Source organism: Physella acuta, unplaced genomic scaffold (assembly GCF_028476545.2).
Source record: "Physella acuta isolate Inbredline_101_S28 unplaced genomic scaffold, ASM2847654v3 ptg000765l, whole genome shotgun sequence".
NCBI lineage: Eukaryota > Metazoa > Mollusca > Gastropoda > Physidae > Physella > Physella acuta.
In genome coordinates this window covers 1-117,837 of record NW_026732283.1, presented here as the reverse complement: position 1 = coordinate 117,837, position 117,837 = coordinate 1, and the positions used below count along the sequence as shown (strand labels likewise).

The window sequence follows — 117,837 nt, the reverse complement described above, 5'->3', positions numbered from 1 at the left end:
ATGGATTGGCCACACACTCAGAAAGCCTGTATCCAGCATAACAAGACAGGCCCTCACCTGGAATCCACAGGTCAGGAGGAGAAGAGGCGGACCAAGAAAGACCTGGAGACGTGACCTGGAAGAAGACACCAAGAAGATTGGAAACACTATTTAGAGATTCTCTTTCGTTGGCACGCGACTTCCCCTTGCACCCAGTTTATAGCTGTTACTTACTCCAACTAAACATTGTACACAGGTCCGTGAACTCTCATATGATTTGTCCAGCAATCTTGTTACCATCTATTGACCATTTTGTCCTGTATGACACTTTATCGTCCGTGTGTCTCTATAGTGCAAAAAAATTATCCGAGGATGCATCTTCTATCAAAAATCTTTTACCTGTCACTGTTGTACTTATAACTGTAGTACCTATAACTGTTGTACCTATAACAGTTGTACTCATCACTGTTGTACCTATGACTGTTGCACCTAAGACTGTTGTATCTATCACTGTTGTACCTATCACAGTTGTACCTATGGCAGTTGTACATATGACAGTATCTATCGAATATATACCTGCTTCGTGTGTGATAAGTATGGATGTAACACATTTTACAACGATGATTCATTATTTTAAACAGATAATTATATTATAACAAAATTGTAAGTTTATACATTGCAAACGATTACAATACTTCCTCTTTACTCCGTAAAAGAGAGAGTGAAACGAACCCTTTCTACTTTCTCGTATATACAAAATATAGAGAAAGTCTTGTAATCTTGCAAAAAAATATAATAAACCGGGAGTGATCTCCTCTAAACTTTCTCGGATATTCTTGTATAACACTACGGGGGATGGCAACTCAGGACATAGACAATATTTTTAATCCATTTTTTAATTACTTAAACTTTTTAAAATAGAATAGAATCTCGTAGAAAAAAAAGAATTGCACACCAATTCAAAAGCTGATACGGATCTACGATTTTGATATACTTATATATAAAATTTCATCAACTTAGCTTTAACGGTACTCAAGTTATCGTGTTTACAGACACACAGAAACACATACACAGAAATCCGTACAAGATTGCAAAACTATGTTTTTCCTACCCAGTGAGTGAAAAACTTCGAGATTTGAAAAAAATATCTATTTCTGTTTTGCACGATTAAAAGACTTTTTCTATACTTCGTATATACGAGAAAGTAAAAACAACTCACAACAACCGAATTCTGAAAAACAAAAACGAAAGCAAGTACAAGTTTTAGGCCTATTCATTTTAAGGACAAACAGCAACATGGGCCAACTCTATCAATCATTGAAAAAAAGTAGGCCCTTATGTTATTAAAAACAATAAAGCCAACTGCATGAAAAATGTAAAAACACATACATCTACGGCCGTTCTCTCGTACTTAACCCCATTCAAAGGGTAATTATGTTACAGCACCTCTATTTTAATATGCAGTACAGAGTTACATGCACATTTTACTAGGCGTTCACTTATTTAAAATTATAGTGAACAGTGAAATACATGTCCTAAATACCATGCGCTATGGATGTGACATGTGACTTCATGACATGCTACACTATATGAGGTCAAATATAGTGACTTGACTGTAAAGAGCAGACACCAAGGGCCAGTTTGTACAACTTGTTGACTTAGAATGTAAAAATGACACATTTATCTGGATAACAAAACCAACTCTTCTAACAAGAAAAAACTGTTTTACGCACCAAAGTTTCGCGTCTATTGTAATCGGATATTCACGTAATGTGTCATTCAATTCGTGAAGGGCCTGATATTTCGAAAGTGTTAGATACGTTGAAAGAAAATAAACAAGTTGTCTTTAAAAAGCTGTGTGATAGATTTCATTTACAGACATGATGGCTGATGGTTGGAAAAATCTACCACATCATATTTTGTTGCAAATATTTCAACAATCTTCTATCGACACTATTGGTACCTCAGCTCAGGTAATGTTAGTTATACACAGTAAATTATTATATTTTGTTATTATTAGGCTTGTGGTGTAAAGTAGTAGCATAACATAACACTTTACCTTTGATTTGTTTTCGTTGTTATTGTCGACAAGATTTGGGCTGTTTACAATGATTGCATTAACCCATATTATCCCAGAGTCTCAAATTTTTATAATTTTTTATATGGTTTAGCATTTGGGCACTGAATGAAGGTAAGGCTATAGATTTTTTTTTAAATCAATACTTTTTGAAATTTCGATATTTTAAAAAACGTCACATAAATGGGACGCTAGCAACGAACGGTCCCATGTAAATATATTGCCAAAAAAATTAAAAATCACGAAATATGGTTAATCACGCGAAAGTTAAGCGGTATGCTGAGTTTGTATTGTTAGACCAATGATTACATTGTTTAGGACAGCTAAAAATACAAAAACTATTCAATTGGGTTAGCCATACCATGGTCTAGAATGCAGAAATTATGTTAAAATGTCTAGTTTTTTTATTTAATCTTGTATCCATCAAAGTGAATAACACTTAGAAATAAGTAAAGCTGTGATTAGTACATCTAATTATGCACACGAGATCACAAATAGTGTTATTATTTAACAAAAATGTAATATAACTAAATATAAATAATTGATTTTTTGGCCTAAGTGTGTTTACTAAGTCATGATATATATATATATATATATATATATATATATATATATATATATATATATATATATATATATATATAATGTTGCTAAACCTTTTGTAATGAGGATCATTACAATAGAAACATTTTTTTTACACATCGGCAGCCCCTTCTTTTGAGAAAAGAAGTGAGGAGTTGACAATTGTCCACAAAGTGTGTCTACTGAATGTAATCTGTCATTTTTAATTTCATGTCTGATGGTATATGGCTTTGCAAAACACCAGACCTAAGTTGTAATTCTTGTATATACATCTACAATCAGGCAATTGAAACCTATTATATCAAATGTTTTTAGACTTTTAGATAATTACATTGTGTAGAGCAGCTATCCTATCCTCCTCTACACCTATCGGGTGGTCGTTAAATTACCATGGTTGCCTCTTCCCCAACGCCTTGCCATCCGCCTAGTCCGCTGATGCGGGGGTGGGGGGGGGGTGAGGAGCATGGAAGAAACTGTGCCCACAGTGAATTTGCAAAAGACGGTCCAGTCGCAGATGTCATCCAGCCATATTCTCTTTTGTTACCCTCTCGATCTCCCCCCCCCCCTCACCAACAGGCATACATCTCTAGCGGCATTTATTGAGTGTTCATGGCTTTCATCCGTGTATGCACTTCACTATTCGAACAGTTCCCAATCTAGCACCACAATCCCCTTACAAAGCCTTGTAAAAGTTAACAACGTAAGACTGGTATGGGGAACCTTGGAGGGGAACATTATTGGGGCATGACAACAGTACACAGCTAATTCACATTTTTGCTATATGTAACTTGAGCTCCCTTATATGAAGAGAGTTGATGAGTAATACCATATGTTCTGTTGTTAACCAACCCCCATGACTAAATCTTTTCACCTAAATCGTGACCATTGTTATTATTCTGGTTTGCTATAATTTTTATATCACGTGATGGTAAATTGACAGCAATACTAAATTAGTTTGTGTTCAATGGTATTACATTCTCAAGTTAGATTAATTCTGAAAACTTAAAAATAAAATGTAAGTTTTTCCAAAATAATTTTTAAAAAATTTTTATACAATAATATATAAGTAAATATAGGTCAAGGTCATAACTAAATATCTATAAACACTATTTAACACTCCAAAGTCAATAGTTAACAAAGTCAACCATTATTTCACCATAAATAACCATAACAAACATTTGCTTCTATGTTTCTCGCTAGAGTCCAATAAATGTGACGTTTGTGTAACAATCTACATGGGGCCATTCGTTGCTAGCGTCCCACTTGTTGTACCCTTGATATAACAAAGTAGTTCAAAAAATGTGTTACTCTTACATTTTTATAAGATAGAAATATGGTACTGCTACAAGTTTCAAATTTATTTTGCACTTAAAATGATACTATTTTAGAAGATATGCATATTCCTGTGCGCATGTTTTCTGTTTTCCGCCATTTTGACAAGTCTTGCAAACCCGGTGCTATAACATCTTTCTAATTTAACTTTTTTCACTAAACACATACAAATTCAATAGTCTAACCATTTTCAAACACAATGAAACATAATTTGTGTTTTACCTAGTTTTTAACAAATTTTAGCAATTTTTTTTACAAGCGTCCCATCAGTGGGACACTAGGTTAATCAATGGACACTGAGTTGACGCAAAGTCTTCCATTGTTGACGTGAAAAAAAAATCTTTTGTTAATGTTGTTCATAACGAATGGTTGTAAAATAATTATAAGCTGAAGCACAAAAAATGTAATATTTTAAGGGTATTATCCGGTATATCGTTGGAGATTATCTGGTTATGTTTGTTAAACGTCGTAAACATTAGTTACTGTAAAGCAGGGTTTATTTGAATGGTGTAATATAAATACATTCGATTGTACTAAAGTAATGTTTTTACTTAATTTTAAGTTTAATCGACATAAGTAAAAAGAAGTAGATTTAAATTAGTAGATCTAAATTTAAATAATAAAGTCAAGTGTAATAATTAGTTTACTGTTATTTTTTCGTATATGAAGTATAGAGGAAGTATTGTAATCGTGCAAAAAATTAAATCTCGACGTTTTACATGTCCTGAGTCGGAAAAACATAGTTTTGCAATTTTGACCGTATGTCTCTGTGTGTAGGAATGTGTGAAATTCTGTATCTATTTTTCCGATAACCGGACTTTTTGTTTTTCAGAAGCATATAACTTGAGTACTGTTTCAAATAGATAAAAAACCTAAACATAATTTACATACAAAAATAAGTAAAATAGTATTTAACAAGAAAAAAACCGTATGTACTTAAAAAAGGATGGTTTACAAAACTTCTTTTGGCGCATACTAAATTTTTAGGCCAATTATTACCAATTTAACCTATATCCTTGCAAAAAAAAATTAAGAACCAAACTGATAGAGGGCATGAATGAATTGCTTCAGAACGTAAACTTTGTAGTTGGTGTCTACCTCTCCGCATAGGTGATAGTTTTAATCTGTGCACATTTAATAGTAACAATTTTTATTTATAGTCGGTTACTAAAACAATTGTCTCCGAAGAAGTTTACGTTAAGATGTCACCTCCAACCCCCCCCCCCCCCCCCACTCACACACCCTACACACCCTTGTCGATATTGTCAATTTGTACTTAATATTATGCTAATTAGATTTAGTTAATCGTATATTTAACTGGTTAAAAGCATTAATCTTTTTGATTTTTGCACTTTTTTCCTTGGTGTCACCCGGTGCAGTGTGTTGCTACATGAGTGGGTTGGTTGGTTGCTACAAGTGTGGGTTAGGTTGGTTGCTACATGTGTGGGTTAGGTTGGTTGCTACATGTGTGGGGTAGGCTGGTTGCTACATGTGTGGGTTAGGCTGGTTGCTACATGTGTGGGTTAGGCTGGTTGCTACATGTGTGGGTTAGGCTGGTTGCTACATGTGTGGGTTAGGCTGGTTGCTACATGTGTGAGTTAGGCTGGTTGCTACATGTGTGGGTTAGGCTGGTTGCTACATGTGTGGGTTAGAGTGGTTGCTACATGTGTGGGTTAGGCTGGTTGCTACATGTGTGGGTTAGGCTGGTTGCTACATGTGTGGGTTAGAGTGGTTGCTACATGTGTGGGTTAGGCTGGTTGCTACATGTGTGGGTTAGGCTGGTTGCTACATGTGTGGGTTAGGCTGGTTGCTACATGTGTGAGTTAGGCTGGTTGCTACATGTGTGAGTTAGGCTGGTTGCTACATGTGTGGGTTAGGCTGGTTGCTACATGTGTGGGTTAGGCTGGTTGCTACATGTGTGGGTTAGAGTGGTTGCTACATGTGTGGGTTAGGCTGGTTGCTACATGTGTGGGTTAGGCTGGTTGCTACATGTGTGGGTTAGGCTGGTTGCTACATGTGTGAGTTAGGCTGGTTGCTACATGTGTGGGTTAGGCTGGTTGCTACATGTGTGGGTTAGGCTGGTTGCTACATGTGTGGGTTAGAGTGGTTGCTACATGTGTGGGTTAGGCTGGTTGCTACATGTGTGGGTTAGGCTGGTTGCTACATGTGTGGGTTAGGCTGGTTGCTACATGTGTGGGTTAGGCTGGTTGCTACATGTGTGGGTTAGAGTGGTTGCTACATGTGTGGGTTAGGCTGGTTGCTACATGTGTGGGTTAGGCTGGTTGCTACATGTCACATGTGTGGGGTAGGCTGGTTGCTACATGTGTGGGTTAGGCTGGTTGCTACATGTGTGGGTTAGAGTGGTTGCTACATGTGTGGGTTAGGCTGGTTGCTACATGTGTTGGTTGGCCTGGTTGCTACATGTAAGGTTGGCCTGGTTGCTGCATGTGTGGGTTGGCCTGGTTGCTGCATGTGTGGGTTGGCCTGGTTGCTGCGTGTGTGGGTTGGCCTGGTTGCTACATGTGTGGGTTAGGCTGGTTGCTACATGTGTGAGTTAGACTGGTTGCTACATGTGTGAGTTAGGCTGGTTGCTACATGTGTGGGTTAGGCTGGTTGCTACATGTGTGGGTTAGGCTGGTTGCTACATGTCGCTTGTGTGGGTTAGGCTGGTTGCTACATGTGTGGGTTAGGCTGGTTGCTACATGTGTGGGTTAGGCTGGTTGCTACATGTGTGGGTTAGAGTGGTTGCTACATGTGTGGGTTAGGCTGGTTGCTACATGTGTGGGTTAGAGTGGTTGCTACATGTGTGGGTTAGGCTGGTTGCTACATGTGTGGGTTAGGCTGGTTGCTACATGTCACATGTGTGGGGTAGGCTGGTTGCTACATGTGTGGGTTAGGCTGGTTGCTACATGTGTGGGTTAGAGTGGTTGCTACATGTGTGGGTTAGGCTGGTTGCTACATGTGTGGGTTAGGCTGGTTGCTACATGTCGCTTGTGTGGGTTAGGCTGGTTGCTACATGTGTGGGTTAGGCTGGTTGCTACATGTGTGGGTTAGGCTGGTTGCTACATGTGTGGGTTAGGCTGGTTGCTACATGTGTGAGTTAGGCTGGTTGCTACATGTGTGGGTAATGCAGGTCGCTAAATGCCTTTATTATCTTTAAGGTGTGCCATTCTTGGAACTCAGCAACTCAAGACCCATTACTGTGGCGGTCCATGAAACTATTCCTGGACGACAGAAAACTAGAAGAATCAGGTTAGAAATCTAAATAGATTTTTTTTAAAATATAGATTTTGAATTTTTTTTTTACAAATCAACATTCGAGTCATAATGAAATATCTCATTTATGTAAATGATGTGTATTTGTACGTGTACTTGTACTAGTATTATATGTATATATATATATATATATATATATATATATATATATATTCTTAACCTACTGATATAGCTCGGAGATGTAAAGGATTAGCAACAAAATGCAGAGATGATGTGACGGAACTCAGAGTTGAGTGCTTTGTTAGTGGCGAGGAGATGAACGACTATCTGAAGACACTGGAGGACATCTTGAAGATTTTATGGAGATCCAAACTCCGAGTGTTGGAGCTGCAGGGGCTTTACCCGGACAGCCCGACTAGCACAGCAATGAGGAGGTTTGCTTCTTTTATGAACAAATTTCTCAAGGAGCAGAAAAATCTGGAGGCAAGTGTTGAATCATTGTCGTATCTCCTTTTTATCATCTCGATAGGCGCATTACATTTTCTCAACCGTAAAAAAAGACGAAGAAGAAGAAAATATCAGTATATATATATATATATATATATATATATATATATATATATATATATATATATATATATATATATATATATATATATATATATATATATATATAAATCTAGATATAGATACACGAACAGACACCGATACGGACACATGTGTAGCTGTAGATGTAGATGTAGTCGTAGAGATGTAGACGGAATTATATTTATATATATATATATATATATATATATATATATATATATATATATATATATATATATATCATATATATATATATATATGTATTGTAGTGAGAGGATATATATATATATATATATATATATATATATATATATATATATATATATATATATATATATATATATTTAAAGGGGAATCGTTTGAGATTTCATTAAAAGCCTGATGCTTTCTTCAATATATACACACATGCCGTATTATAACATTGATATTTTATGTATTATATAGACTTATACTAAAGCCTCAACCTACACCTTAATTTTATTTTCTCCTATGACTTGCTGTATCTGTATAAGTTATTTGGCTTTTCTTTTACAAATCAACGCAACTATCTCTATCACGAATATATTCCGACACGACTTAACTAAAATTTATTCAACTTTAACATCGATCCTAGACATCAAACTTTAACTCTTTGACTATTACCTCAGTTATCCGACTGCCGCTATCTACTGCTTAAGCGTCATCTCGCTTCTTGATGGTCTTTTGATTCATTCTTATCTACTGACCTTTGACAAATCTACCCTAAATTCTTCCCTTAATCTATTTATAATTGTTTCCTAAAGTGACGTCATCACAAGTACCCAAAACATTTTGGGGAGTTTATTTTTAAAATTTATCTACTTTATGATCAATCACATTAGACATAACAGGTGTTCGTGTTTCTACCTATACAAAACTTCATCGTTGTTTTGTTTCAATTTCTGTCTCGCATTGCTTCTATTATACAAAATGGAGAGTTTGTTTTTAAATCGTCCAACAGAATTTTTCACTGAAAGATACAAACTTTGAAGACAAGTTCGTAACCAAATTCTTGGAAATTCTAGGCAAATCTTCAGGGGAGAAAATCAAAGTAATTTGTTTGATTAATTCCTATAACAACTACGACTACGACGACTTACCTTATGGACCGATTCATGCATTCGATACCGTCTTAACAGTGAGTCATTTCATTTTTTTATGTCCATATAGGGATTTTACGTTTTTATAATACATCAATATGTTTTCTTCTTGGCTGAAGGGGGTAGGCTCCGGTACAAAAAAACTTCTTTAATACTAGAGAGCAAACAATGTTTTCTCTACAGCTTTTCAAAGGTACATCCGAATATGCATTTTGACTTTAAAAAAAGGTAAATTTTTTGGGTAACTATGAAACGGCGGCGATCTTGAAAATTAACCTCTTTGTAGGCTTTCCACCATTCATAAAATATTACATTTTAAGTCCAATAATCAATGAATTCATAATTTTCTACTATATTTTGTGGTACTCAGCTAAACATTTTAAGTGCATATCTTCAAACTTATTTCTTATGAATTTTAAAATTTAGGAACCGGTAAAACACTAAATTTTAAGGAATTTTGGGGAATTTTGGGGCATTAAATCTAGTTTATTTTAAAGACTTAAAGCAGCTGTTGTTGATTTAACTATGGAATCAGCTAAACACTAGTCTGCAGCTTTTCAACCCGTAAAGAGGAAATTAACTTCAAACTTATCAAAGGTCGGATTAGTATATTAGTATATTAGTATGTTGCCGTAATCGTCAGAAATAATGTCGAATTTGTTTTCATTTTATGATTTTAAATATTAGACACACGAATCTCCCCTCTCTAGTGCATAAAGCAAGGCTAATGATTTCAAGCGTAGATATTGACATTGTCACATTGTGACCATCTAGATTGACCGTTAAAATCAAATCTTCTCGGCTAATGAGTTTTTGCTAGCTAGTTCCCTGATCTATCTGTAACTATGGTCGTACGATTAAAATGTCATTTCTAAATTTATAAACTTTTTATGTGTTTTGTATCCAGAAGTTTACAAACCTTCAATCACTAACAATTGAGTATCTCAGCGAAGAATTACTACAAAACCTATCAAAGAGTCTGGGGACAAACTTCAAATATTTTTTTATAACTGTCAGTTACTTAGAAGGTAAGGAACTATGAATAAGGCCTAACATTATTACTAATATCGTAACCTATTTTTTAAAAAGATCATGCAAACAGGTTCGGTCCTGATGTCATCGGATTGGCCCAAATTGGCATTGATGCCAACAGTGTGGCCAAACTTGGCATTGATGCCAACAGTGTGGCCAAACTTGGCATTGATGCCAACATGTTGGCCCAACTCGGCCCTGTTGCCAACATGTTGGCCCAAATCGGCATTGATGCCAACATGTTGGCCCAACTTGGCATTGATGCCAACAGAATGGCCCAACTCGGCCTATATATAAAATTTTTAATAAAGCACAGATATGTTCTATAAATAACTCATCCAACAAACACTGTGTTGCACGTGACATAGATAGCAGTATAGCTTTGGACTATAGTCTGTGCTGTAAATAGCATTCTAATAGGGATACGTAGACAGACAGACGTCTTAATAAAGCTGACTAAAATTATCACGTGCAAGGTAAAGTGTGTAAAAACTGAAAGCTAAAACAAAAAGAATCGAACCATCACATCAAGACAGAACGTATATGTATACATGTACGTAAATGTATTCATTATATATATATATATATATATATATATATATATATATATATATATATATATATATAGCCCTATATATATATAGCCCTATATATATATAGCCCTATATATATATGTATATATATATATATATATATATATATATATATATATATATATATATATATATATATATATATATATATATATATATATCTTTTTATGAAATTAGAATCCATAAGCGGAATGGCATGGAGGGCTCTTAAAGAATCATGTCCTGATCTGATGGTGTCTCTAAATGTGTCAAACCGCATAGATTGTGTCCTTTTGTCCCCACACATACCTTTAATCAGCATTACAGTAGGGATCAACGTCCAGTATGGGCCCGGGGGTCAGGTAAGTGTTGTTACACACTGAGCAGAGATTAACAGCTGGAGGATTTTTTTCTCCCTCTCTCTCTCTCCCTCTCTCTCTCTCTCTCTCTCTCTCTCTCTCTCTGTATATATATATATATATATATATATATATATATATATATATATATATATATATATATATATATATATATATATATATATATGTAGGGGTGGTCCCCTTAGGCAAAAATTCCAGGGGGTCACGTAGGTCTTTCTGTGCGTTCGCCAACTGGTAGACTAATCTCTAGAAAAGAAATTAAAAACTAATATTTATAAGAATATCTGAAATTTGGCTTTACTAACATCACAGCCATGAGTGTATGAAACCTTCAAAACAAAACATCAGTTTGAGAAGAGTCATTCGGAACACACCAAAAAAGATATGTAGTTCTTTCGTCGGCATGAAGCTAGTTGCAAACGTCAGAGACTTGGTCGAACAGAACGTTTTCACAAGAAAACACAGCATTAAATGCAAGCATCATATGGAGCCGCATTAGAAATTGCCAAGCAAAAAAAAAAAAAATACAATAGGAAAAAGTTTCCTCAAACCCTGCATGTTGAATATGATGAAAATAATTCTTGGAGATTCCAGTGCAGTAAAGATGCAACAAATATCTTTGTCTAATAATATCCCCGTAGATGTTAGAGAACAAATTTTGAATAAAACCAAGCTTTCACTATTGTTCGTTTTCAAGTTGATGAACCATCAAACATTAGTTATTGTTCGCAGTTGCTTGTCTTTGTGAAACATATTCCTTCAGATAATAGTAAGGAAGTGTTGGTATTTTGTGAAGATATCATGGAGAAAATAAATACGTTTTTGAAAATGGATTATTAAAATGGGAAAACGGCTTTAGGGTTTGTATGGGTCATGTGCCATCTATGTTTGTGTCAAAGAGGCTCTTTCAGAAAACGGTAAAAGATTTAGCTCCCTAACAAAGTGGGTTCCACTGCATGATTCACAGGTATGCCCTCGCCAGCAAGACTTCCGACTCCATTGCTAATAAAAGTCGTAAATTATATTAAATCTGGAGCCCTCAACACCCGTCTGTTTAAAGAACTGTGCAAAGACATGAATGAAGACCACGCGGTTCTGGTTTGTTTTCTACATTGACGCTAGCTGTCAAAAGGAAAGTGAATCGTGTTTTAAATTGAAAGATGAAATCGAGTTGTTCTTGGAAGTGCAAGGGAAACAAGACTTTTTGAGATACTTTAACGACACAGAGTGGTTCGAGAGAGTGTCATACCTAGCAGATATTTTCGAACATCGACATAAGCTTAACCTGAAGCTTCATGGAAAATGAACGAACATTATCTCTTTTCGTGATAATCTCGGGGCATTTTTATCTTAAATCTTGGAAATAGTGCCGTTTTTAGCAGCTCTGCAGTGTGGTAGATGAATCTGATTGTGAGATCAATAAAAATTTGAAAGAGGATTCTGGTCATCATGAATCTCTTGAAAACGAACTGCGGTTTTTTTTCCCTGAGCTGAAAGAAGAAGAATATGCATTGACGCGTTACCCATTCTCTGCTTCCCTAGATGTTACCAACATTCCATATGAATTACAAGACGAATTCTTAAATTCGCCGAATGATTTCGCGTCAGGTGAAAAACTGTTCACACAATTTTGAAGTAGTATGCACCATTCATACCCAAACTTGAAATTGATTGCCTTTCAAGTTTTAGTTTCTTTTATGTCTACATATCTATGAGAGAATAGATTTTCAACACTTCTCCAATTAAAAACAAAACAAAGAAATACATTAAATGTTGAGTATGACATGAGGTTGGCGTTAACAAAAGCTCAACCGCGACTGTGGAGGCTAGTTAATAACATTGTTTTGGTATTTCTCCATTTTACAACTTCCATTACTTCAAAACAAGGCGTAAAATTCAGTCTTTCAGTCAGAAAAAAACGCTCAATTAAAATTTCAATCTTGGGGCAGTGACTCAGCAACCAAGTAACCCGATCAATCCCGCTTTATTTTTTTTCTTTAATTAATTAATTAATTAATTAGTAAGTTAACTTATTTATTTATTTATTCGTTTGTTCATCTCTTTGTTAGTTCGTTCGTTGTTTTTTTTTTCGTTTCGTTTCGTTCGTTCGTTCGTTCGTTTGCTTATTTATTTATTTATTGTTTATTTATTTAATCATTTATTTAATTTTATTTGTTTAGTTACAGAGAGAGAAAAAGATGTATACATATTTAAATTAATGTCTCTCTATAGTTTTCCCTTGACAACATCGCCACCCTGTACCACCACACACTGGAAGAGCTCCACATTGGACATCATTTAGAGCGGGATTTAACTGAGGAATTTCTGGCACCGCTGGAAACTTTTCAAAAATTACGGACGTTTTCGATGTCCATGACCATAAGAACAGAAAAAAATGTAACTATCAAAATACTAGTCTAATTTATAGAAATGCTTTAGCAAAATGTAATTGTGAAAATACTTGTCTGATTCATAGAATCGTTTTTACCAATTGTAATTATCTAAATACTAGTCTAATTTATAGAAATGCTTTAGCAAAATGTAACTGTGAAAATACTTGTCTGATTCATATAATCGCTTTTCAATAAACTTAGAAAACTTAGTTCACAACGTCCGTTTTTTTGGTAAATATTGTCGCTCAGTTTTGAACTTCTAACTAAGGCAGCCATTTCGTTCCAATTTTCTATTTACCTTCATCTTTGATGGCAATGCATGAAAATCTATTTGTTAACAAACAAACAGATGTTGCGAACTTTTAAAAAAAAGCTTATTAAAAAAGTCGAAAATAAAACAAATATAAAAAAACCCTTATATCAACAATCTTTTAAATGCACTGAAAATAAGAAAATAAAACTAATTTGCTTTCTTTAATACAATCTTTGGTCGCTCGTGAGATCTTTTACATATTTTAGCAACAAAAGCTTCTTTATTAAAGAAAGTAAATCAGGCTTGATGCATTAAAGTTTTTTTTAATATTTGTTTTATTGATACTTCTGGCCATTCAATTACCGATTGCAGTTGTTTCATGCGATATCGCCCTATCACTTTAAAATTTAGATATGGCTTCAATGCCACAGTAAAATGATTAAAATTCTATATACGTGCCTAGTATAAGCAGTTTCTTTTAGGAATCTCTTCGAGGGATAGAAAATCTACCCCCCCCCCCCGTAAGAAATTGAATTATATAGAAAACAATAACATTTACCAGTGTCCCCCCCCCTCCCCCGGAGAAAAAAGTCTGGAAGAAACACTGAGTATAAATAAGCGTATCCTTATTATTTCATCAATGTATAATCTTTGATTACAATTTTTTTTGTCGTGTTTGTTTTCACAGATTACGTTTTTATTTTTATCATTTTTGTTTTCACATATAACAGTTTTTATCGTTAATGTCGTGTTTTTTTTCACAGATTCAGTTTTTAAGGGCTTTTAAGGAAATAGTCAAAAGACAAAACACTTTAAGGGATGTAAGGTTTATGTTTCGTCACCGGCGAACGATCAGTGCTCGACTGCTCCAAGAAATAGACAGTGTTAAGGAGGACTTGAAAGAATTTGTGGATCGTGGCTTGGTGCTAAAGCTCATCCTTGCAACGAAACACGAAGAGATGGGTCAGTTTTTCGATGTTGATACAAATACAATCTCACATGGATGAATTCGCCAGTTTGAATATTTCTGATGTATGATCTAACTGTGCAAATAGTGTTTCACTCCTAAGTTCTTGAGGAGCTATGTAATTATGGTAATATTGTTTAACATTTTTCGCAAACAATTTTTTTCAACTGTTTTTTTTTAACTGCTGAAAAATAGAGAATGTTTTCAACTTGTCTTTACAGTTCTTAAACAAATGTAAAAACAGACTTAGCTCTTAGCTATCAGTTTTAAATTATCTGTATTTTAAATTGAAGCAGTTGAAAAATAAATGTTCACAAATAATGTTAACGAATGTCCATTAAAAACGAATAGAGAAAAACTATTGCATGCAATGACCAGGCTATATAACATATATTGCTTGTATATTATGTAAATATTTTGGGGTTACACGTTCTTATTAAAGATTATTAAACAGTTTAATTTTTTTAACTTATGTATGAACATTTGTATAATGTATGAGTTGTTTAACTGGCTTGAAAACCCTTTTTTATTTGTATTAAATATTAAGTAGGCCTAATTAAAAAGAAAAATTATCCTTTTTAAATAACAATAGAAATATGTTACACGTTCTGTTTTAACTACTTTTTTCATTAATTCAATGTTCTTAGCTATATTACTCACATTAAAATTGTTATACATGTGAACTTACAGTATTGTTAGTATTATTTACGATGTCGTTCAATATGTAACATTTATGATATTCATAACGTTGCTATTCCACTGTTATTTAACTAGCTCTCAAAAATGCTTTTTATTTATGTGAATAATTGAAACCATCAAACTTAGAAACTAATCGATACAGTGGGAAATGCCAAACTAAATTAAACAGTGGGAAATGTCAAACTAATCGATACAGTGGGAAATGCCAAACTAAATGAAACAGTGGGAAATGTCAAACTAATCGATACAGTGGGGAATGCCAAACTAATCGATACAGTGGGAAATGCTAAACTAAATTAAACAGTGGGAAATGTCAAACTAATCGATACAGTGGGAAATGCCAAACTAAATGAAACAGTGGGAAATGTCAAACTAATCGATACAGTGGGAAATGCCAAACTAATCGATACAGTGGGAAATGCTAAACTAAATTAAACAGTGGGAAATGTCAAACTAATCGATACAGTGGGAAATGCTAAACTAATCGATTCAGTGGGAAATGCCAAACTAATCGATACAGTGGGAAATGCTAAACTAATCGATTCAGTGGGAAATGCCAAACTAAATTAAACAGTGGGAAATGTCAAACTAATCGATACAGTGGGAAATGCCAAACTGATTGATTCATTGGGAAATGCCAAACTATATTAAACAGTGGGAAATGCCAAACTAATCGATTCAGTGGGAAATGCCAAACTAAATTAAACAGTGGGAAATGTCAAACTAATCGATACAGTGGGAAATGCTAAACTAAATGAAACAGTGGGAAATGTCAAACTAATCGATACAGTGGGAAATGCTAAACTAATCGATTCAGTGGGAAATGCCAAACTAAATTAAACAGTGGGAAATGTCAAACTAATCGATACAGTGGGAAATGCCAAACTGATTGATTCATTGGGAAATGCCAAACTATATTAAACAGTGGGAAATGCCAAACTAATCGATTCAGTGGGAAATGCCAAACTAAATTAAACAGTGGGAAATGTCAAACTAATCGATACAGTGGGAAATGCCAAACTAAATGAAACAGTGGGAAATGTCAAACTAATCGATACAGTGGGAAATGCCAAACTAAATTAAACAGTGGGAAATGTCAAACTAATCGATACAGTGGGAAATGTCAAACTAATCGATACAGTGGGAAATGCCAAACTAAATTAAACAGTGGGAAATGTCAAACTAATCGATACAGTGGGAAATGCTAAACTAAATGAAACAGTGGGAAATGTCAAACTAATCGATACAGTGGGAAATGCTAAACTAATCGATTCAGTGGGAAATGCCAAACTAAATTAAACAGTGGGAAATGTCAAACTAATCGATACAGTGGGAAATGCCAAACTGATTGATTCATTGGGAAATGCCAAACTAATCGATACAGTGGGAAATGCTAAACTAATCGATACAGTGGGAAATGCCAAACTAAATTAAACAGTAGACAATTGTAAAATAATCGATACAGTTGGAAATATCAAACTAGTCTAAACAGTGGAAATGTCAAAAAATCGAAACAGTGGCGAAATGTCAACTAATTTTATCCGCAGGAATTGTCACACAGAGGGAAAGATGTCATCCTTACACACGGGAGCAAATGTCATACTCCGTCTACATGGTCAATTGTCCCTAAGGAACACAAGTAGCTGTAAACTAGGTAGTATTCAAGTTCCTACAAAAGTGCTGCATCTGGACAGAGATACTCTAAACAACATGATGTATATGCGTATTATTGGACATGGATAAAGATGCCTTAAAGACATACAAATAGTCATAAGAACGTAGTAAAATATTAACGTAGATTTTTATTTTACATCGGAAATGTCTGACGTATTAGCCTGGCATTTTTACAGCTTTTATTTAGCTTGCTATCTCTGTCTGTCGTCATTCTGTCTATCTGTCGTCATAGATCAAAACGCCCGAGCGAAATTTATGGCACTTTTAAACTGACAGATTCGTTTCAAAGTTGGCACGTGGGTCAATACTTGGAGAAAATGCAATATGACATTAAATTTTTCTTAAATTAGTAGGTAGAGTTATCCAATTATTACGCAATAGTATACGCGCGTTATCATGTTCATTTGGTGCGCAATAGTTTTTAGTCATGCAACTCAATTGTTTTAGAAAATTTAAAGTACTTAAAAAATGCATAAAAATGTTTTAATAACAAGCTTTTATGTAATGCACTAAAAAGGACAAAATAAATGATTTTCCTTAAATGTATTATAATACTCTACTATTTAAATAACGATAAATACTAAATATTAGTAAAAGTATTTAGTATCTAATACATATTATAGCGAACCAAGCTTTCCTTCATAGTTATTTAAATAGTAGAGTATTATAAAATATATGTACGGCAGTTCGTCGTTTAGTGGAAAACCTATGGTCTCGAGTCCGGGCTTTCAACTCGAGATATTTCAGTTATCAATCGCGCGGCATACCGCTTGACCACGTCCATCCGCTAGCTTTGCAAATGCTCTCATCTAACGGAACAGATAAACTAAAACATAAATAAATATACAAACGTGTAAACAAACTCGAGTTTTAGAAAATACAGCCCAAGTTTTTGTAGAATATAGATAGTTTTTAGCAGAACATATTGTTCTATCTTTTTTTGCAAGTACCAGTAGTTTCACATATATTTTTTCCACGGGTTCCCGCAACCAGTGGGGAGAAGGACAAGCCTGGTGAGAAACGACGGTCGATAGTGGACGACATGCAATGATCAAACCGTTTCTTCGGAAACTTTTTCTTCCGTTTCCTATGGCCAGTTAGCCGGAGTTTGTTGCGTCGGGGCCTGCCCAACGGGTAGAAGAATCCTCCTGAGCCGGTAATGTCCGTCTCACGAGAGTTAACATGGACTATCACCCACCCCACCCCAGGGTAGCGAATATGGACTATCACCCACCTCACCCCAGGGTAGCGAATATGGACTATCACTCGCCCCAGTGTAGCGAATATGGACTATCACCCACCTCACCCCAGGGTAGCGAATATGGACTATCACCCACCTCACCCCAGGGTAGCGAATATGGACTATCACCCACCTCACCCCAGGGTAGCGAATATGGACTATCACCCACCTCACCCCAGGGTAGCGAATATGGAATATCACCCCCCCACCTCACCCCAGGGTAGCGAATATGGACTATCACCCACCTCACCCCAGGGTAGCGAATATGGACTATCACTCGCCCCAGTGTAGCGAATATGGACTATCACCCACCTCACCCCAGGGTAGCGAATATGGACTATCACCTCACCCCAGGATAGCGAATATGGACTATCACCCACCTCACCCCAGGATAGCGAATATGGACTATCACTCACCCCACCCCAGGGTAGCGAATATGGAATATCACCACCCCCCTCACCCCAGGGTAGCGGATATGAACTATCACCCACCCCAGGGTAGCGAATATGGACTATCACCCACCTCACCCCAGTGTAGCGAATATGGACTATCACTCACCCCATCCCAGGGTAGCGAATATGGACTATCACCCACCTCACCCCAGGGTAGCGAATATGAACTATCACCCACCTCACCCCAGGGTAGCGAATATGAACTATCACCCACCCTCGGGTAGCGAATATGGAATATCACCCCCCCCCCCTCACCTCAGGGTAGCGAATATGGACTATCACCACCTCACCCTAGGGTAGCGAATATGAACTATCACCCACCCTCGGGTAGCGAATATGGACTATCACCCACCTCACCCCAGGGTAGCGAATATGGACTATCACCACCTCACCCTAGGGTAGCGAATATGAACTATCACCCACCCTCGGGTAGCGAATATGGAATATCACCCACCTCACCCCAGGGTAGCGAATATGGAATATCACCCCCCCCTCACCTCAGGGTAGCGAATATGGACTATCACCCACCCCAGGGTAGCGAATATGGACTATCACACACCTCACCCCAGGATAGCGAATATGGACTATCACCCACCTCACCCCAGGGTAGCGAATATGGACTATCACCCCCACCCACCCCAGGGTAGCGAATATGGACTATCACCCACCCCAGGGTAGCGAATATGGACTATCATTCACCCCAGGGTAGCGAATATGGACTATCATTCACCCCAGGGTAGCGAATATGGACTATCACTCACCTCACCCCAGGATAGCGAATATGGAATATCACACACCTCACCCCAGGGTAGCGAATATGGACTATCACCCACCCCACCCCAGGGTAGCGAATATGGACTATCACCCACCTCACCCCAGGGTAGCGAATATGGACTATCACTCGCCCCAGTGTAGCGAATATGGACTATCACCCACCTCACCCCAGGGTAGCGAATATGGACTATCACCCACCTCACCCCAGGGTAGCGAATATGGACTATCACCCACCTCACCCCAGGGTAGCGAATATGGACTATCACCCACCCCACCCCAGGGTAGCGAATATGGACTATCACCCACCTCACCCCAGGGTAGCGAATATGGACTATCACTCGCCCCAGTGTAGCGAATATGGACTATCACCCACCTCACCCCAGGGTAGCGAATATGGACTATCACCCACCTCACCCCAGGGTAGCGAATATGGACTATCACCCACCTCACCCCAGGGTAGCGAATATGGACTATCACCCACCTCACCCCAGGGTAGCGAATATGGAATATCACCCCCCCACCTCACCCCAGGGTAGCGAATATGGACTATCACCCACCTCACCCCAGGGTAGCGAATATGGACTATCACTCGCCCCAGTGTAGCGAATATGGACTATCACCCACCTCACCCCAGGGTAGCGAATATGGACTATCACCTCACCCCAGGATAGCGAATATGGACTATCACCCACCTCACCCCAGGATAGCGAATATGGACTATCACTCACCCCACCCCAGGGTAGCGAATATGGAATATCACCACCCCCCTCACCCCAGGGTAGCGGATATGAACTATCACCCACCCCAGGGTAGCGAATATGGACTATCACCCACCTCACCCCAGTGTAGCGAATATGGACTATCACTCACCCCATCCCAGGGTAGCGAATATGGACTATCACCCACCTCACCCCAGGGTAGCGAATATGAACTATCACCCACCTCACCCCAGGGTAGCGAATATGAACTATCACCCACCCTCGGGTAGCGAATATGGAATATCACCCCCCCCCCCTCACCTCAGGGTAGCGAATATGGACTATCACCACCTCACCCTAGGGTAGCGAATATGAACTATCACCCACCCTCGGGTAGCGAATATGGACTATCACCCACCTCACCCCAGGGTAGCGAATATGGACTATCACCACCTCACCCTAGGGTAGCGAATATGAACTATCACCCACCCTCGGGTAGCGAATATGGAATATCACCCACCTCACCCCAGGGTAGCGAATATGGAATATCACCCCCCCCTCACCTCAGGGTAGCGAATATGGACTATCACCCACCCCAGGGTAGCGAATATGGACTATCACACACCTCACCCCAGGATAGCGAATATGGACTATCACCCACCTCACCCCAGGGTAGCGAATATGGACTATCACCCCCACCCACCCCAGGGTAGCGAATATGGACTATCACCCACCCCAGGGTAGCGAATATGGACTATCATTCACCCCAGGGTAGCGAATATGGACTATCATTCACCCCAGGGTAGCGAATATGGACTATCACTCACCTCACCCCAGGATAGCGAATATGGAATATCACACACCTCACCCCAGGGTAGCGAATATGGAATATCACCACCCCCCCTCACCCCAGGGTAGCGGATATGGACTATCAGCCCCACCCACCCCAGGGTAGCGAATATGGACTATCACACACCTCACCCCAGGGTAGCGAATATGGAATATCACCCCCCCCCCCCCTCACCCCAGGGTAGCGGATATGGACTATCAGCCCCACCCACCCCAGGGTAGCGAATATGGACTATCACCCACCTCACCCCAGGGTAGCGAATATGGACTATCACCCACCTCTCCCCGGGGTAGCGAATATGGACTATCACCCACCTCACCCCGGGGTAGCGAATATGGACTATCACCCACCTCACCCCAGGGTAGCGAATATGGACTATCACCCACCTCACCCCAGGGTAGCGAATATGGACTATCACCCACCTCACCCCAGGGTAGCGAATATGGACTATCACCCACCTCTCCCCGGGGTAGCGAATATGGACTATCACCCACCTCTCCCCGGGGTTGCGAATATGGACAATCAGCCCCACCCACCCCAGGGTATCGAATATGGACTATCACCCACCTCATCCCAGGGTAGCGAATATGGACTATCAGCCCCACCCACCCCAGGGTAGCGAATATGGACTATCACCCACCTCATCCCAGGGTAGCGAATATGGACTATCACCCACCTCATCCCAGGGTAGCGAATATGGACTATCACCCACCTCATCCCAGGGTAGCGAATATGGACTATCACCCACCTCACCCTAGGGTAGCGACTATGGACTATCACCCACCCTAGGGTAGCGAATATGGACTATCACCCCCCTCACACCAGGGTAGCACACATGGATGTGGACACAGAACTAGAACAATAGGCGACGTCTGAACAAACCGTTGGCTAATATGACATCCTTGTGTCGAACCCAACCTCATATATTTATTTCAATGACTGTAATTTCATTTAAACGAATGTGTAACAAAACAGAATTCTAATAAACCGGGAGTGATCTCCCCTAAACTTTCTCGAATATTCTTATATAAAATAACAGGGGATGGGAACTCGGGCTATAGACATGATTTTTAATCCATTTTAAATACTTAAAGTTTTAAAAATAGAATAAAATCTCGTAGACAAATTAATTGCACACCAAGTGAACGCCAAATAAAAAAGCGCATAATGGTGCGCAATATTATTACTTTTAAAATTTACATTAGTTTTTTGAGAAATCGGAAGTAGCGTAAAGTACTACTTCCAGTCAACGGAAATGACTCAAAATTTGATAGAAGGTAGAGAATTAGATCTTTTACTTACATATGAAATTTCATTTATCTATCTGAAATAGTACTCAAGTTATAGGCTTTTGAAAAATTCAAAGTAGGAAAAGTACCACTTCCGGTTATCGGAAATCGCTCAAAAGTTGATACGGATCTACGATTTTGATAAAATACTTATATATGAAATTTCATCAACCTAGCTGTAACGGTTCTCAAGTTATCGTGTTTACACACGGACAGACAGACACACAGACACACAGACACACAGACAGACACACAGACATACGGACAAGATTGCAAAATTATGTTTTTCCGTATCAGTGAGGTGTGAAACGTCGAGATTTGTAAAAATCTCGATTTTTTTTTTTTGCACGATTACAAGACTTTCTCTATACTTCGTATATACGAGAAAGTAAAAAGGGCTGAACATGTCCTATTGTTGTTTTTTAATAAGAATTTTTTTACAACTTACTATAGAATCTGTTACATAAATATTGTTAACGTATAATATCCGTACACGAATAAATTAATATATACCTTTCCACCTGCGTGGTTTTCTTCAGGCGATGACCACACAATTTCTAACATAATGTGTAAATGATTCATTTCAATCATCATTCTTAGGCTGTCTTTGACCATTCATCAGAATGTAAACAAAGCAAAAAACACATGGCGATACTAACACTACTAATTCTAGATCTTGATCTAGCGCTAACGACATAGTTAAAGGTTCATATTCTGTCACAACAATGAGACAATTTAAAAGATACCACAATATTATGGTACAACAGAGTCGTTCGTAAATTAACGTATTCTTTGTGCTCATTTCTGTTTTAATCAATATCGCGTGGTTTCCTCTATAACAAAAAATATATTCAGTACAGCTCTTTTATAATAAAATATTCAGTCGGCCCAACTAGAACAAAATTATATATTCAGTGCGGCTCCTGTATAAGAAAATATATTTTTAGTTTGGCTCCTCTCTTTAAAATTCAAATCCTTTGTGCACCAACAGTCAGTTTCCAGTAAAGTTTTATGTTTAACATGTTGATCTAGAATTTATAATTCCCCCCCCCCTCCTCCACCACCCTTTACAATGATGGGTCTTTTTAACAGCTGTATTCGATTGAACCAATTAGCAGTCAACAAATCAATCTGAAAATTAATATGATTTTTTAAAAAGTCACAAGGTCGTTATGTACCCCACTCGGCAACCAGTCAGACAAACGCAAACTACGACATGAGACAAGATAAACGGTGATAATTTACCCGTGGAAAAAAATATAACAACCGAAGATCGACGTTCGAATCTAGTAAAGTTAATTAAGCACATTACTTGGGTACAGTGAATTTGTTGATCGTTAAAGTGATTGAAAAAAAAGTGGGGCGTAGCGGTAAATGATACGCTTATTTGCGTGGCAATTTTAGTTGTTTTTTTTTAATTTGATAATTATTTTTTTCAATAATTTTAGTCACATCCTGATGTCTTGAATCCGTATAACTAGTGCGACTGGGTACACTAGGCACGTGACTTCCCTGTGGCCAATCATAAGCCATTTAGTTTTCTTCACGTCATAACGCACACATCAGAGTTAGGTACGCTAGTGTCACTGTTTATATAGTATGACATACATCATTGTATATTTGTGTCATAAATGTCTGCTGTGAGATATGTCATTTTATGCCGTGTCATTAATGTATCATAAATGCCAATGTTACAAATAGTGAACAGCTATAAAATACTTTAAACACTATCCAAAAAAAAAGTCAAACGCCAAAGTTCAGACTTATTTACAAAGGATGCCAAGATGGACGAAAGCAGCACCAATGTTGCTGTTTCACCTGAAGACAACATCATCATATCTGACCAGCTGATGCAACAGTTGGACGTCTTCCTCAACTGTTTTCTCATCCACCTCCTCAGTTTTCTGGGGATCGTCGGCAACGCCCTCAACATTCTGGTACTGACCAGCCGCGGCTTCAAGGAAACCAGCGATATTTTCTTGGTCAGTCTGTCGGTCAGCGACCTCATGTTCTCCATCATCCAGCCGATTCACGGCCTCAAGTGTATCGTGTCAAAGTTCGACGTGTCACTCTCCAACACCGTGGACACATTCGTGACAGTCTACATACCCAGCACCGACATCTGGGTCGCGCTAAGCATCAGCATCAATACCGCCATCGCAGTGGAGCGGTTTTTCGCGGTTTTATTCCCGTTTCACGTGTCTCGAATGTTCACGCCTTTCCGTGTGAAATGCGTCGTCGTGTTCGTGTACGTTTACACGCTCGGGATGACGTCACCTATGTCGTTCCGGTTCGAGTATGAATGGGTATTCGACCCTTTTCAAAATCGGACCACCGCTGCGCTTATCAACAGCAATTTTTACAATGATAATTATAATGTCGTTAACATATACGGAGGTTTTGTTCTGAACATTTCTTTCACCATGGTAACATTGTTTACAATACTTATCTGCTCCGTTGTCATAACCATCAAACTGACCGTTGGTCATTCCAAGCAGCTGACCCTCTCGTCGTCAGGTCAAGGAAGAAAGAAGGTGAAGGACAGGAGAGCGGGTAAAATGCTACTCACCGTGTGTTTGGTGGCGCTGATCGTGTTCCTGCCTACGGCCATCGTCGACATGTACAAGGCATACGCTGATATCAACCTGTTCTCACAAGACAACCTGATCTACCTCCTTCAGAGCATCAACCACATCATGTACCAGTTCAGCGCCTCCATCAACATCGTCATCTACGTCACCATGAGCAGGAAATTCGCCGCGGCGTACCTGAACTTCTGCTGTCCAAAGAAAAACTAGGACAGGGGGGGGGGGGGGGGAATCTTTGGTCGCTCATGCGATCTACATTTTTTAGCAACCAAAGCTTTTATGGAAGAAAGCAAATTTTTTTTTATGTTCGTATTGTCAGTGCATTTAAAAGCTTGTTGCTGTATTTTTTAAAATATTTGTTTTATTTTCTACGTTTTAGTGATTCCCAATTTATGAAGTCCACACGACTAAAAGAATTTGCTTTAAAACACCATCAGTAGCTCGCGATATCTAAAAGACGATTATCTGCCCCGTGAATGCAGCAGTCCATGATCACAATTTACAGACAACAGCCAGCTGATCAAGCGAATGATAGATCAAAATATTAATACATTCCCTTACTTTCAGATAGTTTAAAAACTTTATTATCTGTCCCTAATAGCTTTCACCAGATCGAATGGCTTTACGATTGTAAACATTTTCATAAACAACAAGCTCACCAGACTGTTAGGGTGATTGCGTCTATATAGATATCTCCCCTTCTGATATGAATAGAGTAATCGACGATGTGATTTAATTTGTTATCTCCTCTTAGATTCGAATCCGTTTAATTTTTAATGACTAGTTAAACAGTACGCAAAGACCAAATTCATTACATTAACAAATGTTTATTTTCATGAAATTTTTGTCATGTTAAATGGTACATTTATTATCATAAATACTTCTCATTTTGGCTGTGTAGTGTGTATAATCAAATGAAATCACTGGTGAAGCTGTTGTTCACATATTAAACATTTATAAAAGTGTAGGTTTTTTTTCCCTTTCATTGATGCATGTGGTTCAGCAAATATGTAGACCTAATGTAACAATTTAACCATTTAGTTGTGTCAAAAGTGCTAAATCACTTAATAAATGAAAATATACATATAATAAAAGTGAAGTATGTTTGTACTTTCATAATGTACTGTGCTAAAAGGGAGGTCCCTGTCTCATAACATGCTTGAAAACATCTAAAATAACACACATTTTTTTTAAACTATGATACACAAGACTCGCCAATCTGGATAGGCCATAGATCTATTTCAACTGCAGGAAAGTCTATGTAAAAATAATGTAGACATGAGCTTGACTAAAATACTTCCATCATATGTAAAAACATAAACAAAAAAAAATTAAATAAATTAGAAATAAAAGTAAACAATAGTAAAGTATGGCTTAATTATTGCACATTGACAAAACAAAAGTAGAAAATATTTAATACATAATTTTAAAAAAGCTACTTTCAAATACCAGAATGGAAGCTGAAGAGATTAAACTTTTTATTTTATTTACAAAATTGTATTTTTTCTTTAAAGAAAATATGTACAAACTTGAAAAGTTTGGGAAACTATGTGCTATAAAAAGTGTTAAAAAAGTTTATGAGTCGGTGATGTTGTAGCTAATTCTGCTCCACTGAGAGTAATTGCTTAGCTAAGTTCTAGCTCCAGCTAAGGTTTGTGTTACACAGTGGTAAAATAAAATGGCAATATGATAATACATAACATATTTAACAGATCTTATTTTTTAAATTTTAGAATAGAAGAAAAATTTTCAATAAAAGTTAAGCAAAAACTGCAGATAGCCATGTGTAACAACTCAGTCAATTGTTTTGTAACATTAAATTAAAATGGTACACAACATGGCTATAAATTACATGGAAAAATTATATTTCAAATTACCGGTACATACAAAAAAATAAAAGAACAATATGTTCTGCAAAATAAACATTCAAATGAAAACAAATATATGCTTGTTTTAAATGTAAATGCTGAGCATTGTTTTAACAACAAAAACTACTGTTGTACACAATAAAAAAGTTTATTTAATTGGTTGTTAAACAAGCACAAATTTATTTTGTGTATCAACGATATAATTTTTTTTACTGTTACATTTTACTAAACTAAATATTTCATTTGATAAATCGTTTCACTAGATTTTAGGTGCTGCATCAGTTGGTTGCTAAAGATGACACCTGCTAAAGTTCAGATTGATAATGTTAAAATTTTTTTTAGTTTTAATCCACCTGGCTACCACTCAGAGGTTTTAGATATCTGTCCATGATGTGTCCATAGAGTAGATATCCTTCCAAAGGTTGAAGGTCAATGGATCAGCTGGGTTGACAGCAGCTGAGGTGTTGTCACGCTTGAGGTAATCAATGAGGAACTCTGTTTTCACAATGATTGATGTTTTTGGTTCCCTGTCCAGGGAGACAACCTGAGTAAAAAAAAATTATTAAACTATTGTTGGGATACAAGCAAAAATTGATGAAAATATAATTTTCCAACTTATATCTTGTTTTTTTTTTTTAAATTAATGTTTGTTTATGTATGTTTAAAGTAACTGTTAATCAGAAGTTTAAACAAAAAATTTTTCCATTATCATAAAACAAATTTTTTTCAATACCTTGGATTTGTTAGTTGTGTGATATTTAGTTTGTGTTTTAAATTTTTTAAATGAATATGGTGTAACTTAATAAATTAAAATAATAACGTAATTTTTACTTTTCAGCAGAAACAATATAAACTAAATAACTTTTAATATGAACAGAAACAATGCTTTCATTCAACTATAAATATTTACCTTAACTGCTGATGGGTTCGCTTTTAGAAGATAAACAATGTAAGAAATTCCTTTAAACTGGCTGGTATAAATTAGCTCTAAGTTATTCTGAAACGTAAAAAAAAAAATTTCTAATTTGTATTAAAATTAATTACAGATTCGGATTGGTTTACAAGAAATATAAAAAAAAATTTGGTAATAAAGAATTTTTCAATATATATATATGTTCATGCACATCTATATATATAAAGCAAAGTGGTCAAGTGCCCGATAGGGCACTTCCCGGCGCCGCAGGCGCGTCAAATTTGGCACGATGGTGCCTTCGGGCAATAGAACACGAAGGCCGGTGACGGTTGGCCGAAAAGTCTACGGAGAAGGGGTCAAAACTGACCTCGACTGACCGGCGCCTTATATGGGCTATATTACGAAAAAAAATTTCCTCCGACGACCCCCCTTGAAATTTTGTGAGGTGGTAGGAGAACACCTTGGGGTGTCACAAAAAACTCGCCATGTCCGGGAAAAATCGGGAAATGGGTCAAAACTGACCAGTCGTATTTCCCTATATAATCTTTGTATTTTATGGGAAAAACAGAGGGTCATTTCAAAACGGATTTTAGGGCACTTACCCTGTTTACATCTGGCTAATTTTTGGCATGTTTATAGGTAAATGGCTTGACCGTAGGGCAGACCTGTCGGTCTTACTCAAAGCCCTCGACGAGGGCTAAAAAGTGACCGCGAGTGAAATTCTCTTTATATGAGCTCTATTACGAAAAAAAATTTCCTCCGACGACCCCCCTTGATATTTTGTGAGGTGGTAGGAGAACGCCTTGGGGTGTCACAAAAAACTCGCCATGTCCGGGAAAAATCGGGAAATGGGTCAAAACTGACCAGTCGTATTTCCCTATATAATCTTTGTATTTTATGGGAAAAACGGAGGGTCATTTCAAAACGGATTTTAGGGCACTTACCCTCTTTACATCTGGCTAATTTTTGGCATGTTTATAGGAAAATGGCCTGACCGTAGGGCAGACCTGTCGGTCTTACTCAAAACCCTCGACGAGGGCTAAAAAGTGACCGCGAGTGAAATTCTCTTTATATGAGCTCTATTACGAAAAAAAATTTCCTCCGACGACCCCCCTTGATATTTTGTGAGGTGGTAGAAGAACACCTAGGGGTGTCACAAAAAACTCGGCATATCTGGGAAAACTTCGTAAAGCGGTCAAAACTGACCAGTTGTATTTCCCTATATAATCTTTGTATTTTATGGGAAAAACAGAGGGTCATTTCAACGCAGACTTTAGGGTACTTAAGCTCAGTATATCTGGCTAATTTTTTGCATGTTCCTAGGACAATGGCTTGACCTTTAGGGAAAACTGTCGGTTACACTCAAAGCCCTCGACGAGGGCTAAAAAGTGACCGCGAGTGAAATTCTCTTTATATGAGCTCTATTACGAAAAAAAATTTCCTCCGACGACCCCCCTTGATATTTTGTGAGGTGGTAGAAGAACACCTAGGGGTGTCACAAAAAACTCGGCATATCTGGGAAAACTTCGTAAAGCGGTCAAAACTGACCAGTTGTATTTCCCTATATAATCTTTGTATTTTATGGGAAAAACAGAGGGTCATTTCAACGCAGACTTTAGGGTACTTAAGCTCAGTATATCTGGCTAATTTTTTGCATGTTCCTAGGACAATGGCTTGACCTTTAGGGAAAACTGTCGGTTACACTCAAAGCCCTCGACGAGGGCTAAAAAGTGACCGCGAGTGAAATTCTCTTTATATGAGCTCTATTACGAAAAAAAATTTCCTCCGACGACCCCCCTTGATATTTTGTGAGGTGGTAGAAGAACACCTAGGGGTTTCATAAAAAACTCGGCAATTCTGGGAAAACTTCGTAAAGCGGTCAAAACTGACCAGTTGTATTTCCCTATATAATCTTTGTATTTTATGGGAAAAACAGAGGGTCATTTCAACGCAGGCTTTAGGGTACTTAAACTCAGAATATCTGGCTAAATTTTTGCATACTCTTAGGTCAATGGCTTGACCTTTAGGGAAAACTGTCGGTTTCACTCAAAGCCCTCGACGAGGGCTAAAAAGTGACCGCGAGTGAAATTCTCTTTATATGAGCTCTATTACGAAAAAAAATTTCCTCCGACGACCCCCCTTGAAATTTTGTGAGGTGGTAGGAGAACGCCTTGGGGTGTCACAAAAAACTCGGCATATCTGGGAAAACTTCGTAAAGCGGTCAAAACTGACCAGTTGTATTTCCCTATATAATCTTTGTATTTTATTGGAAAAACAGAGGGTCATTTCAACGCAGGCTTTAGGGTACTTAAACTCAGTATATCTGGCTAAATTTTTGCATACTCTTAGGTCAATGGCTTGACCTTTAGGGAAAATTGTCGGTTTCACTCAAAGCCCTCGACGAGGGCTAAAAAGTGACCGCGAGTGAAATTCTCTTTATATGAGCTCTATTACGAAAAAAAATTTCCTCCGACGACCCCCCTTGAAATTTTGTGAGGTGGTAGGAGAACGCCTTGGGGTGTCACAAAAAACTCGGCATATCTGGGAAAACTTCGTAAAGCGGTCAAAACTGACCAGTTGTATTTCCCTATATAATCTTTGTATTTTATTGGAAAAACAGAGGGTCATTTCAACGCAGGCTTTAGGGTACTTAAACTCAGAATATCTGGCTAAATTTTTGCATACTCTTAGGTCAATGGCTTGACCTTTAGGGAAAACTGTCGGTTTCACTCAAAGCCCTCGACGAGGGCTAAAAAGTGACCGCGAGTGAAATTCTCTTTATATGAGCTCTATTACGAAAAAAAATTTCCTCCGACGACCCCCCTTGAAATTTTGTGAGGTGGTAGGAGAACGCCTTGGGGTGTCACAAAAAACTCGGCATATCTGGGAAAACTTCGTAAAGCGGTCAAAACTGACCAGTTGTATTTCCCTATATAATCTTTGTATTTTATTGGAAAAACAGAGGGTCATTTCAACGCAGGCTTTAGGGTACTTAAACTCAGAATATCTGGCTAAATTTTTGCATACTCTTAGGTCAATGGCTTGACCTTTAGGGAAAACTGTCGGTTTCACTCAAAGCCCTCGACGAGGGCTAAAAAGTGACCGCGAGTGAAATTCTCTTTATATGAGCTCTATTACGAAAAAAAATTTCCTCCGACGACCCCCCTTGAAATTTTGTGAGGTGGTAGGAGAACGCCTTGGGGTGTCACAAAAAACTCGGCATATCTGGGAAAACTTCGTAAAGCGGTCAAAACTGACCAGTTGTATTTCCCTATATAATCTTTGTATTTTATTGGAAAAACAGAGGGTCATTTCAACGCAGGCTTTAGGGTACTTAAACTCAGTATATCTGGCTAAATTTTTGCATACTCTTAGGTCAATGGCTTGACCTTTAGGGAAAACTGTCGGTTTCACTCAAAGCCCTCGACGAGGGCTAAAAAGTGACCGCGAGTGAAATTCTCTTTATATGAGCTCTATTACGAAAAAAAATTTCCTCCGACGACCCCCCTTGAAATTTTGTGAGGTGGTAGGAGAACGCCTTGGGGTGTCACAAAAAACTCGGCATATCTGGGAAAACTTCGTAAAGCGGTCAAAACTGACCAGTTGTATTTCCCTATATAATCTTTGTATTTTATTGGAAAAACAGAGGGTCATTTCAACGCAGGCTTTAGGGTACTTAAACTCAGAATATCTGGCTAAATTTTTGCATACTCTTAGGTCAATGGCTTGACCTTTAGGGAAAACTGTCGGTTTCACTCAAAGCCCTCGACGAGGGCTAAAAAGTGACCGCGAGTGAAATTCTCTTTATATGAGCTCTATTACGAAAAAAAATTTCCTCCGACGACCCCCCTTGAAATTTTGTGAGGTGGTAGGAGAACGCCTTGGGGTGTCACAAAAAACTCGGCATATCTGGGAAAACTTCGTAAAGCGGTCAAAACTGACCAGTTGTATTTCCCTATATAATCTTTGTATTTTATTGGAAAAACAGAGGGTCATTTCAACGCAGGCTTTAGGGTACTTAAACTCAGAATATCTGGCTAAATTTTTGCATACTCTTAGGTCAATGGCTTGACCTTTAGGGAAAACTGTCGGTTTCACTCAAAGCCCTCGACGAGGGCTAAAAAGTGACCGCGAGTGAAATTCTCTTTATATGAGCTCTATTACGAAAAAAAATTTCCTCCGACGACCCCCCTTGAAATTTTGTGAGGTGGTAGGAGAACGCCTTGGGGTGTCACAAAAAACTCGGCATATCTGGGAAAACTTCGTAAAGCGGTCAAAACTGACCAGTTGTATTTCCCTATATAATCTTTGTATTTTATTGGAAAAACAGAGGGTCATTTCAACGCAGGCTTTAGGGTACTTAAACTCAGTATATCTGGCTAAATTTTTGCATGCTCCTAGGTCAATGGCTTGACCTTTAGGGAAAACTGTCGGTTTCACTCAAAGCCCTCGACGAGGGCTAAAAAGTGACCGCGAGTGAAATTCTCTTTATATGAGCTCTATTACGAAAAAAAATTTCCTCCGACGACCCCCCTTGAAATTTTGTGAGGTGGTAGGAGAACGCCTTGGGGTGTCACAAAAAACTCGGCATATCTGGGAAAACTTCGTAAAGCGGTCAAAACTGACCAGTTGTATTTCCCTATATAATCTTTGTATTTTATTGGAAAAACAGAGGGTCATTTCAACGCAGGCTTTAGGGTACTTAAACTCAGTATATCTGGCTAAATTTTTGCATACTCTTAGGTCAATGGCTTGACCTTTAGGGAAAACTGTCGGTTTCACTCAAAGCCCTCGACGAGGGCTAAAATGTGACCGCGAGTGAAATTCTCTTTATATGAGCTCTATTACGAAAAAAAATTTCCTCCGACGACCCCCCTTGATATTTTGTGAGGTGGTAGGAGAACGCCTTGGGGTGTCACAAAAAACTCGGCATATCTGGGAAAACTTCGTAAAGGGGTCAAAACTGACCAGTCGTATTTCCCTATATAATCTTTGTATTTTATGGAAAAAAACAGGGTAATTTCAACACAATTTTTACGTTACTTAACCTCTGTACATCATGCTAATGTTTTGCATACACTTCTATAGATGACTAGGCCGTATGGAAAAACTGTTGGTCAGACTCAAAGCCCTCGACCAGTGCTAAAAGATGACCGCGAGTGAAATTCTCCTTATATGAGATATATATAAATAATTTGACGATCGATCCCGTTAATATTATTTGAGGTCGTAGACCGACCCTGGAGGGTAACAAAAAAACTTTAATCCCGTCGGAAAAAGCTATTGTAGTCGTTAAATATGTTTATATATCGTATTTTCTTATATAAGCATAGTAACTGTTTGTTTAAAAAAAAAGTAAACACAGAGATGCGTCATTCGGTTAACTTCCAAGGGAGGTAACCTTTTTAAATAATTATTTTTCAAATAATTGTATACTATTTTAAACAGAAACAGAAAACGACAAAGTATGGCATTTGTTGTAGATAAAAATAAGTTATTAATTAAGCTACGTATCATAATTAAATAAAAAATTAATTTTAAAAGTCAATGTAATATATATTATGAGATATACTGTTCATGGAACCTCTGTAGTTCTATTTCCATCTTAGTTATAAATTGCGTACTTTCAAACACTTTCTCTGAAAGCTGATGTTAAAGAGCATAGGCCTACAACAGCTTCTCTAAAATTAGCATTACTGTTTACATTTAAGCACTCCACGCCTCATCCATCACCTAATAATTATTATTCAAATTATCAAATGTTTTTGAAAACCTAAGCGAAGCTAGGCAGTATGCCTAGTGTTACATAAATAAAACACTGAAATTTTAAACCCACTCACATACACATGCAAAATATTACACAATACGGTACCCAAAAAAGGTGGCTTTTTTAATAATTATCAAATAATGGTAATCACTTCATTCTAGCAAACATCACTTTTTTCAAAACTAAATGGAATTTAGTACTTTGTGTTTAAAAGAAAATTATTTTTAATCCAGCCTATCTAACAGAACTTGTAAAAATAAGCATAAAGTAAATGAAAGGCCATGTGACATAACATTGTTCTATACCACCACTCTACCCCATTGAACACAATATAACAAAATTATAAACCACCCCACTAACCCCAAATTATTCAATATATGCATGATCCCTCATTAAATATGCAGTAAAAAGTTAATAAGCCCCAAACAAAACATAATTATTATTTTTTTTAAATGTATTGTTCCTTTATGATAAAATTATGGTGCAAATAAATACATATGTGCATTATATTTAATGATTACACCATACAATGAGATAGGATTAAATGTTTTGGTAAGCAAATTTTAAATGTAGCATAAGGGGAGGATGGATTTTCGGAATAAATGACTTATTATGTGAAAAAATATATGAGTTCAGACAGTAAACATTAGCTTTCATTTTAAGTTTCAGGCCTGTCTTCGGTTAGTTACTTAAAATATGCATTATAAGATAGGTAAAATAAAAACAATACATTATCAGAGTAAGAAACAATCTTAAGTGTAAACATGTTAGACCTGTTTACCTCAGTGATGTCATAGTGAATATCTGTCCTAAACCCTGCATCCAGAAGACTTTTAGCCACTGTCAGAGTGCCAGGAACCAACGGCTTATGGGTGGCCAGCACAATCACATCACAAGGTGAAAACTTTTGAATCTGATACATTTAAAAAATGCATAAGCTTTCAGCTTAAAAATCATGAGCTAAGCGTTTAGGGATCGTCACAACAAAAATAATAAGGGTGTTTCATACATTTATGATAATGTTACTACATTGGGGTGAGTGTTATATTAACAAGTGTAACAGCACTTTTTTTATTTAAAAAAAATTAAGTAAATGTGGTGTGGGGGGGGGGGAGGTGCATGGAATCTTGACATCCTATGTGATGATGGGTTGTGAAAATAGTGTGGTTGGGAGATAACAAGGCAAAGATGTCATATATGGACTAATCTTACCAAGAAAAGAAAAAAATTAATCAAGTGTAAATAATATTTATAATTTTCTTTCTTAATTTAGCCTTAAAAAAATATTATTACCTTTTCATCATCAGCAACCAAAAACGCTAATCTTTCTAATAATATTGTAATACCGACACCAGAAGGATGGGTTTGTACTTCCTGGTAAACAAAGCTGCTGATCTAAAAAGATATAGACCTAAATATTAATAAATAATATATAAATAGTTTAAGTAGAAACTGCTAAATTAATCTGTAAATAAAAAGAGATTTTTTAACTTTAAATTTAAGAAGAATTTTATTTCATGTTTTTCATCATTATTCCTTTTGGTTACTTGAGGAACATAGGATATCCACCCAAACTCTCTACATTGTCCTACCACTTTTTGCAGTTTTTGAAACTATTTCATGCAACACTTGTCTTATGAAGCGGTAATGCCTTACGGTAAAATACTAGACTGATAAGCCAAAAGTCTAAAGTTCAAACCCGGGTTCAAGTCAGTCAAACGTACCTGAATCCACTGAGCTCTGATAGGTACCTAACTCACACTAGGGAAAGTAAAGGTGGCTGGGCATAGTGCTGACCACACTATCCCTTCATATGCCAAAGTCACAGAAACGGATGAACACTACTTCACTTGCCCCATGGACCGCCAGGTTCAAAAAGGGAACTTTACTTTTTACTTTAGAAGTCTGAGCTTACCAACTTATCGTATCGTCCGCCTGAAGCAAGAACCTCAGTCTCGACTTTTCCCATCTTCTTTTTATCACACATGACTTGGTAAATGACACCAGAGTACAGGCTTGGCTTGTAAATAAGGCCTAATGTGATTTTCACCTAGACAAGTTCAACAGTTAAATCATTACAAACCTCTACAATAGAAACTGTTAGAAACCACTAAAAGGTTTTATGAAAATTTAATAAAATAAACTACAAATATTGTATACGTCCTTAACATAAAATTGTCTTACGTCAAGAAAAAAATGTCTATGAGTTGTATATAGCATACAATAAATGTGAAAAAAGATCTACAGCAATAATTGTAAACTGAAATAAATGAGAATGTTTAAAACATACTACTACTTTAATTATGTTTTTTTTTTACTGTGTTAGATGTTACCTGCATTTTCAAACCCATTTTAACTGCATATGTATAAATTCTCTTTATTTCACTTAAAGCCCTTGTAGTTAAAGTCTTCACCTGAAGAAAAATCACAAAATGCTAAGCAAAACGTGTTCATTTTTGTTAGAATTATGTTCAATAAAACAAATTTAAGAATTTATGTAGGCTTCATAGCTGGTTGTTTGACAAAACTATGTTATTAAATTTTTCTTAACCTCTACTTGAACTCTATTTCTTGCAATATTTAATATCTGGTGGGGGTAAATTTAGACTTATCATTTGTCAACTTAAAAAGTTGCCGGTATTAAAACTATCCTAATTAATTTCGCATTTTACACAATAATTGAACACTGTGATAAGACGTTTTGACTTACTTCTTCATTAGAACTTTCTAAGAGGGTTTTAAATTTGTCTTTCATTTTGTTCATCCCACTCTCAATCCTGAACAGTTGTTCAATTAGAATTATTTGTTGGACCAACGCTTCCTCAACAGCTGGATCTTTTCTTATTTTATTCCTCTACAAAAAGATTAAATACTTAAATTTAATACTCAGTTTAATTTTTGCTTTTATTAAAGAAAACATTTTTTTTTAATTATAACAAAACCATATTTGAATTGCTTTTTTATATTTGGTTATTTTAATAAGTAATTAAAGAACAGTTTTATTGCTGCTGTTTGTAATCAACTAACCATTTTAATTAAAACATTTTATTTAAAGAAACATTCTTTTTCACAACAAATCTCCTATCAATTACCTTAACTAATTATCTCAAGAAACTTGAAAATTTTTTTTGCTCTAGACTTACATGATCTAGCACTGCCATAAGAACTTCTGTGTGCCTATCTGTTGGTATCCCACAATGCAGCAGCACAGCTTTGAGAAGTTGCATGTGGTTGATCCTAACATAATACTTTCTAGCCTTAAATAAGTTGTAGAAATAGTGTTAAAATTATTTTGTAAATAAAAAAAAAGTTTCATTTACAAGCACTGATCTAGTAGTTTTTATATGTTGTTTCAATGGTACTCATTTTATACAATACAATCAAAACACAAATAATTGCATAAATAATCAAATAATTATTTGATTAAAAAATCAAAACAGGCTCATTTAATTTAAATATAGCTGTGGATATGTATGGTAAATAACTCTGATGGGTACCTAACTTTAGGGAAAGTTTAGGCGGCTGGGCATAGTGCTGACCACACTATCTCTTCATATACCGAGGTCACAGAAACAAGTGAACTCAACTTCGCTTGCCCCATAGAGCGTCAGGTTTGAAAGGGAAACTTTACTTTATGTATGGTAAATAAAGGCTTGTATAGTCAGCATTATTTGTTTAAGAACATAGTTGTAGTTATTCACAGGTTAAAAAAATTTACTTTAAGTAAAAAATAAAATTTGAGTACCTGCAGAGTAGGATACATTTGAATAATTTCTTGAACAACAGCCAAAACCTCAGCATCAGGTACAACACTGAAATCAAGAAAAGGTATAGGAAATCATTTATAAGTTAAGCACAATTATGTAAAAAATGCTTTTAAATCTATAAATAAAGAGTGATTCGCTAATTAATAAACAAAAAAAACAAGAAACAAAATTTCAATGTTGAATGTAAAAATATTTTTTTGAAATAAAAACTAAACAAGACCAAATGTGTTTTATAATATATACTACAATAACATAAAACAAATATTAAAAGGCTTTAAAATGAGACAGTAAAGGGAAATAAAAATTACCTACCTTTGGCTGGAAGAGACAATGTCAAAGACACATTCAGTGAATTCCATGGGGTGTTCACTGTAGGAAGCCTTGTCAAGTTTCTTGTCTTTCAGTGCTTTTTCTATGGCAAATCTCTTCATGGATTGGATGTTTTTTCTTCCAATGTAGCGGGCAAAGGGCACCTGATGGATTACATTTTTGAATGATGTTAAAGTTAAATTTACAGCAATAATGTTGGAATACAATAAGCTTTAAGAACACATAAGGATGTGCAAGTATTAAAAAAATAGGAAGAAATGAGTATGTAATACAAATATTTTATACAAAAATTTTTATGTCTGAACTGTAAGGAATATGTACAATAGGTTTTAGAGATTTTTTAAAATGTGTGTAAAAGAAAATTTATAATGGTAAAAAGTGTAACCACTCCATACAGACAAAATGCTAGAAATTGAAAGATAATTGAGTTAAAAGTTTTATCAGAATAGACTTCAAATAAATATTGCATTTATACATTTAAAAAAAAAGAGTATATTAATTAACATATAGCAAATGCTAAAAGTAAATCTTACTCTTCGGTCTATAGGAACACAGACTACTCCCCCTTTCCTATCCAGGAGAGTGACCAGGTGTTTGTTATTGTGTGCTTTACACTTTGGCATGAAAAGTGGCAGTGGTATGTTGATGGCCCCATGTCTGGCAAACACAGAGGTCAGGGACTTTTTCACCTTCTGGTACAGCAAGGCTGTTCTCCAGGAGATCATTATCTGCTCAATCACATGCAAAAGTTAGGCGAGATTTTTTTTCCCCACTTTTTGCTAATTAATGAGCGAGAAATATTTAAACTAGTAAAAATTAACACAAATGGGTCAATATAATTTTTTACTGAAATAGTGAAAAGGTTCGACAAGATTTATTTTTTGCTATTTCCTAATGAATGCAGAAATAATTTATAAGTGACTAAAAATTTAAACTAATACTGACTAAAGAAATCACACACAAAATTAACCCAAATAGGGCTAAAAAAAACTCTTACTGAAATATAGAAAAGGTTAAATATCAATGATTTCAAAATTCAAACTGGCTTTGAAATTGTTTTTAAACAGTTGAAGTTTAAGCTGTTTTTTTTTTTAACTAATCTGAGCTAAATATTAGAATTTCATTATAATAGTTATATTCTTGTAAGAGTATGTAATTTTAAAAAAAATAGCATTTATAATGTGAATAGAAACATTTTTACTTAAAAAACTATTTACATCATAGATGTAATGATCATAAACTGCATCATGTATATCTGTGTTTTCCTGCCTGAAGAGTGAGTCCAGCAGTTCACTCTGTGATGTTGATCTTAGGATCTCATTTGGCAAAAGTTTGGAGGCCAAGAGCTCTTTGGCAGTTGGACGTTTTGAGGGGTCATGGTTTAGTAGCCAACTGATGACTTTTGCCTGTCATAAGATAATTTTTACTTAAATATAAAAACACAAAATAATTAGATTAACAAGTAATTTGACTTAGAACTTAAAACTTTTTTTAATAAAATGAGAATATTTAAATCTTGTTCAATTTCTGAATATTTTTTTAAATAATCAGAACATATCATGCTGTACTAAAAATAGACAACTGAGACTTAACCTCTGTCACTCCAGGAATTAAAAACAACTAATTTATAGCCATAATATGAGACAAAGAAAAAATATTTGTGTATCAAGTTGTCCAATTTTTAGGCATTGCGCTGCTGTTATTTTAACATAAACTTTCTTGATCTCCCTTAAAAGACTTAATTAACATTTCTTTGACAACAGAGTTGAAAGTTAACAAATATCACAATAAAATATGTCAAGAGGTATTTGTAATAACAACATACTTGATTAGTTCCTGTATCGAAATCAACAGGATAGTCAACAGTAGCTTGCCTTAGTTTGTACAAAACGTCATTCCTTTCATGCTCTGTGGCTAAGGCTCTATAGCACATCTCAAAAAAGATAACGCCTAGACTGTAGATGTCCACCTTCTGAAAATTCAAAAGAAATGTTTAATGTTTTAAACAATTTAAGACAAACTTTCATCTCTTTCAAATGTTAACAAAATTAATTTTTAGAGTTAGTTCACTTTCTGAAAATTCAACAGTTTTAAAAAAATTTGAGACTAACTTTTATCTTTAAAATTATTGTTGATATATAAATCTGAACAAAATCTAAAAACAAGCTGACTGCATGATAAAAGAATTTGGTGTACTGCACCTGATCGTAATGAAAAGAGTGCATCATGACCTCTGGACTAACATACAGGCGAGTGCCAACAGCACATGTTAAGCTGCCATCTATGGAATCAGGTGACGGTGTCCGAGGTGCAGCTCCTTCCTATAGAAAGAAAAAACTAAAAATTTAAGAAAAAAAAATTTGATTTATTGTAATCAAGACTTGTCAAAAAGAAAATTGAAAAAAAAATTGGTCTTCAACTGTTTATATTTCATGGTTTTAGTAAAACTATCTATTTAAAGTAAAAATGTGATTCTCACTCTAGAGAAGTTATCTGTCCTTGCCAGCCCAAAATCTCCAATCTTGACATGGTCATACGAGTCCAAGAAAATGTTGACTGGCTTTAAGTCACGATGGATAATTTCCTGGTAATGGATACTAATTAAATTAAAGTGATAAACAAAAATGTTTATCTCATTCTGTTTATACCCCCTGATAATGTTTGTCACGTAGTAGTCAACCAGAAAATTGAGAGGGTGGGGTGTGGTGGTGAATGTCACAAAAAGGTAATCCAAAACTCACGAAACAATGCAGAGATAACATTCTGACTAAAAAATAATAATAACATACATCAGCTGTGTAAATATCCTAAGGTTTTTTTTATTATACTTTAGTGTTGATATTTTTTTAATGTTTCAGTCTTGATTATTACTGAAAAAGCTACCTTGTCATGTATATGGGCTAGGCCTTCAACAATTTCCCTAAACAGCCTCCACACACGATTCATGTCAGTACACAAGCCCTCATCTATTGTGTTCCTTAATGTTCTTTCTTCACAACATTCCATCTGTCAGAAAATGTATGTTTAATAATCAAACACAACAAATCATTTATATTTTACATTGAATCTTTTACTTTATGAAAACCAAAGCAGATTAATAAATTCTGAATGTAGGTAACAGTGATAAGTAGTGGCAAAAGATAATGACATTTCTTCTTCTTTGTAATGTTGGAAGGCCTCCAACACAAAGTATTACAAGTCAATTTGTTATGCGCCATATAGGCCGTTGACTCAGATTTCAGCCTACTTTTCTTTCTGGGCTTTCTTCCATAGTCTTTGTCCAACCAAGAACAAACTACAAGGCGGTAGTTGTTCAATTTGGAGTTGTTTCTCCCTAGATGGGTTGCTGTCCCCAGCTATTGAGCCTCAACTGCCTGGGTTTTCGAACTCGAGACTTTCTGGTTTAACAACCATGAGCTTTACCATCAAAACCAAACGAATCCCTTAAAAATAATTTGAAAATTGGAAAATTTACCTGGATGTAAAGAATCTTTACAACATGTTCACCATCTGATTGTACTTCAGGTTCTTCTGTGTTGCTGTTGATGTTTTCCATCTAAAATTGTTAGTAATGACGTTGTGTTCTATTTTATCTTTATAACAGGTTTTTTTTAAATAGCTGCAGAAGTTTAACTGGTGAAAATCAATACTGTCAAAATAAATAAAACACCTTTGTCAACTATAAAGTATATTAATCTCAAAACACAGGCAAAAATCTGATGTTTAAAAGGTAATAACTTATGAATAAATCATTAATCAATTTTGGGATCAAAAACTTACTTTTGACAATTGTTTATTTTTTGTAGTATCTTTATTTCTGAAAAATAAGTTAAATTAAATGGAATAAAATTTCTTAGAGTAAACTAATAGTTGTACATAAAGTAAATTAATTTTTATTTAAATGGAGCTGGATATTACACACACCCACTCTCACATTTATCCCATTTCATTACCCCCCCCCCCTAAATCAAAACAAATTTAAAAATTCAATTTCTTTTTTATTAAATAAAAATATTTTGTACTAAGGTTCAACTTAAAAGAAATGTAAATGAAGAGTTAAGTTAAGCTTACTGTGTTTTTGATGATGATGAATCATCTTCTTCTCTGGGATCTGTATTAAAAAAAGGTGATGCAAATTTATTCATTCTGATGTATTTCTTTTACATTGAATAACTATATATTAATAAGCTTGTGAAATATCATTAGTTAAATCAAGGAAAATTACTAACATTAAAAACATTAATGCTTATACAGTAAAGAAAAATTAGAAACAGAACAAATCTTTGAAATATTCATAATGCAAAGAACGTTCAATTGAGATCACGTTTATAAATTCAAGCTGATGAATTGAGGATAAGAAACCTTGTTACGGAAACTGTTTAAATCACACAGTAGATTATTTCAGGAAATGAGGTTTACCAATAAATAGTACATTACCTTCTGTTACTTCAAGTAACCAATCAGAATTATCATCATCCTGTACCGGTGGTAAAAAAAGTTCTACATCCTTATATAAATCACAGCCTCCAACTAATACAAGCGAGTCTTTTTTAACAACCTCTTCCTCTGTTCTAGAGGAGAGGCTGCTGTGTGGGGTGGCTGATGTAGGAGGCTCGGTGCTGTGCTCAATCCAGGAACAAAAATATCTAGAACAAATAGATGAAAGCTAACTTAAGTTTTTAAAGCTATGAATAGCAATTAATGAAATGATTGACAAATATTGTGACTAAAAATACCAGTTTTTTCTTGTTCACAATAATGTGTATTTAGACTAAATTCTAGTTTAATAAATGCAATTACTACTTATACCAAAATTTAAGCTTAAAAAATCTATTTTTTTTAACGGAATTCTAGTAATTATTAAACCAAAGTCTAATCTAATAAATGTAAATATAAATCATACTAAATTTTAGTTTACTTAATGTAATTAATTTTTGCCTAAAGGACAAAAGGCTGATAATACTATAACTAATGGTAGGCTAGAGAAGAATAACAGCATTTAAGTCACCCAGTGTAATTAAAACAAAAGTAACTGATTAGAACTGATTATTTGCCTTCAAGTTCCCTGTCACATAACAACTATAATGGGTAACCCACTAATGTTGGGGAAATAACAAAACTCTGATTAAACAACCCCAGATAAACTCTATTTGCCTATAAATGGTCAATACCACTTATAAGGTTCTTTAGATTTGTACATACCTGACAACATGTTCATGTTTCAATTGTGAAAGCAGCTTAACTTCTCGCATGATTTTATCATTAAAAGTGGAACTTTTCTGTGACAGAGGTATCTTTTTGATGGCATAAACACCTCCATCTACTTTATTCCTCACCTGCACATAAGGAGAAAAAATGTATTCAAAGATGCAAATTTTCAATCAATAAGCATGCACTAAACTTTTTACAAGGTATATGGACCAGAAAAATTAATGAAGCATTTTGCAAACCTTGTACACAGCTCCAAAGCCACCTTTTCCGAGAACTTTAATCTCTTCAAATTCTGATTTAATTCTTGATTGTTTTGGGAGCGTAAAATTTTCCAAGCCTTCCATGCTTTTTATATCAGCTTTTCTTTTAGCCCTCCCTATTTTTTCAAAATAAAAATAATAACAATCAATCATATTTATTTCAGAAAATAAACAATTACATTGAATCAGATAAAATAATAAAATAGCAGTAAAAAATAATTTACCACTGCATTTACCTTTAACCTTTAGTCATTAAGATAATATTATGCTGTGTGTATTGTATACAATAAATGTTGTCTTTCCTAAACAGCTTTAATATGGACAGCTATCTGTAATCTAATCTTTAGTTTAATCTGACATTCCTCCAGGTATAGTTAAAAAACAAATTCAAGCATATAGGGCCTATATATTTTTTTATTTTAATTAATAATGCTTTCATAGAAAATAATTCAAGATGCTATCTCTCCCTGCTTTATGCAATTAATCTTATGGGCTTAGTTTTTTTTATTAGTAATTTAACTTGTAATCCTTTTTTTTTTTTTTTTTTTTTTTGAGTGAAAAACTTTTTTTTTATTATTCAAAACATGGGAACTCTACAGTTACTAAGTGTAGAAGAAACTTTACTGACCAGAAAAATTATCTTGGATGTATTGTGTTTCTAAATGACTTTCTTTCAAAAATGGGTGATCTAACAGTTGTGTGGCAGTCATTTGATTATTTATATTTTTCTGAAGACAACTGAAAGTATAGTTTCAATAAAATATTTGTAAAAAAAAAATGTTCAAATCTGAATAAAAGTTTATAATATGTTCAACTTAAAGAATAAGGTGTTATCAGCCTATATAGAAATGAATAATTCAAGTTTGAACATTTATTATTTCCCTTTGACTATGACACAAGAAGTCAAACCAATACTAAAATCACCAATACAATGTACTCAATGTATAAGAGTTGCAGAAATTTCTCTGGTTAATAAATTTAGTAGAACAGCATTATACTGCTAGTTAAAGTTTCTTTACTTCTTTTTTTTCCCATCTTCTTTAAAAGCTTTTTTTTACGTAAAGGTTACTTTAAATTTTTAATAATACATTTCTTTTAGAAACTTACTCCTTAATTTTATCTTGTTTCTATGTGCTGGCAATAATAGCTGGCCATAGTAAGAAATAAATTATTTACTCTATTATTCTATGAACAAAGTTATTTTAATTAAATAAAAAATAACTTGCAGATTTAAGAAATCGTTCATGGAAGATGGAAAGGTATCTGGAATTTCTGCTACAGAATGGATACATGCCAATGTAGACAGCAGTGCACCCTGTCATTTAATACAAACAATATTATTGTATCCATTCCTTAACAAATACATTTATATAAAGAAAAAAAAATCGATTTAAAAAAATATAATTTGTTGAGTTCCTTTAAAACCAACTTCAATCAAGCGTACTGTTTCTGTAACTTTTTAATAAGAGCTTTACAGAGATATTAACTCTACTTCCTCTGCCCTCTAGACCATAAAACCTTTAAAGACAGTTTACTATTTTGTATTAATCCATCTTAAAATAATATTTTAGAAAGGGCAATTACTTACAAGTTGATGAAAGTCTTTAGCAGGATTTCCAGGATCCATCTCAATAGTAGCAACTTTTTGCGGGGTTTGAATTAGGCTATACAGCTCATTAATTCTGGGTTAAGAATACAGACAATTTAAAATAATTTTATGTAAAACAAATGGGGAAAAGTATTTTATCTGTAGATCTTTTCCATAAGAAAGAATGTTAAAAAAAAAACTGGAAATACTTGTATGTGTATATTATTTTAGTCAAGGGTTAAAATATAAGCACGATATATTCTACTTCACATATTTGGATTGTCTTAAACTCACTGCAGTTTGTTTGTGTCTAGGATTTAAATATAAACTTAACACCAAGAGCTTCCTCACCTTTTCTCAACACTGAATGCAGTCAAGTGTAGCCTGCCCTCATGATCTATTAGAATGTTGGACGGCTGGGGAAGAAAAAAATCCCATAGTAGCTCATTTCAGTAAATGAAATTGTGTGGTTTACCAATAATGTAGGATATGAGATATGTGCTGTAATTTTACTATATAGAGAATACAGAATACATTTTTTTTAAAAACACAAATAAATATTATAAATGAAACAAAATATACATATCAAGCTTATTAGTTAGAAAGTTTGAATAAAAAAATTTAAATTACAGGTGGGTTGTTTGTATAATTTCACCAATATCTGAAGCATATAATTTCAGCAGTAAACTATGCCTGTTTACACTGTGATACAACTTAATGAGTCTTATGGACACTTTTTCCATTTTTCCAGGCCAATTCAATCTTCGCTGATCAGAATACTGAACTATATCGTACATCTTGAGCTTAATTCAAAACAACTTCAGGTGATTTATTAAATATCCTAAAAGAATTTAAGTTGTCACAAACAGTTTTGATAATTATGAAACATCACTAGGATGATACAAAAAATAACTCATGTTAATTTTCTTATTTTAAAAAAAGTCCTCTACATCTTGTCCCTAACTACAAGTAACTGACTGTTGATTTAAATAACTTACTGTAATACTGTTGTGGAATATGGAGTTACTATGTTAGTATTCAAGTATGTAATGATTTAAATAACTTACTGTAATACTGTTGTGGAATATGGAGTTACTATGTTAGTATTCAAGCATGTAATTATTTAAATAACTTACTGTTATACTGTTGTGGAATATGGAGTTACTATGTAAGTATTCAAGCATGTACTTATTTAAATAACTTACTGTAATACTGTTGTGGAATACTGAGTTACTATGTAAGTATTCAATCATGTAATTATTTAAATAACTTACTGTAATACTGTTGTGAAATACTGAGTTACTATGTAAGTATTTAAGCATGTAATTTTTTAAATAACTTACTGTAATACTGTTGTGAAATACTGAGTTACTATGTAAGTATTCAAGCATGTAATTTTTTAAATAACTTACTGTAATACTGTTGTGAAATACTGAGTTACTATGTAAGTATTCAAGCACTTGAAGCAGCTCAGCTGTACATGTTTTCAGCAGGTTTAAAGGCAGTTGGTGATTTCCAAAATGGCGCATAAGTACAGAAAGATTGGACCCTCCATGATACTCCATCATAGCCTGATAAAAAGTGGGTGCATTGCATTTTATTTTTCAACTTGTTACAATAACCTTAAGACAATGTTATCCCATAACATTTATTCATATTAGTATTGTTTCTTATTCTTCACTCTTCAGCCTGCTTATCTTTTTGGATTTGATTACATAGCCTATGAACAAAACTAAGAACAAACTACAAGGCAGCAGTTTTTTGGTTTTGGAGTTTTCTCTCTTAGTAGAGTTGCTGTCCTTAGCTATCTAGCCTAATCTGCCCTGTAGTTCCAACTCTAGACTTTTCAGTTTTGCAACCATGAGCTTTACCAACTTGACCATACCAAACCCCATCTGTATAAGTGTAAAGAACTACTTAAGTCATAAACTTTATTTAAGAAACATTTTAACCATACCAGCTATATAAGCTAGTGATGTCAAGAATTGGAATGTATGATAACATATCCAGAGGAATAAGAGTTTAAAAACTGAGAATGGTGTGGTCTTTGAATTACATATTGAGAAATTAAGTTACTTTACTTTGATTTTATTAGTAAGTGTAATCAATCTCTACAATATTATTTCAGTTACAATCCATTGTCATAACATGATCATTTATATATGATCAAATCTTTATAGATCTCTATTAAAAGGTTATTTAATTGTTTTGATCATGAGTACAATTTTTTTTTTAAAATAAAAACTTGTCAGTGGCATTTAAGATTTAGAAAAACAAGTAATCTTTAAGTAACCTTATTTTTTCAAGTCTGCTCAAACACCTATTTGAGAAATTTTGCTTAGAGACAGAAAAATATTCAAACTTCTAGCCACTATGTGAACTTTCCAGCCAACACCATGGTAGAAGTACATAAGCTGGTAATTAAATTATCATTAATTATATATTGTAACAAATTTTTGTTCAAATTCTTACATATATTATGATTTTTCCAGGGTGACAGTGATAATTTAAACCCAAGTAGCGTGTAAGGTTTGGATGATTCAATCCCAGGTATGAAGTCAGCTCCCTTTTAATATCTAAAATCTAATACACACAAAAGAAAATATGAAAAAATAAGTGTTTTTTGTTTTTAAAAATCATTTATTAACAAAATACTGATTTATTTGAGCTTTTTCTTTTAAATTTAAATGTTTATTTGCCATTGAGGACATTTAAAATGTCTGTGATGAAATCAAGTTGATATGCATAAAAACATTAGAATAGATCAGTAATCCATATAAGTGTTACATCACATTTAGAAATGTTTTATTAGAATAAATATTGAAGATAAATAAAACTGATGCAATTCAATCAATATATTGTGTCCCACATTGTTAAACATATGTGCATGTGTGCGCAAAATTCTAGTGAGATCATTTGTAAATTCAAACAGCTGACTTGAGATTAAGAAACCTTGTTAAGAAAATCTTGTTTAGATAAACAAATATCATTAACATCTTTCATTAATGTGCTTTCATTAGTCGGATTAGAAAAACAAAACAGGAAATTAGAAGAATTACAACAAGTAAAATAGACTGTAAAATGAAACAGCTTAAAAATCACCTCAAAGTTCCTCAAGATATAAAAAACACCTGTGACATATCAATTTTAAATTTAAAACAACTATAACATAAACATAACAACCAAAAGTAAAAATAATAATATAATTATTTAGAACAGAAAAGGTGAATGTTAAATAAAATAAAATTTTAAAGTAAACTTTAGAAATAAAAAATTAGATTTTTTTTAAAATAGTTTTTTTTTAGCCTTCTGAGTATAATAAACAAAGTATTTTATTCATATCATCTTTATCTGAAAAGAAATAAAATATAAGTTTACAAATAATCGCAGCTTACTTTTTGAACAAGCAGTTTCCCGACGGGATCGTGATTTAATGCTTTATCAGTTTTCCAGTTGACAACCCACTTCTTCACCACCACCAGCTGTCCTGTTGATAGCACTATCCCACCATGAATGCTGTTACCAAGCTCAGCAGCCATGCTGTTACCATTGCTGTGCTCACCTGAAGGGAACCAAATATTTTTTTAAATAATTTTTTATTAAATTCATAACATTTTAATACTATGCGAGTTTTATAAGATTGCACTTAAAGATTATATTATTTAGCAACATTTCATTATGATGACTTCAATCACAACTTATATAAATGACAAATTAAAACATATATATAAATAGGAGAAATGAAATTCCATACCTATACTTTGCCCCACAAAAACATTTTGTTCACCGTAACAGTTGTTAAACTTCAATACTTTGCTTCCTATTGGCAGTACATGTCCAGCTTTTTTTCTACCATCATATTTTTGTAGTTTGTATCTAACTCTTTAAAAAAAAAGGTGGTTAAAGTGTACTACAAGGCCAGATGTTTAATTATCTTTCTAGGATAGAAAATATAATTTAGTATTGTGTTTGCTAGTTTGTACCCATTTACACTTGTGTTTAGTTTTTTTTAGCATACATATAGTATAATGCTCTTAGTTAACTATAGTGAATAAATACATGTAAAGAAAAATAGGTGGTTATATTTAAAGAACAACAGCAATGAATCCTTAGAAATAATAATGTTCAACATAGTTTTTTTTTAATTTGTATTAACCCTTTCTATATGCATGAGTATGTCTTGACATAAAATTTAAGTTGTTTACCATTGTATTTTTATGATACTTAGTCCTTGAAATGACATCATACTCATTGTATTAAACAACTATTATATTGCAAATATTAAAGGTGAAAATGATAAATTTGCTTGTTCCAGTAAAAAAAATCTGGTGGAAATCAAATTCTATAAAAATTTTAATTGGTTGTGTGTTAATAATTGAATTATTTGGATCAAGGGAAGAGATATAAAGCAAGTGACTTAACAAAACTAAACACATGTCTGGTTAATCAGTGTGTAAATCTCACCTTTTTTATGATATTTGTTGTCATAAACACTTAAACACTAACCGCAAGGAAAGGGTTAAAGAAAAATAATTGTTGTTACCTGCAAGTTGCATTTTTTTTCTGTTGATCACCTCCAACTGTGGCTACTTTTGATTTGGTAGAATCTGGTTTTGGCTGAGTTTCTTGTAGTTTAACTCCACTTTTGTCAGAAGATTTCTTGAAGCGTGTCATGGTTTTTTTCAAGTCTGTGCAGGAAACTCACAAATTTAAAATAAATAGGCTATAGATCTATATTTGCCTAGTTAATATTAGGCTAATAAATATAATAAATTTTAAATAAATAGGCAGTAAATATTGAATAAAAGACATTTATATGCCTAGCTATCTCTACCTACTACCTAGATCTACCTAGTGACTAGTCCTAGCAGTGACACTACAAAGTACAATGACATCAGTAATGAGTAATCACTAGAGTCACCACCAGAGTGACAAGACTACTACTAGAGTAAAATTAGTAATATTAGTAATAAATAAGTTAAAGTTAGGCTTAGGGCCTAGATTCTAGATCTAGGCTAGTTAGGCGGTAATAGTAATAATTTTTTTATAGGCCTAAAATCTAAATTATTATTATTCAATTATGTCAATTATCAATCAATAGCCTCTAAAAATAAATTTTAAGCTAAATTTTTAATAAATTATTTATAGATCTAGAGTCTAGAATCTAGATCTAGCTAGTAATTTTATATTATTTATTATAGGCCGAACTTTTTTTTTTTTTTTTATTTTAAAAATTGAGTTTACCGTCTGTCTAGGCTACCAGATGAGATTGTTGAGTGAGATTACTACTGTCAGATTAGCTTGATTGGCATTTTAAAAAATGAACCATTTGTTTTGATATTGCTGATTTCTAAGTAAAGTAGATCTATAGATTGCTGTATCTAGAAAGATCTAGAATAATTTAGATCTAGATCTATATCTAGATCTAGAACTCGTAGGCCGCACTTAGTAGAGAGAGCACTGACGTTTCCAAGAAACAAGCAGATCATCAACTTGTGTATAAAGAAAAAAAAAGGTTGTTTCAGCGACTAAAGAGTAAACACTCCCGATAATCCAATGGCAAAACCCGTGTAGCTCTACCTGCTTACCGCCCTTTTCTCTTGAAAAATGTGAAACTTTCTCTATGAAAATGAAAGGTTATGTAACACGTCATTTGGGGGGGGGGGGGCAGTGTCACAATATACATGAAGACTTACAACGTTAGTTATGTGGGGGTGATGGTGGTTAGGATATGAGACATGGTTTGTTGGCTCCATACGTTTTGCATTATAATAAAAATTATGGAAAGCACATAGAAATTATATGTAAGAGTTATTCAAAGCTGTGAATGAGAAACTTTAATACAAAACTGTGATATCGTTTTTCTTTTAGGGGAGTGGGATTGAGGGAGAGACTTGGCGAGGTGATGGCATGGTAGAAATAATATTTTAAAAAGCTCATTCTGAGCTACATTACTGATTAATCCACAGTCGAGGTGAAGATATATAATAGATTGCTACTACAAGATTAATGGACTTTTAAAACTGTTTTCTACATCAAATGTGTTACACCATAATAAAATGCATAGTAACTGGTAAAAGGCTGAGAACTATTCCAAGGGGGGTGGCTTTTTCAACAACAGGAATATCTATAAATAAAGAAATAAATGGGGGGGGGGGTGCAAAGTTGATAGATCGGCATTTATCTTGATCCATATGCGCATTTTTCACTGTGAAGAAAATTAATCTCTTTGTGTATTTTTCTGTGCGCAATTTTTTTTCTGTTTGCAACTTTCCGTTGCACGTTTATTTGGGAAATTAAATGTATATTGGCCTATTCTTGTGTTATCATAGGAGAAGCATTTATCTGTAAAGATTTTTTTTTTATATCGTGCTGTTAGGAATGGGTAAAATATGTTTATAAGGTTTGACCAGTGGCGTAGTCAGGATCGTCTCAAGGGGGGGGGTCCAATTTTTACCCGGGGACAAACGATTTGCACCCCCCCCCCCTCAAACTTTCGATTTGCACCCCCGCCCCTCAAACTTTCGATTTGCACCCCCCTCATACTTTTTCTATATACCGAGGGGTCTATGGGGGGTTATGACTCCCCATAACCCCCCCCCCCTGCCTACGCCACTGGGTTTGACTACAATCGGGCAGCAAGGCGGACAGAGGTTTAGGGTCATTGTAATCGGCAAGGGGGTAAAATATCGAACTGCGGTTTTTTTTTTTCGGGGTTGGGGGTCGGAGTGGGGAGGGGGCTGGGGAGGGGTTACATGGAATAAGTGACATTGAGTAATGTCCTCCCAGTTTGCTGGTATGTCGGATGCATATGGCCTCTTTTACTATGTGTGATTTCAGTTTTTAGTTATGTTTTGTGTATGTCGTCAGAAGAGCAAAACTACAGAACATATTCTTGGATTTTCTTTATTCTTAATTTTGTTAAACGTCTGCTTTATACGTAAATAGGTCTAGAACAGTGGTTCTAAACCGATATCATAATACAATATGGAGGCACCGAATCCCACCAGCTCCTTATAAGCATTCACCGAACCCATCTTAATACAATAATAGTTCTATTATCCGCACTGACAAAATCCGATCGTGAATCATATGAGTTGGGTGTCTGTCTTGATCTCCACCGAACCCCTGGGGTTCGATCGAACCCAGGTTAAGAACCACTGATCTAGAGTATGGCATGCTGAATACATCGACATAAATTGTTTACACGTTTTTTCTTTCAATCACAGAATAAGGATTTACGTTTGCCGCTAATGTAGAAAATGGAGAGCAAGACATTCTGATATTCTCTAGATTTCTGAATAATATCGCTCTGTTAATGTGATAACGTTAAGCAGAGGCGTAGCGATGGGGGGAGGGGCGGGGGGACATATGTCCCCGGGCGCCGACCTTAGGGGGGGGGCGCCAAAATGGGTTGGAAAAAACAAATTGAAAGTTTGAGGGGGGTGCAAATCAAAAGTTCGAGGGGGGTGCAAATCAAAAGTTTGAGGGGGGGGGGGCGAATCGAAAGTTTGTCCCCGGGAAGGGTCGCTACGCCTCTGACGTTAAGTATTAGTACGTGTTACGTGATTCATGAATTGAGTAGTTAGAAATCTATATATGAGAGTATGTCTGTCTGTGCGTCTTTTATGCATTATTACACCTTTCATCACATTCCATCCGGTTGCTATGAAACTTTGGCGAGGTGATTAGAATACAGGGAAAGTTAATGCGATAAAAGTTTTTATTTTTTTTTATTTCGGAGGTGCGGCGCCCCGGTAGTGTGCGACGAGGCACCATGAGTTCCCCAGCTGCTATCTATACATCGTCCTGTGCATAGGGGGTCATGCAGTGTTACTACATGAGTCACCTGTAAAAATTACACCAGGCGCATCCACTGACGCCCCGGCGGTCGGGTGACAGGAAGCGCCCTGGACTACCCCAGAGCACTTTGGCGCTTACGTTCGTTTTAAAAAAGCGCATGCGCTACTGAAACGTGGGCCACTATATTCAACGACGAAACCGAACCTGGAGTCGAACCATATTATTATTATACAAATATCCTAGCTGCCAGTGTTTCTTCCAGACTTTTTTCTCCGGGGGGGGGGCACTTGAAATTTTCGGGGGGGCGGTAGACTTTCTTCGGGGGGGCGGACACTGTTAAAAGTATATATTTTCTATATAAATTATATAAATTTCATTTCGTTCGGGGGGGGTGGTAAAAATTTTTCGGGGGGGCTTACCCCCCCCCCCCCCCCCCCGAAGAGATGCCTGGAAGAAACTCTGCTAGCTGCTAAACTGATCACTGTGGAAAAACAATAATATCAGTTCGTCTCTGATAATGCCTTGGGGAACAAAAAAGGTTTTGAGATTTTCACGGAGAAAAGGTAGATATTGTAAGTGATTGCATCGAAAAATACTTCTTTTCATCTAGTCTACACTCTAGATCTATGTCTAAACGAAAAATTGAACCAGCGAAGATGGGTCTCTTGAGGTTTTCAAAATAATCTGCGAAATGCAAGTCACATGATAAAAAGGAAGTGTAACAACATGTATTCTTTGTTGTTATTGTGGGTTCTTCAATATACTCATACGAGCAACAGTAGTTGTGAAACAATAACTTTATTTACACTTTGTACAGAGAATTAATAGATCCATAGTAAATCCATGGTCACAACTGGTATAAGTACAATCACAGTCAAGAAACAAAGTGTCGTAGTAACATCCTACATTCACAGCCACAGTCCTCAGGTTCAAGTTCTAGCACACAACCCCCGTTCACCTTTTTGCTCTCCCTTTTATTCACCACTTTCTCTCCCCTTACGTCAATGAGCGATCTCACCCAAAAGCATGAAACAACACATGACGATCGCTCAGACAGTCCTTCCGCTAGCCAGGTACTCTTCATTCATGCAAAACACAATATAATAAGGATACATAATTATACAGTCTGTGACACGTCCCCCCTTCAATTAAAATTTTGTGTAACAAAATTTATAAATACAATATTGGTAGGGCAGGATCATGTGCCAGACAACAAAATTTTTATACATCTCAAAAAACATGGAAAAATACATTCTTTGTAGACTAATGCACAAGCATTATGTGTAATGTATTCAAATATGAGAAAGAAAAACATTTCAATTACCAAGTAATTGTATAAACAAGACAAATGAGTTTAGTGAATTACCAAACTATAATACATAGTTGAAATTATCAAAGACTTAATTCAACTCATGAATTAAATAATTATATCCTATGTGGTAAAAAAAACTTCCTTAGCATCAAGGCATGTTATTACGACGCATGATTAATATACTTTGTTGTCTCCCCTAGTTGACCCATTTCAGACAAATCTAGGTCACAACACAACAACATTGCCTTTCACAGGTATGGCTAACACACAATTCATCATTGAGACTTCCGTCTTATTGTTATGCGGAATAATAGTCTCTAACTTTTACTTGATTTACTTTATTCACTGTTAATTAATAGTATAGAATAGGTTTAACATAATACAGTTTACAATCTTTTGAAATAGTACACAATTTATATTACTGATACAAATTGTTTGATATTTATATATTACAGTTACAGACTGTATAATATTAATAAACTGTAAATTGATAATTTAATCTTAGCACCCTCTATAGCATGAGTAATCGTTCTCGTGCAGTTGACGATGACCTGTATGCCATCTCTCCCTCAAATTGTAGCTTTTAGCTGTGCTACCATAATCATTTCCTAGATTTCGTGTAACTTGTGTTACTTCATTTGTTTTAATATTCTCCTCTGGTTTCTGAACAACGTCAGTAGTTATCTTGCTTTGTGTACGTTCGTTTGGTTCATCAACCAACTCAATATAAATATTATGGCATTGCTTTGGCCTTTCATAATACATCTTGCTTCGGTATCTTTCATTAGAACATGATATATTCTTTCTTAAATTACTATATTTCCCACATGACTTTCTTTGTACATAATTGTTTCTTCTCTGATTTGCCAACCTATGCCAACATTGATTTTGGTAATGACCTGTTTTTCCGCAGTAAAAACATCTAGATTTTGGCTTCTTATAAACATGGTGACTGTATTCATAGTTTGCTAAATTTCTTTTTCTTTCATTCTGTGCATTAATGACATTAATGACATTCTTATTAACATGTTGACTGTATTCATTGTTTGCTAAATTTCTTTTACTTTCAGTTTGTAATTTATTGACATAGTAGTTTCTAGTTACTGTTTCATCTTTCTTAACTTCCTTGTGCTTCTTTATTGATTCTAGTTCACACATAAATTTCTGGGTTAATTTCTCCATTTCTTTGTTAAATTTATCCTTGAGTTCTAGTATATCTTCTTTATAGTTTGACTCCAATTTTCGAAGTAAATCTTCAATAGGTACGTTCTCTTCATTGTGGCTTATTAAGTTCACTGATTCATTAATCATCATTAGTTTATCATGATTCCTGCCATTCTCCGATGGACTTATTAAATCATCACTGCCATTGACTGATGGGTTTATTAAATCATTTTGACTACCATTCTCTGATGGACTTGTTTCTTGTTGACTGCCATTCTCTGATGGACTTACGATACAACTTTCAATAATATTCTCGTGTACCTGCGTTTGAGTCAATAAAGAGTCAATCTTAAGACATTCTAATGTATCTGTCACCTTTAAATCATTATTAAGTTCAACCTCTGTTTTATCCTTGGGTTTCAATTCTTCCTGGACTATGTTACTCTGTTCTTCATTCCAAAGGTTGCCAATATTTACTTCTTCAAGTTCTGCTTTAAATTCTGTCTGTTCACTTTCTAATTTTGGTTCATTTGTGTCTGTTATAGCTTTCATTTCTAATAGTTCTTGTTTATATTCTAGTTCATGTAGGCCAACTTGTTTTTCCAAAGTTTCAGCCCTTTTATCTGCTCTCTGTTTTCTGTTTCTTTTTTTTCTCTTCCCTTTTTGTTGTACAGTCTCCTCTACTTTATCTCCATCTGACATTTTTTTTTCTTCTTGCATTTCTGTAATACCTCTTGATTTATTACACACTATTTCTATCACATCATCTAGTTCTCTCAATACATTTCCATGAGCTCGTTTGGGTTGTTCATTTTGTTCGTCCCATGCTTCTAATGCTTTTTCTATGTCTCGGTCAAATCGAGTGTTTGCCCAGGCTATCTGCTTCTTCATCTTCTTAATGCCTTGCGCCCTCGCTAGTGCTAGATATTCTTCAAAACATAACATTTTGATATATTTTCTATGACATAAAATATAAATTCATTAGTTGACAATAGATAAATGTTAATTAATTTACAATACCCTTTCTTGTATTCTGGCTTTGTTCAGTTGATTAGAGACATCTAGTAATCCAAGAAAAGTTCATAGTACATATATAGTACAAAAATAGTTCACTTTGTTGATTCCAAAAAGTTGAAAAAATTCAAAATAGTTCTAGTAGCCTGTTACAGAGTAGAAATTTGTCCAGTTTTAGATAAGACATCTTTAGGAACAGTTTAGGAACAGTTACAAAAATAAACTTGATCTGCTAAATCCAAACAGTAGAAAAACTTGAACAGCTAATCCATATAGAAAAAACTTGAACAGCTAAATCCAAACAGTAGAAAAGAAACACTAAGACTTGATCGGCTAAATCCAAACAGAAAAAACACACAGACGATATTTACTCGACATTGGTGAGACAATATCGAAATAAGGTGATAAAAATTATCACGTTGATGACTTGACTTGAACAAGACGTCTGACTTGACTACAGCAACCCTTCTGACTTGAGTGTAGATAGATGACTTTCAAGAACTTGACGTACTTGGTAAACAGTGGAAGACCACTTCAAAAACGTTGAAAACTGCTTACAATGATAATGTGACAATTCTTGATCACTTGTAGTAACACTGTAACTTCGTTGACGATTTCAGACTTCAATATAATTTACCAATGTAACAACATCACTTCTTCAATTGCTTCTGACAATGTAACAGTAGAATCAGTAACAGTAGCACCACTTCTTCAACCACTTTTGACATCATATGTAACAGTAATACAATGTAGCAACATCACTTTATTGCCTCCACTTCTGACACCATATGTAACAACATGTATTCTTTGTTGTTATTGTGGGTTCTTCAATATACTCATACGAGCAACAGTAGTTGTGAAACAATAACTTTATTTACACTTTGTACAGAGAATTAATAGATCCATAGTAAATCCATGGTCACAACTGGTATAAGTACAATCACAGTCAAGAAACAAAGTGTCGTAGTAACATCCTACATTCACAGCCACAGTCCTCAGGTTCAAGTTCTAGCACACAACCCCCGTTCACCTTTTTGCTCTCCCTTTTATTCACCACTTTCTCTCCCCTTACGTCAATGAGCGATCTCACCCAAAAGCATGAAACAACACATGACGATCGCTCAGACAGTCCTTCCGCTAGCCAGGTACTCTTCATTCATGCAAAACACAATATAATAAGGATACATAATTATACAGTCTGTGACAGGAAGTCTGAAAAAAGAAAAAAAAAACCATGTGACATAAATCAACCAATGGACGCTCTTGTTTAGCGTAGAAGCAATCAGGTACGTCGATAACCCTGTACCAACCTTTCCAGGGGATCCGTACTCTTTACAGACATGCCCAATAGACCGAAAAAAGAAAAGGTTCGAATTAATTAGATTACAGTAACTAACACCCACATTATTTTATGATTCTTTTGGATTTTTCGTTCTAGTTTAGTGTTGTGGATTTCACTATAGCGAGCTTGGCGCGAGTGTTAAAAACTCGAATCTAGCACACAACTCGTGCAGTTTTTGTTTTAATTACATCAACTAATTTATTCTCAGTAGCTTATTACTATAAGTTTTCATTACAGACGACGACGAAGGCTACAGGCAATGCAAAACCTCCCGGTAAGGAGACCGGTGACAATGGAGAAAATGAGGTAAATATGTGTTAACGGGGAGTAGTTGAATGGCGGCCATTTACTTTGATCATTATGGAAAGAAAATCCAACATGGCGGAATCCCTAACCTAGCACTAAATAAACATTATTTGTTGGAACTAAACATTATCTTAGTTACTGAGCCAAAAAGCATAGCCTCAGTGTTTTGTTTATGTTAGAGTTCTAGGTAATATTCAAGGTTGTTTGTTTAAAATGGAATTCATTTGTAACATTTTAAACCCTAGTCTAAGTACAAGTAGTCTTAGTTACTTAATCTAGTCTAGCAGCAGTAGCAGGGTTTCTTACTTTCTTACACTTTTTGTTGTGTCTTAATGACTTCTTAAGTGAAGTCTTAAAAAAAAGTTAAAAAGGGATTTACAGTTAAGAGTTTAGAACTAAATAAGAGTATTACTTAAGTCTAAATCTACTAGCACTAGATCTAGAGCAGGCATTGATTGCATTTTGAATAATTTTATTGAATAAAACAGGCCTATTTTAGTTTTAGGCCTGGGCCCTATAGAATATTCTATAGGGCCCATAGAATATGATAATAGGCCTAGGGGCCTATAGATTTACAATTTTAATAAATCTAGAACTCGGCTTATAAATAATTAATTAAACTAGAACTCTATGCCTAGGTCCCTATATTTAATAAAATTATATTGGTTTAGGTCTAGGCCCCCTATATCTTCTAGCTAAGTCTGCTAAGAACACTAAACTCTAAAGAGTTAGGAAAAGGCTAGATTCTGGATCTTTTAAAGAAGTTTTGGACCATTTGTGATTTTTATTTAGCCTAGGGCTATTATTTTTAAATATATTTTGTCATTTAAGGAAGTAATTGATGTTCCTAGTTTTAGACAAGAAACTTTTCCACAGCATTTCCCAAACATTTTTTTTAGATCTAGTTAAATGAAAATAAAATTTAGCTTAGATCCTATCTGAAATTGGTGTATGTATTTTATAATTACACCAGTGTCAGATAAAGCAGCAGTGTCATTAAGTGAAGTGGAATATCATTATGGTTGTTGGGTTCTGCTGGATTTCTGCTAGTAAACTATAAACTATATAACATGCTAATGCTTTATCCCTACAATCAGCCCTAATTCTAACAGCAACACTAAATCTGTGATAACAATACTAATGAAATTTAACCTTTCGGGGAGGGGGGTGGAAATAGCACATTGTGAAGATAGACACTTGTGTCACTTATGAAAAATATTCCTAATGTTCTCATAACAAAGATTATAGAACTTAAGCATGAAAGAATAGAATTATAATAATGCACCTTTATTAAGCTAGCGCGCCAAGAATTTGTCTTCAGGTGCTTATTGCTTAGCCAAATCCACATACTCAGTGCCTGAATGACCAACCAAAATTAAATTTTTTAGTTCAAAGTCCCAACAAAATTCAAGTTCACTGTGTCTATACTCATTCATATTAATTTACACCAGCAGTGCATAACCACAATTAAATTCATAAATACATTTGTTTTGTTTTGCAATCTATATTTGTGCCTTATTTTTAGGCCTCCAAAAAGAAGGCGCAACAAAATGCAGCAGAAACTCATCCACCACCAACTGCAATAGCCAAGATTAAGTACCCTGGGCCACCACACATAAAGCGGGATAAAAGACAGAATTCGTCACGTTTTAACATATCAAAGAATAGAGAGCTTCAAAAGTTACCGCTTCTCAAAGGTAACTGAATTGATTAGTTTGTTGGTTTTTAACTTTACTACATTGTTATTATCCTTGTATATTTTAAGCAGTGGTTTGAGAAGCTAATTTTATTTTAATAGTGTGATTAAACATTATAAATTAATAAATATACTTAATATTATTATCCCAAACATTTCCTATAATAGGATATATTATTTGTTTTTCAGATGCAACTCCAGCAGAAAGGGAGGAATTGTTTATTCAGAAAATTCGTCAGTGTTGTGTACTGTTTGATTTTGTTCAAGATCCACTTAGTGATTTAAAATGGAAGGAGGTTAAAAGAGCGGCCCTGAATGAGATGGTGGAGTATGTAACCCAGAACAGAGGAGTGATAACGGAGAACATCTACCCAGAGGCCATCCACATGGTAAGTGTAAGTTGATCTCCGTTTGTGGTTCTGTTTGTAAACTTGTGAGCTCTGTTGTTTACATATGTGTGGTGTCTGCTACTATTCAATCACTTTAACCTCAGTGTTGTACTTTAATGATATCAGATAACATTATTTATATTGGATCTAGTTTTAATAAAAGATACACTTGGTCACTTTACATAACACTATTTAACCCTTCGTTAAATATTTCACTAAATAATAAAGTTAATCATGCACATCTCAGTATAATTTATTTGTTTTAGAACAGCAACTGATATTTCAATGCAATTAACATTTATTGAAGTTCATTATTTAAAAAAAGAAATTGATGTTAGCAGTGTACAACTTACCATTTGTTTAAAATAATCTCAATATCGATTTATATATTTTTCAATACTGCTAATAATGCTTGAAAGCTACATTATTCTTGGAGCAGGTATGTTTTAGATTTTACTGTGTTCGTTTAGATTTTTAATATTGATTTCTGAGGCTAAAGGCAAATTAACCATTTGCTGCCTTTTCCCAAAGTAAATAAAATGCTTAAAATTAAACTGTTTAACATGATGTAAAAGTAGAATTTATAATTATTCAGAAATGGTTTCATTCTATTAGATTCAAAAACAAATCTTTGATGTTAAAGGTGTTCCCATTGTCTTTAATTTAATTGAAAATATATTAATCTGAAGAAATTCTTAGTTTTACTTATAATACCATTACTTTTTATACTTCCTACTTTCTTTCTATTATAAACTATGTACGGTTGACACCTGACAAATAAGCAAACATGTTTACTGAAATCCAATCTGTATGTTGCTGTTAGGTAATGAGTTTTTAGTGGTAATTTGAATATTTTACCATCCTGTTAGTAAAGAAATAAAAATAATTGTTTGCAGTGAAGAATCCTGTTTAACATTGTAATGATTCATAAGTACTTTAATTTCCAGACAAACATTTCTTCTATGGTGCATAAAATCCTTTCCATTGAAGGCTATACTAAGATTGTCTCTTATATGAACTGGTTGGGCATCAATGAGGTGTAGCTATTATAGACAATTAACTTAGATTAGTAGCGTATCATTTTAGGTTTTCATTAATTTAAGATGTTTTTTAGGCACTAGCTTGATGTTTTTAACATAATTCTAATTCTAAATAAAAATTATTTCAACTTTTGTAGTAGATAGTATTCTTATTAGTAAGAATTTAAATTCTTTCACTGATTAGCAGATGGGAATTTCATCCCAAACATGTCTTTTGAAGTGTTGCTCTTTAAAAGAATGCCCTGATCAAACAGGAACATGTTTCTTTTTGAAGGGGCTTAGTTTAAAGGTAACACAGGGGCTGGGTTGAACAAATGTTTTTGTTTGCCTGCCCAGCCCTTGGTCAGAGCAGAATTTGTGTAGGAGTTAACTTGTTTAGACATCTGTGCTACAGAGTGTTGAGCAAACAACTTGTGCTTCAGTGTTTTTTTTATCATTACTTTAACCATTAAGGTTCCTTGAACAGGACAGCTTGGGATATTTTGATCTTACCCTTGTGTTAAACCATTTGACAATGCTTGGCAGTCCTTGTTTTCAAATGTCTGTTGTTGTTGGTCTCACCTGGTTATGGATCATTTTTTTTAATCTCTGGAGTAGTTTTTGGGCAGTGAAGCCATGTAAGGATTACTTTAAGATCCACTGGGGGGAAAATGTTTGTGTAGGGTTTTAATTATCTACACTATATAGAGATAAGATATTTTACAGTCTAAAGCACAGCCAAGCTGTGACTAACCAGTTTGACACCCACCTAAAAGGGTTTCTCTCCTTTTTTTCAGTTTATGTAGGAATACATTTGTTGCATAAAAATCTAATGGCAGGTCTAGCCAATCTTTACCCAAGTTATAGTTGTACTTCTCATGTATCTGTTCTTCTATTAGCTGTAACATAGTGGTTGAGAAAAAAACAGCTATATACTCTTGTAAATGGTAGTTTAAGAGTCAAACTTTAATATACTTGTTTTAAAGGAAAGGCTGCTATCTTATTTGTAATTCCATATTTTTACACCCTGTTTACAACAGCGCTAATATTGTGTGCACCCATAATAATAAAAAGCCACCATTAAAACTGGTTTCAAACATTACCAGTCATCGCATTTTTAAGCTTGCTCCATCATCACGCTAACCTATAATAAATAACAGGTTTGGTTTTACTTTTGATTTTCTCCCCTCCTATTATCCCCCCTGCTCTCAGCTGATACTTTAAATATCATCTTCAGTGTTTATATTTAATGCGTGTACAGTTGCGAAATGACTTGACGTGTATATAGATCTTATAAATAGATATCGATCACGCAAGCTGTACTTTCTAAACGTTTGACGTGGTTTGTTGTCGCTGTCTCTTAAGCTTTTTCATTTAGTTTAATGGTTTGGTGGCTGGGACTTTTTTTTTAAGCCAGTTATAGACTGGTTTTATTGACAGTAGATTCTGTTAGCGGGTCTACTAGATACGTTTGTTGTGGCGAGGCAGCCCAATCTGTTTGCGCATCTTAGGTGTCGTGTGTTGTATTGTTGTTTTACTTTGGTATATTACACAGCTGGGGGGAATATCCGATGTTTTTTAGCGCAATTTCCATTCTGGAGAATTGCGTTTATTAACCCGTCATTTCTGGATGTATGAATGGATGGATGGATGGATGTGTGTCCGCAGCTTTAAGTCGTATCTCCTCCTCAGCGAAGCAATATCGATGACTAGTTCCAAAAGCAATTATGTTGAGCAAGATACGAGGATGAACATAGGCCATAAAAATTCCGGGTTTCTTTCATGGATTTCCCGGAAAAGCCAAAAAACCTCGAAAAAAACAGTTTTTGGACCATATCTCGGCAACCAGACCACTTAGCGACTTGAAACATGTACCAATCGATTCCTGCCATAATTTAAAACAATATTGTTAAAGATTTCAAAAATATCCTTTCGTTCGGTCACACAAAAAAATTTGAATTAATTAAAATTTGGACCGAATTAGTAGGCATTTTTTCCAACCACACCACACGCGTCATCACGTTCAATAGCTGCGCCATCACGTTCAATTGCTGCGTCATCACGTTCAGTAGGCGCGCAATGGTTTTTAGTCATGTAACTCTATTGTAAATAAAACATGTAAAATACTGAATTTTTTTTTTATAAAAAACGTTTTAATAACTAACCAATGGTTTTACTAATCCTGCTCTTGATTTACGCTACGACAGAGCTATTTTTAGATAACATAAGGAAATTGCGCTTAAATGTCACTAGACTTTTTAATTAACTTGTTTTTTTACTATCTGCAGTTTTATTTTTGTTAGTATCGTAATCTAGGCCACAATCCCGACACACTTAACCACTACAGATATGGGAAAAAAAAAATCCTTGATGCGCCTTTATCAATTGTTATAAAGCCCGATAGGCCCCTAACTTTTCTTTCCACGATGTGCATTTTAGTTTTCATTTCCTGAATCGAATTTCGTATCCCGCCTTGAACATTGAATCGTTTCAGTTCATCGGGGTTCTAGCTAATTCACCAGGTGTTGTAAAATAGCTCCCGTAGCTGTGACGTTCAGGTGTAACTAACCACTGTCCTCACACGTCTCGCCGCTTGTTACCGTCAGGTATTTCAACTGTCTCCGACACAAATTAGCTGCTACATTTTTTTTAAAAACAGGGATCTCACTTTTCCACGGCCGTTTAGATTCGCAGCATTCCCCCGCCCACGTATCCTGTGGCGCCGTTTACGCAAGCGCCTTTGATAGTCTTATTAAACGCAGTGTGGGGTTTTTTTTTCTCGAGATTAAAGTATAAGAGGAAACATCAAAGTCTGTCTGGACATTGAAATACGCCATCGTTGGGCCTTACAAACGTGTAAATACTCTTCATTTTAAACCATAAAAATAAATACACTTGATGTTAGCCCTGTTAGCTTAGGAAGTAAATAATTCGTATTAGGCGATCTGTTAAAGTGGACACGTTTTAGTTTTTCCCTTTTTTAAAAACCCAATTTGATTACTCTGTGATATGTTTCCCATACAGAAATCTGGTCATAATGTTCAAATTTCGCTCACGTGTTCCTACGCCCTAGTCCAAGAATGTTTTGCTTGACCTTTACTACTGCCCTTCCATGGTCCATGTAAAAGTGTTCTTTTATTTTAAAAAATGCATTGAGAACCTGCCTTTTCTTGTATTATCAGTTTTGGTTACGAAATAATTATTCTTCTCTTCTGTATCGCTTCTTTCCTCTCCATCCTCGAACTTGCCTCTCCAAGAAGGAAGACTCTTCAGAAAGCGCCAATCGATAAAGAAACAGCGGCCGTTCTCCGCACTCTTAAAACTCGATCACTGCTTGCCGAGATTGTTTGTACTGTACCTCTTGTAATGGGATGAAAACCTGCCAAACTGATCATGCGTGTGTTGGTTTTTTTTTTGACTTGCTTGCCAGTTACACTGCATACTTATGCTGAGGGAAAAAAAGTATGAACAGTAGAGCTAAATTAGTGGCTCGCTCGCCTTCGAAAAGGGCACCCTTGGCTGTTCAGCGTAAAATTACTAAATGATTCGGCATATCACAGGGTATTATGCGAATAAATACACGTTACCCAGTTAAGTATTTATTAAAAAGCGCCGCTGTTCTCGATTTAACACAAATAAAAAGTTTTTTTTTTTTTTTCTAAGGTTAACACGCCTTACAAAGTTGGGCAATGGCTCCCTGTTGTAATTATGCCTTCGACTCTTATTATTTGCGTTCACTTTTTTTTTTAGCAGCGTTTGAATGATATCTCAGTGGACACGGTTTCCCTATTATAAATACAATCACCCAGGGATCTATTTTTGGTAACAAGGAATGCTTGTGTTCCAAAACAGGCGTGTCTAATAGATCAGTTAAATAACTGCCTACTTAATATGAACGCTGCAATAATACGGCCGCTGGCTTACAAGGTCGTCAAACACACATTACATGCTCGTTCGTCTTGCTTTTTTTTTTCTTATCTTCTTTATTACCATATCCAAATTTCCAATTAGCGCTATTCTATTTCGGGGTCGGAATACGCAGCCAAGTTGTGCAAGCAAATTATAGGCTACGCTTGAAGATTTTCAATACCTTGTGTTTCTATTAATAAACTCGGGGTGTCTGAAACATACAGTGCAGGTGGGCCGGTTCATAACTAAACTTTTGTGACGCGGCACTACGTTTCACCTGCTCATGCATGTGGAAGGGCTGACCCCCTTCAGACCTGATACATAAACACTACAAGACCTCTTCATTTTTTTTTTAAACTGAAATTTAAAATGACTTGACGTGAAGACCCTACCAAGCTTCACCCTCCGCTTTCATTTTCAGCAGTTTAAAATATGATGTTCTATTTATATATTGTTCGTTCTTCCTGGTCCAACTTCTTGAATAGTTTTAAGAATGATAATTGGTTTACTTAGTATACACCCAAATGTGCAGATAATATCTAGAGTTTAAAGGTAGGCCTAATGATGTAGTTAATTGTAATTGATTTTACTGCGTGTCGATACTCTAAAGAGGGGGTATTTATCTGGTTGAACATTGATCTCTTTGAGCAGACGAAACGAGCCTGTGTTGCTTTCAATTTAGTTTCCATGATATGCGTCATTATTGGCGGGCACGTCTGTATCACAAAATGTGAACCATCGGCCAGCTCAACCACTCGGGCGGGCTGGACTAGGGTACGTCTGTATCACAAAATGTGAACCGTCGGCCAGCTCAACCACTCGGGCGGGCTGGACTAGGGCTGGACTAGGGTACGTCTGTATCGCAATGTGAACCACCGGCCAGCTCAACCACTCGGGCGGGCTGGACTAGGGTACGTCTGTATCGCAATGTGAACCACCGGCCAGCTCAACCACTCGGGCGGGCTGGACTAGGGTACGTCTGTATCGCAATGTGAACCACCGGCCAGCTCAACCACTCGGGCGGGCTGGACTAGGGTACGTCTGTATCGCAATGTGAACCACCGGCCAGCTCAACCACTCAGCTACACACATGCTAGCAATGTGCAGTGTCTTGAGATTAAGGCGGTACTGTAACACACAGCACGTTGTAACTTAACACATTTGTTTTAGTGTTATTCCCCCCACTCCCCCCACAGCATGATACAGTTTTAACTCTGTAGTATGTATTTTCTACACCACTATCGCTAGCCATGTGTGGGCATTAGGTTAGGTTTATCGACGTCATGTTCGTGGCTTGCATTCAGTTAACGTGTGGTGGTTGACGGTGTAGTGTTTCGCTGAGGCGTGCGTTCGTTAGGTGTAATGACATAGTTATGAACATATTAAACAAATGTTGTGTAAGGAAGGAAATGTGAATGTATTTGTCTATCTGTTGACCTTTTTTTTAAAAATGTGAGCTGAGTATAGATTAAACTATTAAAATTTGCTTCAGTCAAATGCTTTTGTCTGTACATAATTAAATTCTATTTTAATCTTTGAACGCATTTAAATTTCTCGAGTCTAAAAAGCTGATCACAATCTTCCGATAGAACGTTTATCCAGTCTCCATAATGAAGAAAAGAACTGCTCTCTAGAAATGAGTATCGACAGAATAAGCTCGGTGTGCCAAAGGGTCTATAGCCTCCTTTACTCCCCCCTCTCTCGGCGTTTTATTACTAATGGCAGTGGACCAGCTTCACGTGTTGGATGGTGGCCATGTGTAACTGCTGAATTTATTACTGGACTGGCATGCTGTTTTTTTAAATACATAATATACGATTGTGTGACCAGACACATTGCCTATAGTTAACGCCAGTGAGCAGACACCACCATGTTTGTTTATACTATACCAGCATCTGACGCTGCGGGTATTTAGATACTTGTAAGATCCTATCTATCTATTTCTAGCCCCAATTCTAATTCTTATCCAGTCCTAATTTAAATCCTTACCCCAATTATGTACCGAAAGAAATAAGTGAATACAATCGTGTATTATTGTACAAAGGCCGAAGTGTATATAGATTACAGTAGTATGATGTATGCATCTGTAATTCTAGACCTTTATTTTGTACGACGGCTGCCTATTTTTGTAATAATTCATAATGTACTACGTTCTACTTTGTATTTTTAGCCTTATTGAAAAACACTACTTCCTTTCTTTTACAAAAACTGCAGGAATTTTCACGACGGGTTTCTTCATTCTTTTAAAACGTGTGTTTCAACTGTTTGTCTGAAGGGTAATATATGGTCAAAAGGTTATGGTTAAATCTTGTATTTCAATTTGACTCATTTCTATTGTAGTGATTTCTTGTACTTTGATGATCAGTTCCTCTTCGACGGCAACGCTAGAATATCTCACATTCTCAATTTTTTATTTAAAAAAAAAAAAATTAAAGATTACTATAATCAAAAATTACATGTGAGATAACTAGATTAGCGATTACTCGATCAGGTAACGTAATAACCAACTACTGACGCTAAGGGGGAGATAATTGACGTTTAGAATTACTGATTGGGGTTTAAAGGAGATATTTTTTAGTCGTGTGGGGTGTCGACTTAATTATTATCGAACAAAATGGAAAGCATAATTATAGTAATAATTAAATTAGATGTCGACTCTCTCTTGATAAATCTGTACAACTTTTTACTACTATAAAGTAGAAAATAAAACAAATATAAAACTTGTGTAACAAGTAATGAAAATAAATAAGACATATATAGATCAACATTAGCTTTAGCTTTATTCACTCTAGAAAGTTTTTCATGACATGCTGTGTGATATCATAGTTTTTACCGTTCTACTAAACAATCTGTATCGACCACTACCTGTAAATTGTCACTGTAAATGTTTTATCTGCCCTTTGTTTCTCCCTTTCCTGCGCCCATTCAAACCCTAATTATACGAGGTACATGAACCAGTGATCAATTGTGGGTTTTTGTGGACAACATAATTAATAGCTCGTTTACCAGTTAATTAATGCTTCTTTAATTTGTTATTGACGTCTTGCAATCGTTTTGTATATAGTCAGACATACATTGAATGTATGTAGGTTGGTTAGTAAGTGTCAAGATTTCTTCACAAGTGGGTACTGCTGGCTACAATCGTGTAGTCATGTCTTCTGTGTTCTGGTGTCGTGTCTACGTAGTCACGTGACATGTCTACGGTCATATTCGTCACGTAACATGTCTACGGTCATATTCGTCGTGTGACATTTGTACGGGCGTATATGTCATCTGACACGTTCACTCGTGTGACATGACATGTCTGCGGGCTCGTTTGTCATGTGACATTTGTACGGACGCACCTTTCATGCGGGATCGTGTGCCAAGTGACTTGTCTAAGGGTGTAAGTTGTGTGTGTGTACGCGCGCGTTTGTGTGTGTTCTATTTCCGTGTTTTCTGTTAGCGCCGGTTTGCCGGTCACCATTAAGGAAATAAAAAACTCCACGACTTTTAAAGCAAAGCTCTGTTACGGATAGTAATCACGCTGGTGAGAGGAGGGAGGTGTGTGTGTGTGGGGGGGGGGGGGGGTGGTTACTGAATATAGACATGAACTTGCTGTACCGATCTCTTTCAGTGGCCTGCCAAAAACATGCTGTCGAAAAGTAAAGGGGCTTAAAAAAACAATTTTTGTTCCGGTTATCTCCCCTCCGTGCGTATGTGTGACTACTGTCGCTGACTGATGACGTCTTGTCTGGCCGATGAACTCCCTGAGCCGCCACCTTCATGTTGTAACAGGCGAACCGGCGTAAAGTGCGTACATTAAACGCCGCGGCCAACTATAACAAAATACAGATGATAAACAATACAGAGTTCACGTATGTGGATTATGAATATGCCTGCTATTTTTCCTCTGTCGCTAGAGCTGGTTTGTTGACATTAACCACGTGTTATAGCTATACTACAACCAGCGGTCCGCATGCCTTGATTGAAATAATGTAAGGTACATCTAGAAATCGCGAGTGCTTGTTTACGAGAGAATATTGAGATAACTTGAGGGTAGGGAAAAAAAAATCTGCCTAGATTGTAAGGGCTGATAGTCATCTAATGAAGTATGCCTGTTTTTGGCTTTCATTCAAAACAATGTTAACGAGAAAGATAAAAAAAATGTTTCAACTGGGGATTAGTGGGTGGGGGGGGGGGGGGATAGATTTTCTAAAACAAGAACAAGGCTTAGTGAGTGGCGTTAAAAAAAAAACAACAACGAACACGCAACTTAACAATTGCACGTGGTTTCGTTCAGAAAATTCCAATCACTTGACGCGTTACCCATTAAAGTTTCCTCTCATCTCCCATCGTTATGTAAAAAAAAAGTTGCTACATTTACAGGCGGGTTGGTTTCCTCACGTGGAAGAATACTATCTGCTGTCGTCACAGCAACAGGCTACTGTGTAATGCTATCGAGGATGCCTGGTTATCTCGTGGAATTCGGTCCTTCGCTTATCCTCCCATATCCGTCAATATACCACAATGTTGTTTTTTTAAGTCTCTAAGCACTCCTTGCTGGAAGCTTCAGTGTATTTATGTATTGATTAATAGCAAACTATCGTACATAATCGTATTATCGTGCTGGGTTGATTCTGTTGTGATACTGTCTGCATAGGTAGAGAGATGCTCATAAAATTCACCCCCACGCCCTTTCCTCCCCCCCTCCGGTGTGTGTATTGATCAGCAACTGATAAACCTGCTTGCTGGGCTGTTGACGTAATATTTCTAGCCGTGAGCTGTCCTTCCAAGCACGTCATTTCCCCCCACCCCTCTCCCACTTTCTAATGGATGCTCTAAGAATACCAGCTTGCTGTGAAATAACGCTATATTTGACAACTTTATTTGACGTTTAGACACATTCTTTAAAAGTTTTTTTTTTCCTTAAGTGGTGGTATTATTCCTATGCCGTCACTGTAGAATAACACAGGTTTATTAGTCTGCATAAAATGCGTCACTTTAACTTTGTTCAATGACAACTACAATAAGAAAAAACTCCAAAATTAACAAGAAATATGCTTGGCCTTTAAAAAAAAACTACTTTTTAATTTTGTCAACGATCTCTTTTGCTTTAAAAAAAAATTTCTATCCCTAAAAAGGAAACACCAAATGATTTTAAAAAAAAACCTGTTGGTTGGTAATAGAGAGGAAAAATGTTAAAATTGTCAATGATCCATTTGCTTTTTTTTTTAAAATCTTGATCCTTAGGGTGGTTGAATTCAATGTTTTTAACTTTACTTGTACTTATAACCATTAAAAGGGTTTCAAAGTTTTTAGGATTTTATTATTGAGGTATATAATTGGACACAAAGAACTAGATTTAACATAAATTCTGTTTATCTTTTAAACTTGAAAAATAACTTATTTGTATGATTGCATTATTTATACACACAATTTGATTAGAAAAATAATATGTAATACCCAATACAATTATATAATATTTTCTTCAATGAAATACTCTCAAACTATCCTTAGTGATAAACATTAGAGCTTTGAGACACCATTTAGGAAAACATGAAGTTATTACTACCTTGTAATAACTCTTGTTGTCTCTTACAGGCCCACATAGAGCAGTGATTGTGGCTGCAGTGATTGTCTGGACTTGTTGGGTCTCACTTGACTGTCCTCTTGGCTTGATTACTTCTGGTCTTGATTGCTTTTTATCTTTGCCTCTAGTCATGTCTAGCTGACTCTTGGTACATGCTCAACTCATCCCTACTGCGACCAGTATTGGTTTTTAGTTCTCACAAAGTTTGCTTTGATTTGCAGATTGTACTTGTACTAAAGTATACAAGCTAAATAGATTATAATAACACATCTTTGATTTGCAGATTGTACTTGCACTAAGGAATAGAAACTAAATAGATTAAAATAAATCTTTTATTTGAAGATTGTACTCGTACTATGTTATTAAACTAAAAGTTATATTAAATGATACTTCAACAAAATGTTTATAAGCTTACCCCACTCCCCATTAAGCTGTATACCTTTGTAGGCTGCATTTTAAAAAAATGTAATATAAATATATACTTAAATATTCTGGACCATATCAAGGTGATTTGGTGACCATTACACTTGTGCACATATTGGCCAGACATTAAGATAGAATTTTATAACTAGTGTCATGATTAAGCCAACCTGGACCAGTATTGATTTAACATCACTCCCAAAATAGCTACACTTTAGACCTCAGCTGAAACAGATAAACAACCACTGGTCCTCTGTGAATAAAACATGTTAACATTTACTGGGCAAAACTCTATTCTTTTTCTATAAAAACTTTATGGTACTGAGCTCACTAAAGTGTGAATATTATACTTATAGAAATAGTCTTATTGGCTTTTCACACATGTTCCTCTAGAACCTGGTGTATTTTACTTCTGTAAACCAAATTCATCTAAAAATGTTACTGACAAAATATTCAGGAGGGATAGATTTTAAAATATTTCACCTGATGATATCACTTAGTAAACTGGCTAATTTATTACATAAAGAAAACTGTATGGTTTGATACATTTGTTTTTAAAAAGACAGCGCAACAACACACTAGTTATACACATAAATTCAATTAAAACAATTTACTCCAACTTCAAACAAATGTTCTCTTATGATCTGCATTTCCAAAGTATTAACAGATTCCTATATTATAGTTTTCAGGTAACTTATTCAGAACATTACCACCGTCTTCTAATCCAAGTGGTGCTGAGTTTGATCCTGAAGAAGATGAACCCACACTTGAAGCAGCATGGCCACATTTACAGGTTTGTTTGTTAGGGGATTCAAAGAGCAAATTAAGTTTTAAAATAACTTGCATAAACAGTTTCTTTCTTTTGTTTTTGTATTTTTGTTGTATAAAATCTTTTATTACATATTTTCTTTTCAGCTTGTATATGAATTTTTCTTACGGTTCCTCGAATCACCTGATTTTCAGCCTAACACAGCAAAGCGATATATAGACCAAAAATTTGTTTTACAGGTCAGCGAAGTTTTCAAAAGCATTCTCTTTTTATTTTTTTAACCTTAAAGTAACAACATCCCCAGTTTTTTGTTTAATAGCTAACATTTTGTTTTAAACATTTGAACAATTACTGGACTTGTTTGACGTTGAAGACCCCTGAGTTTTGTTTTACATTATAATAACTTAATTTTTTTTAAACATTTGAACAGTTACTGGACCTGTTTGACAGTGAAGACCCCCGTGAACGTGATTTTCTTAAAACAATTTTGCATCGTATATATGGAAAATTCTTAGGTTTGAGGGCTTATATAAGAAAACATATAAACAACATTTTTTACAGGTTTGTGTTTGTTTTTAGTATATTAGTATTTCTTTACAACATACCACAAATATTACAATTATTTAAACTGACAAATTACATTTTTATTTGTAATACTTAATAAGGTTGCATATTACATGTATACCTTTTAATTTTCTTTTTAGTTTTGTATATGAAACAGAAAGGCATAATGGCATAGCAGAATTATTAGAAATTTTAGGGAGGTACAGTACATATTTTATAAATTTTAAAAATCAAGCTGTCTAGTTGTGTTTGTATCAGCCTTTTGTACCAACTTCTGCTATCTTTTGAAAAAATGTTTTCTTGAATGTTGATCCTTTGAAGTTAGTATGTAAAATAGGCATGCTTGTGTCAGTTTTCCTTTAACCTCAGTTAAAATTCTCCTATTCCACAGTATAATAAATGGCTTTGCATTACCATTAAAAGAGGAACACAAGATATTTTTGTTGAAAGTTTTGTTGCCGCTCCATAAAGTGAAGTCACTCAGTGTTTATCACCCGCAGCTGGCGTATTGTGTTGTACAGTTTTTGGAGAAGGATCCAAGTTTAACGGAACAGGTGCGTGAAGTTGGGTTTTTTAAACTGTTGTCATTTTGATTGTTGTATCAGAAACAGCTGTTTAAGGAGGCTTTCTTATTTTAACAGGTTATCATGGGGTTATTAAAGTTTTGGCCAAAAGTTCATAGTCCAAAAGAGGTAAGTTAAAAATCAGTTATATGCTTATTGCATTGTCTGGATTGAATACATAACTAGCTTGTATGTTTGTTAAAAAGTTTCTTGGTAAATCAAATTACTATTTGATTGACTATACAAATTGACATTCCCAACATAAAAGATATTGTCAAAGGTAATTCATGTAAAATTTAGTGTTATTGGGTAAAAAGTAAGATGTTATTGTTATGACTCTGTAGTAAAGTATGGGTTACATACCATGTTTAAACCCTTTTGTAGAACACCCTTACAGGTTTTGCCTTTCTGTAACAATTTTTTGCATTTAAAAAGTCTTTTGTTTAGTTACAAAATATAGGATAGGTTTTATATCCAGTCAAAGGATTTAGTGGAGAAAATGTATGGTTGACAACACTTGTTTAAAATACTTAACCTCTCCATTTCAAACCACTACAGGTAATGTTCTTGAATGAGCTGGAAGAGATTTTAGATGTGATAGAACCAGCAGAGTTCACCAAAGTAATGGGACCATTGTTCAAACAACTAGCCAAGTGTGTCTCAAGTCCACATTTCCAGGTAGGACCCTGAATGAGTTGAATGAAGAAATGAATGAAAGAGAACTCTTCTACTTCTATACATTGTGCAAGATTTTCAACTCATGGAAATGTAGTTTTCCTCTCAAGTTCTTCACCACTACAACACTTCCATGTGTGATAAATGCAGATCATTTCTTTGATTTTTTTTTCCTCACTTAATTTATTATTCATTTTCAAATATCTATCTGATTTCTTCTGGTAACGTGGAAGCAACATCAGGCGTAATCTGTTTGAATATCTTTGACCCCAGGTAGCCGAGCGAGCCTTATACTATTGGAATAATGAATACATCCTAAGTCTTATATCTGATAATGTAGGCACTGTACTTCCACTTATGTTTCCTGCCCTCTATAAGACACAACAACACTGGAACAAGTAAGATTTGAATGGGCAGCCATGTTGGCCTTCCCCAACATTGATGCTAAAGTTTTGACCTGCTTTCATTGGGTTGTTTTTGTTTTATTTCCTGAGTGGCAACATCTGTGTTGTGTTTAGCTCTCTTCACCTTCTTAACCCTTTAATACCCCCCTAACAAAGTGTGTGGGCTTTGTCGTGTGGTGATAACTAGTATGCAATAGCCAGCTGCATGCCAAATATAGTTTTAAAGAGTATTATATTATAATACTCTTTCAGCTGATGAAAACTTGTTTTTAAAATAATGAAAAGTGGAAATTGCAGTTCATTGTAAGAGGATCACATGCTTTGAAATTAAAGTATAAAATATTTTTTTTAAAGGCTTGGCTTTTAATCTCTTTTTGGAATAAAGCCAGCTTGGATGAGATTGTTTGTTATTAATGGTTATCTTTAGTGTTTCTTGTTTGATTCTGCATGTCTCACAATGCTATTTTCTGAGTGTCTGGTGGACTGTGGTTATCTTAACTTGCTGAAGTGTCTCTTGACTAAATATTAGTTTTCAAAATTATTTTATATTTTATTAAACTTCCCAAAACTTTTGTCCTACTTCATCGTTCAAATAGACAATTTTAGTGTAAGGGTTATTAGGTGGTAAAGAAAAGAATACACATGCGCATTTTCTTAGCTGGATGATACTAAACTCAAACATTAACATGTAACAAGCAATTTTATCATTAAAACAGTTAATAAAAATCAAGAAAGTTAAGCTAAATAAGAGTAAATGTTACTTCATTTAAAGCATATCAAATTATAGTAAAGGGAATGACTATTTTACAGGAAAGTATTTAAAATTTCCAAGCATTTTAACTCATTTGAGTATCACTATCCAGAAATAACCCTAACAATTAAAAAAAAAAACTCATTTGATGTACACTGTAAGAAAGTATATAATCACAAGTTAGTTTTTGACACTAGTTTGTTTTCATCACACCCTTTTTATCACCATAATACAGCTTCTAATATACAAAACCCTCAGATTTTGTAGGGCAGTAACAAATTAATCTCAGTGTTGTTGATGCTCTAAACCTAGTTTTTTTTTTTTTGCTTGTATAAAATCTGGGGATTTCTTAAATGATTCATGGCTGGGTCTCTATATCTTCTTCCATGCATTTTGAAGTTGTAATATTGTTGTTTTGTCTTGTTGTGTCTTGCCTCCTCCCCCCACCAATATTCCCCTGTAGGTGGCAGAGCGGGCTCTGTATTTCTGGAATAATGAGTACATCCTGAGTCTTATCAGTGACAACGCCAGCACCGTCCTCCCCATCATGTTCCCTGCACTGTACAAAAGCAAGGAACACTGGAACAAGTAAGGTCCTCCTGTCTAGCTAGTTGGTCGGACTGGCAAGGTTCCTGGCCATCATGTGGAGATGGCTACAGCAAATATATTTTCAAAAAGAAATATCTTTTTATAGATGTTTAAATAAAAAATATGAACTATAATAAGTTATTTAATTTAAAAAAGTAAATCAGTTATTATGGTAAGCTACATATGATTTTGTATTACATTGTGTTTTGTAAAGCATTAACATTTTCTCATTTAACCTAAAAAGTTACTGATTGTTTCTTTAGATACCTAATAGTAATATAACTATCTGCATTGGCTTGCCAGTTTTCTATATTGAAGATTAGTATAAACATTAATGTTTGCTTTCAAACATTTTCATTTGTGATAGGTTTAAAATTTTAAAAATTTTAAATTTATAAATTCAAAGGCAAAACTATCATTTTACCACAATACGTATGAAATGATGTATTAATGATAACTTCAAAATAACTTTTACAGAACAATTCATGGATTGATATATAATGCACTTAAGTTGTTTATGGAAATGAATCAAAAACTTTTTGATGACTGTACACAACAGTACAAAGCTGAGAGGCAAAAGTAAGTAGATTTAACGAAAAATTAACTTTATCTATTTTTTAAAAAATAATTTCAAATTTTAATTCCTATTTGATATTACATTCCTCTTTTTATATACATGTATTGTTAAATTTATTCTAGAGGTTCTCTTATGTTTATAAATATTTACCTTAAATTATTTCTGGTTCATTGTGGTTTCTAAAGAACCAAAAAAAAAATTATTTTTTTCATAGAGAAAAAGAAAGGCACAAGCAAAGAGACGATGCATGGAATAAAATAAACAATTTAGCTCAGGACAATCCTCAGGTTGGTGTGCTTTATTTGTTACATGGAGTGGCATGGAATGGACTTTTTAAACCTAATGATTGATTGTTTGTGCAGTAATCTTATTTTAAAATGAAGCTTGTTTCTCTGGCATTTCAAAAGGAAAATTTTAAAGTCACAAGTAATGGGTGAAAAGAAAAAACCTGGTGTATGTACATTTAGGTTACTATAGCACCTAAAAAATAGTCTAGTTTATATCTGCAGTTTTCCTTCATCTTGGAGGTAATTTTATTAACAGTCTGAAAAAAGACATTTTTGAAATTTAAAAAACTGATTAACCCCAGCAATAGAATAAATGCTTGTAGCTTCAAGCAGTTAAATGGATGTTAACTCATTCCTGCCGGAGTCCTCATTTCTTGAGCATTATAAAGTGGACTTGCTGGATTTGCCTTGAACTTCCAAAATATGCTTTGTTAAATAAATCAAAATTTTATTGGTATTTAATCATTAATTGATTAATACTAAAAAATATCACTCTTCAGATAAATTGGTATAAACTTTTAAGAAATATTTAAGAGTAAGTTTACACACAAAAATACCATTTGGTAGGGGAAAAATGATTTTAAATATATTTTTAAATTTTTAAGTGATCATGATGTAAAAATTCTGGAATTTAGTCATATCAGTATCTAAAAAGAATTAAACTAGAGAAAAGCTTTTCTTTTTTTTATAAATTCAGTTTCAAGAAGTAAATTAATCATTCCAGGAATTGGGTTTAGCAATTTCTAACTTGACAACTTTAACATGACAAAACATATTGTGTGAAAACTTGAGAGCACTATGTTCTTTATATTTACTAGCTGTTCCCCAAGTAAAAATTGAAGCACAAGTGACATTGGTGGAAGTTATTGTGTCAATTTCTTAAACAAAAAAAATTTGTAATTTTTTTTTTCTTCTTTATGTGCTTTATTTTGTGGTTCTCTCCCCCACCACCTCACACCCTGTTTTAGCTTTTATTCTTGAGTTGTGATTACTTAACAGTTAGCTAGTTTTGATGGAGAACACAGCACTCTCACTTATGGTCACTGTACAACTAAGATTCATACTTTTTTTTAATAAAGATTTAACTAGACATTTTATATTCACCATCTCTGGTGGTATCTGGTTAGTTAAAAAAAAAGATCAGGGTGATGTAATTATAGCAGAAGAGATCCAACAATCTTTTCTTTGTGCTTATAAACAGTACAAAATCGTGATGACATCAGTGGTGTCTAACAGCTCAGGGTCCACTATGTCTCCGCCCCTAAATAACATCACAGATGAGGAAGGAGATGTGATTGTCTCTATGGAGAAACTAGAAGCAGAGGCTAAGGACGTGAGTGCCAATCCCACATTTTTAAGGGTTAAAAAGATATTTAAGACACATTATCCTATGAGCTTTTTAACACATTAACAGTGAGCTAGCTACAAGTTGCTGTTTTGTTTATAAGCAAATCTTTACTTTGAAACTTGAGGACGCTAGATTCAAATTTTAAAACAATAACAAAGTGATTGTTGCTTTTAAAGCTTGATGATAAAAGCAATCATAGAAGTACATTCTTAATGTTTATTTCACTTATTTACACCTGAAAAAAAATAATAGTGCTTGTCTTTTATTCGCATGTGTAGGAAAATGGCTTTCCATTTTTGCTGCAATCAACACTTTAGAATGTGTATTGGTAGTTTGGCAGTTATATTTTTAAAATGTATTTTTTTTTTATTAACAATGCTCCCAATTAGTTGTCCCCTTTCTTACTTGTATGGTCTTGTTTCTAAGTTAAGAACTAATGTGCCAGTAACTTTTACATCTCAATTTTTGGAGTTGAGAAGTAAAACATTTATAATTTATGTTGATTTTTTGTTTTGTAAACAAAAGCTTTTCAAGTGTAACACCAGTATTATTTATCTTAATCAAAGCATTTATAATTTTTAAAGATAATCATTGTATTCCATATGTATTAGACCTTCCTACTCTTTAACATAGTGCATCAAAAGATTTGACACACTTTGTTAGTAAATAGTTATCTTTTGTTGTTTAATGATTTTATTGTTGTTGTTTTGTTTTTTTTATCTTTCACTAAAAAATATTATAGAAAAACTTTAAAAAAAATTATTTTGGCCTTTCTAACATAGCTTCGTTTTCTTTATGTAATAATTGTAAATTAATTGTTTTCAAATGTATACAGCAGTATATACGTTACAAGCTTATCTTTGTATGAGGACTTGAATTGAATGCTGTTCATGTTAAAGGATGTAGGCTTTGTGTTTTTCTCAAACATTAACTTATTTAGTTAAGTAGTGCTAAAATCATACAGTGACAAGAAAGACAACAAGCACTTCCAATGGAACTTTAATCACTTTGCCATCTTTTGCTCTCAATTCTTAGTAAAGTTGACAGCTTTATTAAAAAAGCCAAAGGAAAGATTCTTCAGCTATAAAACCACATTATTTATCATAATGTGTTTGACATGTAGGATTTTTTTAGGTGAAATAACAGATAAATTATGCAATAAAAACATACAAAATTGACCATGATGTTTTCCATATTTTTATTGTAGGCAAAGAACTCTCTTGTAAGTAAAAATATCTTAACCACAATAGAATTGCTCTCACCTTTGTGTTGTATTTAATTTTTTTTAATCATGCATTCCACGAATGAAACTTATTTTTTGTTGTTGTTTTTAACATTTTGTTTTAACCATTTTTATTTAAGCTTTATGTCCTCAACTTGTTACTATATTTTTATGGAATTATAACTTTTTTTTTATAACTTTCTAGTTTAGTCTGTGTTGAGGACACTTGATTTGGTTGTGTTGTTTGCAAATTTTTAAGTTTTTAGTTTTTCAACTATGAAGAACAGCATGTAGAAGAATTTAACGAAACTTTTGTTCATGAGAGTTTGTGTTGCAATTTGCATGTTCAGAATAAATGTTTTAACAATAAATGGCTTAGGGCATGAATTGTTGAGATTTGTATTTATTTATAAACTTCTACATTGGATGTTATATAAAGTATAACATCTTTATTCAGTCTTACTGAAGCTCTTAAACTTCATAAACAAAGTGAGAATTACAAATGCAATATTTACATATAGCTTATTGTATTTTAATCCATTTGTTTTTCCTTTATTTACTAATGTATATTTTATGTTTTTAAATATTTCCACTGTAAAAGTGCTAGGATCAGAACAATATTTTATTTTACTGAAGGTAGTAATAAAAGCACATTAATATCTTTGTTGTAAACTCATTTAACACAATTTTTATTTTTAGAACATAGCTCTTTTTTTTAGTTTTCCTTTGATCTGTAACTTATTCCCCTTATTTGTTTTGTTTTAACAAAATAGCATGCTCAGCACATATCCTTTTGTTTTTTATTTTCACAGTTTTGTTTTTTGTTTAGATTACTGAAAAGAACAAACTTCGTAAAATTTAAAAACACTGTCGTAATATTTTGGATAATGAAAATAATCACTTTGATATTTGTGTGCGTTTTGTTTTAAGTATTTTTTAATCCTCCAGGCTACATTATTAGTATAGCTTTAAACTAGATATGGCTGATATAAAATATAAAGACGCAGCAATTTTTTTATCATGAAAACATAGATCTTTTTTGCTGGTTGTTTTAAAGTATACAAATATATCAGAAAGCAATAGGGTAAATAGTATTTCTTCAGTTGGTTAATATAAAATTGCAGCAATACAGTTTAATAACACACAAGTGTGATAGGGTTGAGTCAGTGTTAGGGATTATATTAGGGACATATGGATTATGGGATGGGGTTAGAGTAGTGTGATTCTACTAAATTCTAGCAAATATTTAATACCCTTGAATAGACCATGCTGGCTTTTAAAAAACAAAATAATGGAAAAAAAGAGCATAGTAGCTGTTGTCTTATTTTTCTAATGATTTAGCAGTTTTTTCTCTTAATGTTTTTATACAAAACAAGTTGTACAATAATAAAAACCTAAACTTTGCTTTTGACAGTCAAGTATTACTAATTTGTAAGTACAGCATTTATGGAGGTGCTACTGGAAGATATTTGGTTCTTTAGCTGTTTTTGTTTCTACTGTTTTGATTAAAGTCATGGTGGTGGTTTTCAAATCTCAACACAACTAAGAAGAGCACTACAACTTTGATAAAATCAGAGTTGGTGTGAGAATTGTGTTTGCTGGCAATAAAATGCCACATTAATAATCTAGAATATTTTTTTTAAAGTTGTAAAAATCTTAAAAATTAAAAAATAAAATTATTATTTGTAAGTAGAAAAAGCAATGCAATGCAAAAAAAAATTTACTAAAAATGTTATCATGGGGTGTTTTAAAAAAAAATCCACAAAATGAAAATTAAAAAGATTATTGGCTGAAGTTGATAAATTCTGTAGATGGAAAGATTGAAGAATGTTTACCATTTCACCAGCTCTTTAACTGCTCAGCCAAAGCGAAATTGTTTGTTACTGCTGCATGTCTTCCACCACAGCCATGTTTTTTTGGTTGGTTTTAAACCTCTGGATATGACATTCTGATAAGAAATTATTTTTGACTCCTCCAACTCCACCTTAGAGCTGAAGTTAATCAAGGATTGTGGCCTGCTTAAAGTTTTATTTTTTGATGTTATTGTTCTTACATTTTCTTGCAGGTTAATGGGCTGAGGACTATTGAACGGTTTCCAACACATCGCAAATTTGTTCCATCCCTGTCTCATGCTCAGCCTATGACCTAGTGGGCTTTCATCTTATTTCTTTTTTTTTTTTTTAATATTGTTTTTTTTTTTTAGTTTTAATCCCTTATTGTTTGTTAGAGAGAGAGAGTTTTATTTGCTTTATCAAGTCTTTTTATGTTAAGTTAGTGGCTATTTTTTGTTTCACATTTTAAAAATTTTGCTTAAATTTTTTTGGTTTCTTGTGTAGTTGGATGTGTAAGTTAAGGCAAGTTATAGTTATTGATGACAGTGGGTAAATTAGATTTTTAGAAGTTGCATGCACAGAATTTTTTTTAAATATAGATTTTACACAGATTACATTACAGATTAAATTTTTTAAATTAATAATTTTTAAATGAAAGCAAAAATAATTTATATCTGAGTATATACAAATTATTGCTAAGATTTAATATCATTTATTAGGAAAATCACAAGTGTGAATGGTAGACATTTTTTTTTACAATTTTATCCTTTATTTGAACTCTCTCTCTGTACCTCAAATTTATTTTTGGCATCTAAAAATTTTATTATGTAATAATTGTGCAGTACTTTTAATCACCTTATACAAAACTTGTGTTATTCATGACTAACACTGCTAAAAGGATGTATTGCAGATATCAGTTTTAATCTAATTAATTTTAACTTAGAAGATTGTCGCTATATTTTTTGTAATACCTTGAATTCATTGTTACTTGTCATTACTACTCATATATATCAGTGTTCTTATTTACTAATACTTAAAATGTACTTAAACTAGAGCCAACACTTTTTCAACTTGTATAAGATTTGATAACAGGACCTTTTCTACACTATTCATATAAAAGTAACACATTTGGTACTTAATTTGAAAAATAATTATCTAGAATGAACCTGCACAATTATCTAAAAATCTTATTGATTTCAGTTTTTTTTTTTTTGTTAAAGTGGGTTTAATATTTTGGATAAATAAATAGCATGTGTTTAATAAAGTAGGCATATATGTTCCCTAAAATGATTTCGGTTTGTAATTTAAGCTTTATTTTGTGATGTTTCACAACCCGGCTATGAAGTAGTTAGGTTAGAACCTGATTGTTGTAAATGATTAGTTTTATTTTTTAAAACTTTCTTTACTACAAAGAAATTAGAATCTTGAGAAAAATTTGGGTATTGATACATTCTTAAGTATGTTTCAAATGTTTTACTCAAGTTGTTTTAGTTTTTTCTATATTCGCTTCCTTTACTAACACAAATTACCTTGTTGATCTCTTTAGTTTGCACATTTTTATTTAACTTGTGTAATTAAATCTTTTCTCTTTTAATATAATAATTATAAAATTGTATTTTTTCCATGTTAATTTTTTTTTAAATATATGAATAAGCCATTTTATTTTACAGTACATGATCTTGCTGATATAAATAGCTTTTAAGATACATGTATAGTGTTGTTAATTAATGTCATTAGTAATCAGCTTGACACAATATAATTGAACCAATTTCTCTTTCAGATTCAGAAGAAGAAAAAAGACAAACCACTCCTCCGGCGCAAGTCAGAACTCCCCCACGACATGTCCATGATCAAAGCTCTAGAAACCCACAAACGCAGTGATGAGTTTTTAGTCACCTCATCAGAACAGAATTGATGTTAGCCTACATGTGGTAGTGGAGATGTATTTAACTGGGTTTTTTTTTAATTAACTTTTAAAAAGGACCCTGTGACTATTTTAATGGCTATTATCAGTCATGTTATTTAAAAATGTAAACTGTACTATATTTCTATCTCACAAACATTTTGTCACATTGCTGTGGAAGCAGAGGAGGTAAGAGAAATATAATCTCATTGTGAAAGGTGGTACAGTAATATTGGCCAAATAACCATGCAAAGTGTGTTAATGATCATTTAAATAATGCTATACTGACAGACAGCGCAACTAGCTTGTTTACCATTTATTAACTTATTTTAACCGCAGTCTTAATATTACAAATTGGAGTTTAATGTTCTATCGGTTACCACCATTTTCTTATTTAATTAACTAATCACTTAAAGAGATATCGTATTGTTACAGAGAATAGAATCATTGTAATTAACATCTGTGTTGTGCTAATAAAAATCAGCACCTATCACTAATATTTTTATAAAGATGTTATTTCATGCCTAGAGTAGAGATTCTAGACTTGGTCTATCAAGAAAGGTTTTTTTTTTTCAATATTTTAACCTAGCACATGCACCTGGAAGTTCCATATAGTGCCATTTTTAAAGATAAAGTTTTAGTTTTAAAATTGTTTTTTTAAACAGTCGTGTTGTTTTGAATTTAATGTGATCAAGTTAAGAATTATTTTCTTTTCAAGATGTTAATGTACTGAACTTACTGAAGGGCCATTTGTAGACTTTTTGTATAACAAAATATATCTAAGCTTGGAGGGAATATGATTCTCTTTTCACACTTGTTTGTAGTTTACTCAGAGTTATTTTTTTTTTCTGTATGTATTAAGAAAGTAATATTAAGGATTCTATGATTTTGGAGTAGAAAATATTTTAACGTTTTGATTACTTTTAATTTTTATTGTTATGCTATTGTAAATAGAGCTGAATAAACTTAAGAAATTAAACGTGATACATTTTTACCTTTATTATTGTACAGAGATGCATTTGGACAATATTTCTCTCATCACTAACATCAAAATCATCCAGTTTCTACTGAATTTCAGATGGATTTTCTTACTGTTATATTTCCAGTGCAGTAGTGTATCTTTTTCTTCCAGTGAAGCATAGTATATTTCTTGACTATTGTTATCTACTGTAACACATGTAATAATTAGCTTGAAATGTTTCCTCTAGCCCAGCCTAGAAGGAGTATCTTTAATTTCTGATTCTCTTTGCAACATGCACTTTTTTAAAGTGTTTATTTTCAGCATAATTTAACCACATCTTACAACCACTAGTATAAAATAAAATATTTACAAACATAGGTAAGCGTCTTTTTTTTTTTTGTTAAAATAATTTGCATATTAAAGTTTAACTTGTAACTATATAAAGCATTACAGTATTGTTTAGGTAAACATCCTATTTTACAAGGTCAAAAGCTCAAAGTCCAGTTTTCTGATTTTTGTTAGAGAAAATATAATGGGACCAATCCACGAATAGATTTTTATTGGAGTAAAGGAAATAGCATACAAGCTATTCATCTGGCTAAAAAAAATACTAGAATTTGTCTAAATTTTAAATTACATAAAATTTTACATCAATTTAAACCTTCTTTACTTAGAATAGATGCACATTCCACTAGTGTGATAATTGATATCAGTGTAGAAAATGCATAATTTTTTTAGTCGTGTTGGAATCATGATAACATGCAAAAACTCTGAAATGAATTGTTTTGGCTTGAAAAGTTAAGTGAAAATGGTAAGAGCCAAAATAACATAAATTACACAGATTTTGTGTAATTATTTTTCATCAACACAAAATATACTAAAAATAATTGTAGAATGTCTTCTATGCTGTATGTATTTTATTTTAAAAAAAAAGTAATTGGTTTTTTTTTTGTGTGCATGCTAAGTATAACTGAACACTTGTTCTGCATTTGACAAGGGGGTATTCATTTCTCATCTCACTGTACCTTGGTCATGAACATAGTCTTGATAGCAAGATGTTGCAAGCTTTAACACACTAACAAGCAACTTCGGTGTAATAATAACAATGTTAGCTCTTAGGAAATGTGTTTACAATGGTAAAATTCTTACATGTTCTGTTTTGCTTCTGTAGAAACAGTTGAAGACCTAATCTTATTATATTTTAATGTTTATGACATTTTTATGTGCTAATGAAATTGTTCTGGTCACTTGACTTCCCTTATTATTATTGTCAAATCTATTCCCATTTGTTATGATCTACCAGAAAAAAAAAAATTTAGTAGATGACCCTGTTGGTTAAATCTAACACCTGGGTGATAACTATAACTTTTATTTTTGCAAATTTTGTTTTTACTAAGTCCAACAATTTGTTTACAACGTTTACTGAATTGGAAAAAATCCAAATGGTTATCTCATAGCTGCCATAAAAATAATTGAACAGAAATACCCTGAGGCTGCCTATATCTAATTTCCTAAATAACTTGTATTATTAATTGCATAAAGTATAGTATTTATCAGTTATCTTTTGTTAGCCAGGAATGTTTGTGACTGAAATTAATACATGTTTGTATGATAATGTAGATTTGTTATGAATATCTCTCCATCTGAAATGATGAAATAAAACATTTGTTTTTACTATTGTCTCTGGTCTTATTACTATGTGAAACTATTCCTCTACAGCTTATCTAAATGGCATGATAAGAAGAGCACTTTCAAGTTGAATGTTACTGTTCATTTCCTGGTCTATAATAGAGCTCACTCAGCTCTAATGGGTACCTGACAAGTAAAGATTGATAGAAACTTTACAGTTAAAGAATAAGATTGAAATTAATGTGTTCCAATGGTGCACCAAAACATGCCAGATTAATATGAGACCTTGAAGTAGTAGTAGTAAAATCCATTTGAATGGTTGGTCCAGTGAAAATATATTCAACACAAAAAAAATCTACTCAAAACAAAGGTAGTGTTTCATTATCATTTTTACTAATTTTACACTGAACATTAAAAATTATTCAAATATACAGCATTTTACTTAGCTTTTGTTTATGGATCAACAAAAAATATTTTACACTATTTTCTAGTAATTATGAACTGAAGACAATCAAGTTTACATTCCATTCATTCATACAAAATTTTTACAAGAAAAAAAAAGACTTAAGTAAGAAAAAACCCACAGCCATGTACATATCGACAAACATTGCACAATTTGTGTTTGGTAAGGGTAAAAAACTAACAAAATCTAGCACAGAAAATAAAAACTTGCTAGACTGAACAGCTATAATGATCAATTTTTTTTTTTTGTAGTAAACCTAATGGCTTAAAACACTGGGGGAGGGGAGGAGGAAGAGGTAATTCTGATTTGACTAAGGATGTGCTATTCGGAAGGGTGAGAAATGTATGATGCATAATTGTGCCTTTTAAATAATAAAAATTATAAATATTTTAAGTTTTATAAGAATTTTGGTGATTTCAACCATGTTTTCAAATAAAATGGAATATTACAAAGGATCAACAAAGATGGCAAATAACTGCAAATTATTAATGAAATAGACCCTTAACTATTAACTCCTGGTAATAGAAATCTGGCTTTCATCTATGATTTTTTAATGTTAATACTTTGAAGCTATAATGTGTATTCATCACAACAAACATTCAACCAGTTTCTGGAAACTCAGCCACCCAGCTTGTTGCTTTTTCAGGTAAAGTTTCTTTGGACTCTTCACTTTTACTGTCTTGTACAGTATTGGGGTGTGATCTGTTGGAATTTTTAACAGTGCCAATGCGGTGTAAGACCTGTGTATGCCATTGCTCATCAGACAAGTTTTTAGCCCAATCAGGAATGCTTGCAGTTGGTAAGGAAAATCCGGACATTGCTTTTATAATATTCTGCTCATCCACTACTGAAACAAAACATAAGTAAACTTACAAGTAAATCGAAAATGCAAAAATTAACAATGTATCATATATGTATATATAATTCTCTTGATGGAGACCATAGAAAATACCAAGCAGCTTAGCCACCACCCTCATCCCCACCTGTCAGGTGAGCTGTGGTTCACCCCGAATGATTACAATCGTAGAGCCGGGTTAGTGACGGTTATTAGGGGCAGATAATTTAGTTTTTAAATGATTTGTAACTAAGGGGAGATATTAAGTTCCACTTGATATTTTCATTGTCGTCTGAAAATGGCTGCTTTCACTGGGCGGGGTGGGGGAGGCAGGGGAGTGGGGTAGTGTCGAATTCACAAATTATGAATTGTTGATAAGTAGAAAATAAAACAACTAGATAGCGGCGTATGCTACGTCGCGGGTCAGCTCGTATAATATTAATATGCTTATTTTTCTTAAGAATTAGATTTTTTTAAAATATTACTTTTTTTACCTGGATCACGTAAAATCTGACAATGTTCTTGTCGCTTCTGATTCCAAATTATATCATTGTTATCTCTAGGAAGTGTTGGAAGCTAAAATATAAATAATAATTTTGCTTTTTAAAAAAAAAATACATATACGGTAATACAGAATTTATTATTAAGGATAATATCTTGTAAGGATAATAGCTGATTGGGTAGTATTCAATTATAAAACTTTACCTGCATGTAAGAAGGAATTTTGCCATCTGGAAATTTGGCAAGGAATCCTGCAGGATATGTATTTCCCACCACCTTAACAGTGGGTGCTGCTGCACCAGCCTCTGAAGATAACACTGCCTCAGGTAGAGATTCTGAAGGTAAGTTTTCTCCAGGTGTCAGAGCTGTGTTGTGTTCTAATGTACTTTGGTAACTATCATCATCTGAATTCTCATCATCATCATCAGCTTCCTGTGGTAACAAGGAGTAGCCACCAAATGCGTTGTTCACAGCACTGTCATTATCATTATCCTCATCGCTAGAGTCAGATCCTCCATAAACTGGTAGGTTTGGGTTTGAAAAATTATTTATTTCAGAATCTTCTTTATTTGGTGGTTTATCCTGGTTTTCCTCAGGAATTGGTGCCATTTCTAAATCAAGTATATTTTTTTATCCAATTAAATCATGGTGTTGAACAACATGAGAATCAGCCGAGAATGTATGAGAAGAGTTGTAGACCCCTTGGTTGCTTAAAATTATTGCAACTTTATATTTTTCACCTGTAGATGAGAAGAAAAAAAACTTACTAAAACATGACAATCAACTGGGTTGATTTATTTAATTCAGATAGGCTTAATTGAATATTAAGGCCTATATTTATAATATTATACTGATAACAGCTAAAAAAAATTTCATAAAAAACATTTTAATAACAAGCTTTTATGTACTAATGCACTAAAAAGTAGAAAGTAAATTATAGATTACTATTTAAATAAATATAAAAAAAAGCGTGGTTCACTTTAGTATCTATTGGATACCTTTACTAATGTTTAAGAAGAGACCCACGCTTTTCTTTATAGTTATTTATAGTTATTTAAATAGTAGTCTATAATTTATTTTCTACTTTTTAGTGCAGTAGTACATAAAAGCTTGTTAATAAAACATTTTTTATGAATTTTTTTTTAGTACTTTACATGTTTTATTTACAATAGAATTGCATGACTAAAAAAATTCATAAAAAACGTTTTCTAAAAAGTAGAAAATAAATTATAGACTACTATTTAAATAACTATAAAGAAAAGCGTGGGTCACTTTAGTATCTATTGGATACCTTTACTAATGTTAAGGAAGACACCCACGCTTTTCTTTATAGTTATTTAAATAGTAGTCTATAATTTATTTTCTACTTTTTAGTGCATCATTACATAAAAGCTTGTTATTAAAACGTTTTTTATGAATTTTTTTTTCAGTACTTTACATGTTTTATTTACAATAGAGTTACATGACTAAAAACCATTGCGCGCCTACTGAACATCACGTTCAGTAGGCGCGCAATGGTTTTTGAATGCAGCCATTACGTGATGGCGAAGCAATTGAAGGTGATGACGCGTGTGGTGTGGTTGGCTAGACATGCCTACTAATTCGGTCCAAATTTTAATTAATTCATAAAAAATTAATTAGGCATCCAATTAAGTCAAATTTAGTTTCAGATTGCATTGTCTTCATGTCTTGACCCACGTGCCAACTGTGAATCGTATCGGTCAAGTAGAACTGTCCGAATTTTCACTCCTGCGTTTCCGTCTAGACAGACAGAGGAAGTGAGTTAAATAAAAGCTTGTAAAAACCATTGTGCGCCTATTGAACGTGATGAGGTGCTTTTGCCGTGATGACACGTGTGGATAGAACTGCCAACTAAATTGGTCAAAATTTTAATTAATTCGTAAAAAATTAAAAAGGTGACCAATTAAGTCAAATTTAATGTCACGATACATTGTCTTCATGTCTTGACCAACGTACCAATTACAAACCGTATCTGTCAGTTAGAAGTGCCTGCAATTTCGCTCTGCCGTTTTGATCTAGACAGACTGACGACAGAGGAAGTAAGTTAAATAAAAGCTTGTAAAAAGAAGTAGACATAGGCCAATCTAAAAATTTATGTAGGGCCTATAATAAAGGTAAACTAATGTTTAATAATAATGTGGTGGGCTTATAATGTGCCTAATAATTTATATTAATATATTTAGTTATAATATAAAGTTATTTAGGCCTAGGCTTTAACTCTAATACTTTAATTATTATTATATAATCCTAGGCCTAATTATTCAATTATTATAGGCAGTGTAATTTACCAATTTAGTTGGTAGTAGGCCTAGGCCTATAATAATATTACTATTATAATAAATTGGCCTATTAAATCAGGCATTGACAGGGGGCCTGCAAATAGTTATTTTTTAAATAATATTTTATTACTTTAGTTGGTGCTCTGTAAACTGTAAAAGCTTATTTGTACTGTAGTGTAGTACAGTAGACTAGATTCTAGTAAGTAATGTTATACCGAGGTAACTACAATTAGCTTCTAATTAATTATAATACTTTTGAATTAGGCCTACTTTTAATAGTGCCGTTGTCACAGTTTAGTCTAGATCTAGGAGTGCTCTGTCTGAATACTCTGAGAGTACTCAATACGAGTCATAGACTCTCTGTGAGTCTGATGTGACACCGCCCTCTCTACTCTACTTCTAGGTTCTAGAGCCTAGGGCCTAGCCTTGTCTAAAAATAAAAACCTGATAAGGCCTAAAATTTCACGATCAAGACCAAAGTCTAGATACGCACTAGATCTATTACCTATTTTAAAATTATTAATTTTTGCTGTTTAAAAAAAAATGTGTATGGAGATGCGTAGAATTTTAACTACTGAACTACACTACATAAATCTTAACATGCAGGATTATCTCTCTTTTTCCCGTCTTTTAAATTCGTTGTTTTACAGTTACACAAAAAAGAAATCGCCTTTTAAAAATAACATTCATTCTCCAACTACTTCATTAAACGGCACGAAACTGTATAGATAGGGGCCTCTTACTTATACAATATACTACTATTTTAACTCCAATAATTCAATGTAAGTTGATATTTAAAAAAAAAATGATTTGGGGGTCATCCATAAATTATGTCACGCCTTTTTGACGATTTTTACCTCCCCCCTCCCCTCCGCCACACGTCGTCACAAAAAACCAACCCCCCCCCCCCCTAAAATGACGTCACACCTCAGCATACAACCTCCCCTCAAAATTGCTGTTGAATTTTTATTGAAACATCGATATTTTTTTTCCAAAATCTTGTCAGAACTCTGTCAACATAGAGTATTTCGATCAATTCCTATTACAATTTATTAAAACCTTTTTCTAAAACGCGAAATAACGGCTAAAACTCGTTTCCTAACATTGCTTTTGTATATTAAATAAACCGGGAGTGATCTCCCCTAAACTTTCTCGAATATTTTTATATAAAATAACAGGGGATGGGAACTCGGGCTATAGACATGATTTTTAATCCATTTTAAATACTTAAAGTTTTAAAAATAGAATAAAATCTCGTAGACAAATTAATTGCACACCAAGTGAACGCGAAATAAAAAAGCGCATAATAATGCGCAATATTATTAGTACTTTTAAAATTTACATTAGTTTTTTGAGAAATCGGAAGTAGCGTAAATTACTACTTCCGGTCAACGGAAATTACTCAAAATTTAACAGAAGGTAGAGAATTAGATCTTTTACTTACATGTGAAATTTCATTTATCTATCTGAAATAGTACTCAAGTTATAGGCTTTTGAAAAATTCAAAGTAGAAAAAGTACAACTTCCGGTTGTCGGAAATCGCTCAAAAGTTGATACGGATCTACGATTTTGATATAATACTTATATATGAAATTTCATCAACCTAGCTGTAACGGTACTCAAGTTATCGTGTTTACACACGGACACACACACAGACACACAGACATACGGACAAGATTGCAAAATTATGTTTTTCCGTATATACGAGAAAGTAAAAAGTGTGACGTCACACCATCTGAACCCCCTTGCCCCCATCATCACAAAATTACGGACCCCCTACGAGTGTGACGTCATTTATGGACGACCCCTTGATCATAAGAAATATTTGTCTACATTTAAAAAATACTAGATCTATTTATTTTATAATTAAAATTTAGGCCCATAGGCCTTGTATTTTTATTTATAGTATACTATATTATGTCGTCCTATGACTTATGAATAAACCATAATAGAGGTCAAGAATATAGTAGTTAATTGTTCCAAAGGTGTTTAATTTACTTTATTATAATCGTTCATAAATAAATTAATTTGGATTTTTATTTTAAAACACCGTTGTCAACAAAGACAATTTTCCTGCAAAGTTCTTTTTCCGTAACTATTTCCGATAGAACTTTATACTTTCTACTTAGGTACTCTTCATAGTGAACTTAGTGACCTCTGCTTCCTAGTTCTAGATTATAGATTAGATTTGTCTAGTATACCGTCCATCGAAGTTAAAGATTTGCCGTGTTGGTTGTGGCAAATTTGTTTTTAGCTTATATTGGTTCTAGAACTATAATCTAAATACATAAATATATATCTTTATCAAGAACTAGTCTAGTAGAGCTTTTAATTTTCAACCATGGGAACTAGATCTTCAATGCTCCAGGAAGCAGAAATAACCGAAATTCAGAAGGAAACAGGCTGTAAGTTAGCAAAGTCTAGTCTAGTGTAGCTAGCTGTAGTTAGGCCCATTCAATATTCATTATATAGATATAGTCTAGATCTAGTCTAGATCTAGAGAATCTAGTATTAATTTTTAAAAAATTAGGCCTAGGGCCTAAGTTAAATGATTTATGTCATGAATATAGAATCTAGTTTTTTCTACAGTACATTCTAGTAATTCTACACATCTAGATGATGATAGGCCCTAACTAAAAAAGGTAATCTATCGTTTTGGGTACGTAAAATCGCCCGCGGCTATTTATGTACGAAAACGTTACCTCATTGTCAAGGCTTTAATTAGGGTTATCGGCATCCGCCGAGTTCGCGGTAAAAACATGACCCGAAATCGCCCATTACTTTCTGATACCGGACCCACGAGATTTGGTTTTGCATACTAATAAGTTTTTAATTTATGGTAATTAATTAAGTTTAAAAGGTCATTTCCTAAGGTTAATTAAAAAGTAGAGTGGTTGTCCCTTAGTTTTAATGGCTTTGCGACCTGATTGCATGCTGTCTCTGCTTTGGTCTTCCCTCTGTATCAAGGTTAGTTTCAAATACGTTGGAATCTCGATTTTTTAAAAGATTCCTCTAGATGAGAGTAGATTACTGATCAGATATATCTTAAGTAATTGGAAATGAAATTTGTTTTTGGATATTTTGACTCCGACATTAGTTATACCCCTCCGAACGTAGTCACTGTATGTAGGTCACGCTGCCACCATTGTTATATTTTTTCATCCCGATCTTCCTGCCTTTAAGTTTGATCAACTAATAACAGCATTCTTATGGCATGTGCAAACAAATCTAATTTTTTATTTCAAAATATATTTACATACCCATCTTTAATTTTTTCAGCTCTAGTTCTAGTTTTGCAGAATATGTTTTTCCTAAAAATCCAATTTTGTCAGACTAGACTAGACTGACAAGAGTCAGACCTAGATCTAGGTTACCTGTCTGTTGCTATACTATACACTAACATTGTGCTAACTGTAATTTTAAGTATTAAAGTTCTACTTACCCTTAGATATAGTTATATGCTGAAAATCAGAATCCATACACAATTCACACATAAAAACATTGATCTGATAACTTCATTTCACTTATTACAAAATGGCTTTTATATGGGCTCTACTTCACCTGCCCAAAATAACAAGGCAGTTATAGACACATTACAGTGTTCAAGTCATTTACTTTAGATTTCTGACTATGGAGTTCTTTCATTCACTGTATTTATATAAAATATTGCTTTAGAAACATTTTCATACTTGCGCAGCAGTTTTATAACAAAATGGCTTAAAGATGGACTCTACTTCACCTGCCCAAAATAATGAGGCAATTATATGCACATAACAGTGTTCAAGTCATTTACTTTAGATTTCTAACTTTGTAGTTCTTTCATTTGCTGTATTTATATAAAATATGGCTTTAGAAACATTTTCATATTTGCGCAGCACACAGTTTTTTGGGGTTATGGGAGGAAGCCAACACAAAAATATAAGTTCTGTATTATTTTTATTAATTTCAACAGCATTTACAAGTTCTATATATCATTCTAGTTAAACTCTGCAAATATGAACAAAATACAACTGCAAGTAAAATAACTATGCTCAATTTATTCAGGTATACCATGACTTGTCACAATTGGCCAATGCAAAAGTAAGGGGATTCCACCCCTCACAAAAAAATTCGCTAAAAAAAAACTATTTGAGCTAGACAGAAAATCTTTTTTGTTTTGTTTTCATATAGTTGAGCTCTACAAGAATATGTAATTTTTATTTTTATATGATGATTAGTGTTTTTTTACCTAAATCCCTACTTTAATAGAAGTATATTGTCATACTTGTGTGTCAAATATTATAGATAAATGAATAATAAACCTAAATCAATGGCTAAATATATCAATACAGGCCAGAAATTAACTTTAAACAGCAGTGTCTGAGAGCAAGATTTGCTATATAAACAGCAGCCATTTGTAAAATAGAGTGGCTTCCCCCTGAATCTGGCGCTATAAAACTTAGACAAGATGGCTGCTATAGTAAATGAGCATGGTTGCATCTGTTGGAAACATCGCTAGTCTTCATTTATTACGGAAAAGTTTTAATTCAATTGTTTAAAAACAGGTACATAAATGAATCAAGGAAACATTTTTGAATTTTTTAAAACATAAATCTTCCTCAAAATGTGAAATAATTATTAAAATTTAAGGAGTCACCTGTTTTTCACATTACAAATCGCGGGCGATTTTACGTACCCAAAACGATAGATTACCCTAAAAAATCTCTGATCAGATAGGCCTAATAGATCTAGATCTAGTAAAATCTAGTATAGGCCTAGGCCTAGTGAACTTTACTCATTTAGTGACATTTTTAGCAGTCATAAAACTCTTTTGACTTGACTCTCTAGTAGTCTCTAGCAATTTATATAGGCCGATTCAAGCCGGAAAAAGATACGCACGCGCAATGGAGAGAAACTACGACTTTACTTCATCGCGATATTTTCGGTGGTACGGCGCATGCATGTGTTCACAAACTAACTGCTGAACTATCTTTTGCCGACCAAATGGAGACACTGGGGCGAAAAATCTTTTTTCGAGTAGTCACTTTGATTTATTATTATTAGCCTAGTAATTAGGCCTAATTAAAAACTAATTGTGTTTTTACTCATTTTCAGTTTCAAGCAACCAAATTGTTAGATTATACAGCAGATTTACCAACCTGGATAAAAGTGACCAAGGTTTTCTAAGGTAGTTTTAACTAAGTTTTATGATACATTTTATTAGATTATTAGTCTTACTTATACTTAGACCAAGGCCTAAATTTTTTTTTTTAAATTCTTTTTAACTAGCCTATTGTGAATGTCTACAGTCTCGATCTACACATTTTAATCACTTTCTTTGAAATTGTGTGTATGATGATTGTTAAGAATTGTTTTTTTAAGTGGATAGTGCGAGTCACACCTGAGGAATAATAATGTGATGGTTCATCATCAAGTCAATACATATGTAAATTAGGTATTTCTGTTAAGCTTTTAATTTAATTTTTTCATTTAACTTTGCAGAAGAGCAGATTTTTTGAGAATACCAGAACTGGCTATTAATCCGTTAGGAGATAGAATAGTCCATGCATTTTTTAAAGAGAGGTAAATCAGGCAACTTTGTTTAATTAATCTGTTTAGAATATAAATACGCCCTTTCTGTTATCAGTCTCTTTTATATTTAAGTAACATTTAAGCTGAGTATGTTTTATTACCGTTAAATAGTGTAGCTTTTTTCTACTTAAAATGTTTTTTTCTTCTTAAAAATTCTAGCAACTCTGATTCTGTGAATTTTCGAGACTTTATGAGAGTTCTGGCTCGCTTCAGACCTGTTAAAAAGAATGCACAGAAAAATAAGCTGAATGACAGAGAAGAAAAACTAAAATGTAAAGCTTGCTTCATTATTTTAGCACCATTTTATTTTACGAAAGATTTTATTTTTTACGTATTAAATTACTTTAAATACATGGTTTGAATTTTTTAAAATCAACAGTTGCATTTAAGATGTATGACCTAGATGGGGATGACATGATCTCAAGAGATGAACTTTTGAATGTGCTGCACATGATGGTCGGAGCAAATATTTCTGATCAACAGGTATCTTTTTTTTTTTTTGTAAGATCATACTTAAGTGTGTGGCTTTTTCATGAACGCATTTTTTTAAGCAGTCAAAAATATTCTTAAAAATACTATCTTATATATTACGTAATTTACTTTTTCTTTGTTTAGATATGTAAGTTATTTTAGAAATATGGCACAGTAATTTTTTTTAAATGGTTTTTTTAAAATTGTATTGTTGTTAATAAATAAAGCATCTATAATGTGAAAAGCAGCACAATAATATATTTTTAAAATATCATTCAAATTAAATCTAGATAAAGCATGTTTTTTTTCCCAGTTCTTCATCAGATTTTAAAAGTAACAAGTTTGTTAACTTTCATTATCTGGTTTTTAAGAAGAATAATACATTTAATATCAGGTTTAATAATTTTTAAAATTGTATTTTTTTTTCAGCTTGAAAGTATTGCAGACCGTACCATTAGTGAAGTTGACCTAGACTGTGATCAGAATATATCCTTTTCAGAATTTGTTAAGGTAAGCGTGTTTCTCTTTCTTTTTATTTAACTGGACCTAAAACAAATTGATTTAAAAAAATAAATGTTTTTTTTTCTCACACAGGCAATGGAACGAGTAGATGTAGAGCAGAAAATGAGCATTCGTTTCTTGAACTAGGTCTTATACTAAAACCCAGTAAATTATTGTGATACAAAATCTGAATAGATTTTTTATGCTTTGGTTGTTTTTTTCTGTTACAAATGAATTCTCTACTACTACATAAAATGCATACATGCAGTGCAAATAAAATATTTTTAAAAATTATATGAGAACTGATGTATAGGTATTGAAATTAATGTATACATTTATTCAAACAATTGTTGACATTTAAAGATGCAGAATTGAAAAAAGGACAGACTTTTTTTTTTACAATGTACAAGTTGGATTTCATTTAAGTTATTCATTGTACCTTTTCACTGACTTATTTTTTTACTTTATCTACTTTATATCCAGTTTTATTTTGTGCACAAATTTCAAATTAATTGAATAACATTCCTTTTATTCTTAAATTATTTTGTAAAGTTTTGAAAAATATTGTCCTTTTTAAAAATAATTAAGTAGCTTTTCAAAAAAAAAAAAATAAGAATCCCTAAAATATTTTGCTAGTTTCCTTTTATTTTAATGTTGTGTATATGGACCTATTCTAGTTTGGACAATTTGTGCTACTAACCACTAGAGCTTTAAAATAATTTATGTAAGTGTAGATTGCTGTAATTTAAATTGTCTCTTTACCCTGAGTACCAACAAGTGTTATCAAACCTAAATTGATAGTGTGGTGTTTAAATGCAATTTCTTTGAACATAATTTTAAAAAGTATGTAAGCTTATTTTGTTGCTTTTTAAAAAAAAAATAAAGCTAGTCATTATTTCAAGATTAAGTACATTTTTTTTTTGTTGAACTAATTTATAATTGCATTACATTCTTCTCTGGTTCATTGTTTATTACAACAGGTCTGACTACTAACAATGCATGCGGAAGATACAATTTAAATTGTTATATTTTTACTTATAAGAAGTATCAGTGTGTTTTTATTGGTAGGTTCTTTGTTAATTCTTTGTTTTCTTGTAACTGTATATTAAAAATAATCTTTCTTTGTATCAAAGCATGCAGAAGTGTAAATAAATATTAACAAGATATTTGGGTGGTCATATTACAGGATGTTATATGCACAGTATTCTTGATTTCTATTCAAGACAAAATGGTTTTTAACTTATGTGTTATTTCAAGTTGAAACATCAAAATACTTACAAGTTGTTTTTATAGTTATTATAGGTATAAAAATATTTATATAGCAGTGATGACAATGTTGATATTTCATAATTTTGTATTAGAAAATTGCAAAATTTTAAGTTGATAGGGTAAGTTTTGTATTGTTATTCTCAATAGAAATGATATTTTCATAATAAAAAAAAGTATTTTCCTTAAATTTATAAAATTTCAATGTTACTTCAAATTTTTTCTGAGTTCTCATTACGAAAAATAGTCTACTATAAGTGAAAGGATGTTTATGGTTAAGTAAGAAAATTTAGCCATTCATGTTAAGTTTTGTCTTTGTCTCAATATCCACGAATGACCAGAATGCATTTTGTTTAAACTATTAGAAAATTTTTTTTTACAAATGATGAAAATTGTTTAAAGCAATTATAATGATCAATTTGTATTTTCAACTAGATCTAGTTGGACCTAATTACCTTTTGTATGCATGCAATGTGAAAATAATTGCATTTAGGGCTGAAATTAATAGTGTAAATGAGAAAGTAACTTGTTAATCTAGAATTGTATATAAAGAAGTACCAGATGAAGGAGGAGTGATTAAAATTTCAAACCATCACAATTTTGTGATAACTGCCATGGCTTTATTTATGTTATACTTTAAAATAAAATAAAAACTCCATTAAAAATGTCTTGTTTGGTTTATAATGAAAACAGTGAACACAATGGCTAAAATATTTTTTTTTAATAACTAAAAAAAAGAAACCAACTGAAAATGATAGTCACAATTGTATAATTTACAGAGAACATTAAATTATAACAAACATTTGCCTGCTGAACAGAATTTGTTTAGTGATGTTTGGCTGATACAAGTTGAAACTGTACAAGTTTTTTTTTCCAGATAAAGCGCCATAAATAAATTAAACACAAGGATAAGACTTTTTGAGAAGCTAAATGGTAACAAAGTTTAGATGCAATCAACTTAAGGCTGTGTGGATAAAATATTTTTTTTTATACAGTACCAGTACAAAATGCAGAAGAGATTTGTGTTCCACTGTTATGATCCCTCTATTACCCTTTTTAAAATTATTTTTCCTCATCCTGCCATCTCACAGCCACATATTTAAATAAAATATCTGCCAAAAATTAAAGGATATTGCTGTAAAAAAGAAATCGTTCTCCAAAAACATTGCACAATTCATAATTTTTGTAATTATCCTGTGAAGCTAGCAACTCCTAATACCAACTTTAATTGCCATGCTAGAACTTCTCCAGTAAATGTTTTTGTTAAAACATTATTTTACACATGCATTTACACACTCATTCACACCTTTTTAAATTAAGTTCTCTAATACTATTTCAAATGTTCCACAAAAAGAAAAATTCAATATTTTATATCCGTTCTGATGAGCACGATAAACATGCTTGGTCTGGGGGCGGGGCGACAAAATATGACTAAATTAATGTGACGGCTCGGGCTCTCACTTCCAGCTCATGTTTTGATGACAAGATTGGGGCCGGCAGGCTCGGGGCAACTTGAGGGATCGGCTCATTTCAGGAGGAACTTGACACTGCCAGTTTCTTGAGGTGATCCATAAATACTTGAAGGCTGACGTCATCTGTTAAAACTGGGACAGAACCATCCTGGAGAGACAAAGATAAACTTATGAGGGACTGTGCTAACCTAGTGTTTAAAACTGAAGTTTCAAGAACAGACATTTACTCCAGAGTTGGGCATTGAAAACTTCCATGTGAAGGAGGTGGGGGTGTAATGGTTAAAGTATATAAATTTAATATTTTTACAAATTTTGCCTGGGGTTGGGGGTACTCCTTTAGAGAGGTGTCTAAAAGATTCAGTCCATGTCTGTAATTGTGATAGATGTCACCCTAGTTATACAGGGTTATATGTGTATCAGTGCCTATGTTTATTTGACTAGCTAAACAGGCCAAAACCTTCCTGTTGATTGTGAGACAATCATAGAACAGGCTGTATAGTACAAAACAACATATACACAGTTGCGCCTTTAACCCATTACAGTTTGTCACTTTAAAACTTGATGAAATAGTAGTGAACAAAAAAATTGGATGTTAGTAGTAGTTAAACCGAAAGAAAGCTTATCTTTCAGGATTTACGTTGATATTTAAAATAATTTCTTGTTTAAAAGTAATATCTACAATAACAAATGATTTTTAATGTTGGACATGAGTTAATTATCATGAGATTGGTTGAGAGGAGAATTTGTAAATACTTCAATAATTAAACCTGATTTCAAATGGAGAGATTTAACTTAAAAATTGGACACGAGATGGTTAAAAAACAAAAGCTATAGGGACTTTGAACCCTTTTTTCCAATACAGGTCATACTTCAAATCACAATATTTAAATAACAGAGTTCTATAATTCAGTGATACATACAACTTTACACAAAACTAATAATACAACTTTGTTTAGAAATAAATGGGGCTTTACCAATACTTTATACCTTTGCCACATAAAAAAACAAAACAACCAACACCTTTAATGATGATGACAACACTGGCAAATGCAGTTCAAGTTTGCATTTGTTCCAATTTAAATAATATGATGACTTGATGGGTATAGAGAGACATGCAGTATCCAGTTTGTTTAATTTTAAAAGACTACTCTACAGATATGTTCTCCATAACCCAGACAGACAGATAAATTATGCAGCAACCTACAGATATCTTTAAAAAAAATCTATACATTCGTCTTAAATACTAAAACAAAATGGTTACTTTTACAGCATATAATAAGGAAATTTTTTTGTTCTAGAAGTAGTAGAAGGTAGAAAAAAAAATTATTATAAATAGTCTTAATTTTTTTAAAAAGACTGCTTCAACTGTGTAGCCTGTTTATCATTATATGTAACTTAAGGACGAGGAATATTTGTGAAATTTTAAACCTGTCATTTAAAACATTGATTTCTAAACCCTGATTATTAATGTTATTCATTCAAATTCCTGCTTTTCATATTCTCAATACATCAACATATTTAAATCTAGTTAATCTTTCACTTTTGGCATCCCCATTATTAAAATTGGCAGCCCTAAACTAATTTTTAACCTCCCCAAAATTTATATTTGCTGCATAATTTAGTAGAAAAGGGGTTTTAAGAAAAATCATAAGAATAGAAAATAAAAATGTTGCCATAATTACTCCAGATTCTGGTCCACCACTCACGACAATCTGATGTTTACAAGGTTTATGAAAAAAGTGAATCATTATCATTCTTTTAATGAAACAATAAAGCTGTGGATGAAAACTAGGATCTGTACAGGTCATCAAGCTTAGCAGTAATAACTCAGCAGCTTTAGTTAGTGTAGGCATATCACATCCAAGTGTATCGGGGCTTATAAATTAGGCAACATCTTGCATTTGTTTCAAGGCAAATTAATTGACAACAACTATTTTGTTTGAGTTTGCAGTGTGCTACTAAAAGAAGAAAGAATCTACGGCTAATAAAGATAAGATGGTGAGTAAATGATAGGGGAGTCAAGGGCCATCTTTGAGAATGGATATTTTAGTTTGATAGCTTGTCTTGTAAAAGCTAAAATTTGGCTGATAAAGCCACATACAGGCGCGTTAATATAATAAATAAACCAGAAAAAAAGATGGCATTACCTGTCCTCCAAAGCCATACATGTTGTTGTGTGTTTGAGATGGGTTCACTTTAGACAATAAGAATCTTGCCTGGAATAGTATAAAAATAAAATATTGTTTAAATTAGAAATATTTTATTTTGTTAATTCCCTATTTTTTATTTTCCATTTGTACAGTAAAGCTATTGGTAACTAACAGTAGCTGTAATCCATAACCCATCTTACTAATTTGTGTTATACATCTTAGACGTGAAACAGCTGATATAATTATTTTTTTTTACAAATCCCATTGAAGGATAGCAATTTATTTCCTTAGTATATACTATTGTATAGGCTTTGTTTCCAAACACAATCTTATAATTGACAGTAGTGTATGACAGCTTGTTATATGAAAATGTATATAAATACATCAACCCTACATAAAAATACGCCACAAACCCTATAGAAATGATTATACCTCCACCATACCTCACCTAAAGTGATTCACCATATCTAACAAAAGTAGCTCCATCAACCAACCCTACATAAACTACTCCACAAACCAACCCTACGTAAACTACTTCACCAACCAACCCTACATAAAATGAACCACCAACCCAATATAAAATACTCCACCAACCAACCCTACATAAAATGAACCACCAACCAACCCTACATAAAATGAACCACCAACCAACCCTACATAAAATGAACCACCAACCAACCCTACATAAAATGAACCACCAACCCAATATAAAATACTCCACCAACCAACCCTACATAAAATGAACCACCAACCCCACATAAAATGAACCACCAACCCTACATAAAATGAACCACCAACCCCATAAAATGAACCACAACCCAACCCTACATAAAATGAACCGCCAACCCTACCTGGGATGCTCCAGCCTCTGTAACAATATATCTTGGCATAGGGAACCGTGTCTGTAAAATTTCTTGAGCATCATCCAAAGGTGCTTGCAAGAGCTGCTTCAGATTTTCATATTCAGGCATGTCTTGGTAACCCTGTGCTTTCCACTGTGCTATAGTCTGGAATAAATAATAAACCCTCCAACACTTAGTCTGGCATACAAGGGAGGAAGTACTACTCTAAGAACTGTAGCAAAATTAACTATATTTTAAGGATCATCCTAAAATAAGAAACATATTTAAAAATTCGCACAGGAAATTCTATTTTACGAACAAAAGAAATCCTCGTAGAGAATTAACAGATTATCGTTTATTTTTTTAATATGACATAAAAAAAAATTCAAAACTGCTAATACTAAATATACCATAATGTATTCGCATTTTATAAAAACAGTAGCAATACTCAATGTATTAAAAACTGTATCCACACAAGCTTAAGAAAATTACCAGACAAAGTGTTGTACCATACCTCTCCATGATAGATTAGAATATGGAAGAATGTATCCATGAGTAGAATTTTATCTGCTTGTAAACTGCTGCTATCTAAAAGGACTGGCTGATTTGGGGGTAGAAAGGTAGAGAATATACATCTTAACAGTTTTAAAAGTCATATGTTAATTTTTTAAATGTCTTGATGAAACAATCTTTAATGCCTAACAATGGCATGCAGGTTGTTAAAAAAATGGTATCTACCTCAGGAGGACCATGAAAAGAGTAAGAGTACAGAATTGGCTGAATCATAATCAGTGACTGGGTTAAGTCTTCCACGTTTAACATATGCCTGGAAGGGAGATAAATACATGATTAAGGGAAGTAAACAACACAGCTGGAACAAAATGTTGGTCTAAAATAAAGTTTCTTAAAAATTAACTGTTTAAAAAACACATTTTTAAAATCCAAATAAAATAATGTTTCATAAAATCAGTAATACACTGTGATCATTTGTAATAAATCTCTGGTTTTAAACTATAACCAGGTTGTCTAGACATATCTTCGAGTCTGTGTGGCAGATTTGTCATTTCAGTAATTCCCCGCTCATTAAAAATGCTTTATTCTTTCTGCAGCCCTTTGCTCCACAGAGGCTTCAAAAGTCAAGTAAGTCATTTTTTCTCTACTTTAAGTTAAACCAAAATAATTTTATAGAGATATTGGCGCAGAGTCAAGTACTGAAATATTGCGGCCAGGATATACTCTCAAAAAAGAATTCATCCATGCAAGACTATTTCTTTTTGTTATAGAAAGTTACAACTAAATCATTTTGCATTGATTCATATAGCGCACAGTGTGCTAAATGAAAGAACCCAGTCACCTGTAATAGGAAGTTTCATCTGGGCTGTTGTTAAACACTTGCAGGAACTGTGATCTTCTCAGGTGGAACATGAATTGTGGGTAGAGGGAGAAATTTTCTGTAAATCTAAAAGAGTTCGGGTCATCCTTGTTGTAGTCTCCAAACTTCTGGCACTGAGATGGGAGAAAACATATGTTATTAATGCTATAACAGTCATGTCACATATATACCAAAACAAACAATTGTTAATTATAAAGAAGAGAGACGGAAAAAAATACTTCATTAATCAAATAATAGTCATACTAATGACAAAACAAACAATAGTTTAATATAAAGCTAAAAACAAATGAAAAACTGAGTTCAAAGTAATTCAATGTTGAAATTTCTAGCTGACTTGGTTGAAAAAAAAATACATTATAAATAATTCAATATTTAATCTCTCTTTCTTAAATGTGCTAAATGGCTGACTTTTAAAAGAAATGTATAAAGATTTCTTAATGTTGTGGAAATACTTGAACTTTACAGCAATAAAATATTATGTTGTTGATCAGGTCACTAAAACCAAGTTCTAAGGGTAAAAAATTTACCAGTTGTATAAGCAAACAAACTGAATCAGGTATGTAAAACTGTTGCAAACCGGACTACGATGTTGCCGTCCGGTTGCTTAGTCGCCGGCCGAATACGTTGCTGACACTGGCTCGGGCACTAGCCAATAAGGCAGTCGTTGTCTAGGGGTATTTAATTATTCTACCCGAGTCAGCTACAGTGAAGTAATCAACGGAACAGGAGACCTTCTTAGTTTGTGCTGTTTATTAATTCCCTGAATGCCTGTTCTGCTGAGCGAGGCTTCCCCTAACCGCTAACGTCGGGAGCGCTTGTGCGAGAGAGAGAGAGACTAACTAACCTGCCTGTATTTATACCCCTGTCTTAACCCCCTAGCTGTTCCCACGGGACAATGAGCTCAGAACATGTGACCTAACAAATTTTCCCCCCTGGCGCTAACAACCCTGGCTACTGGTCAGTATAAAGACTACTATTGTCCTGTCAGAGCGGTCAGTCTCCTTTGAACATGTCACCTATTGTCCATCCCTACTGTGTACCCTGTAATTATCTAGTGAATAGGTGTTTGTGGAATTCTGACCTAACAAAAACCAAGTTCGAAGAGTAAAAAATTTACCAGTCGTATAAGCATATGAACTGAATCAGGTATGTAAAACCAAGTTCGAAGAGTAAAAAAATTTTACCAGTCGTATAAGCATACGATCCAGCCATCTCAGGACATCCGGGCCATCATCTGTCTCTGCCCTGTACACAGCTATTCTGGCCATCATGACTGCGGCCGCCTCTTGGTCAAAACCAGCAGAAATGTGTTGAAGATTGGCACTAGCATCTGCCCAGCTAAGAAAAACAGTAAGATTATTTAAATTTTTTTGTCTTTAAAGCTTGGGTACAAAAATGCACTATATACACTTTTTTTAGTTACAAAATGCTACACTAGTCAGATGGTAATGGTGACTCTAACCATTCTCTCCCCACTAGAGTGCTGATACTGTGATATAAACTGAGTCACACAATAATCCAGTGGTTCTTAACATTTTTGGATTTACAGAACCCCCACCAGTTACATAAGCACATTCAACGAACCCTTCTTAATAGCTCTATCGTCCGCACTGACAAAATCAGATTGTTAATCATATGAGTCAGGTGTCTGTGTTTATCTCACCGAACCCCTGGGGTTTGATGGAACCCAGTCTGAGAATCACCGACAATACGAATGACCCCTCACCTTCTAGCCACAGTGCTGACTCTAACCCTTCTCTCCCCACTAGAGTGCTGGTACTGTGTTATAAACTGTATGTAGCCTCTACCACCTTGAGGTATTGGGGCATTATGCTGAAAGGCAATGTAGGCATTGGTCAACACATGAAAAACGTGCATATTAATTTGTGAATAAGTTAAATAAATACCACACCAGGGTCATTTAAAAAAACAACACCTCGTCTGATTTCTATTTTTTTTTTACCTTTTAACATGCTAAACATCACCACACATAATAAAGGTCTTAGAAGAAATTTATTACAAAAATTACAATCAATAAAGCATTTATATTTCAGTGTAGTATACAATGTTATAAAATTTTAGGGTCCTGTCACCCCTCACCACATTTCATTTTTATTTTACAAGAAATCATTTCTAATATTTTAGATGCACGTAGTGCTTACACCGGGAGGGGGGATAGACTTTCTTCCGAAGAGATGCCTGAAAGAAACTCTGTATGTAAGGGTTGTCACCTCTGCAGCATTCTCACCTGATTCACAACTTCAAAACAAACTGCCAGCGACGTATTGGGGTAGAGGCCACACAACTTCCACTGGCACGTCCCACCCAAGCCAATCTCCGTGTCTGACACAGCAGGACCTTTCACCCCCAGGGAGACACAGGGGCCAATAGCGCCAGACACCTTCAGCTCTCTTGATGTCTGGAATATTCAAAGATAAAACAAGTTAGTAGAGGGGGAAAAAATGCATGGCCTGCTTTCTACAAGAATTGTAAAAAACTTTCATGAGTGGTACAAAAGATACATGGCAAATTACAAGTAAAAATTATTTTCATAAATGTGCTAGAATGAGAAAGCTTCTAAGCAAGAAAGCAACAGTAGAAAATGTACACAACTGCGCTTGACTTGATGCTTAGAAATATCAATTTAGATTTTAAACTAGTCCCTTTATAGCCATTGAGTAGCATAGAGATGCAGAAAGAATAATGTAATATATTACTTTAATGACATATTTCCTGCACTGACTCAAAGATATGTCTAGACAACATGGTTATAGTTTTACACCAGAGATTCATTACAATTTATCACAGTGTATTAGTGATTTTATGAAACATTGACTTTGAATTTTTTCAAAATATAAAAAAATTATTAATATTGGGTAAAATTACATACTTCTTACATGAAATACACAGTGTGATAGTTTAAACCTGTAATAAAAACTAACCTTGATTTCTAAAGTAGCGCCAAAAGCCATTTTAAATTCCCCTTTCTGGTCTTTGGCAAAGACTCTTTGGAAAGTCTGCTTGAACAGTGATGTGTTGAATGAGTCTCCCATCACCATGTGACCTCTGCAAAGGTTAATTACCTTACATCATTGACCAATCTTAAATTTACAGGTTCAAGCTTAATTACTTCAGATCATTTACCTATCTTAAACATACAACTTCCATTTTCACAAAAATGAAAAAAAAAAAAAAAAAACCCACTAAAATCTTAAGAATCCTTTACTAAAATGACAGACAATAGTGCTAATGAACATTTCTAAGACACTGGAATATGAAAGGATTGTGTGCTTAGCTTATTGTCTAACTGCCTTGTTCAACCTTTTTGTGGACTTAAGATTAGGACAACTCAAGACTTGTAAGTTAGCAAATGAAAATTGAATTTAAAAAAAAAATGAGGCAGTTAAACCTAAGCCAACATTAGCTAGTACAATAACACCCACCCTGTGTAGGTTGGACAAAACTTCATTTCATGCAGACCAGTCTGGTCCAGGGCACAGGCATAAATGTCTATTATATGTCCATTGCCAGCTGCTCTGTTAGCCAGGCCTTCATAGTGCTGAAAGAATAAATGGACACCAGGGTCGTTAAGGCTCTCTCAATAGTAATTTAAAAAAAAAAAGGTTCTATAACTTCTGATATGGTAAAAGTCATCTTATTGATATTTCAACTTATTGAAGACTAACACAGTATGTCGCCTTTTTAGTGAAAGTAATGTATGTTTATACTTAGATTGACAATAATTTAAGCTACCAAAGCATATTAATTAAATAGAAAACTAGAATGAAAATATTTTTGAAATGTAAAAACATATTTTGCACTATTTGAATCTGGGAATAAGATTTCTACTATAAAGTTAATATTTCCTACCAGTGTTCTTTTAACTACCAGTATTTTTTTACAACTACCAGTATTCCTACAACTACAAGCATAGATGATACTGAAAATATTAGGGCTACCTTCATGCCTTTCTTCATGTACTTGCAGTTGTCTTTCTCAATGTCGTGGTGGGACCTGATGGGGTGCTTGAGCTCATCATCCACAACCATACCTGGGCCCTGGGTGCAGGGGCCACCCATAAACAGCATGATGCGTGCACCTGTGTTGGGGAAGGTGCACTGGTGGCAGGGAGAAGACACAGGCAATTAATCGGTGTCAAAGTTCAAAGTTTTTTATACATATTATAATTTTCAGATGGTTACATTTTAAATTGTCTATGTAGAATGGGTACAGATGAATATTGATGAAAGTAGAAATGAACATGAGAGAAAAAAAAAACAACTAGACTTCTTCTTTTCTAATTGTAATGTTGGATACGATTTCCTCCAACAAATATAAGTATTACACATCAACACTTTTATATGCTATATGGTCAGCCTGCTTTTGTTTCTGGATTCTCTTCCATAGTCTCAGTACACCCAAAAGCAGTAGTTGTTAGATTTTCGAGGTTTTCTCTCCTAGATGGGTTGCCATTCACAGCTAGTAAGCCTCATCTGAACGAGGGTTTGAACACAGGACTTTTCAGTTTAGCAGCCATGAGCTTTAACCAGCCTGACAATGTTGACCCACAAATGGACTGATTGAAAGGGAAATGTACTCACTTCAAGTAACCCAACAGCAATGGAGAGAGCAGCTCCAACAGAACGCAGTGGACGTTTGCCCTGCGCCACTGGCCAGGGATCTCTCTGTAGTTCACCCAGGAGATCAGTCAAGCTCATATCACATTTGTGGACTGGCTGCAGGAATCTGCATTAAGTGAGACAACAATGGAGAATCACAATCAATTGAAACTTAATACATTCAAACAACAGAGAATCACAATGTATTACATCTTTACACTGAGAGTATTTGAGTATTATACAACAATGGAGAATCACAATGAATTGAAACTTTACACTGAGACTATTTGAGCATTAAAAAACAATGGAGAATCACAATGAATTGAAACTTTACACTGAGAGTATTTGAGCATTAAAAAACAATGGAGAATCACAATGAATTGAAACTTTACACTGAGAGTATTTGAGCATTAAAAAACAATGGAGAATCACAATGAATTGAAACTTTACACTGAGACTATTTGAGCATTAAACAACAATGGAGAATCACAATGAATTACATCTTTACACTGAATATCTTTGAGCATTATTAATACAGTCAAACAACAATGGAGAATCACAAAGAATTTAAACTGACAGTACTGATCATCCTTGTTAAAGGGTTCAATCCCAACAAATGCAACTAACAGTTACTGGTCAAGCGTATCAAACTATTGGTTTGGCACAAAGGAAGATAATGTTTTACTAGTAATGTATATTGCCAAATTACAGATATACACCCCCCCTCCCTTAGTAATAACTTTTAAATTTCAGGGGAAAAAATTCAAACATAAGAACAGTTTTTGTAATTTCAGGAAATATCAATCTATTTTTTTTTAAAAAAAGGATACAAAAGCTTTTAGACCTAAAAAAATGTCATCAGATTCCCAGGGTCTCCTGAAATTTCATGAGGATGCAAAAACTCTGGTATCTACACTAGTCAGAAAAATAGCAAGACCAGATCCAATAACCAACAATGGCAATCATAAACAGGGGAATCAAAATGAATTAAATCTTCACACTGATTAAATTTATCATCCTTATTAAGACAGAGAATCAAACCCAGACCTGTTGGATGGGAGCTGGGTGTGTTGCTGGTTCGCCGGTGCTCCTCCTCTCTGCTGCTGCTGGGGCTGGGCCTGAGCTCCGCGGCCGATGCCCAACATTTCCTGGAAACAATTTTAACAAGGACTAGGTAAATAAAGTGGTGTAGGGCTACAAGAAGAGGGGTTAGAAGCAGGCGCTACTGAATAAATAACACTTTATGTCAATTCTGTTAAAAGAATACAGGCAACCAAACAGAAAAACCAGGGCTAAATAAAAGAGAGTCTAACCAACTAACAGAACAACTCAACAACTAACAGTAGTTAAAGATGCAAACTAACAAAAAAGAAAACTATTTTTTATCAAGAATTTTAACAAAATTTCTAATGAGATAACTATGAAATGGAGATTTACTAAAATGCCAACCATGAACTTTACAAGGACATTGATGAATGCATTGTAAAAATAGCTCTAAAATTACTTTTAAATACAAAATAAACATTTGAGGTAAGATTTCACACACAGAAAAATCTGGCTGTATAAGCTAACATTTTTAATTTGATATGATTGAAAGATTAACAAAAATGTAATTTCAGCAGTCATATTTGTACATAGAACAAAGTCCTACTAGAGCAGTTACAACTATAATTTGGCTTGATTTTGACAGAAAAGAGATAAGTTCATTTAGCACAATGGTCTTCACTGATTTAAACACTTAACTTTTTAATGAAATAACTTAAAATTATTATCTAAATAGAAGAAGCACTGAACGTACTTGAATCTGTTTTGCTGTGAGCTCTTTTGTACCTCTGAAGACATAAGATTTAGACACGCCTTCACTTCCCAACTCATGGACTTGCACCATCTTACCATATGTGATCAGGCCAATCAGAGCATTTGGTGGCAAAAGACTGAGGGACATTTGCAGGGATTCCTGAAATACAACAATACAATACAATACATATATATATATATATATATATATATATATATATATATATATATATATATATATATATATATATATATATATATATATATATATATATATATATATATATATATATGTATTTATTTATTTAAAAAAATGAATGTAATACATTGATTATGATGAAGAAGAAATATTCATGAAACTTAAATGTTGAGAAATGTCAAAGAAAATAAAAAGTTATTTTAATAATATAATTATGGCAGCAAATGTTAGGAAAAATAACTGGTGCAGTTGATGGAATTATTAGTTACCTTTAAACCTTGCAAGTCTTCATCTTCAGGAAAACATGTGTCTACGACTAGAAGGAAAATTGGGGGGTGGCAGGTGGCCCTCTGTAAAATGGTAAAGATAATAGATTAGAAAACCTAAAATACCAAAACTTTAAGAAACACTGGTATGTTTAGCAAATATAACTTGCAACAATAAAATTATTCTATACATATTTTAAAAAGAGTTTAATTTTCTTGAATAAAAAAATATTTAGTTTATAGAACAACTGTTAAGAAAAAATTCAGTTTAACATAAGATTTACAATGAAGATGATAGGGCAAGTGATACATACTGTTATGGTGTACTCAAGGGTAGAGAACTGTGGTATAATTTCAGCTGGCTGGTGCTGTTCAGATATGGCAGCATACTGGGGTGGGAACTGAAACATATATTTTTTATTAGGGAAAGATACAAAGTCTTATGCACATTATGTTCAAAAGACATTAAATATCTATTAAAATAGTGATTATTACTGTCATGATTAACATGGGACATATACAGTTCAAGAATATAAAAACATTTATAATTAAATAAAAAAAACTTACAGGGTTTCTTTGGTAACAAAAATTACATGCCCACATCTTGGCTCTGTAATCAATTTGGCTGTTAAGAAGATAGATAGAAATCTTATAGGGCCAATAGGTTGGAATAAAAATAAAATAACTAGCAGTATTGATAGTAAAAAAAAAGTATCTGGGTAAAGGTTTAATTTTACTGTTTTTTTCTTACCAAAATGGGTTGAGAATAGCACGACATGTTGTGCGCGTACATAACACTGGGTCATACTGGATAGGTGGTAGATCAACTCTTTCTTTTAGAGGAGTAAATATTGCACCCAGTGGAACAACCATTCGTGTGGCCTCCAACCTACTTGAAGGCCATACATTCCAGCTGAATCGAATGCCATCCCTTTCTTCGTTCTGCTGTATAAACTCCTGGTACGTTGCCATGTTGATTTGCGGCTGTTGAGGTAATTTTAATTTAGTAAATTATTTACTATAGGCTTATCAACCTTGAAAACAATTTAATTAGACTAATAGCCTATAAGTTAAAGGCCTAAATTCAAGTATTAGAAAGTAGGCCACAACACTAGCTAAAAAGAGTAAGACTTACTGTGTTTGTGTTAATGTACAGCATTCTTAATCTTACTCTAAACTCTAAAATACTATTTAGTCCGTTAGTAGTGAGAAAGCCTGTTTCTTGTATCACAAGATAAATTTTCTGATTTAAAATTAGATCTATAGACTAGTCATGATAGTCAAGTACTACAAGTAGGTTAGTCCCTTACTCTTACTGGTACTGGCCTTACCACTAAAAAAATAGTAACTGTCCTTCTTACTTTTTATTACTAGATCTAGATCTAGATCTAGTATTACTGAACAGTCTGACTCTGAACACTGTACTGTACAACTATAAAACTAGACCTGGATCTAGATATTAAATAAGTCACTAGTAAATCTAGATTACGTGTCGTCCTTTTAACTTCAAGTTTTGAAAACTCATTACAAAAATATTAGATCTAGAATCTAGATAATAAGTAGATCTATATAGTATATTGTACAGGCCTACTTTTTAATTAATAATAAGATAAGTCAGTCTCAAAGTTAAAGAAAAAAAAAACTAGTCTTCTGAGTTGTTTTTCAAAGTATGTGGTACTGCTGGTATTTATTATGTCAAGTTGTGGCGGTAAATTATTTTATATAGATATACCAAGGCTAGTACAATACCTTCTGATTCTATTTACTTAAACTGACGCAAACTTACCTCTAGAATCTAGAACCGTAGCACAGATGTGGCAAAATATTCCAACAACACAGAAAACGATAAGGCGGAAGTCAAGCCTGACACGTCAGATGCATGGGAGACTACTCTCAAAAACTGTGTCATTGCAAGTTAAGATAACTCTAGCTTTGTTTACGATCTCGTTGATACCGACGCCGAGGCCTTGACGAGGACGTAAACAAGTCGGTGTGTCGGGTGGGGGAAGTGGCTGATCACCGATGTGTTACAGACATGGAAGAGCTGAACACGGTGTTGCATCGCTTCAAGCACAACATAGTCGAGGCGTCCCGGCAGCTGTCGAGGGAAACCATCGCCTTCTGCATGACTCAGGTCGTCCTGCCCGTGCTGGAGAAGGTCGGCGAGCTGGATATTCGCTTCAAATGCAGTTCACCTCTGCCGAACGAGGCATACTTCCAGGGCATGAAATCGACGAGTGTCAACGAGTTCGAGCTCACCGTGATCCTAACTCACCTCCTCTCGGCCAAAGCCTTCGACGACCTCGGCTACCAAAACAGTGCGTTTTCGTGCTACGGTCATGTACTGCCGCACCAGGCGCCGCACCCCCTGGGGGATGTTATCCTGGACTCGGGCACGTCCCAAGGGCTAGTGTCCGCTCTTAGAATCCGGCAAATTTTTTCCCAATTGGTCAGTCAAGCCGCGTCGAGTCTACCTGTGATAGGGATTATTGTAGAGGTCGCCTATAAAGGTAGGACTTAACGTTGTAAAAATTCTTTCCTTAATCTGGTTAGGCTATTCTTGTGTCGTACATTCCCCTGAGTTTCTTGAGTCCGTTGCTGAAGTCCTTCTTTTAATGTGAGTGTGAGTTTGTCACACGTTAGTAATATATAACTAGACTATATAATAGTTTATTAGTAATTAGTTACTAATTAGTATGGCTAGAAATAGGGTTATTGTTGATATTTTTAAATTTTGTGATTATTTTAATACAATAATCTGAAGCAAAGTCGGTATGTACTATGTATGTTGTGATTATTTTAATTCCATTACCCAATCTCGACTTTAGAAGAGAATTCTACTATAATGAATAGGTTTATTGTTGGTATTATTCAATGTAGTGATTATTTTGATACCTTTATACTTTATACTAATCTCGACTTTTGAAGAAAAGTCTACTATAATGAATAGGTTTATGGTTGGTATTATTCAATGTATTGATTATTTTCATGCCATTATACCATCTCGACTTTTGAAGAAAAGTCTACTATAATTGTATCAAAGGAAACCAACACCCCTGCCCACAGGAGTAGGCTAACCTACAACTGACTCACATGCCGTTTGATTATTCCCCCCCCCCCCCCAACCCAATCTCTCGTCAATTAGCCTTACCCACAAATTAGTGGTACAGATGGTATCGTTCATGTCGATATGCTAACTCTGAATATTGGTTTTAATATTTGGTTTGGAATCGATTACGATGAAAATCACCGGATGTAAAATGCAATATGTAGTGGTTAGCGTTAAAATTAAGTTTTGAGTTTACTGGCAAAAAAAATAAATAATTAAGGTTAATTTCGGCTACTAGACAAGCTATACATTTAACTTCAACTATATAACCCTAACATTTGATACTAACGATTTGCATACAATTTATATGATAACGGCTAAGTACCAAAAGCAGCAGCTATGTAACACTTTCAACCTTTCTTATTTAATTATTTCAATAACAACCAACAGAAAAAAAACAGTTTATAATTGATTAATAAAAGGCATGCCTATACAAATACTGCCAGAAATGTCAAAAAGACTACTTGACAAAAAGCTTTTGTTTAGCTTATCAAGTCAAGTTTTTTTTTCAGCGCCAAGTTTACTTGAAGTACACTACATTAGATAACGGCTTGACAAGTAACGAATACAGCGGTAACTAGCATACTACCGTAGGCACACGCAAACTGCTGATTAATCATTCTAAACTTAAAGGTCATTGAAAGACGTTTAGCCCAGTTAGGTAAATGTATTTAGCAGGGTAGACCGATATACGAGGCTCACAATGTTCCAATAAGGCTAAAGAACAATACACCCGAACATTGAAGCTATTGGGTCTGTCTTACACACAGTGTTATTTATAAATGTTCTCACAGTCTAACCCCATATCTATCCCAAACCACCAACTCCCCCCACAACTAAACTCCTCCACCCCTCAATCTAACTCCTGCCCCCCCCCCCCCTCAATCCATACCCCACACAATCCACCCTTACTCGCCCCCCCCCCCCCCCTCAATCTAACTCCTTCCCCCCTCAATCCATACCCCCCCACACACACACAATCCACCCTCAAACTCGCCCCCCTCCGCTCAATCCAATTACTTCCCCCACAATCCTCTCCTTAATCCTGCTCCCCCTCAATCGAAACACTCCCACCCCACAATCCACCTCTTCCCCCTCAATCCGCTGACCCTCTCTTAGCCTATTTACTCCCTTCCCGAAAACACGTACTCAACTCTCAATCCACCAATTCCCCCACCCCTCAATCCACCAATTCCCCCACCCCTCAACCCACCAACTACCACACCCCTCAATCCACCAACTCCCCCACCCCTCAATCCACCAACTCCCCCACCCCTCAATCCACCAACTCCCCCACCCATCAATCCACCAACTACCCCACCCCTCAATCCACCAACTACCCCACCCCCTCAATCCACCAACTCCCCCACCCCCTCAACCCACCAAATTGATTGAACAGATATTCTCTATACAAGCAGTAGAGTATCGGGTGGGGGAGGGGGTGGGGGAGAAAAATAGAAAGGGGCGGGGGATGCAGATTTATTTGACCCACGTACCACTTTTAAGTTAATAAATGTGACATATAGGCATACGTGTGACAAGGGAAAAAACAAATGACGATCAACTCTTCCAGACATCTCTAGACACGCCCATGGACAAAGGGTAATGTGTAGTTTATGTAGACTGGATGCTCATAGTTTTATACTCATACTCATAGTTTTATACTCATAGTTTTATAGCCTGTGTACACACCTAAGTTTACATGAAATTATAACCTGAGTCCACCATATAGTTTTATAACCTGGGTACTCCCCAAAGTTTTATAACCTTGATACTCCCCACAGTTTATATAACCTGGATACTCCCCAAAGTTTATATAACCTGGATACTCCCCACAGTTATATAACCTGGATACTCCCCACAGTTTTATAACATTGATACTCCCCACAGTTTTATAACATGGATACTCCCTCAGTTTTATAACATGGATACTCCCTCAGTTTTATATAACCTGGATACTCCCCATAGTTTATTATAGAGCAGCTGTTCTTTCTGTTTAGCAGTGGTACGATGTATGGTTTCGTTGTGTAATCGACCTTTGACCCTTGTTTAATTAGCGGTTTAAAAAAAAAATCCTTATTAAACGACACACTTCACAACCAGAGGACAGTATCAAGAGGGTCAGATAAAGCAGCTTTATTCTCAGATGTAACGACGGTTCTCGTGATGTTTAGGGGTGGTTCTAGTCGCTCGTTTGCAGTGTTTCTTTAGGTCTTTTTTTTTCTCGGGGGGGGGGGGGGGGGGTCGCAAACAGACATCCGCTCTTTTAAGGGGTTCCATCAAGGCACCATTTCGTTTGGTTGTTGTCAACTAAGCACCCCGTACTTTTTGTGAGTACCAAACATGGACCCGCTCTTTTAGTAGGTCTCAATGAGGCACCCGTAAACCCGTTTTTTTTTGTCCCCCGTAATCAGTCTATTTACACACGGGTACCTCGGGAAGAAAAAAAAAACACTTCTCTCTTTTCATTTAGATAGTCCGTGCGATACTTTAACCTACATAACTACATTACCATTTTATTATGTAAGTTTCAACGATTTAAAAATAACTGAATTGAAAATATAACTTTATTTCGCCGCCCCCCCCCCCCTTTTTTTTCTACATCCCAACTTCCTTACAATTTTAAACCAGAAATAGTTAAAGGAAAACGACTATAATAAAACGACAAGCAAACTTCGTCTACGCCTAACTAAACACATTGTTGAAGACTTGATGACGTAAAAGCGTTGTTTTTTTTAAAATTACACTATAAGGCCTAGTCTCGAAAGGATAGCCTCGACACCAGATGGTCTGCGCCCGTCAGAAAAAAAAACAGAGCTCAGAAAATGCTGACGTAACTGGCAACTGGGTACAAAGCTTTAAAAAAATCTGGTTAAGCCAGTAGTACGGACGTCACTCGTGTGGCAGACGTCAGTTGTTGTGTGTGTGGGAGGGGGGGAGAGCGATGCGGTAACTGTTAGCGGTCGTTCGATGGTCGTCGTCTGCATTCGCGGACAACTAGGTTGAATCACCTTCTGTGAGTGGTCATCGCAGAGGCGTAGCGACCCTTCCCGGCGCCCGGGGACATACTTTCAATTTGGCGCCCCCTTGGGAGCAAATTTTTTATTTGCACCCCCCCCCCCCTCGAACTTTTCATTTGCACCCCCCCCTCAAACTTTCGATTTGCACCCCCCCCCCTCGAACTTTTCATTTGCAACCCCCCCCCCCCCCTCAAACTTTCGATTTGCACCCCCCCCCTCGAACTTTTCATTTGCACCCCCCCCTCAAACTTTCCATTTGGCGCCCCCCCCCTAAGGTCGGCGCCCGGGGACATATGTCCCCCCCCCCCCTCGCTACGCTACTGGGTCATCGTGCGGACGTTCCGTTCCTAATAAAAATAAGTTTGGTGCAACATGCTATTTTTGTGGTTTCGTCCATACTCGACGTTACACTCCAGTGGGGGGGGAGGGGGTTCAAACTTTTGTAACGAGTCCGGGGCGAGTGAGATTAAGAAAGTATGATTTTTTTTTTTTTAAAAAAAGGTAATTTGGTTTGAACCCAAACTCTCGCGGAGATTTAGTTTTCATAAGATTTTTGTTGTTGTGTGGGTTGTAATAAAAACTGATCTCAATGTTGACCAAGCTTGTAAATATTTTTGAAAGAGCCCGGTTTAAAAAAAAAAAAAGTTGGAACGTCATTTAAGTGGGTAGCTTTTTTGTGATGATGTGTTACAAAAAAAAGGGGGGGGGGGGGTTTAAATCATATTAAATGCGTGACGTCATTGTTTATTTACTGAATTATTAACATTTTTTTTTTGGCTAATTTTATTTTTGTGTAATGAACAAACCCGCCCAAGTTTATACCTGACAACTGACGAAGCGCACCTTCTATATAAATAATGTTTTTTTTTTTAATAATCCTTTGTGTAACTGACTAAACGCACCTTCTATATAAATAATGTTTTTTTAGAATCCTTTGTGTAAAGGAGTTCAGTCATGAAGACGACACTGTTTATTGAAGAATTTAAAAAAAAAAAAAGAAAAATCTATTGTATGAAAAGTAGGTCACAACCATGACACTGACAGAAGGGTTAGAAACGTGACCCTAGCGTCACTTCATGACTTGTGCAAGTTTTTTTTTTTGTGTATTCATGGTTTATGTTATGTGTCTGTTAATTTTGTGTTTGTTGTTCATTGCCTACATTTATTACTGATGCATATTATATATATATATATATATATATATATATATATATATATATATATATATATATATATATATATATATATATATATATGAATAAATGCAATATATTCCTCGTAAAGAAAGCTAGAGTAGATCCAACTGTAAACAACGCCATGAACGACCAAGGAAAAAACACAATATGTAGTGGTCGGGGGAGGGAGGGGGGGGGGGGCTAGAGATGCATTTTGTAGTTTGGGCTCCTAACAAATCTGCGGCAGTATTGATTATTATGTGCATACAAAATAAAAAAGATGTTTGCTGCTTGGGTTGGTTTTCTGTTGGACTGAGACCCGCAGAGGGGGCTGTAAGTAATCTCAAATGGTTCCCCCTCAATCCGCTGCCCATCCCTCAGCCTATTTATTCCCTCCCCCAAAACACGTACCTACACCTCTATACACCTCCCCCCCCTTTTAATTCACCAACTCCCCCACCCCTCAACCCACCAACTCCCCACCCCTCAACCAGTGGCGGAACTAGAAAAAAAGGGCCACCCCGCAAAATATTTTTTGAGGCCCCCTATATATATATATATATATATATATATATATATATATATATATATATATATATATATATATATATATATATATATATATATATAAACACAAAATACGAACGTAGGATACTCATTTCGGGCCTAATCTAGTTTTTAAAAAACACATTGTTTTAAAAAATACATAATACTTTTATTTTCAATTCTAACAAATTACAACAACATGTCATGTGTTTAAGTGCATTAGTCTGTTTTGCAAATCTGTGTCACTTTTGATGTCGGCCGTTTAGCTTCCCATGTGCAAACCGGTCAAAAGTATATGAAACATGAAAGCTTTGTAAGTGTAATGGTTTCTCATGTTATGTTTATTTTTATGGTTTTTTTTTAAATTTATATTAATTTTTTTTAAAATTCCTTTTTATACTATGTATGTATTTTATAAAAAATTATAATTAAGAGAAGTAATTGCTTTTCAATTTGCATAGTACAAAACTATTCAAGGGAGTTTATGGGCACTTCTATTTGACTATTTAAAAAAGGGAAATAAGTCATGGAAGTGGTTTGAATGTTTGTTTATCTTGCACACTAAAGCTTATGTAGATTTTTTTTTATTTTACGCAACAGCGTGTGTTAGCTACTGTAGAACATAACTATAGTAGTAGTTTTTTTTTTACAAAAGCATCATTAAGGTACACGAAAACGTAATTTTGGAATACTAAGTCATTGCTTTTTGGTCGGATTTTGGGCCCCTAAACGGCCTGCCCCCCCCCCCCCCGCATTGCGGGGTCTGGCGGTATGGTAGTTCCGCCCCTGCCCTCAACCCACCAACTCCCCCACCCCTCAACCCACCAACTCCCACACCCCCTCAACCCACCAACTCCCCCCCCAC

The 117,837-nt window shown here is 34.4% G+C and overlaps 8 protein-coding genes across 23 annotated transcripts; 5 read left to right on the top strand and 3 right to left on the bottom strand.

The window, feature by feature from the left end:
- The first annotated feature begins 1,780 nt into the window (after nucleotides 1–1,780).
- On the top strand, nucleotides 1,781–15,134 carry LOC131950464 (F-box/LRR-repeat protein 21). The gene is made up of 8 exons (XM_059312630.1): nucleotides 1,781–1,952; nucleotides 7,132–7,222; nucleotides 7,419–7,669; nucleotides 8,754–8,930; nucleotides 9,800–9,920; nucleotides 10,695–10,858; nucleotides 13,109–13,273; nucleotides 14,287–15,134. The coding sequence occupies exons 1-8, from the start codon at nucleotides 1,860–1,862 to the stop codon at nucleotides 14,527–14,529; spliced, it is 1,305 nt and encodes a 434-aa protein (XP_059168613.1). The 5' UTR covers nucleotides 1,781–1,859; the 3' UTR covers nucleotides 14,530–15,134.
- Nucleotides 15,135–23,949: 8,815 nt separating this feature from the next.
- Nucleotides 23,950–24,963, top strand: LOC131950465 (QRFP-like peptide receptor). The gene has a single exon (XM_059312631.1). The coding sequence runs from the start codon at nucleotides 23,950–23,952 to the stop codon at nucleotides 24,961–24,963; it is 1,014 nt and encodes a 337-aa protein (XP_059168614.1).
- A 701-nt stretch (nucleotides 24,964–25,664) lies between these two features.
- LOC131950466 (eIF-2-alpha kinase GCN2) lies at nucleotides 25,665–49,917 on the bottom strand. Of its 3 annotated transcripts, none has more exons than XM_059312632.1 (32): nucleotides 49,702–49,917; nucleotides 49,001–49,145; nucleotides 48,212–48,339; nucleotides 47,853–48,019; nucleotides 46,930–47,040; nucleotides 45,870–46,028; nucleotides 44,809–44,873; nucleotides 44,458–44,551; nucleotides 44,096–44,184; nucleotides 43,498–43,607; nucleotides 42,849–42,985; nucleotides 42,601–42,734; nucleotides 41,836–42,044; nucleotides 41,470–41,509; nucleotides 41,179–41,215; nucleotides 40,874–40,954; nucleotides 40,282–40,404; nucleotides 39,878–39,982; nucleotides 39,600–39,719; nucleotides 39,224–39,370; nucleotides 38,616–38,804; nucleotides 37,932–38,126; nucleotides 37,381–37,541; nucleotides 37,047–37,113; nucleotides 36,445–36,558; nucleotides 36,012–36,155; nucleotides 35,635–35,715; nucleotides 35,217–35,351; nucleotides 34,595–34,696; nucleotides 34,083–34,214; nucleotides 27,532–27,618; nucleotides 25,665–27,165 (listed from the first exon to the last, which is right to left on the bottom strand). In XM_059312632.1, exons 2-32 carry the CDS (start codon nucleotides 49,129–49,131, stop codon nucleotides 26,995–26,997), a joined length of 3,765 nt encoding a protein of 1,254 aa, XP_059168615.1. In that variant the 5' UTR covers nucleotides 49,132–49,145; nucleotides 49,702–49,917; the 3' UTR covers nucleotides 25,665–26,994. The 3 variants fall into 3 exon arrangements, with proteins under 3 accessions (XP_059168615.1, XP_059168617.1, XP_059168618.1); XM_059312634.1 differs by lacking the exon at nucleotides 49,702–49,917 and adding an exon at nucleotides 49,345–49,360; XM_059312635.1 differs by lacking the exons at nucleotides 45,870–46,028; nucleotides 46,930–47,040; nucleotides 47,853–48,019; ... (1 more) ...; nucleotides 49,001–49,145; nucleotides 49,702–49,917 and adding an exon at nucleotides 45,456–45,498.
- A 7,088-nt stretch (nucleotides 49,918–57,005) lies between these two features.
- LOC131950452 (serine/threonine-protein phosphatase 2A 56 kDa regulatory subunit gamma isoform) lies at nucleotides 57,006–84,521 on the top strand. 11 transcript variants are annotated; one of them, XR_009388314.1, is made up of 19 exons: nucleotides 57,006–57,117; nucleotides 57,330–57,398; nucleotides 58,924–59,095; nucleotides 59,284–59,489; nucleotides 71,086–71,196; nucleotides 71,319–71,411; nucleotides 71,603–71,733; nucleotides 71,877–71,936; nucleotides 72,128–72,290; nucleotides 72,378–72,428; nucleotides 72,858–72,977; nucleotides 74,593–74,717; nucleotides 75,195–75,296; nucleotides 75,509–75,581; nucleotides 76,783–76,914; nucleotides 78,137–78,151; nucleotides 79,566–79,582; nucleotides 80,217–80,299; nucleotides 81,764–81,897. XR_009388314.1 is itself a non-coding variant. In XM_059312613.1 (18 exons), exons 1-18 carry the CDS (start codon nucleotides 57,091–57,093, stop codon nucleotides 81,831–81,833), a joined length of 1,737 nt encoding a protein of 578 aa, XP_059168596.1. In that variant the 5' UTR covers nucleotides 57,006–57,090; the 3' UTR covers nucleotides 81,834–84,521. The 11 variants fall into 11 exon arrangements, 10 of the variants coding, with proteins under 10 accessions (XP_059168596.1, XP_059168597.1, XP_059168594.1 ...); XM_059312613.1 differs by lacking the exon at nucleotides 80,217–80,299 and having other exon boundaries at nucleotides 81,764–84,521; XM_059312614.1 differs by lacking the exon at nucleotides 79,566–79,582.
- A 328-nt stretch (nucleotides 84,522–84,849) lies between these two features.
- LOC131950454 (uncharacterized) lies at nucleotides 84,850–89,171 on the bottom strand. Of its 4 annotated transcripts, none has more exons than XM_059312618.1 (5): nucleotides 89,081–89,164; nucleotides 88,253–88,320; nucleotides 86,480–87,015; nucleotides 86,269–86,350; nucleotides 84,850–85,786 (listed from the first exon to the last, which is right to left on the bottom strand). In XM_059312618.1, the coding sequence occupies exons 3-5, from the start codon at nucleotides 86,882–86,884 to the stop codon at nucleotides 85,539–85,541; spliced, it is 735 nt and encodes a 244-aa protein (XP_059168601.1). In that variant the 5' UTR covers nucleotides 86,885–87,015; nucleotides 88,253–88,320; nucleotides 89,081–89,164; the 3' UTR covers nucleotides 84,850–85,538. The 4 variants fall into 4 exon arrangements, with proteins under 4 accessions (XP_059168601.1, XP_059168604.1, XP_059168602.1 ...); XM_059312621.1 differs by having other exon boundaries at nucleotides 84,850–85,783; XM_059312619.1 differs by lacking the exon at nucleotides 88,253–88,320 and having other exon boundaries at nucleotides 89,081–89,171.
- Nucleotides 89,172–90,713: 1,542 nt separating this feature from the next.
- LOC131950456 (calcineurin B homologous protein 1-like) lies at nucleotides 90,714–96,753 on the top strand. Its single transcript, XM_059312624.1, has 7 exons — nucleotides 90,714–90,980; nucleotides 93,670–93,742; nucleotides 94,057–94,137; nucleotides 94,306–94,418; nucleotides 94,526–94,629; nucleotides 95,047–95,127; nucleotides 95,212–96,753. Exons 1-7 carry the CDS (start codon nucleotides 90,917–90,919, stop codon nucleotides 95,263–95,265), a joined length of 570 nt encoding a protein of 189 aa, XP_059168607.1. The 5' UTR covers nucleotides 90,714–90,916; the 3' UTR covers nucleotides 95,266–96,753.
- Nucleotides 96,754–97,090: 337 nt separating this feature from the next.
- LOC131950455 (protein transport protein Sec23A) lies at nucleotides 97,091–111,022 on the bottom strand. The gene is made up of 20 exons (XM_059312623.1): nucleotides 110,909–111,022; nucleotides 109,874–110,106; nucleotides 109,690–109,747; nucleotides 109,437–109,523; nucleotides 109,126–109,206; nucleotides 108,659–108,817; nucleotides 107,908–108,008; nucleotides 106,843–106,987; nucleotides 106,201–106,359; nucleotides 105,685–105,800; nucleotides 105,184–105,307; nucleotides 104,490–104,660; nucleotides 103,968–104,074; nucleotides 103,426–103,579; nucleotides 102,203–102,354; nucleotides 101,587–101,674; nucleotides 101,363–101,449; nucleotides 100,858–101,013; nucleotides 100,004–100,072; nucleotides 97,091–98,004 (listed from the first exon to the last, which is right to left on the bottom strand). The coding sequence occupies exons 2-20, from the start codon at nucleotides 110,092–110,094 to the stop codon at nucleotides 97,915–97,917; spliced, it is 2,325 nt and encodes a 774-aa protein (XP_059168606.1). The 5' UTR covers nucleotides 110,095–110,106; nucleotides 110,909–111,022; the 3' UTR covers nucleotides 97,091–97,914.
- A 135-nt stretch (nucleotides 111,023–111,157) lies between these two features.
- LOC131950457 (uncharacterized) lies at nucleotides 111,158–111,678 on the top strand. Its single transcript, XM_059312625.1, has one exon. It carries the CDS (start codon nucleotides 111,158–111,160, stop codon nucleotides 111,641–111,643), a length of 486 nt encoding a protein of 161 aa, XP_059168608.1. The 3' UTR covers nucleotides 111,644–111,678.
- Nucleotides 111,679–117,837: the final 6,159 nt, after the last annotated feature.

Excerpts from the sequence above, each read along its gene's own strand:
- LOC131950464 (XM_059312630.1), top strand. The coding sequence starts at position 1,860 with ATGATGGCTGATGGTTGGAAAAATCTACCACATCATATTTTGTTGCAA. Across the intron at positions 7,223-7,418 it reads CAGAAAACTAGAAGAATCAG|CTCGGAGATGTAAAGGATTA; the intron begins GTTAGAAATCTA and ends CTACTGATATAG. Across the intron at positions 13,274-14,286 it reads CCATAAGAACAGAAAAAAAT|ATTCAGTTTTTAAGGGCTTT; the intron begins GTAACTATCAAA and ends TTTTTTTCACAG.
- LOC131950465 (XM_059312631.1), top strand. The coding sequence starts at position 23,950 with ATGGACGAAAGCAGCACCAATGTTGCTGTTTCACCTGAAGACAACATC.
- LOC131950466 (XM_059312632.1), bottom strand. The coding sequence starts at position 49,131 with ATGACACGCTTCAAGAAATCTTCTGACAAAAGTGGAGTTAAACTACAA. Across the intron at positions 48,340-49,000 it reads AAAAAAAATGCAACTTGCAG|AGTTAGATACAAACTACAAA; the intron begins GTAACAACAATT and ends TTTTTTTTAAAG. Across the intron at positions 42,735-42,848 it reads GCTTTGGAGCTGTGTACAAG|GTGAGGAATAAAGTAGATGG; the intron begins GTTTGCAAAATG and ends CCTTATGTGCAG.
- LOC131950452 (XM_059312606.1), top strand. The coding sequence starts at position 57,091 with ATGCCCAATAGACCGAAAAAAGAAAAG. Across the intron at positions 57,399-58,923 it reads GTGACAATGGAGAAAATGAG|GCCTCCAAAAAGAAGGCGCA; the intron begins GTAAATATGTGT and ends CCTTATTTTTAG. Across the intron at positions 59,096-59,283 it reads AAAGTTACCGCTTCTCAAAG|ATGCAACTCCAGCAGAAAGG; the intron begins GTAACTGAATTG and ends TTTGTTTTTCAG.
- LOC131950454 (XM_059312619.1), bottom strand. The coding sequence starts at position 86,884 with ATGGCACCAATTCCTGAGGAAAACCAGGATAAACCACCAAATAAAGAA. Across the intron at positions 86,351-86,479 it reads AAATTCCTTCTTACATGCAG|CTTCCAACACTTCCTAGAGA; the intron begins GTAAAGTTTTAT and ends TTTATATTTTAG. Across the intron at positions 85,787-86,268 it reads TCAGATTTTACGTGATCCAG|TAGTGGATGAGCAGAATATT; the intron begins GTAAAAAAAGTA and ends GTTTTGTTTCAG.
- LOC131950456 (XM_059312624.1), top strand. The coding sequence starts at position 90,917 with ATGGGAACTAGATCTTCAATGCTCCAGGAAGCAGAAATAACCGAAATT. Across the intron at positions 90,981-93,669 it reads AATTCAGAAGGAAACAGGCT|TTTCAAGCAACCAAATTGTT; the intron begins GTAAGTTAGCAA and ends ACTCATTTTCAG. Across the intron at positions 94,630-95,046 it reads CAAATATTTCTGATCAACAG|CTTGAAAGTATTGCAGACCG; the intron begins GTATCTTTTTTT and ends TTTTTTTTTCAG.
- LOC131950455 (XM_059312623.1), bottom strand. The coding sequence starts at position 110,094 with ATGGCAACGTACCAGGAGTTTATACAGCAGAACGAAGAAAGGGATGGC. Across the intron at positions 109,524-109,689 it reads TTTGTTACCAAAGAAACCCT|TTCCCACCCCAGTATGCTGC; the intron begins GTAAGTTTTTTT and ends TATATGTTTCAG. Across the intron at positions 106,988-107,907 it reads ACCCAGCTCCCATCCAACAG|ATTCCTGCAGCCAGTCCACA; the intron begins GTCTGGGTTTGA and ends CACTTAATGCAG.
- LOC131950457 (XM_059312625.1), top strand. The coding sequence starts at position 111,158 with ATGGAAGAGCTGAACACGGTGTTGCATCGCTTCAAGCACAACATAGTC.